This window comes from Zophobas morio, unplaced genomic scaffold, assembly GCF_036711695.1.
Source record: "Zophobas morio isolate AGI-343-1 ecotype UQ-CSIRO unplaced genomic scaffold, CSIRO_AGI_Zmor_V1 ptg000004l, whole genome shotgun sequence".
Taxonomy (NCBI): Eukaryota; Metazoa; Arthropoda; class Insecta; order Coleoptera; family Tenebrionidae; genus Zophobas; species Zophobas morio.
In genome coordinates, this window is record NW_026972109.1 from 1,295,466 (window position 1) to 1,438,161 (window position 142,696).

A 142,696-nucleotide genomic window follows, 5' to 3' on the forward strand; every position below is an offset into this window, starting at 1 on the left:
GCTGATTCCAAACGGACAGATGCTGCCTCTGATGGAGCTCGATGAGGAGTTATATGATGGCGGTGAGGCACCGCACGGAATTCAGATGCTCTCCCTGAATATCGGACGAGGAAATCTTTGCTTTTCCGCACTTCCTATCTCTTAGACAATCCATCTCGTCAAACGAAATGAGACAAGCCTGAATGGCACCGGCAAATGCGATGAGTATTGCCTTCTGTAACGAATTGGGAGAGGTCGAGTGACCAGGAAACCTGGATAAGTCTGTTTTGCTTTCGGTGTCGGGTTTATTGATTTTGGTATAATTGCTACAGTACATTTTTAGCATTATCGTTTATGGTTTTTTTGTAGTTAATGAGAATCCAGCTGAGGCGATTTTTCATCGGTAATTACGCAATTAAGTTGGCCTCGATCGCAAATCAACAAATCATGGAAATTACTTTTGAGCGTGGATTTCTGCGATTGCGATGAGAATGTGGCATAGAGCAATAGTAATATGAGATAGACGTGAGTTATAGAATCCCAAAGCCAGCTACTATCGGGCAATAACCACCCGGTTAATCCCCGGAGCAATTATTAAGGCGCGGGGCTGCCATCAATTAGGCTAATGAGGCCGTACTTCTGATTGATGGGCTCTATACCACCTATGCTTCCGCTTAAGCGCAGCTATTGCCCATCCGGACAATTGCTAAGGTGTTAACGTCATAAGACTGTAATAGTCGCTGAAATATCCCCGGAGGTCATCTCGCCGGAATTACGACGCTCCTGAACGACTCCAATTTAACACATTCAAACAAATAGCAGACATGCTCTCAATTTCCCAACACTAAATCCGTAAATATTAATCTTGCGAGGGATAGAGCGAACCCTTTTTTTACTGATTGAATATTTCGAACGAGGACGCTAGAATTCCTAGCACGATTTTCAGCTGTCCATCACGGCTAGATTTGACATTTGTATCATAACAAAACCCATAGCGTCCTGTCGTAATGGCAATACTGTCATAAAGTCTCGTTCCATACTGGATATAAAGTCCATAGGCGTCGGACGTGTCGGATTCGCCCAGATAGACACCTCTTATCACGCCGTTATATCGTCCGAATACAACCCACTACCGTAACAGATATTACCAGACATTCTCCTTATTACAGAAATTTATTTTGTAGTTTCCAAACCTATTTTAATAGAATTTTTCCTTCGTGAAACCTTCGCACTTTGCCCTCACCCTTTCTTCGCGCAATAGCGGAAAATAATAAACATGTTTTTCCGTGATTTCCCGTTTTTGAAACAACTCACTTGTAACGGTTATAACGTAAAACGTCTTTTAAAATATTTAGCTGGCTTTTAATAATTAAATCGCTGCAAGGTTTAAAATCTATTTCATATTTTCATGCTATAGGCCTATAAGAAGATATTTTACTTTTGATGTGATGGCCGATTTTGCGTAATATAAAGATCCAATTGCTCAATTATTCACAAAAACTGGTAGTATTTTACTTACCACCAATGCTACATCGTAAAAAATTATTCATTTTATTAAACTGAAGTTTAGTTGTAATTGGCCATTTATCTTGATTAAAATGTACATTGGCTTTGTTATTTTGTCAGATAGCAACATTTATTTGAAGGAATACGTAAATTCTTACAAAATATATAATTCAAAGTGGAAAAATCTCAAAATTTTCTGGAATATACATGTTTGAAATAGTTTATTATCCCGGCGCATCCACCATTTTCGACAAAAACTTAAAATTGGTCTAAACGATTTGACGCACATTCTTAAAGAAAATTCCGTCAGAATCAGGAATCCGCGCTAATTTTCCCCTTATCTTGTCTAATAACAAAGAACAGAGTTTTTATGCATGAATTCAAGGAAATTTAATCTGGTGTACTTATATAATATATAAATAAGGGCAGGACAAACGAAGGACTACATTTTCATTGGTGGATCATTTCTTCCAAGGCTTATTTAAATTTAATGCAGTGCTGTACCGTGTAAAGCTGACATTGGGTAGAGAGTACCTGCTTAGATAAGACTGATTTTGGGAAATGAGATATCTTCTAAGAAAAGAGGGGGTGGGTGGGCGGGGCTAGTACCTGATAAGATTAGGCTGATTTTGGCAAATGACATTTCCTCTGAAAAAAGAGAGGGTGGGTGGGCGGGGCTAGTAACTGCTAAGATAAGACTGATTTTGGCAAATTTCCAATGTGAAGTCAAAATTTTTAACGAAGTTTATTGAATAGCGTTTGAAGATCTACAGCAAAATGTTAAAAGACCAGATCAAGAAAAAACAGAAATTAAAATGGTCCAGCAAGAGCCACGCAATGCAAGAGTTGGCTGAAAATTTAAGAAACCGGAAATAAAAAACTTGAATTAATTGACTTTTAATAAAATCGTTTTAATTATTTCTTCTAAATCTTGTCGACATGCGACGGTCTGTTTTTTGACATTTATTTGACGGAATTTTGGATAAAAAATTGCTGTCATGCTGTCGTTTGCTCTACCCTTATTTATATATTATACAGGTATACTAGTCAAATCTAAATATCGGTCACTTATTCTGATTCAAATGCCTCCTAATTTTGTTATTTCCGTCAGATATCAATATTTCTTCGAAGGAATGTACAAATTCTTGTAAAATATGTAACTCGACGCGGAAGAATCTCAAAATTTTAAGGAACATACAAGATTAAAATGGTTCATTATCCCGGCGCATCCACCATTTTTGGCAAAAATTTAAAGTTGGTCTAAATCAGTAAACAAAGACACATTCTTAAAGAAAATTCCCTCAGAATCACGAATCTGCTCGTATTTTTCCCCTATCTTCTCAGCTAACCAAGAACACAGAGTTTATATCCAAGAATTCAAGGTTAGTTAAATCTGACTAAATATCGATCACTTATTCTGATTCGTATGTCTCCTGACTTTATTATTTCAGTCATATATCAATATTTCTTCGAAGGAACACACAAATTCATGTAAAATATATAACTCGAAGTTGAAGAATCTCAAAATTTTTAGGAATATACAAGATTAAAATGGTTCATTAATCCAGCGCATCCACCATTTTTGAGGGAAACATTAAAGTTGGTCCGAACGAGTTGACAAAGACACATTCTTACATAAAATTCCCTCAGAATCACGAATCTGCTCGTATATTTCCCCTATCTTCTCTAATAAGCAAGAACAGAGTTTATATCCAAGAATACAAGGTTAGTCAAATCTGACTAAATATCGGTCACTTATTCTGATTCGTATGTCTCCTGACTTTATTATTTTAGTCAAATATCAATATTTCTTCGAACGAATGTACAAATTCTTGTAAAATATATAACTCGATGTTGAAGAATCTCAAAATTTTTAGGAATATACAAGATTAAAATGGTTCATTATCCCGGCGCATCCACCATTTTTGAGGGAAAGTTTAAAGTTGGTCCAAACGAGTTGACAAAGACACATCCTTAAAGAAAATTCCCTCAGAATCACGAATCTGTTCGTATTTTTCCCCTATCTTTTCTAATAAGCAAGAACACAGAGTTTATATCCAAGAATTCAAGGTTAGTCAAATCTGACTAAATATCGGTCAGTTATTCTGATGCATATGTCTCCTGACTTTATTATTTCAGACAGATATCAACATTTCTTCGAACGAATACACAAATTCTTCTAAAATATATAACTCGATGTTGAAAAATCTCAAAATTTTTAGGAATATACAAGATTAAAATGGTTCATTATCCCGGCGCATCCACCAATTTCGAGCGAAAGTTAAAGTTGGTTGAAACGAGTTGACAAAGACACATTCTTACAGAAAATTCCCCCAGAATCACGAATCTGCACGTATTTTTCCCCTACCTTCTCTAACAAGCAAGAACACAGAGTTTATATCCAAGATTCAAGGTTAGTCGAATCTGACTAAATATCGGTCCCTTATTCTGATTCGTATGTCTCCTGATATTATTATTTCAGTCATATATCAATATTTCTTCGAAGGAACACAAAAATTCATGTAAAATATATAACTCGAAGTTGAAGAATCTCAAAATTTTTAGGAATATACAAGATTAAAATGGTTCGTTATCCCGGCGCATCCACCATTTTTGAGGGAAACATTAAAGTTGCTCCGAACGAGTTGACAAAGACACATTCTTAAAGAAAATTCCCTCAGAATCACGAATCTGTTCGTATTTTTCCCCTATCTTCGCTAATAAGCAAAAACAGAGTTTATATCCAAGAATACAAGGTTAGTCAAATCTGACTATATATGGGTCACTTATTCTGATTCGTATGTCTCCTGACTTTATTATTTTAGTCAGATATCAATATTTCTTCGAACGAATGTACAAATTCTTGTAAAATATATAACTCGATGTTGAAGAATCTCAAAACTTTTAGGAATATACAAGATTAAATTGGTTCATTATCCCGGCGCATCCACCATTTTTGAGGAAAAAAATTAAAGTTGGTTCAAACAAGTTGACAAAGACACATTCTTACAGAAAATTCCCTCAGAATCACGAATCTGCACGTATTTTTCCCCTACCTTCTCTAACAAGCAAGAACACAGAGTTTATATCCAAGATTCAAGGTTAGTCGAATCTGACTAAATATCGGTCCCTTATTCTGATTCGTATGTCTCCTGATATTATTATTTCAGTCATATATCAATATTTCTTCGAAGGAACACAAAAATTCATGTAAAATATATAACTCGAAGTTGAAGAATCTCAAAATTTTTAGGAATATACAAGATTAAAATGGTTCGTTATCCCGGCGCATCCACCATTTTTGAGGGAAACATTAAAGTTGCTCCGAACGAGTTGACAAAGACACATTCTTAAAGAAAATTCCCTCAGAATCACGAATCTGTTCGTATTTTTCCCCTATCTTCGCTAATAAGCAAAAACAGAGTTTATATCCAAGAATACAAGGTTAGTCAAATCTGACTATATATGGGTCACTTATTCTGATTCGTATGTCTCCTGACTTTATTATTTTAGTCAGATATCAATATTTCTTCGAACGAATGTACAAATTCTTGTAAAATATATAACTCGATGTTGAAGAATCTCAAAATTTTTAGGAATATACAAGATTAAATTGGTTCATTATCCCGGCGCATCCACCATTTTTGAGGAAAAAATTAAAGTTGGTTCAAACAAGTTGACAAAGACACATTCTTAAAGAAAATTCCCTCAGAATCACGAATCTGCTCGTATTTTTCGCCTATTTTCTCTAATAACCAAGAAGACAGAATTTATATCCAAGAATTCAAGGTTAGTCAAATATAACCAAATATTGGTCACATATTCTGATTCATATGTCTCCTGACTTTATTATTTCAGTCAGATATCAACATTTCTTCGAAAGAATATACAAATTCCTGTAAAATATATAACTCGCTGTAGAAAAATCTCAAAATGTTTAGGAATATACAAGATTAAAATAGTTTATTATCCCGGCGCATTCACCATTTTTAGGGGGGAAATTTAAAGTTGGTCCAACCGAGTTGAAACGACACATTCTTAAAGAAAATTCCCTCAGAATCATGAATCTGCTCGTATTTTCCCCCTATCTTCTCTAATAACGAAGAACACAAAATTTATGTCCAAGAATTCAAGGTTAGTAAAATGTAACTAAATATCGGTCACCTGTTCTGGCCCACATGTCTCTGATTTTGTTATTTCAGTCAGATATCAATATTTCTTTGAAGGAATGCACAAATTCTTGTAAAATATATAACTCGACGCGAAAGAATTTCAAAATTTTTAGGAATATACATGTTTAAAATAGTTCATTATACCGGCGCCTCCACCATTTTTGACAAAAATTTAAAGTTGATCTAAATGAGTTGACATAAGTAAATTCTTAAAGAAAACTCCCTCAGAATCACGAATCTGCTCGTATTTTTCCCCCATTTTCTCTAATAACCAAGAAGACAGAATTTATATCCAAGAATTCAGGGTTAGTCAAATATAACTAAATATTCGTCACATATTCTGATTCATATGTCTGCTGACTTTATTATTTCAGTCAAATATCAACATTTCTTCGAAGGAATATACAAATTCTTGTAAAATATATAACTCGATGTTGAAGAATCTCAAAATTTTTAGGAATATACAAGATTAAAATGGTTCATTATCCCAGCGCATCCACCATTTTTGAGGGAAAAATTAAAGTTTGTCCAAACGAGTTGAAAGGACACATTCTTAAAGAAAATTCCCTCAGAATCATGAATCTGCTCGTATTTTCCCCCTATCTTCTCTAGTAACGAAGAACACAAAGTTTATGTCCAAGAATTCAAGGTTGGTCAAATCTAACTAAATATCGGTCACTTGTTCTGGCCCACATGTCTCCTGATTTTGTTATTTCAGTCAGATATCAATATTTCTTCGAAGGAATACACAAATTCTTGTAAAATATATAACTCAACGCGGAAGAATTTCAAAATTTTTAGGAATATACATGTTTAAAATAGTTCATTATTCCGGCGCCTCCACCATTTTTAGTAGAAGTTTAAAGTTGGTCTAAATGATTTGACAAAAGCAAATTCTTAAAGAAAATTCCCTCAGAATTACGAATATGCTCTTACTTTTCCCCGATCTTCTCTAATAACGAAGAACACAGAGTTTATATCCAAGAATTCAAGGGTAGTCAAATCTAACTAAATATCGGTCACTTGTTCTGATCCAGACGTCTCCCGAATTTTTATTATTTCAGTCAGGTATCAACATTTCTTCGAAGGAATATGCAAATTCTTTTAAAATATGTGCCTCGATGATGAAGAATCATAAAATTTTTAGGAATATACAAAATTAAAATAATTCATTATCCCGGCGCATCCACCATTTTTGGGGGAAAATTAAAATTGCTCCAAAGAAGTTGACAAAGACACATTGTTAAAGAAAATTCCCTGAAAAATCACGAATCTGCTCTTATTTTCCCCATATTTTCTCTAATAACGAAGAACACAGAGTTTATATCCAAGGATTCAACTTTAGTCAAATCTAATTAAATATCGGTCACTTCTTTTGATCCACATGTCTCCTAATTTTGTTATTTCAGTCAGATATCAATATTTCTTCGAAGGAATACACGCATTCTTATAAAATATATAACTCCACGCGAAAAATCTCAAAATTTTTGGGAATATACATGTTTAAAATCGATCATTATCCCGGCGCATCCACCAATTTTGGCAAAAATTTAAAGTTTGTCTCAACTAGTTGACAAAGGCACATTTTTAAAGAAAATTCCCTCAGAGTCACGAATCTGCTCTAATTTTTCCCATTTCATCTCTAGTGACTAAGAACACAAAGTTTATATCTACAAGAATTCAAAGTTAGTCAAATCTAACTAAATATCGGGCACTTATTCTGATTCACGTCTCCTGACTTTGTTATTTCAGTCAGATATCAACATTTTTTCGAAGGAATATATAAATTCTTGTAAAACGTTTTTAGGAATATGCATGTTTAAAATAGTTCGTTATCCCGGCGCATCCACCATTTTTGACAAAATTTTAAAACTGGCATAAACAAGTTGACAAAGGCACATTCTTAAAGAAATTCCCACAGAATCACAAAATTGCTTTTATTTTTTCCCTATCTTCTCTAATAACGAAGAGCATAAAATTTATATCCAAGAATTCAAGGTTAGTCAAATCTAACTAAATTTCGGTCATTTATTCTGATTTATATATCGCCTGACTTTATTATTTCAGTAGGATATCAACATTTTTTCGAAAGAATACACAAATTCTTGTGAAATATGTAGGTCTACGGGGAAGAATCTCAAAATTTTTAGGAATAACCCTGTTGAAAATAGTTCATTACCCCGGTGCCTCCACCATTTTTGGTAAAAGTTTAAAGTTGGTTTAAATGACTTGACAAAAGCAAATTTTTAAAGATAAATTTCTGATTTCAGACAGATATCAACATTTCTTCGAAGGAATACACAAATTGTTGTAAAATATATACTTGGACACCGAAGAATTTGAAAATTTTTCGGAAAATACGTGGTTAGTTATCTCGGCGCATCCACCATTTTTGACAAAAATTTAAAGTTGGTCCCAACGGTTTGACAAAGGCACATTCTCAGGACCATGAATTTGCGTTTATTTTTTCGTTATCTTCTAAAATAACGAAGGACATTCACAGTCCTTGACTTTGTTATTTTAGTTAGATATCAACATTTATTCGAAGAAATACACAAATTCCTGTAAAATATATAAATTTTTCGGAATATACATGTTTAAAATATGTAATTGGTTGTCCCGGCGCATCCACCATTTTTCACAAAAATTTAAAGTTGGTCTAAATGATTTGACAAAAGTTCATTCTTAAAGAAAATTCCCTAGGATCACGAATTTGCGCTCACTTTTTCCAATTAACAAAGAACACGGAGTTTTTATGCAAGAATTCAAAGTTAGTCAAATCTAACTAAAGATCGGTCACTTATTCCGATTTGTATGTGTCTTAACTTTATTATTTTAGTCAGGTATCAACATTTATTCAAAGAAACACAATTTCTTCTGAAATATATAACTCGATGCTGAAAATTTCGACTTTTTTAGAATATACATGTTTAAAATAATTCATTATTCTGGCGCCTCCACTATTTTGAGTAAAAACCTTGACATTTGACTAATCCATCCGGAAAGTAGTCACTCATAAAAGAAATTCCCTCGAGATAGCGAATATATATTTATTTTGGCCGTATCCCTTAAAATAACAAAGAACACAGCGCTTTTATGGAAAGATTCAAGGTTAGTCAAATCTAACTAAATGTAGGCTATTAATCTTGATCTATATGTGAGTTCAATCGTTATTTCGGTCAAATAGCAACATATACATGAAGAAATATATACAATTTCTGGGAAAATATATAACTTGACCTGGACGTATCTTAAATATTTTTGAAATGTTTCTAAAAATTATTATCCCGGCGCATCCACCATCTTTAGCAAGAACTAAAGTTATATTGATAAAAGCTCACTCTTAGAAGAAATTCCCTCAGGATCATGAATCTACGCTTACTTTTCCGGTATCTTCTCAAATAACGGAAAACATAACGTCTTTATGGAAGGACTCGAGGTTAGTCAAATCTAACTAAATATTGACTTATGAATTAGTTAATAAAAAAATTGTCGACTTTCAAATATTCTTAGGTTACCATATAGGAACAGAATTTTTCAAACAAAATGATAAAAAAATTGTCTAAGCCATGGAAATAATTTTATAAATAATTATTTGACGCTTTTTTTAATAATAATTTGACGCTAAATGTCAAACTGATTAACAGAAACTGTGAAGGGGTTGGTGTTGTCCACATAATTTAGTAACATGAAATTTTAAAAGTTGATAGACGACTTGTTCTCTCGATCGTATGATTTTATTTCTGAAAAGGAAAATCTCGAAGCTGGAGCATACGTCTCCATCTATCGACATATCTCTGAGTGTATTTAGACTTCTATATAAACCTTCCTTCCGCATGTCTGAAATGATCATAACTGTTGCACTTCATGATCAGTAAATGATAATAAAAACACTAACAATATGCATTGTTTAGAATTTATCCACGGAACAAAATGCAATCTAAAAATCTAATTAACGACTCTTAAAAAAAAAATTACAGAGTAAAAAAATGTCCGGTGGTACTTTTCTCCAAATTTAAAGCCAAAATCCACATCCATAAACCGAAACGCCCTTATCTGAGCAAACAATTCAGCGAAAAGAACAAAATGAGCCCTCCATTAACGCGAATTTCCGTGTACACTGCTCAATTCTCATAAATCCGTTGACTAAGAATCCCACGCATATAGGTAATATGTAATAAATTAAACGCAATCATCTTGAACACAAAAGCAGTATATTAAGATAGCGATCATGTAGCTGTGCGAGCCCTAGTTCGGCGTCGTCGTTATCAGCGGTCTACATACTCGCCGTCGTGCGTGTACGTGTATCCCTAATGGAATCATTTCGGCGGAATGATCCCTCGAAGGTGGTTGGGAGCGTGTACATCTAGATGCGGACGGCGAGGCGCACATAAATTCACTCTTTAATTACCCCCCAGCTGTCAAATCAGACGATCTGACGGTTTTATGACAATTTATTGGCGAATTCGAAGGAGGGTTGCCGTGCTTCTGCCACTACCGCGGTAATGTCACCCTGACTGACGGACAACTATGCATTCAAATGGGTTGTTTTACTCCGGGACAGCGTCACGACGCTTCCAATCCCTACACGACTATCACTCAACGCCGACGACGCCAACGTCTCGAACAACCTATATTGGATACCTAACGTGCCGAGCGCGGGGACGAAAAAGCGCTGTGCTAATTGACATAACTACTAACACAACACTTTCACTACCATTTTTATATCAACAAATAATAAATAACAACAAAGAACTTTTATTATTTTTATAATTTTCGACTCCACCCTGAACTCTTTGTCGGTGTATAACAATGGATAAGGCTACTATGTTACACTTAACCAAGTCTTAATTTAGTAATATAGCTCGAGCAACAATATCCAAACTTGAATAAAACAAACGACTTTCTCAGTTTTAAACTGTTTTAAAATTTGTTTGGGCTTGGTCCTTACAGAACCTCGAAATTTAATCTACTTACGTAGCCAACCCCCCCTCTCCTCCAACCGAACCTCATCATTTAAATCCATTCATGCAAATCGGTGGCATACGTTGGTTTCTTTCGGCTCTTTTCGCCCAGCAGCCAGCAACTTTTATGACGTCGTATCTTCCATTTACCCTCACCTCCGAGACCCATTCTCAGTCAACCAATTAGACGGCCGTATTTTAAAGAAACGCAATTTCTATAAATTGTTATTACTTCTGAATTGGTACGTTTAATGTCGTCTTGTTCAATGAAAAAGAAAGAAGCGCCTAATTAATGCGTCTCCTTAATAATAAATTTAACATAATCTCACCTAAGGGTGCGATCTAGGTGTTTTTAAAAGATTGGACGCGTAAACTTCGTTAACGGCTCCTTCGTCTCGTCATTTAGAAAAAATGGCCACTTTTTCGCGAAATCCCTTCTCGCCGCCGTTCTATTCGAATTACTACAAACCGCTTACACGAAGGGCAACATTTTAGTGTGAAGGGCAAGAATATTTTCTAGAACGGGTTACTATCCCCTCAACACCGATTACTAGTTATCACAAAAATGTTTTAACAAACTTACAAAAAACCCATTTCCACCTCACGAAATAAAAGAGTGACCACTTTTTGCGTCAAATCCCCCTCGCCGCCATTCCATTCGAATTACTACAAACCGCTTACACAAAAAGTAACATTTGCACGCCGAGGCGGGCATGTGTTGAGTGAAGTTCCTCGTCCGGTCAGGACTCCGGAGTTGAAATAAACAGGCGCTCTGGAGATGGCGGAGTTGCGGGATTTGCATAGAAATGAGTTGAGGCTGATGGAGCCGTGTCACAAGGTGGCCGTGAATCAGCTACAATGGCCCATGCTGCATCCAGACTGTAATGGCCCATTCCACGGAATGCTCAGGCGATAGTGATAGTCGCCGACGACAATATCTCTTATATTCTTCAAGCCACGTATAAAGGACCTGCGTTATCCACATAATAACCATCCTTTGTTTAATCACACATGATGGTCCTCAATTTGGCCTAAATAGTACCTGCTGCTACCTAATAGGTGCTTCCGGGAACAATGCTCGTTTTGAGCTTAAAAAATGGGCGCTGTTGCTGGAGCGGGGTTAATAAACACGCCTGTAGTGTCACGAACTCGGTTGATTATGTTATTAAGATTAGTCGCTAATATAAATCAGTTTAAAATCAAACGTAATTATTACGATAATAATATAATCAAAACTAGAAGCGTCTAAACACCTGGGTTTATTTTGTGTCTAGTATTTTTAATTTATCCTTTCTCATTGTTGTTTCTGACACGTATTTTTCTGTCGTATTTCGTACAACGGAAACTAAACTATTAAATTGGCCAAATCAAATTGGTAATTTCTTGTAAAATATATTACTCTATGTCGAAATATCTCCAAAACATTTTCGTCCCGGCGCCTTCACCATTTTTAGCAAATTCTAAAATTAGTTTAATCGACCCATTAAATGGGCATTTTTAAAGAAATAAAAGATATAATTTCTTGTAAAATATACAATTAGACGTGGGAGTACCCCAAGAACGTTTGTAATATCTATTTTCAAATTATTTATTGTCCCGGCGCCTCCACCATTTTTAACAAAAATTTATAATCAGTCCAAACGATGCGGAAAACGGTCATTCTTTCAAGAAATTCCCCAAGAATCACTTACATCTGTTTATTTTTACCGGATCTCCCCAAATAACCAAAAACACACCATCTTTATCCAAAAACTTAAGATTAGTCAAATCCAACTACACAATGGAATTTTGTTTTAAGTAAACGTGTCTTAAGTTTGTTATTTGGACAGATAAGATGACTTATTTGAAGAAGTAGATGATTTTTTGTAAAATATACATACATAATTCGACATGAAAACACCCCAAAATTTTCTTTTCTTTTCCAGGAGGGAACAAAATTATATCATCTGTCCGAAAAATGGTCATTTGTAAAGAAAATGTCCTCAGGATCACGAATCTAGAATTTATGCAAATAAGGCAGAACGGGCTTATGATTAAAATGGTATAATCTTGCAAGAAAATATGGATTTTGAATTATGGGGCAGAGCTTAATTGCAAAAAAAATATTTCCTCATTCAAACTTTTCATTTTAAACATGTTTTAAGTTTCTTGTTGCGAAAAGAAGTCTACACATATTAAAACACAAAACTAAAATGTTAACCCGCCCACCCGCCCTCTCTCAATTGTGATGATTTTTTTTATTCGCCGTGAACCAAGGGGGTGGAGCTTAACTGCAAAATATTTATTTCTTTATAAAAAATTAAAAACATGTTTTTAAGTATTATTTTGTTCAACGAATACTGTATATTAAGAAAATGAGGTAAAATATAAACCCCGCCCACCCACCCCATCTCAATTGTGATCATTTTGTCATTCGTTAGACCGAACAGCTCCGTAAAATATATATTTCATAATACTCAAAAGATGTCTTTAATTTTTTTAAAGAAATAAATATTTTGCAGTTAAACTCCGCCCCCATGGTTCACGGCGAATAAAAAAAAATCATCACAATTGAGACAGGGAGGGTGGGCGGGTTTACATTTTGCCTTTTTGTTTTAATATGTGTACACTTGTTTTCATAGCAAGAAACTTAAAATATGTTAAAAACTCCACCCTATAATTGCCAAAAAAAAAGGCAAATTGTAGCCTCGCCCACCCGCTCTATTTTAATTGTGATACTATGTATATTAAGAAAAAGACACAAAATATGAACCCCGCCCACCCACCCCATGTTAATTGTGATGATGTTTTCATTCGTTGTTAGACCGAGGAGTTCAGCAAAATATATATTTCACAATACTCAAAAACATGTCTGTAGTTCTTTGTAAAGAAATACATATTTTGCAGTTAAACTCCGCCCCCATGGTTCACGGCGAATAAAAAAAAATCATCACAATTGAGACAGGGCGGGTGGGCGGGTTTACATTTTGCCTTTTTGTTTGAATATGTGTACACTTCTTTTCATAACAAGCAACTTAAAACATGAATAAAATGAAAAATTTGTATAAGGAAATACTGATTTTGCAATTAGGCTCCGCCCCATTGAGCTTAAGATGGCCATGGGTGAGGCTTAATTTTTGGGTATAATTTTTTCTTAATATACATAGTATTTTTTGAATAACACCATACTCAAAAACATGTATTTTATGGTAATTTCTTGTAGAGAAACAATAAGAATTTTGCAATTAAATTCCGCTACTTTGGCTCTCATCGAAAAAATCATCACAATTGAGATGGGGTGGGTGGGCGGGGCCCATATTTTGCCCCATTTTCTTAATATACATAGTATTCGTTGAAGAACACAATACTCAAAAACATATCTTTAATTTTTTGTAAAGAAATAAATATTTTGCAGTTAAGCTCCGCCCCCTCGGTTCACGGCGAATAAAAAAATCATCGCAATTGAGACAGGGCGGGTGGGCGGGGCTCATATTTTGTCTTTTTTCTGAACATACGTAGTCGTCTTTTCAGAATAAGAAACTTGTTTAAAATGGTAAATTCTTATAGACAAATATAGATCCTGCCATTAAGTCCCGCCTTTCGATCTGACAACGAATGAAAAATTAATCACAATTGAGAGTTGAGATCGAGGCGGGTATGGGTGGGGCCTAATATTTGGCTTTATTTTTTTCTTAATAAACATAATACTCTTTGGACAACACGATACTCAAAAACATGTTTTACATGGTAATTTCTGGATTTTTCAATTTTAAATTTTTTTAATTTTTCTTTTTTCAGACTTTTGTTTCTTTAATTTTTCGACTTGCATTTCTACTTAGTTTTCAGTTAAAATTTTTCTGTTTTTCAACTTTTGAATTTTTTTAATGTTTTGTTTATTCAGTTTTTTGTCTTTTCAAAAAGTTTCTAGTTTTCAAATCTGAACTTTCTCAATTTTTCGAATTTTAGATTTTCCGATCTTATATTGTTTGTTTCTTCAACTTTTCGATTTGCAGTTTCCCGATTTTTCACTTTTGAAATTTTTTAGGTTTTTGTTTCTTCAATATCTCGAGTTTTCACGTTAAAATTTATCAGTTTTTAAGTTTTGCGATTTTTATTCCTTATTTCTTCAATTTTTCGATTTGCATTTTCTCGATTTTTCAATTTTCAGTTGTTTTAATTTTCTTCAGTTTTTTATTTCTTTAATTTTTCGACTTGCATTTTTACTAATTTTCAATTAAAACTTTTCTATTTTTCATCTTTTGATTTTTTAACGTTTCGTTTATTCAATTTTTCCTTTTTTTGTCTTTTCAATTTTGTAGTTTTTGAGTTTAAATTTTCCATTTTTTTTATTTTCGGGTTTAAATTTTCCAATTTTTGAATTTTTCGAGTTTAAATTTTTCAATTTTTCGATCTGTCTGTTTTTTGTTTAATTTCTCGAGTTTTCATGTCTAAACTTTTTTTAACGTTTTTGTTTATTCAGTTTCAATTTTTCAATTTTTCGAGTTTACATTTTTGAATAATTGGATCTGTCTGTTTTTGTATCTTTATTCCTTGAGTTTTGACGTTTAAATTTTTCGATTTTCGACTTTTATATCCTTTATTCTTTCGTTTCTTCAGTTTGTTGATTTGCAAATTCGATTTTTCAATTTTGAAATTTTTTAATTGTTCGGTTATTCCGTTTTTTGTTTCTCCAATTTCTCGAGTTTTTAGATTTAAATTGTGCAGTTTTTAAGTTTTTCTATTTTTTATTTCTTATTTCTTCAATTTTTCGATTTGCATTTTCTTTCGAGATGTTTCAATTTTCAAAATTTTTTTTTTACATTTTTGTTTCTTTAATTTTTTCTAGTTTTCAATTAAAATTTTAATTAAGAAAAAATCACCACAATTGAGACTGGGTGGGTGGGAGGGGCTTACATTTTGCCTTTTTTCTTAACATACGTAGCCGTCTTTTCACAACAAGAAACTTAAAACATGTTTAAAATGGGAAATTTTTGGAGACAAATATGGATCTTGCAATTAAGACCCGACTCTCGATCTGACAACGAACGAAAAATTCATCACAATTGAGAGTTGAGATCGGGGCGGGTATGGGTGGGACCTAATCTTTGGCTTTACTTTATAGTATTCTTCGAACAACACGATACTCAAAAACATGTTTTTAATTTCTCGTAGAGAAATAAGGATTTTGCAGTTAAGCTCCGCCTCACTCCGACTCACGACGAATAAAAAAATCATCACAATTAAGATAGGGTGGGTGGTCGGGGCTACATTTTGCCTTTTTTTTCTTAATAGGTGTAGACTTATTTCGACAATAAGAATCTTCCATATCTAAAATGATAAAATTTTTGTAGTAATCAACTCAAATCCTCCACTTCCCTTCTACAACTCCCTTTATATATGGCTAATTATAACTCTTATATGAATTTTCTATCGGATTTGTTAATTTGGAAAATTATCAACACGTATATGAAGGAACACAAAATCTCTTGTAAAATATACAATTCGATGTGGACGTACCTCAAGGATATTTGAAATATGCATTTTTAAAATAATTTATTGTCCCGGCGCCTCCACCATTTTTAACAAAAACTTATAATCGATATAAACGATGCGAAAATAGGTACTCCTTCAAACAAATTCCCCAAGGATCACGAATATGTGTCCATTTTTACCACATCCCTCCAAACAACTAAAAACACAAAGTCTTTATCCAAAAACTCAGAGTTAGTTAAATTGAATTACAAATCGGTAAATTTTTTTGAAGCAAACGTGTCTTGAGTTTGTTATTTTGGACAGATCTCATAATTTATTCGAAGAAATAGACAATTTCAAGATAAGTACATTATTCGACGTGGAAGTATTCCAAAATTTTTGAAATAGGAATTTTTAAAAATACTTATTCTCCCGGCGCCTCCACCTTTTTCATTAGGGGAAAACGTAGTCTATCTAAAACCGACGAATCTAATATTTTTTTGACCGCATCTTCGCAAATAAAGAACACAGTGTTTTTATCCAAAAGTCAAGGTTTTCAAACACTTTTGTAAAGTTCCATCAAAAATATATTATTTTTCTACTATGACAAAATAATTAGAAGAGTAATCAAGATATATGTTTATATATTCAAAGTAAAATTCTGTGTGTGTGTTTTTCGTGCACCGAAACTCTCGTATGTTTATGATGATGGCGTTTGAAGCCCTTATCACCTAGATAAGTGCAATTTTTCACTCAGCATTCTGAGTTATCTGTTTCACTTTGCCATTTATATTTCCACAGGGAGCGGTTTCCGTCGTTGTTTTTCACGAAAATACAACCTTTTTTGCATTGGCCTCATCACAATATATTTGTCTACTCATATAAAACCCTTCCCCTTCTAATTCCTATAAATATTCGTCTGTTTACGATACGTACAACTACGCCTACTCTTCTCTTTTTCGGGAAATTGCTTTAACAATTTATAAGACAGCCCGCCGTCGATCATTTCCACTTTTCCTGTACCCAAAACTTTTCGCCTGAATCATCCGATTAATTATTCGAGTTATCACGAGTTCCCGTCATGATGCATGTGGCGCTACAAATAAGAACATTAAGAGTTACAGGTACCACAAGTTATCGTGTCCCTCGACAATAATAAGACCTAATTATGGTCATATTATTGCAATGAAATTAGTCCGTTCTTTGCCGTAACGACTTTCATAAACTCCGCGAGTTATAACTTGGAAATTTGCTCTTATTTATAGGTGCAAACGGTTTACTCGTTGCGAGCCACTTAGTATGTAAATGTAACAAAACAATTTCATGATAAATAATAATGTGCTAAAGTGCAAAACAGGTGGTAAGGATGAATTTCCCGGCACGGTTAAAGTTAAAAGTTTTTCCGCGGCGGTTTTCGTCAAGCGCGGGGTTAAATCCTGCGGCGAGGGAGGAAGGGCTAGAAACAATCAACAGGTGGCCCATAAAGTAGATATTCGCATATCAGGCTTGCGACACGCCGATTGATGTGCTCAAATGCTCCACTAAAAACTACCCTTGTACACTCGATTACCCACTAAAGGATACAAATATTTACATTATCTATTCAAACGACCCCGAGTGCTTGTAAGACGCGCTATTAAAACGCCACGGCGAATTTGCCCTAGGAAAAGCCGCGCTTTTGGGAAGGGGGAACCGCTGTTTTTAGCCCGACGGGGCATTTTTACATAAAAACGGGAATCTTAAACTCCTTCAAAGCATGGGTCTACTTGATAAAACGGTACCGTAGGAGCTTAAAGCTTGAAACGAATCTTACAATGTAAGTTGGTAATCAACGATGGTGTTACATAGGAAGAATCAGACGGAAATAGTTCGAAGCGGAAACTAAATACAATATAGTACGCAATGAACGAAACCATACGAACACTGTAAACTAACAGTAAATAACCATCCCCTCCAGCAAATATGACGTCATCTCGAGAAATTATTAATCAATCTTTAGTTATTTCGGAAATACGATTTAACTTAAAAACAAAATAATCATAAACTGGGTCAAAATTAAGAGGTTTTTAGCAAGGTTTAAAGGAAGATTAGTAGGAATCGGGGCATGCGGACAAGGAGTTGTTGTTTTAATAAAGAAGTAAGAATTTGGGTGGCGGTCTTAATTAACCGCCGGCCGTGGCGTAATCGAGGTCCGGCCCTCATTTCCTCCGAACTCTGGACAGGATCTGGTTACAAGTTGTGATGGCCGGCCTGTCCGCTCGTTTCCAGGATAATGTCGTGAAAGTCGTTCCAACTTGGTCAATCCTTTAAAGGGCGCATTACTCCGATCCAATTGCCCACTAAATTGGACCTATCTTGACACCTTTACTACTAGTTAGAACGCTCGAAGAGACACATTTCCCAAAACTCATCTCATGTTAATGCTTACTTTAATATTACATCGCCTGATTTCCCGCAAATTTATTTCGTATTCAAATGCCCTATTAAAAACGAACGCGACGCTACCAAGTGTTTGTAGGATTTTCGGGACATTAGAATTCTGACTCGACACTCGGGAAGTTTTTTCGACGAAATTTATTTCATTATTTCTTTAGTTTTATGTAAATTTCGATGTTGCACTTACATATCCGGAGGCAATTATTCGGAATGTTTTAGAAGTTGTTGTGTTAAAATTACGTCATTTAGGATCTACGTGCTTATGGCCGAAATGTATGCAGAGCCGTGGAGAGACAATTAAAGCAATCGAAATTCGCTATTGGGTTAGGAATGAATACCAATCAGGGGTAAAGTGAAATGCTGGCCCGCTATGCATATTATACTAAGTGATTTTTAAACTGACACATTTTCAAAGAAAACCGGCCAAAAAAACAAAAGTTAATTGTACTTAATTTCGAAGAGATTTACAGTTTATGTCATAGATTAGACAAATGCGTAGAGAAACTAAAAAGACTTCAATTTTTCTGAAACGCATTATCTATATCAGAACTGCAGTTCTCCCCCACGTTTAAGACCCTGCATAATAAAAACATTTTAAACAGCCATAAAACGTCCTATACATAGAAGGTATATGTTTGTGATGGGTAATTAAGATTACGTTAACTTCACGTATTTACATATACATTAGAATAAAAAACATTTCTGAGACATTAACACCCTTTGAAAATTAAACGCTTAGAAATTTAGATTTTTGTCAGTATCTTAGTCGCACCTTCAGACAAATCTAACGAATAACATCTTCCACAACTTTGAAAAACACGCATTTTTTAACATTGCAAGTAAACAAAATAGGTCGTAAGTATACAAACTTCATTCCGGCGCATTTCTTAATTTCTGCAAGATAAGAAACATCTTTCTCAAGTTGTGAAAGTTTGAATAAAAACAGTGTTTTTATTTAGTGTCAGTACTTCTGCCGGCAACAAAAAGTCTTCTAAGCTTTGAAAGGGTTAAAGTGCCCTCTTTATTCGTGTTTGAGGTAATGAAAGGAGTGAGGGGCTACCAATTAAAGCAGCTTATCTGCATAAAGCGTAGAAGTTGCAGATCGAGCACGAGAATAGTGCAATAAATACCGTTGCCTGACAGAGTCTCGGTACAAGTAGGCCATTCCTATGCAAGAGAAGAGCCTTCCATCTGAGCACGCCAAGATCTGTCAGTCACAACGACCGGTATCCCTCCCTGGAGACGCTGTATAGATAGCAAGGACCTTCCATTGCGGAATATCACGGAGCTTTTCTTATCCGACGTGTTCAATAATACACTTCACAATGAATGTTCTTGGTATTATTGGGCATAAGTTTGGAGGAATTTTCTCGGTTACGCTTTTTGTACTTTGGCCCACGCGAATTATTAATGCTTCATTTTCATAATTTATTCATAAATTAAAACAAAAAGGAAAATAGTGCAGTTCTTGAACTACACACTTGTGTAGTGTGAAATTAAATAACTGCATACTATGATAATAATTTAAAAAAAATTAAATGCAATTAAGTAAGGTTTTTCGCAATATCTTCTTAGAAAATGGTAAAATTTACGAATCTCTACGTCGATTATGATTAAACCCTTGTGACGGTACAACAGAATGTGAAAACTGAGGAAAAATAATCAGGCGTCCGATAGTTTAGTGGTCAGTATAACCGCCTGGCATGTCGGAGACGTGGGTTCGATTCCCGCTCACAATAAGTGAAACACGTTATCAGATAATGTCTTGCTATTATAAAAAAAGTTCAAAAGGAAAATAAAAAATAGTATATTATAATACGAGTGCTAAGCAAGCCTTTAAAATACGCACAACGAACCTCAAGATTCCGACATTGTGGACGAAACAGTGATGCTTACCTACTCTCTTATTGATAATATTTATTGTTGCCTAGACGACTTTAAAACACTAGTGCTTTAAAGGCCCGATTGCCCACGCATATGCGTGTTTTAATCAAGGATTATGATGCAGGTATAATAAAAAATCGTATTAACTGTTCATCTTTTAATAACATTTCTATACTGACATGTTGCTTCTAAATTTCTTGTTTTTGTTGATACACAGGTCATTCTTATTTGTGGCAAAATTTCGGTCACAGTTTTACCAACCTTATCAAAAAACATATTATTGTATAAAATATTTCGTAAAATTACGGAAACGAAACAACTATTTATAGTAAAAAACAAATATATATAGAAGTACACACAGATACAATTAAAATATATAATTTCATTTCATTTCAATAAAGAGTTATTAAGATACTTTAGGCGACGTCATACAGGGGGATTCTCCGATTCATGGTATCACAAAAAATACTACAACGACAAATTGCCCAAAAAGATTATACTTTTAAGAAAATCTGTTAGAAAAAAAATCGAAAGAAAAAATTTGAATCTCACGTTTCAAATTTTTGTAAACCTCTAAATATCAGTTTTTTTATATTCATATTCACCGCCACATTTCACTAGTAATTGAAATTTTAATAATAAATATTTAATTAATTTGGTTGCGCTGTAGTGTTCCGTGAAATGCGTTTAAATATTGCATAATTATAATACACGCAGCCAACGAATTATACATCCAAATGAGCACGTGAAAACAATCAACGAACGTATTTTTCTTTCTACCTCATATATTTTCAGGGTATTTGGTATTTTACTTAATCAAGTTACATATTTGCTAAAAATGTTCATTATAGGGCATGGATAACTTTGCCCTAAATTAAATTAAATTAAATTGGAGGGATTAAAAGGTAAAAATAAATTTTCTCTGGGATTTTTAAAAGCGTCACATTCATTTCGTTTTTTTTTTTAATTATGAAAACGGATGATCTACACGGCTCCACTTTCCACATATTCAATTAAAAGCTTGTACTCAGCTATGTATCCAAAACCAAAAAAAAAAATCATAAGAAATTTTTAAATCATAAACAAAAATAAATTCAACAAAAGAAAAAACCATTGAAGTATAACCAACTAAACACTAGAGAAGATCTTCAAAATTCCTGTCTTGTGCATATACAGGGTTATTCAGCTAAGATGACATATTTATATTTTTAAAATAGGCAACCCAAAATACCGACTCCACCTGAACCTGGATTACAAAAAATGTTTCAAAATTAAATTAAATTGTATCAAATTTACTGCCACAATTCTGGCTATAATTATTGATGGTGTAAAACGGCCTGATTTTGACAAATGAAATATCTTCTAAAAGAGAGGGTGGGTCGGTGGGGATGGTCGCTGGTAAGATAAAACTAATTTTGGCAAACCACATACCCCTAAGAAAAGAGAGGGTGGGTGGGCGGGCCTAGCCCCTGATAAGATTAAACTGATTTCCGCAAATGACATATTCTCTAAGAAAAGAGAGGGTGGGTGGGCGGGGCTAGTATCTGCTAAGATAAGAGCGATTTTTGTGAGTATTGGCCCCACCCAGCCACCCTTTATTTTCTTCGAGGATATGCCATTTGGCAATATCCGTTTTATCTTAGCTTAGCCCCGCCCACCCGCACTTTATTTTCTTAGAGAACACGTCATCTGCCAAAATCAGTCTTATTTTGGAAAGTACTAGCCCCACCCGCCCGCCCTTCATTTTCTTTGAGGGTATGCCATTTGGCAATATCAGTTTTATCTTGACAAGCACTAACCCCGCCCGCCCGCCCTTTATTTTCTTAGAGAGTACATCATTTGCCAAAATCAGTCTTATTTTGGCCAATACTAGCCTCACCCGCTCACTCTTTGTTTTCTTAAAGGGCTAGTACCTGTTACGATAAAACTGATTTTGGCAAATGGCATACTCTCTAAGAAACCAGAGGGTGGGCGGGCGGGGCTAATAGTTGCCAAGATAAGACTGATTTTGGCAAATGAGATACCTTCCAAGAAAAGAGAGGGTGGGTGGGTGGGGATAGTCCCTGCTAAGAAAAAAAACAATTTTGGCAAATCACATACCCTCTAAGAAAAGAGGGAATGTGATACACATACCTGCTAAGATAAGACTGATTTTGGCAAATGATATTCTCTAAGAAAAGAGAGGGTGGGTGGGCGGGCCTAGCCCCTGCTAAGATAAAACTGATTTCCGCAAATGACATATTCTCTAAGAAAAGAGAGGGTGGGTGGGCGGGGCTAGTATCTGCTAAGAGAAGAGCGATTTTTGAGAGTATTGGCCCCACCCACCCACCCTTTATTTTCTTCAAGGATATGCCATTTGGCAATATCCGTTTTATCTTAGCTTAGCCCGGCCCACCCGCACTTATTTTCTTAGAGAACACGTCCTCTGCCAAAATCAGTCTTATTTTGGAAAGTACTAGCTCCACCCGCCCGCCCTTCATTTTCTTTAAGGGTAGGCCATTTGGCAATATCAGTTTTATCTTGACAAGTACTAACCCCGCCCACCCGCCCTTTATTTTCTTAGAGAGTACATCATTTGCCAAAATCAGTCTTATTTTGGCCAGTACTAGCCCCACCCGCTCACTCTTTGTTTTCTTAGAGGGCTAGTACCTGTTACGATAAAACTGATTTTGGCAAATGGCATACTCTCTAAGAAACCAGAGGGTGGGCGGGCGGGGCTAATAGCTGCCAAGATAAGACTGATTTTGGCAAATGAGATACCTTCCAAGAAAAGAGAGGGTGGGTGGGTGGTGATAGTCCCTGCTAAGAAAAAAAAACAATTTTGGCAAATCACATACCCTCTAAGAAAAGAGGGAATGTGATACACATACCTGCTGAGATAAGACTGATTTTGGCAAATGATATTCTCTAAGAAAAGAGAGGGTGGTTGGGCGGGCCTAGCCCCTGCTAAGATAAAACTGATTTCCCCAAATGACATATTCTCTAAGAAAAGAGAGGGTGGGTGGGCGGGGCTAGTATCTGCTATGATAAGAGCGATTTTTGTGAGTATTGGCCCCACCCACCCACCCTTTATTTTCTTCAAGGATATGCCATTTAGCAATATCCGTTTTATCTTAGCTTAGCCCGGCCCACCCGCACTTATTTTCTTAGAGAACACGTCATCTGCCAAAATCAGTCTTATTTTGGAAAGTACTAGCTCCACCCGCCCGCCCTTCATTTTCTTTAAGGGTATGCCATTTGGCAATATCAGTTTTATCTTGACAAGTACTAACCCCGCCCACCCGCCCTTTATTTTCTTAGAGAGTACATCATTTGCCAAAATCAGTCTTATTTTGGCCAGTACCAGCCCCACCCGCTCACTCTTTGTTTTCTTGGAGGGCTAGTACCTGTTACGATAAAACTGATTTTGGCAAATGGCATACTTTCAAGAAACCAGAGGGTGGGCGGGCGGGGCTAATAGTTGCCAAGATAAAACTGATTTTGGCAAATGAGATACCTTCCAAGAAAAGAGAGGCTGGGTGGGTGGGGATAGTCCCTGCTAAGAAAAAAACAATTTTGGCAAATCACATACCCTCTAAGAAAACAAGAGGGCGGGTGGGCGGGGCTAGTACCTGCTAAGAATAAACTGATTTTAGTAAAATTTAATTAAATTATTATAAGAAAAACACCAGAGTCTCCAAAGTACTGTCAAATTTTTCCAAGCAGGAATTACCTAGAACCTCAAGATTATTTGAATTTAAAAAAAAAGGGGTCCAAAATAACTCAAAAACAGGTCAGGTCAGAATTTTCCAAAAATAAAACACCAAAGTCCCCCAAAATTGTTTTAAATAATTTAGAAAAAAGTCTCCATGGGCTCCTAAATAATACATCATGGGTAACAGTGTTTCCCGAATTAAAAAAAAAGCCACTGGGACACTCGAGACTTTTTCAAATTCGTAAAAAATAAGACACTAAAAGCTCAAAAAAATGTTTTCAAGTTCATCCAATAACAAAACACCAGATTTCTTTAAATTAATCCGAAACCAGAGGACTTAAAATTAACTGCGAACATTTTAAACGTGGGATTTTGAAAATATCTTTGTACATTCTAAACGAAATGGTAATTAAACATGGTCATGAGTGAGAAATATTAATTAAAAGTTTTATTACTAGTTATTGTGATAATGAATGTGTTGTTTAGTTGTTAAACGTAGCAAAAGAACCTATTTTTTAAAATCATTAAAACTCCACCAAAATGTGAGGATTTTTTTACTATTTTTTCAAGACTCACCAGTTGATTGTTACGAGCGTAGCGGAGAGTTAATCCGCCATTTTCCAGACACCCGGTATAACAAAATGATGTACGCACAACAAAAAATATATACATGTAAACAAATATTTAAAACGTTCCAGGTGGCGCCCTCTATTGCTTCAACTGTTAAAGCAAAACCTGGAAATCTAATAATTTGGTCACAACTTCACAAATCCATCAAACGGACAATTTTTTAAAACCCCATAACCTAAGAATCATACATAGCCCACTTGTCCAACAGGCGCGTTCAAGAATGTTTTATTCATTGAACTTTCAACCTAATCATAAAATAATAAAAAGAAATTTGAAAATGTCCATTATGTCAGGCGTGGCGATCCACATATCTGATTAACCCCAATTTCATAACAATCAAGTCTAAAATAACGCACAAAAAAAAACATATGCAAAAAACATTGACGCATTGTGGAAAGTTTGGGGGTCAATTATTCCCAGAATATAACAAAATCTGTTACATCCTGCTAAAAATAACACGTAAAAGTTCATAATATTGTTGTTTCTCATAAAATAAAAAAGGAAAGTGAAAATAAAAACCTGGGAGTGGAAAAACTTGTCTGCGCTTCCAATTTCAACTACAATAATCACAACTTTAATATTCAAAGATCCACTAAATGACGAAATACCTGCGAACAGAACATTAAATTGTTCAATTTTAAGCAATAATTACCTTCTCGGAAAAACGACGCCATTTCACACAAATTTTCTCGAACTTGTGGTGCACAGCCAACTTGCTGCACCTATTAATTGAAATAATGCGCAATAGTTAAAATAAAACTTGGAGATGGATTTACCCCCGATCCATACTTACGAGCCAGTTTTTCACCCTTTCAAAGCGACTTACCGTTAAATATTGCATCTTCAACCCCAATTTAGCGACTCCTGCTGAAATTAACAACAAAATTATGCAAAATTTAAAGCCATCTTGCTACAAATGTCAACGCGAACCAGTTACCTGGGAACCTCAGGAATGAACAAAATTAAAATCCCTAAACTCTGACAAAACGGATTCATTTAATTCGAAGTCTAAAATTAAAACAACAATGAAAAAGATTAACAAAAACCTGAAATGTTACAACCATTACACCTACTAGTAAAACCGTTTCACAAAAAATTAAATTTCAAAAGAGTCATCTAGCCGTTATCACTAAAACTAAAACCAAGACGTGTTCAACACGTGTCACTAGCTGTCAAATTTCGAATTATAAACACCACCATTCGCTTAATTTAATTAATCTAATTTTCAACGCAATGCAAAATGAAGACGACTCCAACACACTAAACTACATCCAAAAACAGTTTTTGTGTAACACACCGGTTAAAGAAATCTGTTGGCAGGTGAGCCAAATAACCTAAAAATTGTGACAGATATCTTGTTTACCCGTTTTTTACAGAATTTTTCTAACTTAACTGTAACCGTCCAGGACGAAATTATCAATAACACAATACGCTTAGATTCGGTGCTAAAATACCCCCTAAATTTAAGTTATCAAAAGACGTTTCTCAAACATTTGTTGCAACTTCTGGAAAAGCAGGGTTCTGCGATATCTGACGCGCTTTACGAGGAGTACGCTCGACTGGTGGCGCTACCCAACAACAACATCAATTTTAAACACTACTGGCTTGAAAAGGGCAAGAATATTATATTAAGGGAAGATGTTCATCTCATTTGTGATGGAACAACGGGCTTGAGGACCTGGCAGGTGCATATTTGATAACACTTAGTTGTAATATAATAAGTAATAATAAATTGGACTTTTTACAGGCTGCTATAGCCCTGTCAGAATGGGTCCTTGCTAACACCACTCACTTTACTGCAAAGACAGTCGTAGAACTTGGCTCAGGCACTGGATTAGTCGGATTAGTTATATCTTTACTGTGCAAACCACAGGCTGTGTATTTAAGTGATTGTCATCCGTCGGTCTTAGCAACACTGTGTGATAACTTGAAGCTCAATGTTGGATGCGAAAATGGAAAAAATTGTGATTTGTTGCAACGATTTATTGTTAAAGAATGCGTGAATTCGTGTGAAGTGCACGTCCTGAATTTGCCTTGGGAAGACGTGTGTCGTGAATTTTGCCAGACGCTAGGTCAAGTGGACATAGTTGTGGCAGCAGATGTGGTGTACGATAAAACTATTTTTGAACCTTTGATAAGTGCAGTTGAGTGTTTGTTTAAATATTGTTCTGTAAAACAGTTTATTTTGTCATGTACAGAGAGAAACGAAGACACTTTGGAGAAATTTTTGTCTTTGATAGGTAATGGGTGTTTGTTGTTGGTGGTGTTAAATGACAAGGTTGATTTTTAGGTAGCAAGTTCAAGATTTGTGATATTGTGGTTCCACCACAACGGAATTTTATATGGACTGAGCAGCCGCCTGTTAAGATTTTTAATATTACTAAGGATACTTAAAGGTAAGCAAAATGGCTAATATTTTTTTGAGATTTTATATTAAAAATGAGTATGCAACCCAAAATACAGATGTGTAATCGTGTCAATCAACAACACGACTCATTCTATAGTTTGAAGTCCAAAATGACATCCTCGTGTACTTGTGGTTTATGAATCCGCTTTGATCGAAATCTAATAATAACAGAAACAAAATTTTAACATTTAAGTCTGGGATGTTTGAGTGAGAACGTTCTACCATAGTTTTAATGGTAAATGACACTCCAGTCATTTGTGGGATAAAATTGCACATACCTACAGACGAATGCACTTAATAGTTTTGCAATAACGACTCAAGTTACATAAATCTACGCAAAATTATCTGCGTTGCAAAAGTTAACGCTTTCGAAATAATTCCATCAAAAAAAAAACCTGCTATATATTGACGATTAACACCGGCGTAAAATCGCATTACAGTATAACCTCGATACCTAATCCGAATTATTGGGGAAAGGTCTATTCGGATTAGCGATTCGTTCGGATCAGCGAATTTCCCAAAATAACAACTTCATACATTGCTATAAAAAATTTTCATGAAATAAACCTTAATTTTATTAAACAAATAAAGTATTCTTAACCAACAATGGATAATAGATACATTCGAAAAAAATATTACTCCGTGACCATTAACCACCCTATATTTTTGGAATTAGCACGTATATTATTATATATCTCTAATTTTTTTCAGAATTTTTAGACAGCTTATTTTGACAAATGACCTAGTCTTCTAAGAAAAGGTACTAGCCCCGTCCACCCACCCTTTATTTTCTTAGAAGAGTAGGTCATCTGCCAAAATCAATCATATCTTGGCAAGTATGAGACTGATTTTTGCCAATCACATATCCTCTAAGAAAATAAGGGTGGGTGGGCGGGGCTAGTACTTGTCAAGATAAGACTGATTTTTGTCAGGTGACTTATTCTTCTAAGAAAATAAAGGCTGGGTGAGTAGGGCTAGTAATTGCTAAAAATAAAAAAAACTAAAAAATCAAAAAATGACAAATTGAAAAATTGGATAAATGAGAAATCGGAAAATTGTGCAACTGTTTAATCGGAAAATCAAAAACTGAAATATCGAAAAATTGAAAAAAAAACAAATCTTATAAAATCGAATTCGAAATTCCAGTTTTAATTTTTTTTTTTAGTCTTTAGATTTTTCAACTGGTGAATATTTCCTTTGATAAGTTGTTTGACAATTTAGCAGTTTTTAATTCCAATCTTTTGATTTTTCAAGTTTTAATTTTACAATTTTGAAATTTTTTGATTTTTAATTTTTCAAGTTCTCAAGTTAAAATTTTTCCTTTTCACGATTTGTCATTTTTCGATTTTTTTACTAAAAGAACAAATTTATACGAACCGAAATTTTGAAAAATCGAAAAATCCAAAAATTGAAAATTACAAACAAAATTTTCAGATGTTTTAAAGTTCCGGTAATCGCTGATCAAAATTAGTTTTTACTCCCTTCCAAAAACTCGGCGACAAAAAATCAAAAATCGAAAATTTAATAAAAATAAACTTGTATTTTCTCGATATTTTTAAAAATCAAATAATTGAGAAATCGAAAAAACTGCCAAATTTGTAAAATTAAAAAATCGAAAGTTTTTTTCAGTTGCCCAGAAAAATCAAAAATCGAAAGACAGATCAAAAAGTTGATAATTTAAAAAGCGGCAAATAGAAAAATTCGAAAGTTGAAAAATCGAAAAACTGAAAAATTTAGTAGTACTCGCTACGATAATACTGATTTTGGCAAAATGTTCTATTCTCTAAGAAAACTAAGGGAGGGTGGGTAGGGCTAGCACTTGCCAAATAATCTACCCTCTAAGAAAATAAAAGGCGAGAGGGCTGGGCTAGTATTGGCCAAAATAAGACTTATTTTGACAAATGACCTAGTCTTCTAAGAAAAGGTACTAGCCCCGCCCACCCACCCTTTATTTTCTCAGAAGAGTAGGTCATCTGCCAAAATCAATGATATCTTGGCAAATATGAGACTAATTTTTGCAAATGACATATCCTCTAAGAAAATAAGGCTGGGTGGGCGGGGCTAGTACTTGTCAAGATGAGACTGATTTTTGCAAATGACATATCCTCTAAGAAAATAAGGGTGGGTGTGCGGCACTAATACTTGTCAAGATAAGACTGATTTTGGCAGATGACCCACTCTTCTGAGAAAATAAAGGGTGGGTGGGCGGGGCTAGTACTTGTCAAGATGAGACTGATTTTGTCAGATGACTTATTCATCTAAGAAAACAAAGGCTGGGTGAGTGGGGCTAGTACTTGCTAAAAATAAAAAAACTAAAAAATAAAAAATGACAAATTGAAAAATTGGATAAATGAGAAATCGAAAAATTGAATAAATGAGAAATCGAAAAATTGTGCAACTGTTTAATCGAAAAATCAAAAACTGAAATATCGAAAAATTGAAAAAAAAAACAAATCTTATAAAATTGAATTCGAAATTCCAGTTTTCATTTTTTTTTAGTGTTTGGAATTTTCAACTGGTGAATATTTCATTTGATAAGTTATTTGACAATTTAGCTGTTTTTAATTCCAATCTTTTGATTTTTCAAGTTTTAATTTTACAATTTTGAAATTTTTTGATTTTGAATTTTTCAAGTTTTCAAGTAAAATTTTGCCTTTTCACGATTTGTCATTTTTCGATTTTTTAACTAAAAGAACAAATTTATACGAACCGAAATTTTGAAAAATCGAAAAATCCAAAAATTGAAAATTACAAACAAAATTTTCAGATGTTTTAAAGTTACGGTAAACATGGCAATCGCTGATAAAAATTACTTTTACTCCCTTCCAAAAACTCGGAGACAAAAAATCAAAAATCGAAAATTTAAAAAAATAAGCATCTATTTTCTCGATATTTTTAAAAATCAAATAATTGAGAAATCGGAAAACTGCCAAAATTGTAAAATTAAAAAATCGAAAGTTTTTTTTTCAGTTGTCCAGAGAAATCAAAAATCGAAAGACAGATCAAAAAGTTGAAAATTTAAAAAGCGAGAAATTAAAAAAATTCGAAAGTTGAAAAATCGAAAAACTGAAAAATTTAGTAGTTTTCCGCTACGATAAGACTGATTTTGGCAAATGATCTACTCTCAAAAACAAAAAAGGGCGGGTGGGTGGGGCTAGCACTTGCCAAATAACCTACCCTCTAAGAAAATAAAAGGTGGAGGGGGGGCTAGGCTAGTATTTGCCAAATAAGACTTATTTTGACAAATGACCTAGTCTTCTAAGAAAAGGTACTAGCCTCGCCCACCCACCCTTTATTTTTTTAGAAGAGTACGTCATCTGCCAAAATCAATCATATCTTGCCAAGTATGAGACTGATTTTTGCAAATGACATATCCTCTAAGAAAATAAGGGTGGGTGGGCGGGGCTAGTACTTGTCAAGATAAGACTGTTTTTGGCAGATGACCCACTCTTCTAAGAAAATAAAGGGTGGGTGGGCGGGGCTAGTACTTGTCAGGATGAGACTGATTTTGGCAAATGACATATCCTCTAAGAAAATATGGGAAGGTGGGCGGGGGGCTGGTCCTCTGATTGCAGAGTTTTTGTTCGGATTAACGAGATATCGACTTCAACTAGGCTCCCTTCGGATTACTGGATGTTCGGATCATCGTGGCTTCGGATTATAGAGGTTACACTGTACTTGCTTTCAGAGTCGCAGTAAAATAACTGTAGCCTTTGCACTGTAATTACGAAATAAAAACCACTTATTTAAATTGCCAATAAAGTATTCAGGGCGTAATTAGACAATTGAGCGGAGGAAATCGCCGCTAATTAATTTAAAGGATGTTGCAAAATACGCGAAACCGGGTTCAAAAATACAAAGTGCGTCACATTTCCGTTGCAGTGGTTTTATTATTGTAAATTGTGTACCCAGGTACCTATAATAAAAAATGAGCGATGCGTATCGCTACACATACATGTCCCACTGGACTACTTCGACACCGTGAAAATGCTATAGTTTGCATTTTCCAACGTTTGAGAGTAAAACTAAATCGGGGAAAGCTGTAGAAAGCTATTGTCTTTTCTCTTCGTTGCGATGACACTTCTCACTAGAAATTTCGTAGCTATTCAAATCGGGTGACCTTTGTTTCTTCAAGACAAATTTGTTAAAGGGATTTACAACTTAAGGATGTGTCTTCGTGCGGAAAATTTACGCTTTACGCTTTATAAACCAGACGGTGCCATTCCTACATCCGGAGTGGCACCGGAAGGAACTGGTAATTTTTTCCCAATTTATAATTTAGTTGCCGCGTTACCTAGAAAACGTAAAAACATGAGTCACACACAATCACAGAAAAAATTCAGAAATCCGCTTTCGAATGATTGCTGATTGCATCCGATAAGAAGACAACAGCGCCGCATTTATTATTATTATGATAATTTTAATGTGAGAGAGGCGATTTCCCCGTCCGGGTAATTGTCTGCGGATACCCGAAAGCTTGCATCGCCTTATTGAGTCGATGATATTTTTCGAGTGCGTATTGCGTCCGATGTATAATTTGTAAAAATGCGCCTCCAGGCTCCGGTCTTTGCTAATTAAACACGAGATAAAGAGAACATGCACGATGAAAAGGTCTCGTAAAACATGATGTGGTTATGGTGCATTCAACCCGCATAATGAACTTCATACATGATGTAAACAACAGGATCCGACTTTTCTCAAGAGTTGCGCAAGTGTTTCGCCTAATTATTGTTGTTATATAAAGCGCGTTATGATGACAGTGCCCGAACTGGATTACGGCTGTAAATTTTACGCTTAAAATACGAATTCTTGGAGGCAATAAAAGCAAGAAAATGCCGAGTGAAAATCTTGGAGGCGTCACGCTACGTGAATTTTATTATGCGGGGATTTGGGAAAAAATCGGACGCTATTTACACGGAACTGTCCAGCGTTCGATGTTTTGTGGACCAAAGCCAATATAATTTGAAATTCCAGACCTAGTTTTACAGAGAAAATATTTAATTGATGATTTTTTGAAATGACGTCATCAACTTGCAATCTTGCGTTGCATTAACTTGCAACAGGATGCTTTAATGATTAACTAACGACTCGATTACACTAGTTGTCTAGGCGTATAAACACTGAAATCCGAAGCCGAGCTGAATCTCTTAATGTGTGCTTTGACTAACGCGGAAGTCATGCATAATCCATAAAAAGTTCCTATAATTATTTAATTATTCCGTGTCTACTAGTTGCACTGAACGTTTTGCACCATGTAAATCACTATTTAAATATTCCAAGCACTCTAGGAATGTACCGTTAACATCCAGCAATTTCTTCAGGACATAGTCGTTAAAATTGACACTTCCCGATGCAAAATAAAACGCCACATACTGAAATTGCGGGACCGTTAAGGCTCTTCGATAAATACACCTCTATGGGTATCGGGAACACTAATAATATATTCGTGCTCGACTGAGCTAGACTCGTACACAAAGGGTGGGAATAGCTGCCAAAACTACTAGACTGGTTATTATTTATTTTGTGAAGGTGCTCTTTAACGTTAACAAAATATATAATTGGCAGCTTTTGTTAATTGTTCCCGTTTTAATGGCAAGAATGTCGTGAGATTCGCAAATTGGAATAAAGTTTTTATGAAACGTTACTGTAATAATTAAGATAACATATGGCGAGACTTTAATTATTACATCTTGTTGAGAACTGTGGCAAATTAACTCAAGTAGGCATCCACATAACCTAAAGCAGCTCAATTACTTTAATGTCAGTTAATGACAGACGTTTGTTGTGAATTCTGTTACAATTGCTTGCGTTCTTAAATTTCGAGATGTGTCACCGAATAAAAGTAACTAATTGTTGTAAGAGTTTGTCTGTTTTACAACTTAAGAATGAGGAATTAAATAAGCACCTGGGTGAGGTATTTCTGGACTGTTAATGAGTAGGTGGAGGATGTATCATGCAACTTTTTTCTTTCCGTATTTGCACGCTTTTTAAGTCGGAGGAATTTTGTTTAAATATTATTAAAAAAAATTGGTCGAAGGTTATAATAATAACTTTTATTCTTACGATTTTTCAATTTTTCGTTTCGTCAATTTCGCTTTTTAAGTCGGTCGAATTTTGTTAAAATAGTATTAAACATATTGGTCGAAGGTTATAATAATAATTTTTATTCCTACGATTTTTCAATTTTTCGTTTCGTCAATTTTTCCACTTGCAATTTTTTAATTTTTTGTTTTTCTTTTCTACAATTCTGGGATATCTCTTTGAGTTTTGATTTTTAAATTTTCCAGTTTTTCATTTCTTCAGTTTTTCTACAAAAATGAGAAATTACAAGTTATACTACGTGGCTTACATTTGAAGTACAGTCCAAAATTATAGAATCATATTTTGACACTATGTTTTTTATTATAATATCTCTTGTTCTTTGTGTCAAAAAATTACTGAAAGAAAACTATTTACATACAAGAAGAAAAACAAAGATTAAGCCACACCCACCCGCCCCTATCTTAATTGTGATGAATTTTTCATTCGTTGTTAGACTCAGGGGCGGAGTTTAATTGTAACATCAAAATTTCTCTAGAAAATTCTATCCTTTTAAAAACATGTTTCATATGGTAATTTTTTGCAGAGAAATGAAGATTTTGCAAATAAGCTCCACCCTTCAGCTCACGATGAATAAAAAATTCATCACAATTGAGAAGGGGCGGGTGGGCGGGGCTTATATTTTGTCCAATTTTTTTCTTAATATACGAAGTCCTTTTTTCACAACAAGAAACTAAAAACATGTTAACTCTCCTGTTGTTGAAAGAAAAGTCTATATATTAAAACAACAAACAAACAAACATTAAACCCCACCCACCCGCCCCAATCTCAATTGTGATGAATTTTTCATTCGTTGTTAGACTGAGGGGCGGAGTTTAATTGTAACATCAAAATTTATCTAGAAAATTCTACCCTATTAAAAACATGTTTCATATGGTAATATTTTGTTGAGAAATGAGGATTTTGCAACTAAGCTCCACCCTTCAGCTCACGATGAATAAAAAATTCATCACAATTGAGAAGGGGTGGGTGGACGGGGCTTATATTTTGTACAATTTTTTTCTTAATATACGAAGTCCTTTTTTCACAACAAGAAACTAAAAACATGTTAACTCTCCTATTGTTGAAACAAAAGTCTATATATTAAAAAAAAAAAACAAACAAACATTAAACCCCACCCACCCGCCCCAATCTCAATTGTGATTAATTTTTCATTCGTTGTTAGACCGAGGGGCGGAGTTTAATTGTAACAACAAATTTTCTCTAGAAAATTCTACCTTTTAAAAACATATTTCATATAGTAATTTCTTGTAGAGAAATGAGGATTTTGTAACTAAACTCCACCCTTCAGCTCACAATGAATAAGAAATTCATCACAATTGAGAAAGGGTGGGTGGGTGGGGCTTATATTTTCTCCGTTTTTTCTTAATATACGAAGTCTTTTGCCAACAAGGAACTGAAAACATGTTAACTCTCCTGTTGTTGAAACAAAAGTCTATATATTAAAAAAAAAACAAACAAACATTAAACCCCACCCACCCGCCCCAATCTCAATTGTGATGCATTTTTCATTCGTTGTTAGACTCAGGGGCGGAGTTTAATTGTAACATCAAAGTTTCTCTAGAAAATTCTACCCTTTTAAAAGCATGTTTCATATGGTAATTTCTTGTAGAGAAATGAGGATTTTGTAACTAAACTCCACCCTTCAGCTCACAATGAATAAGAAATTCATCACAATTGAGAATGGGTGGGTGGGCGGGGCTTATATTTTGTAAATTTTTTTCTTAATATACGAAGTCCTTTTTTCACAACAAGAAACTAAAAACATGTTAACTCTCCTGTTGTTGAAAGAAAAGTCTATATATTAAAAAAAAACAACATTAAACCCCACCCACCCGCCCGGCTCTCAATTGTGATTAATTTTTCATTCGTTGTTAGACCGAGGGGCGGAGTTTAATTGTAACATCAAAATTTCTCTAGAAAATTCTACCCTTTTAAAAGCATGTTTCATATGGTAATTTTTGTAGAGAAATGAGGATTTTGCAAATAAGCTCCACCCCTAAGCTCACGATAAATAAAAAAATTCATCACAATTGAGAATGGGTGGGTGGGCGGGGCTTATATTTTGTCCATTTTTTTCTTAATATACGAAATCTTTCTTCCAAACAAGAAAGTAAAAACGTGTTAACTCTCCGGTTGAAAGAAAACTCTATATATTATTTAAAAAAAAAAAACAAAAATTAAACCCCACCCATCCACCCTATCTCGATTGTGATGAATTTTTCATTCGTTGTTAGATCGAGGACCGGGATGTAATTGTAACATCAAAATTTCTCTAGAAAATTCTACTCTTTAAAACTTAGAATTTAATGAATTTATTTAAGCGTATGTTGATTACACTAGATTCTTAAGAAATGTACAATTACAGGGGGTAGGTTGCTGAGGCTTAGGGCCTTTTCAGCGCTTTCTACCCTTTCAAAACATATTTCATATGGTAATTTCTTGTACCACCATTCAACCACCATTCAACTCACAATGAATAAAAAAATTCATCACAATTGAGAAGGGGTGGGTGGGCGGGGCTTATATTTTGTGCATTTTTTCTTAATATATGAAGTCTTTTTTTTCCTAACAAGAAACTGAAAACGTGTTAACTCTCCTGTCGCTTAACGAAAGCTCAATATGTTAAAAAAACAAAGATTAATTTTAATAGAGATCCGTTGCTATGCAACGTGCATGTTTTAACCAATCACGGGCTTATGTTCTATATTTTAATCCTATGTTAAATTAATCGGAGGATTCAATATTTAATTCGCTCTCCATTAACCGACCCTGATTTTGTCAATTTTTCAATTTCACGCTTGAAAGTTTTTCAGTTTATCGTTTCTTGAATTTTGCGTTTGAAAATTTTTCAATTTTGTAATACTTCGATATTATAATTTTTCATTCTTGGCGTCTTCATTTTCTTAATTTTTAATTTTTCGATTTTTAAATTTTTTTTTTCGTTAATTTTCAACTTCTTTATTTTTATTTTTCGTCGTAACGATTTTTTAATTTTCATTCGTTTTTATTCACAATGTTTCGTTTAATTTCCTTTATTTTTTCAATGTTTCTTCCGATTTTACAATTTTTCCTTCGTTTATTTCATTCTTCAAATTTTCCGTCTTTCAATTCCTCGATTTTCCAATTTTCAAATTTTTCAGTTTTGCAATTTTTGGATTTCTCAATTATTCGATTTTCCGATTTTTTAATTTCCAGTACATATGTATTTCGAATTTGCAATATTTCGTTTTTTGGATTTTGTACTTACTCGATTTGTAATGCCTGTTTGTACCGCACTTTTAATCACCTGATTACTGTTATGGTTTGTTTAATTTGACAGATTTGTTAGCTTTTTTTTATCATACCTGTAGCATTCTTTTCATAACAAAAAACTTAAAAAATTTTGAAAATGGTAAATTTTTGTAGAGAAATAAATATGTATTTTGCAATTACGCCGCCCCCCTCCTTCTAACAACGAATGAAAAATTCTCCACAATTGAGATCGGGGTGGGTGGGTGGGGTTTAATCTTTGTTTTTTTTATTAATATATAGATTTTTCTTTTAAAAACAGGAGAGTTAACATGTTTTCCTTTTCTTGTTGGGAAAAAAGGACGTAAATTAAGAAAAAATGGACAAAATATAAGCCCCGCCCACCCACCCTTTCTCAATTGTGATGAATTTTTTATTCATCGTGAACTGAAGGGTGGAGCTTAATTGCAAAATCCTCCTTTCTCTACAAGAAATTACCATATGAAATATGTTTTTTAAGGGGTAGAGTTTTCTAGAGAAATTTTTGATGTTACAATTAAACTCCGCCCCTCGATCTAATTAGGAATGAAAAATTCATCACAATTGAGATCGGGGCAGGTGGGTGGAAAATCTCGTTATGTACATTGTTTTCTTTCAACAATTTTTTGGCACAAAGAACAAGAAATATTATAATAAAAAACAGTGTCAATATATTATTAATAAATTTGGACTGTACTTCTAATGTAAGCCACGTAGAATAACTTGTACTTTCTCGTTTTTCTCGAAAAACTGAAGAACTGAAAAACTGAAAAATGAAAAAATTTAAAAATTAAAAATTCAAAACTAATTTTTAGAGCACGAGGGCGTTGCTCCGTAGAAGTCGCCTCAAACCCCAAAATTGGCTGGGTTATTATATTATAATGTTGCGTATATGGGGTTCTGGACTCGCTGACCCATGACGCGTCTTTCGGAGGTCCGCGCCACTTGTGGGGTCTCCCCCGCCCGACCCATCACAATGGGGCGAGCGGGGGCCTCCGGCCACAGCACTCTTCAATTTTTCTCGTTACCGGTGTCGGCGCCAGACAGGCCTTTACACACAAAAATAAAGCCGAGCGGCCTCTGCCACTCAAATAACAGGAGAACTTGTTTTAGAGCTTTAATGTCTAGGTGCGACACCCTACACAATCTCCGATTCACAAGAACAAACTTCACTCATTTTACACGCAACATGCGAATGCTAAACGGATGTGCGTGCGAAAGCAAGGAAGGTTTTTGTGTGGGAAAAACCCGCGCCTTGCGAAAAGCGCGCGTAATGAAGATTGACAATTTTCGCAGAACTGATTCATGATTGATGAAATGAAGAATTCAAAAACGTAAAAGGAAAAGATGCGCTGTCGCAAAAGTGTCAGAGGTTAAAACACAATAGTGGAAAAATTGTCATCAATAATAGAAATAAACTTTCTCGTTTCTCGCGTTAATAACTCGTAAATTTGTGGAAAACAACGGTTTTTTTTTCTGTGTAACAATTGAATTGTTGCAAGTGGAGATAATTCGCTGTAATAAGGTAAACCATGGTCGGAACGAAGCTTTGTTCGTTTTTATTCCTTCATCACGAAACATGTTCAAATAAATCAATCTAGACGAATTATCTCGCATTTAATATGTTCTCGGGTGTTATCTGTTGAACTTAACATAAATACAGGGCGGGTAGTGTTAAAAAAGAACGAAAGTTGATATATCTTGTATCTCGTTGATGGCCCGAATCGGCGGCGCCTTTCTGTCAGGAGAATAGCCTCTTTTAAGAATAAAACCCTCTTTAATAAATTCAACATGGCTGTCGACCCCGGCTAGTACTGTTCATCATCGGAATTATTTCAAGGGTTGTCCGTGTTACTGCTTTTCTGAACCGGTTTTCACTTTTAATTGCTAAACTTCGTGTTTCTATTCCTTCCTTATTTAAGACGGGGATTTTTACGTTTATCGTATTACCTACCGCGTGGGAATGTAATAATCCACTCCAAAGCTACTGTGAGAAGCTGAAGTACTTTTCTAAAAATTGTGTTGCTACCGTTTGAATGTGTCACAAAAAACGATTAGTGGCTCGTTTTCCCCTATTAAATCAAAAAACGCTGCGACCACCTGCTTCAGTAGCCAATTAATGGGAAAGAAATTTTCATTGATACCTATCACCTTTCCATTTCTCGTCGACTAGAGTGTAATGAGTGTCATTACGCCCGTATAATTAGTAAACACATCCGCAGTTTCTAATTCCACTAAGTATTTACTTTAGATGCAGATGGGGTTAGTTAATGAATGTAACGTTTCATTGAGAAAGTCAATAAAAGAAAAAATACACATAAAAGTAAAAAACGGTGATATTAATATGCATCACCTTGTATATACAAAACGTCGGCAAAACACTACAAGTGTAATAATCAATTCTTGCCACTATTTTATTTAATCATTACCATTGATTAACACCGGTTATAAAAGTAGCTAACGAGGTTACCACAAGACAGAAACAAATATTAGCGTAAGAACAGATGATCACTTATTGGAAAAACAATGACGATGATTACAGATGCAATTAGAAAGTTAATTTTAATTTTTAAGTAAGTCGCAACACCGTATTTGGAAAATAATTTCTTGTAGAAAAAAAAACATCAATAGTGATATGCTTAGACTTTCATGAATGTAAAAGCAATAACGAACAGCTGCGTAGTAAATCGGCGAACATCCTTCAGGCAAAATGACAACTCGTTGTTCTCCTTTTGCGTCATTTTTTTGATGGATGTGTCGATTTATTTTCTATTTTAGCGGGAGATAGTAAGGCTATGGGTTCGTAGTGGATTGAAAATCGATTTGGCTTGTAGGCTTGAATAATGGGGATTTAGATTTGCGAACTTTGTATTGTCTTTAACAAGACAATTGCGAAAATTTCTCGAAAAAAGTGTCACCACAATAGAATTTCTCTGAGACAAGTCCAAATAGTAGTTGCTATGTTATTGGCTTGGTTTTGTTGCTTTTAACCCTAACTACATTTTTGAGATTAATTTTTCTAGAGACAAAGTTAAAAAGTTAAGAATTTCGAATTCCCTGGTCTACGATTACGATCTTCTAACTGTGAAACATTCAGCACAATTCTATTTTGGTCTGTACTCTTAAGTTATTTTTTTCATATTTCTAAGTTCTACAATAAAAGTATTGTTTTTCGAGTTTAAGGACACAGACAAAATTTTAATTGCAGATTTATTCGTTTTGAATTAAGCAAAAAATGTTATTCCCATGTCATTTTTTTGTAAAATAGAAAATACAGGTTTTTTCCCCTTGTGAGCTCAATCCGGGGACATACTGTAGATTACAAATCCTCGAATTGCTCAAATCACCAAATCCTCGAATTTTCAAATTCTCAATATCTTCAAATCATCAAATCCTCGACATCCTCAATTTAACAAATCCTCGAAATCGTCAAATCACCAAATCTTCAAAATCCTCATCATCAAATCTTCAAATCCTCGAAATCTTTAAATCACCAAATCCTCGAAATCTCCCTCCATGTCATCAAATCACCAAATACTCAAGTCTTCGAATTCTCGGAACCCTAAATTCACCAAATCCTCAAACCCCCAATTCACTAAATCAATCTAGATTATCAGCTCATTAGAATGTTTGGTGTTATCCAAAGCTACTGTAAAGACCACGATAATAAAACCTTCACTGAATTTTTGAAACCGTTGGTGCGATCGAAAATTCTCAAATCTTCAAATTCCCAAAAATTCTCAAATCACCAAATCCTCAAATCTTCAGATACTCGAAGTTGTCAAATCACCAAGTCCTCGAAATCTTCAAGTCACCAAATCCTTGAAATTTTCAAATCCTCAAATCACCAAATCCTCAAGTCCCCTATTCACCAAATCCATATAGATTATGAGGTCGTTAGAATGTTTGGTGTTATCCAAAGGTATCGTAAAGGCTTCTAGGAGAATAAAACCTTCAGTGAATTTTTAAACGCGTTAGTGCAATCGAAAATACTCAGATCTTCAAATCCTCAAATTTTCAAATCCTCAAAATCTTCAAATCACCAAATCCTCAAGTCTTCAAGTCTTCAAATTCTCGAAATCCTCAAATCACCAAATCCCCAAACCCCCAATTCATGAAATCCATGAAGCATTAGCGCGATTGAAAATTCTCAACTCTTCAAATCCTCAACATCCAAGTCATCCCAATCTCGAAATCTTCGAGATCTTCAAATTCTCAAATCCTCGAAATCCTCAAATCACCAAATACTCAAATCTTTAAAACCTCAAATCATCAAATCGTCAAAATCCTCAAATCTCCAAATCCTAGAAATCATCAAATCACCCAATCCTCGAAAGCTTCAAATTCTCAAATCCTCGAAATCTTCAAATCACCAAATACTCAACTCTTTTAAACCTCAAATTCTCCAAATCCTTAAATCACCAAATCTTCAAAATCCTCAAATCGTCGACATCCTCAAATCACCCAATCCTCAAGTCTTTCAATTTCTCAAATCTTCGAAATCCTCAAACCACCAAGTATTCAAAATCCTCAAATCGCCAAAATCCGCAAATATCGGAACCTTCGAAACCATCAAATCACCAAATCCTCTAAATCTTCAAATTCTCATATCTTCGAAATCCTCAAACCACCAAACATTCAAATCTTTAAAACCCCAAATCCTCCAAAAATCTTATATTACCAAATCTTCGAAATACTCAAATCGTCGAAATCCTAAAATCACAAAATCCTCAAATCTTCAAATTCTCGAATTTTTCGAAATCTTCAAATCCTCAAATCTTTCAATTTCTCAAAACCTCGAAATCCTGAAATCACCAAATATTCAAAATCCTCAAATCGCCAAAATCCTCAAATCTCCAAATCTTCGAAACCATTAAATTACCAAATCCTCTAAATCTTCAAATCCTTATGACTTCAAATTGTCAAATCGTCGAAATCTTCAAACCACCAAACACTCAAACCTTTAAAACTCCAAATCCTCCAAAAATCTTAAATTACCAAATCTTCAAAATACTCAAATCGTCGAAATCCTAAAATCACAAAATCCTCAAATCTTCAAATTCTCGAAATTTTCGAAATCTTCAAATCCTCATGTCTTCAAATTCTGAAATTCTCAAATCGCGAAATATGTACTCAAATCTTTAAAACCTCAATATCATTTAAATCCCCAAATCGTCGAAATCCTCAAATCTTCAAATGCTCGAAATCCTCAAATCGCCAAATCGTCAAAATATTCAAATCTCCAAATCCTAGAATGTATCTTATCACCCAATCCTCGAAATCTTCAAATTCTCAAATCCTCGAAATCATCAAATCACCAAATATTCAACTCTTTAAAACCTCAAATACTCCAAATCCTTAAATCACCAAATCGTCAAAATCCTCAAATCGTCGACATCCTCAAATCACCAAATCCTCAAACCTTCAAATCCTCGATATCATCTAATCACCAAATATTCAAAATCCTCAAATTGCCAAATTCCTCAAGTCTCCAAATCTTCGAAATCATCAAATCATCAAATCCTCTAAATCTTCAAATCCTCATGTCTTCAAATTCTCAAATCCTCGAAATCCTCAAACCATCAAACACTCAAATCTTTAAAACCCCAAATCCTCGAAAATCTTAAATTACCAAATCTTCAAAATACTCAAATATTCAAATTCTCGAAATTTTCGAATTCTTCAAATCCTCACGTCTTCTAATTCTGAAATTCTCAAATCGCCAAATACTCAAATCTTTAAAACGGCAATATCCCTTAAATCACCAAATCTTCAAATCCTCGAAATCATCTAATCACCCAATCTTCAAATCTTTCAATTTCTCAAATCCTCGAAATCCTCAACTCACCAAGTATTCAAAATCGTCAAATCGCCAAAATCCTCAAATCTCGAAACCTTCGAAACCATCAAATCACCAAATCCTCTAAATCTTCAAATCCTTATGTTTTCAAATTCTCATATCCTCGAAATCCTAAAACGACCAAACATTCAAATCTTTAAAACCCCAAATCCTCCAAAAATCTTAAATTACCAAATCTTCGAAATACTCAAATCGTCGAAATCCTAAAATCACAAAATCCTCAAATCTTCAAATTCTCGAATTTTTCGAAATCTTCAAATCCTCAAGTCTTTCAATTTTTCAAAACCTCAAATTCCTCAAATCACCAAATATTCAAAATCCTCAAATCTCCAAATCTTGGAAATCATCAAATTACCAAATCCTCTAAATCTTCAAATCCTTATATCTTCAAATTGTCAAATCCTCGAAATCTTCAAACCACCAAACACTCAAACCTTTAAAACTCCAAATCCTCCAAAAATCTTAAATTACCAAATCTTCAAAATACTCAAATCGTCGAAATCCTAAAATCACAAAATCCTCAAATCTTCAAATTCTCGAAATTTTCGAAATCTTCAAATCCTCATGTCTTCAAATTCTGAAATTCTTAAATCGCGAAATACTCAAATCTTTAAAACCTCAATATCCTTTAAATCACCAAATTTTCAAAATCCCCAAATCGTCGAAATCCTCAAATCTTCAAATGCTCGAAATCCTCAAATCGCCAAATCGTCAAAATATTCAAATCTCCAAATCCTAGAATGTATCTTATCACCCAATCCTCGAAATCTTCAAATTCTCAAATCCTCGAAATCATCAAATCACCAAATATTCAAAATCCTCAAATCGCCAAAATCCTCAAATCTCCAAATCTTCGAAACCATCAAATTACCAAATCCTCTAAATCTTCAAATCCTTATGTCTTCAAATTGTCAAATCCTCGAAATCCTCAAACCACCAAACACTCAAACCTTTAAAACTCCAAATCCTCCAAAAATCTTAAATTACCAAATCTTCAAAATACTCAAATCTTCAAATTCTCCAAATTTTCGAATTCTTCAAATCCTCACGTCTTCTAATTCTGAAATTCTCAAATCGCCAAATACTCAAATCTTTAAAACGGCAATATCCCTTAAATCACCAAATCTTCAAATCCTCGAAATCATCTAATCACCCAATCTTCAAATCTTTCAATCTCTCAAATCCTCGAAATCCTCAACTCACCAAGTATTCAAAATCGTCAAATCTCGAAACCTTCGAAACCATCAAATCACCAAATCCTCTAAATCTTCAAATCCTTATGTCTTCAAATTCTCATATCCTCGAAATCCTAAAACCACCAAACATTCAAATCTTTAAAACCCCAAATCCTCCAAAAATCTTAAATTACCAAATCTTCGAAATACTCAAATCGTCGAAATCCTAAAATCACAAAATCCTCAAATCCTCAAATCTTCAAATTCTCGAATTTTTCGAAATCTTCAAATCCTCAAGTCTTTCAATTTTTCAAAACCTCAAATTCCTCAAATCACCAAATATTTAAAATCCTCAAATCTCCAAATCTTGGAAATCATCAAATTACCAAATCCTCTAAATCTTCAAATCCTTATGTCTTCAAATTGTCAAATCCTCGAAATCTTCAAACCACCAAACACTCAAACCTTTAAAACTCCAAATCCTCCAAAAATCTTAAATTACCAAATCTTCAAAATACTCAAATCGTCGAAATCCTAAAATCACAAAATCCTCAAATCTTCAAATTCTCGAAATTTTCGAAATCTTCTAATCCTCATGTGTTCAAATTCTCAAATTCTCAAATCGCCAAATACTCAAATCTTTAAAACCTCAATATCCATTAAATCACCAAATCTTCAAAATCCCCAAATCCTCGAACTCCTCAAATCACCAAATCTTCAAAATCCTCAATTCGTTGAAATCTTCAAATCATCAAACTTTCAAATCCTCGAAATTCTCAAATCACCGAATCCCCGAAATCTTCAAATTCTCAAATTTTCAAATCCTCGAAACTATCAAATCACCCAATCCTCGAAATCTTCGAAATTTTCAAATCCTCATGTCTTCAAATTCTCAAATCCCCGAAATCCTCGAAATCTTCAAAACCTCATGTCTTCAAATTCTCAAATCCTCGAAATCCTCAAATCACCAAATCTTCAAAATCCCCAAATCGTCGAAATCCTCAAACGCCCAATTCACTAAATTCATGTAGATTATCAGGTCATTAGAATGTTTAATGTTATCCAAATGTACTGTAAAGATTTCTAGAATAATAGAACCTTTTGAAATTTTTGAAAGCGTTAGTGCGATCGAAAATTCCCAAATCTTCAAATTCTCGAAATCCTTAAATCACCCAATCCCCGAAATCTTCAAATTCTCAAATCTTCTAAATCCTCAAATCACCCAATCCTCGAAATCTTCAAATCCTCATGCCTTCAAATTCTCAAATCCTCGAAATCTTCAAATCCTCATATCTTCAAATTCTAAAATTCTCGAAATCCTCAAATCACCAAATATTTAAAATCCTCAAATCGTCAAAATCCTCAAATCTTCGACATCCTTATGTTTTCAAATTCTCAAATCCTCGAAATCCTCAAACCACCAAAATACTCAAATCTTTAAAACCTCAAATCCTCGAAAATCTTAAATTACCAAATCTTCAAAATACTCAAATAGTCGAAATCCTAAAATCACAAAATTCTCAAATCTTCAAATTCTCGAAATTTTCGAAATCTTCAATTCCTCATGTTTTCAAATTCTGAAATTCTCAAATCGCTAAATACTCAAATCTTTAAAACCTCAATATCCTTAAATCACAAAATCTTCAAAATCCCCAAATCGTCGAAATCCGCAAATCACCAAATCCTCAAATTTTCAAAATCCTTGAAATCTTCAAATCATCAAATCCTCAAACCTCCAGTTCACTAAATCCATGTAGATTATCAGGTCATTAGAATGTTTAGTGTTATCCAAATTTAAAGCGTTAGTGCGATCGATAATTCTCAGATCTTCAAATCCTCGAAATCCTCAAATCACCCAATTCCCGAAATCTTCAAATTCTCAAATCTTCGAAATCCTCAAATCATCAAATCTTCAAAATCCTGAAATCACCAAATTCTCAAATCTCCAAACCCTCGAAACCATCAAATCATCCAATCCTCGAAATCTTCGAAATTTTCAAATCCGCATGCCTTCAAATTCTCAAATCCTCGAAATCTTCAAATCCTCATATCTTCAAAACCTCAAATCTTCAAATTCTTAAATCCTCGAAATCCTCAAATAGCTAAATAGTCAAATCTTTAAATCCTCAAATCCTCGAAATTGTTAAATCACCAAATCTTCAAAATACTCAAATCGTCGAAATCCTTAAATCACCAAAACCTCAAATCTTCAAATCCTCGAAATCATCAAATCACCCAATCTTCGAACTTTTCGAATTCTTCAAATCCTCATGTCTTCAAATTCTCAAATCCTCGAAATCCTCAAATCATCAAACTTTCAAATCTTCGAAATACCTAAATCACCAAATCCTAAAATCTTCGAAATCTTCAAATTACCAAAGACTCAAATGCTCATATCACTAAATCTTCACTAGATGAGCATATATTAACGATCTAGGTGTTTTTTTATCACTCGCAATGTTCATTTTATCATCACCACTAGAATCTTTTGTGTCATCGAAGAAACCTGTAACGATAATAAAACCTTCACTGGATTTTTTAAGGCGTTCGTACATTCGAAAATTCTGAAGTCTTTAAAATCTTCAAAATCTTCAAAACTTCGAAATCCTCAAATCACCAACTCTTCAAATTCTCAAAACCCTCAAATCGCCAACTCCTCAAATCCTCAAAATCCCGGGATTACTATGTTTCTTTCGCTTACGCTCGGCAATTAAAAACACAAGAAAGAGATAGAACCCGGTAAAGGGCGTCCTACGGTGGCTCCTTACTGGACGGAGCTTCTTCGGATCCTGGGGAGGCGGAGTCGCTGAGACGGTACGCCGGTGTTCGGTTTTTGAGTCGAGCGGTGTCGCGCGGCTGTCACGGATTTATCCCCTGCCCGCAGTACGATTTCTTGTTTCATTTTGTAAAGCCATATGGAGCTTAATGTAGGCCATCTTTGTACATGCACTAAAGGGCGCCCTACATTCGTTTAACCCGGGAGAAATCTCCCCCGTCGCCCTATTCTTCCCTTATTACACTACACTCATTACAAGTTTACATTAACCATCCCAACTTCTCGCCTAACTTTGAGTGGAAACCGTTGTCGCCGCGCCATTTGAGCAAAGGGCCGAAACATCGCGTGTAACTCGAAATTCGCTTGCATTACCCGGAAGGTCAAAGGTTCGCTCCGCCATTCCTCAGCGCGCGACTATTACCCACCTCCTCGCGGAAGAATGGAGATTTTACGATGCTACTTAAAACTACACATCTAAAATATCGCATCCTTGTGCATCTCTCTAATTAAACTTTGTCAAATGAAAGCCGTGCTCCCTGCCTTACCTTTAATTAAACTTTCGAAAGGTCTAATTAAATAGCTCACCACAAGTAACGCTCTTAAACCAGTTGATCATGATTTTGAGCATGCTTGATCGATTTAGCACATTGCATAAAAAACGCATAACGGTAATCGGCCGTATGGGGCTTTGGTGTATGTGCAGGTGATTACAAGGAGAAAAAGCCGCGATTAAATTGCGCCAGAATTGGACCGGCGTCGGTATTTTCGCGAAAAAAAGTCCACGGGAGGCAACACTCGGATCGGTTGGGTTTAGTGTGACAAAAACTTAATTGGAAGCATTGGCTATTAATTGGTTTGTTGTTTACTTATCAGAGCGTGAAGAATCGAACCACGTGATTTTTAGGGGTAAAGTCAACAGATTTTATAATTACATATATATTAAAATTATTATTATTATTGTTTTATTAAATTTTATTGTGTTTCGAACAGACAACTTCAGTTTTTAATTATTATTGTTGACGGTTAAGAAATAAAAACGGTGACACTGAGCCGAGTATGAGCTGGGTATACACACTTCATTGATTCCATTGCCTTTTTCTTCGTTATGCATTAGGTTAGTAGGCCAAAGTCACACTATGACTGTCGACAATTCTTATAGAGACAAGTTTTAATTGCTTTAACAAATTACACAGCAGCGAGAAGAAATTTGTTTTGATGCGGTTTCGATAATTGATTTTTCAGGCAATTGCAAAAGTGGCAGTTTCGTCAAGATGGGGCTCCACCGCAGCATTTAAGAATAAACTGTAAAAACAAATTTCTAATAAAAAATATTTTATTTTTGTAGGAGTTTATTATTATGATTATTATTATTTCCTTCTTCGGGGGTAACGTCCTCGTGCTCTAAAAATTAATCCGTCGATTAAAAACAGTCGTGGGTGCAAATAATTGTCCAATTCTTCGTACGCCGTTATAGTTTTTTCTACAAGTGCCTATTTATTGTAGAGCGGTTAATTGTCCGGCTTTCGTACAAATAGACTTGTTAGTTGTTTCGTTATGACAACGAAATCCGAAATTGCTTTTCATTGTTACAGAATCTGTTGCAAATTGCTTTACGTGATGAATAGATCAAAAACGTCTTGTTAAATCAAGTCGAGTAGAAAATTGTGTCGATTTTTAACTTGGTAATAGTAGAAATAACTGTTGGTGTTGTACCGGATATACGTGCTCTGTAATCAAGAATACAGGTGTGGAAAAACTACGACCAGACACTCGATAGGTTGGGTTTAGATGGGACTCGACACACAAACCACAATGGTTTTATAAAACAAAGATATAGGGTGTAACCGATATTTATGAATCGACTCGAGTTGCGACGAGGGTGTCTGGGTTCCCACACAACGTGAAAAATGCGTTTAATCTAATAACTTAAATGACTAATTAGTAACTAGTGGATGCATTATTCAGAACCCGCTTCATAGTCCTGTTAAAGTGACGATAATGATATCACCTTCTGATAAAACCCTGTTTTGATTACCCCTCGTACACAGCTATTACAGAATTGCATTAAATCATCCAGAGTCTTGACCCCTGGCTTGAACCCTGTGTGTTCTTGCTCTTTGTGTGCCCAGTTTGGACATCGAAAAAAACGTGTAAAGGTATCGACAAACACACATTTAATAGCCTCTGAGTGTGTTCCGAATTTAAAACAATTCCAATCTTATGTTTGCACAATTATCTGCATAAGAGATTTATGACGGTGTGAGTCACATGATAAAGCTCCGATTGATGGAGTATAGTATAGTGCAACAAAATTTCCACTAGTGATTCGATAATTGCATGTTTTGGGTTTGCAATCTACCGATGCAATTTCTGCCGACTATCTATCTATAACAAAGTTTTAAATGGTTGTTTATGCATGATTAACGACGTCGTTTCACTTCCGCGTCGACGGCAGATGCAGAAGAGTAAAAAGAGCAATCTAACAATATGCGGACTGAGAAGTTGTGCGATTTTAATTGAGGCAATCGTAGAATGTATTCGTTTTATTATTAGCTGGATGGAGGGTCAGTCAAGAGTGGAGAGTGAATCCGCTGCAGATATTTTTAATTTGATGCGATTTCATCGCTTCTTTCTGGTCTGGAGAAAAGTTGGCAGGAGTGCAGTGTCATCGTAATGAGGTTTCGCGTGGTTAAAAAATTACAGTTGGATGAATGTTATTGTGTGACTCATTTATAGCATGTGGTGATATTTTTTTGATGTAGTAGAGAGTACATATTTAAATGGAAAAAGTAGGAAAACAATCAGTGAAATCACCGCCTATATTTTCCTTGCTGCTTTTAGAATTTTAAAATTTTTAAAAATATGTGTTTACATTTTTACTTTCTAGGCGTCAGTTATTTTTTTAATCTGAAAAATGTTTTGCTTTCGAAAGAGGTTGAAAAAAGCTTGGAAGACTCCACTAGTGTGTTTTTTTTTTAAGACTGGAAAAGAATCTTTGGGGTTTCTTGCTCTTTATTTTTAAAAGAATTTAGAAAAATCTTTGTTTTGTTTGTGAAAGAATTTCAAAGATTTCCAAGACCCCTGTTATTTTGTTTTTGAAAACGTTTGATAGAATCTTAGAGGGTTCTAAACTCTGTTTTAAACTAGCTGAAATGATCTTAAAAGGCGCCTCTATTCCCATTTTGAAAAAATTTAAAGGAATTTCGAAGACTCATTGGTGTTTTAACTTCGAAAGAGTTTGATAGAATCTTGGAGGTCCCTTATGTTCGATTTTTGAAAAAAAAAATTTGAAAAAATTGAAAAGGTCTTACAGTCTTTTTTTTAATAACTAAAAGCATCTTAAGAGCCTCTTTTGTTATATTTTTGAAAGAATTACGAATTTTAAAAGCCCTTGGAGATCCTTTTGTTTCGTTTTTGAAAGAGTTTGAAAGAATCCTAGGAGGTCCTTTTTTTAAATCTGAAAAACTTTGGTGTTTATTTTTGTAAAAATCTCGAAAACCCCATTTATTCTAGTTTTGAAAGAGTTTCAAAGAATCTCGGAGACCCTCGATGGTTTTTTTAATGAGATTGAAAGAATATCGGAGACCTTTGATGTTTTAATTTCTAAAGAGAATCTCAGAGACCCCTGATGTTTTTTTTTTCGAATGAGATTGAAAGAATCTCGAGGAACTTTTGATGTTTTATTTCTGAAAGAATTTGAAAAAAATCTCTGAAACCCCTTGTGTTTTGTTTTTGAAAAAGTTTGATAGAATTTTAGAGGCCTCTAAACTCTGTTTTAAAGTAGCTGAAATCATTTTAAAAGCCGCTTGTACCTCATTTTTGAAAGATTTTAAAGGAATTTCGGGGACTCATTATGTTTTGTTTTTGAAAGAGTTTAAAAGAATGTCGAGGATTTCTAATGTTTTTTTCCGAAAATGGTTAAAATAATCTAGGGAGCCACTAGTGTTTCGATTTTAGAAGAGTTGGGTAGAATCTTGGAGGCTCCTAGTTAAGAAATCTGAAATAAGGATTTACAAATTACTTTTTTTTTTTAATAACTTAAAACATTTTAAGAATCTCTTTTTGTTATATTTTTGGAAGAATTAGGAATTTGAAAAGCTCTTAGAGATCCTTTTGTTCGTTTTTGAAAGAGTTTGAAAGAATCTTAGGAGCTCCTAGTGTATTTTTTTTTTAATGTAGAAAACCTTGGAGCCAATGGTGTTTTATTCCAATTAAATGAAAAACTCGAGGATCTTTTGATGTTCTAATTTCGAAAGAGTTTGAAAGAGTCTTTAGAATCCTTTGTGCTTTGTTTTTGAAAGAATTTAAAAAATCTTGAGGGTCTCTGTTTTATTTTTTAAAGAATTTGATAGAATCTTGAGGGCATCTAAAATCCCTTTTTAGTCAAAGGATCTTAAGAGCTTCTTTCATTTTATGCGTGAGAAACTTTAAAAGAATCTCGAGGATCCAATGTGTTTTGTTTTTGAATAGTTCAAAAGAATTTCGGGGGGCCCTGGTGTTTTGTTTTAGAAAGAGTTTGAAAGAATCTTAGGAGCTCGTGGTGTATTTTTTTTTAAAGAATGTAGAAAACCTTGGGGCCTATGTTATTTTATTTTTAAATAAATCTTGAAAACTCCTTTTATTTCCGTTTTGAAAGAGTTTAAAAAATCTTAGAGACCACCGATATCTTTTTTTTTTCAATTAAATAAAAAACTCGAGGAACTTTTGATGTTTTAATTTCGAAAGAGTTTGAAAGAGTCTTTAGGATCCTTTGTGCTTTGTTTTTGAGAGAATTTAAAAAATCTTGAGGATCTCTGTTTTATTTTTGAAAGAATTTGATAGAATCTTGAGGGCATCTAAAATCCCTTTTCTAGTCAAAGGATCTTAAGAGCTTTTTTCATTTTATGTGTGAAAAACTTTAAAAGAATCTTGAGGATCCAATGTGTTTTGTTTTTGAATGAGTTTAAAAGAATCTAGGAGACCTCTGGTGTTTTGTTTTAGAAAGAATCTTAGGAGCTCCTAGTGTATTTTTTTTTTAAAGAATGTAGAAAACCTTGGGGCCTATGGTGTTTTATTTTTAAATAAATCTCGAAAACTCCTTTTATTCCCGTTTTGAAAGAGTTTAAAAAATCTTAGAGACCCCCGATATCTTTTTTTTTTCAATTAAATAAAAAACTCGAGCAACTTTTGATGTTTTAATTTCGAAAGAGTTTGAAAGAGTCTTTAGGATCCTTTGTGCTTTGTTTTTGAAAGAATTAAAAAAATCTTGAGGGTCTCTGTTTTTATTTTTGAAAGAATTTGATAGAATCTTGAGGACATCTAAAGTCCCTTTTTTAGTCAAAGGATCTTAAGAGCTTCTTTCATTTTATGTGTGAAAAACTTTAAAAGAATCTCGAGGATCCAATGTGTTTTGTTTTTGAATGAGTTTAAAAGAATCTCGGGGACCTCTGGTATTTTGTTTTAGAAACAGTTTGAAAGAATCTTGGGGGTTTCTAGTTAAAGAATCTGAAAGAGTCTTAGAGGCCCATTATTTCAGCCGTAGAGACCCTTTAAATTGTGTTTTATTTTTGAAAGAGTTTGAAAAAATCTTTGGAACTCTTAGTGTTTTGTTTTTGAAAAAGTTTGATAGTATCTTAGAGGCGTCTAAACTCTGTTTGAAGTAGCTGAAATCATCTTAAACCGCTTTTATTCCTTTTTTGAAAGAATGTAAAGGAATTTTGATGATTCATTGTGTTTTATTTTTGAAAGAGTTTAAAATAATCTCTGGGGCTCCTAATGTCGAAAGAGTTTGATAGAATCTTGGGGGCTTCTAATTACAGAATCTGAAACAGGATTTGTGGCTCATGGTTTTTTGTTTTCGAAAAAGATTGGAAGAATCTTGGAAGTCCTTTATGGTTTATATTTGAAAAAAATTGAAAAAGTCGTGAGGACTTGCAAAGTTTTTTTTTAATAACTGAAAGTATTTTAAAGACCCTTTTTTTCATATTTTTTAAAGAACTACAAATTTGAAAAGTCCTTGGAGATTCTTTTTTTCATTTTTAAGAATTTGAAAGAATCTTGAGAGCTCCAGTGTATTTTTTTGAAGAATGTAGAAAACCTTGGGGCCTATGGTGTTTTATTTTTATAAGAATCTCGAGAACCCTTTTTTTCTTTTCTAAAGAATTTTAAAGAATCGCAGAGACCCTCGATGTTTTTTTTTAATCGAGATTGAAAGAATCTCGGGAACCTTTTGATGTTTTAATTTCGAAAGAGTTTGAAAGGGTCTTGGAGGTCCATTATTTTTTGCTTTCGAAAGAAGTTGAAAGAATCTTTGAGACCCCTTGTGCTCTGTTTTTGAAAGAATTTCAAAAATCTTGACGGTCTCTGTTTTATTTTTGAAAGAATTTGGTAGAATCTTGAGATAGACTAAAGTCCTTTTTTTAGTCAAAGCACCTCAAGAGCTTGTTTCGTTTTATGTGTGAAAAACTTTAAAAGAATCTTGAGGATCCATTATGATGAATGAGTTTAAAAGAATCTGGGGGACCCCTGGTGTTTTGATTTAGAAGGAGTTTGAAAGAATTTTTGGGGCTCCTAGTTAAAGAATCTTGGAGGTCCTTTATGGTTTATTTTTGCAAAAAAAAAAAATCATAAAAACTTACAAAGTAGCTTTTTATAACTGAAAGCATTCTAAGATTCCCTTTAGTTGTATTTTTGAAAGAATTAGGAATTTGAAAAGCACTTGGAGATTTTTTTTCATTTTTAAGAATTTGAAAGAATCTTGAGAGCTCCCAGTGTATTTTTTTGAAGAATATAGAAAACCCTGGGGCTTATGGTGTTTTTTTTTTACAAGAATCTCGAGAACCCTTTTTGTTTTCTTTTCTAAAGAATGTTAAAGAATTGCAAAGACCCTCGATGTTTTTTTTAATCGAGATTGAAAGAATCTCGGGAACCTTTTGATGTTTTAATTTCGCAAGATTTTGAAAGACTCTTGGAGGTCCATTATTTTTTGCTTTCGAAAGAAGTTGAAAGAATCCTTGAGACCCCTTGTGCTCTGTTTTTGAAAGAATGTCAAAAATCTTGACGGTCTCTGTTTTATTTTTTAAAGAATTTGATAGAATCTTGAGACAGGCTAAAGTCCTTTTTTAGTCAAAGCATCTTAAGAGCTTCTTTCATTTTATGTGTGAAAAACTTTAAAAGAATCTTGAGGATCCATTATGGTGAATGAGTTTAAAAGAATCTCGGGGACCCCTGGTGTTTTGATTTAGAAAGAGTTTGAAAGAATTTTGGGGGCTCCTAGTTAAAGAATCTTGGAGGTCCTTTATGGTTTATTTTTGCAAAAAAAATCATAAAAACTTACAAAGTAGTTTTTTTTATAACTGAAAGCATTTTAAGATTCCCTGTTGTTGTATTTTTGAAAGAATTAGGGATTTGAAAAGCACTTAGAGATTTTTTTTTCATTTTTAAGAATTTGAAAGAAGCTTGAGAGCTCCTAGTCTATTTTTTTGAAGAATGTAGAAAACCTTGGGGCCTATGGTGTTTTATTTTTATAAGAATCTCGAGAACCCTTTTTGTGTTCTTTTCTAAAGAAGGTTAAAGAATCGCAGAGACCCTCGATGTTTTTTTTTTTTTTTTTTAATCGAGATTGAAAGAATCTCGGAAACCTTTTGATGTTTTAATTTCGAAAGAGTTTGAAAGAGTCTTGCGGTTTTATTTTTGAAAGAATTTGATAAAATCTTGAGGGATTCTGTGTTTTTTTTTTTTTAATGAGTTTAAAAGAATCTCGGGGGCTCCTAGTAAAGAATCTGAAAGAATCTTTTAGGTCGCTTATGGTTTGTTTATATTTGCAAAAAAAATGTTTTTAATCGTAAAAACTTCAAAAGTATTTTTTTATAACTAAAAGTATTTTAAGATGTGGTGTATTTTTGAAAGAATTAGGAATTTTAAAAGATTTTTTTTTCATTTTGTTTGTGAATATCTTAAAAAGATTTCGAGGGCCCCTGGTGTTTAATTTTAAAAAGAGTTTGAAAGAATCTGGGGGGCTCTTAGTTAAAGAATCTGAAAGAATCTTAGAGACTCATTATATTTTGCGTTCGAAAGTGGTGAAAAGAACCTTAGGGGTCCTGTAAATTGTGTTTTATGTTAGAAAGAATTAGCAAAAATCTCGGTAACTCCCTGGTGTTTTGTTTTTGAAAACGTTTGAAAAAATCATATGGGTTTCTAAATTATATTTTAAAGCAGGTGAAATTATCTTAAAAGCCACTTGATTCTATTTTTGAAAGAATTTAAGGGAATTTCGAGGATTCATTGTGTTTTGACAGGGAAAGAACCTTCGGATCCACTTTTTTTTTTTTTGAAAGAATTTGAAAAGAAAGAATAAAAAAACTCCTAGACCCCATATTTATTGCCTATGCTTCAGAAGAAGCAAGGGAAATTCTATTTAAATAATTTGTAACTAATTTTTAGTCACTCTGCAATAAAAACACAAACTTTATTATTAAGAAATTAATGATAAATTATGCTATCTACGATAGTACTGAACTGGATTAATAATAATAATTTTCGGTGAGTAATATTTTCAATAATCAGATAACAAATAGGTCGGAAATATAGTGATATCTTCAAGAAAGTTTTATTGTAAACATAATGAGTCACATCAACGATATTGTAGATTCTGTTTTAAATATTTTCCCGTTTTAACAACTTTTTTTATGACTCGGTGCAAAGTAGCTTTTTAAAATGGTAAAATCCAGAGATCATTCATGTCGTTCACACTAATGTACTGTAATATTTTTTTCTGGGACACACCTATTTGTTTACTTTTATTTCGATTCATGGTACTATTTATGCTTTCTTGAACTGTTTGGTCGTGATCGAGATAACTTGAAATTGGGTTATTCCTACACACGAAATAATTTTCCGCACTTGATACAAAAATTTTCGATCTCTGATATCTTTATTGACTGAAATATACACAAAACTAGGGTTTATCGCCTTAATTTTTCAACAATTTCTGGGATTAGGTGTATCAAATTTGGAATGCCACTAAATAGTTCACATTTATCTATGTATTTACATAGAATTGGCAGCGACGCTATAATACATTAGACCTGCCTGTGTATACCTGATTTATTGATACCGCAATCCAAAATTTACACTGCAAACCATAAAATAATGTAGTGTGTCGAGCAATTTCGCCACTGTTTAAATTATTTAACAATTGTACGGTACGTGTCGACAGAACTAAGCAAATACATTTTTTGCTTTTGACTGATTTTCTGGTATTAGCTAATAGGTGTTAATTTACAATTCAGTTAAATTTTTTACATATTTTGCACAGTTTACTTTCTAAAAATTACACTCGTGAACTTACTTAATCGTAAGAGTTTATTTAGATTGTTAAAATAGCTGAATAATACCTCACTTTCCACCCATAATGCCGTATTTTCGGTTATTTGTGTTATTTTCATTGAATAGAACCCAGCTCCAGACCGAAATAATTACCGAACAATGCGGTAGGTAAAACTGGCTGGGAACAGACTCACCGTTCTCCTTTGAACACGAAACGGCTTCATTGATGGAAGTTCTCGATTTTACATCATGTGGGGGTGTTATCTAATTACAAGAACACCGAAGAAGCTTGTTATGAAAACAACAAAACATCTACATTGTAATTAATGCTTGGAATTATTACGCCGTAGCTTGAGAACATCAACATTTGTGTTTGTTTTTTGTGCTGTCTGCTTTACGCTCGCGATAAATAATAATAATGTTTATTCATCGTAAAAACGAAAAAATCGTAAGAGTTGAATTTTTTCTATAACCGAGTTGATCTCTCTTTCGCTAATTAAATTTAAACCCATTTGTAAACCCACGTTGGTTGCGTTTAAGTTTATGGCACGCTGAAATGAGACCGCTCGGCAGTGTACTGGTCATTTGAATATTCTCCAAGTAAAAATTCCGCAATATAAATGGTTTATATCCCTGTGTAAGATGGCTGCAGAATATACTCGAGGCAAGTTTCAACGTGTCCTACATGACAAATACGAGGAGAGTAGATCTTTTTTGTTCCACCTATGAATGCAGCTGTTTAGCTTGCCTGCATTAAATACAAGTTTCAGTCCTGTTTGTCGGAGCGCTTTTATACCAACTACCTGCTCACAGCATAGCCACTATATGTGCCAGTTTATGACTCAAGCCACTCAGTTTTCTGTTCACAGCCGTGGAGTGCGAGTCGTAGTCGTGGTTCGCTGATAAAACACGTGGTTTACTAAACGTTTTTTTTTTCGAATCGAACCCGTTTTTCGGATTATTGTAAATCAACTAGGTAAGTGAAGATTAATCGTGATGTAGTCGTATTTTGTGTCGGGTTGGAGTGTTATCAGTTGTTTTTGTATTCTAAAAATACGATTGTAGTGGAATAAATGTTGAACTTGACACGTGAGCGACCCTAGTTTTCGAAATTATCGTTGGAAATTAATGGATGGTTAAGCGTACGCGGTGGACACTTTGCATGAATATCATGTGTTACTGATTTGTTTACAATGCAAATTTGGAGATAAAACGGACTACCTATAGATTTGTTATGTATTGGTGTCATGAATCAGGGTCGCCATCGGGTTTATTTTCAAAACAATAAGTGAAAATAATTAACAAATGAAAGCCGACGCGGTGCGATAATCAAACAGATTTCTGTGTGGGGTTTAAAATACAACAAAATATTTTTTCTACAACCCGTCTAAAAAAAAATACTTCTGATATAGGTAACAAATTATCAAACTTTGTTATTTTTGTAATAATAAGAACTGGAAATTAACGAAATTTTTCGATATTTTTAGCAATAGAAACACGAAACTATTATAGCAATGTCCGGTGTATGCATGTCTGGGAACTTCAGCAAAGTCGCATTATCTTCGGCCACTGCATTTATTCGTCATGTGTTTGATAACGAAGCGACGGTGACTAATGTAAAATGGTCGAACAGCGCTAAGTTTTTGTGATAACCTTAATGACTTAAACAAAGTTTAGGATAAAATTTAAATAGTATTTACTTTGCAAAATTTTTCGGGGACGTCGTCAAATGGTCCGGACAAATTTTGGTTATCGTTTTCCCACCTACACGATGTTATTAAATTACAACTTAAATTTGATCACAATCAAACCACTAGTTTCTGAGGTTAATAAAATCTACACAGACGAAAGACCAATTTTTTCATACTTTATTTCTAGTCAATTTATTTTGATTTGAACTGCATTTAAAAAGATCGTAATATGCATTATGTCTCCATAATTTGAAAAGAAAATAAAAAAAGAATGACCTAAATTTGTGATTTTTTGAAAAATCACTTGATTTAAATCAAATGTGAATACTACGTTTCAATAATTTGTAAGTAAAACTGCCGCTGTTAAATTTGGTTTACAATTTTATTCCTATTTTTGGTTCGTAGAAAAAATAGTACATTATATACGAGTTAAAAGTGAGATTTCGACTTCGACTCGTTTTTCTTTTGATTTTTCACTTCCCGGGCGTAAGCTTAAGTTTTCTCGACGTTTCATGACTCCCAGAGTATGAAATCATAGGTCCTCCGTTTCCGTCTGTGTCTTATTGTCTGTCGTCTGTATCGATCGTAGTAGATAGATTATTTCCGAAACTATTGGACTGATTGTTATCAAGTTTTATTTGTATTTTAGGAATATTGTGTAAATTATAAAAAGCTAGTCAAAATTTGTCTGCTCAACCCCACCAACAATTTCACTACGGCATTTGAAAATTTTGCTTAGTGAATACTATTTAAATGTTATAAAATAACATACTCTTATCTTTGTGGTTTATGAATTCGCCCCAATTTTTGGCCGTGGACATCTCGATTTATTAAATTATATATTACCAGTGCTTATTTTATAAAAGATGAATGCAACACCGTACTTTGTAACAAGGTTGGCCAATTTTAAAGGATTTTTTTCTCAAAAAACAATTATTGATTAAAATCATTTTTGTTTTTTCTTTTCAAACTATAAAAAAAAACAAAATAAACTGACCACTGACTAGAATAAAATATTTCCAACAGAATAAAATGCTAATTTTCTTGCCAAGATAAAACTGATTTGGCAAAGGACTTACTTTCTAAGAAAATAAAGGGCGGGTGGGCGGGGCTAGTACTTACTAAGACAAGATTGATTTTGGCATTCTTATTGGGTCGGAAGAACACAAGATGAATTTTATATTGATAAATAATAGAATCTAGAACTACATTTTTTTAGGAGTAATAAAATTTAATTTTTACTGAATTTTCAATTTTTAGATTTTCCAATTTTTCAATTAGTAATTTCACGAGTTTTCAATTTTACAATTCTTCGTTTTGGTTTTTATTTTATTTATTTTTAAATTTTTCGCTTTTCACTGTTCGGATTCTATCATTTTTCTTTTTCTTTTTTAACGTGAATTTTTTCAATTTTTGGATTTTTCGAGTTTTCAGTCTTCAGTTTTTCGGTTTTTCAATTTTAAATTTTTTAGTTTTTCGTTTTTACTTCCCGAGCGTAAGCGAAGAAAGTTTTGTAATCGAGTCCATCGGGCGAATGGCCACTTTTATGTTTTCTCGACGTTTCATGACTCCTACAGTACGAAAAACTAATCTCCCCTTTCTGTCTGTCTGCAGTCCCGGATTTTTATTAAGACAGATAATCTTCGAAAGTACTCGTAAAACGCTAATCAAAATTTCTCTAATCATCCCCACCCCTAATCCGATGACGTCACTTCAAAATTGTATAACATAAACATAGTTGATGACTCCTAATAGAGTTTTTACCCGAAACGTCCAAATTTTTGGAAAAAAAATCAAAATTATAAAACAACATTTTGCAATTTAATTTTGAATCTGCTAATCCTAATACTTTGAAATTTTGCACATGTTTTAAGGTTATAAAGAGCATAATAAATTTTTAGTCAAAATATATTTGCTTATCTCCTTCAAAAAATTGTTGACGTCATCTCAAAGTTTAATATATGATACTTATTATGGTTTATTTTTAATATACTTATAATTAATATTTTTTGAATTTGTTTATACAGGGTGTCTCAGAAAAATTAATGACTGAGTTGTTAAAAAATAAATATCCAATTAGATTTAGGAATTTAACTCGTTACTATGGAAATATACAATTTAACACCTTTTAAGTTTAATAAGTTTTTACAAGTTTAATAGGGGCAAAATCAGTCGTCTTATCTTAGCCAGTGCTAGCCCCGCCCACCCACCCCTTATTTTCTCAAAGTTTGTCATTTGCCAAAATAAGTTTTACTTTTGCAAGTACTAGCCCCGCCCACCCGCCCTCTGTTTTTTCATAGGGTACGGCATCTGCCAAAATCAGTCTTATCGTAGCAAGTGCTAGCCCCGCCCACCCGCCCCTATTTTCTCACAGGATATATCATTTGTCAAAATAAGACTTATCTTAACATGTACTACCCTCTGAGAAAATAAAGGGTTGGTGTCCGGGGCTAGTACTATAAGTCTTATTTTGGCAAATAACATCCTCTGAGAAAATAGAGGGCGGGTGGGCGGGGCTAGTACTTGGTAAGATAAGACTGATTTTGGCAAATGACAAATCCTCTAAGAAACTAGGGGTGGGTGGGCGGGGCTAATACTCTGTAAAATAAGAGATTTTCTAATTTTTAAATGTTTGTTTCAATTTTGAAATATTTGGATTTCCAGATACCCGCTTTTCCGATTTCTTTAGTTTTCAACATTTCGATTTTACAATACATAAACTTCGTTTTAAAAGTCGATAAGTCCACGATTTCCAAGTAGCTCAATTTTGCAAGTTCTTGATTTTTATTTTTCATTTTCCCAATTTTTTAATTTTCACTTTCTCGGTTTTATATCACAAATTTTCGTTTTTTCATTCTCTTTATTTTTTCAATGATTTTTCGATTTTATAATTTTTAATTTATTCAATTTCTCAAATTCTCAGTCTTCGATTTCTCAATTCTTGGATTTTCCAATTTTTAAATGTTTGTTTAAATTTTGTAATTTTTGGGTTTCCAGATACCCGCTTTTCCGATTTCTTTAGTTTTCAATATTTCGATTTTACAATACATACATAAACTTCGTTTTAAAAATCGATCAAGTTCACAATTTCTAAGTTTCTCAATTTTTAATGAATTTTTAGTTTTTTTAATTTTTCAAGTTATTGATTTCCAGTTTTTAGATTTTTGAAAGTTTTCATTTTATATTTCTCCGTTTTTTCATTTTTAATTTTTCAATTTTAAAATTTTTATCTATTTTTACAATTCGATTAGGTTTTTTATTTTTTCCATAATTCGATTTTTCCTTGTTTCGATTTTATATTTTGTTTATCAATGTTTAGATTTCGCAATTTTTCGATTTAAAATTTCTCGAGCTGTTAATTTTTAGTTTTTCGTTTTGATTTTTATTTCTCTATTTTTACAATTTTTTATTTTATTTTTTGTTTCTTCAATTCGATTTGCAATGTTTCAATTTTTCATTATCCTTCAATTTTTAGAGTTTGCAATTTTTCGATTTAAAATTTCTCGAATTCTCAATTTTAATTTTTCGTTTTTCATTTTCTCTGTTTTTTTAAATTGTTCGAGTTTTCAATTATGCAACTTTTGAATTTTTCAATTTTCAGATTTTGCAATTTTTCGATTTGAATTTCTCAAGTTTTCAATTTATAATTTTTCAATTTTTAGATTTGCAATTTTTTGTTTCGGTTCTTTATTTTTCGATTATTTGATTTTTCAGTGTCGATTTAAAATTTCTGGAGTTTTTACTTTTTAATTTTCCATTTCGTTTTTTATTATCTCAATCTTTACAATTTTTGAGTTTTCAATTTTAAATTTTTCAATTTTCAGATTTTGCAATTTTTCGATTTGAGTTTCTCAAGTTTTCACTCATAACTTTTCAATTTTTCGATTTGCAATCTTTCGTTTCGGTCTTTTAATTTGTGGATTATTCGATTTTTCACTGTTTCGATTTAAATTTTTTTCAGTTTTTCGTTTTTAATTTGTCGTTCTGTTTTTTTCTTTTCTAAATGTTTGTTTCAATTTTGCAATTTTTGTGTTTCCAGATACCGGCTTTTCCGATTTCTTTAGTTTTCAATATTTCGATTTTACAATACATACATAAATTTCGTTTTAAAAATCGATCAAGTTCACGATTTCTAAGTTTCTCAATTTTTAATGAATTTTTTCTTTCTTTAATTTTTCAAGTTCTTGATTTCCAGTTTTTGGATTTTTGAAAGACTTCTCCGTTTTTTCATTTTTAATTTTTCAATTTTACAATTTTTCTCAATTTTTACAATTTTTAGGTTTTGCAATTTTTCGATTAGGTTTTTTTTTTCCATAATTCGATTTTTCATTGTTTCGTTTTAAAATTTCTCGAATTGTCAATTTTAATTTTTCGCTTCTTTAATATTTCATTTCTTTAAATTTTCAATTTACAATTTTTCGTTTTTCATTTTCTCAGCTTTTTCAAATTTTTCGAGTTTTCAATTATTCAACTTTTGAATTTTTCAATTTTCAGATTTTGCAATTTTTCGATTTGAGTTTCTCAAGTTCTCAATTTATAATTTTTCAATTTTAAGATTTGCAATTTTTTGTTTCGGTTCTTTATTTTTCGATTATTCGATTTTTCACTGTGTCGATTTAAAATTTCTAGAGTTTTTACTTTTTAGTTTTCCATTTCGCTTTTTATTATCTCAATCTTTACAATTTTTGAGTTTTCAATTTTAAATTTTTCAGTTTTTCAATTTTCCGACTTTTGAATTTTTCAATTTTCAGATTTTGCAATTTTTCGATTTGCAATCTTTCGTTTCGGGTTTTATTTTTTCGGTTATTCGATTTTTCACTGTTTCGATTTAAATTTTTTTTAGTGTTTGGTTTTTAATTTGTCGTTCTGTTTTTTCTTTTCTAAATGTTCGTTTCAATTTTGCAATTTTTGGGTTTTCGGATACCAGCTTTTCCGATTTCTTTAGTTTTCAGTATTTCGATTTTACAATACCTACATACATAAATTTCGTTTTAAAAATCGATCAAGTTCACGATTTCTAAATTTCTCAATTTTTAATGAATTTTTCGTTTGTTTAATTTTTCAAGTTCTTGATTTCCAGTTTTTAGATTTTTGAAAGTTTTCATTTTATACTTCTTCGTTTTTTCATTTTTAATTTTTCAATTTTACAATTTTTCAGTTTAAATTTTTTTTTGAGTCAAAAAGTTGGAAAATCGAAAAAACAGAATGCGGGTGGGCCGGGCGAGTACCTGCTAAGATAAAACTGATTTTGGCCAACGACATACCCTCTAAGAAACGAGAGGGTGGGTGGGTGGGGCTAGTACTTGACAAGACAAGACTGATTTTGGCAAATGACATATCCTCTGGGAAAATAGGGGGTGGGTGGGCGGGCCTAGTATTTGTTAAGATAAAACAGATTTTGCCCTTATTAATCTTGGGCAAATTAATCACGTTGGGCAAATAACTTATTATTATTATTATTATTGTAAAAACTTTAAAAATTTAAAGGTGTTAAATCGCAAATTTCCATAGTAACGAGTTAAATTCCTAAACCTACCCGAAATATGCAAAATATGATGAATTTTTACTTGTGGTTTATCATTGGATTCATATTTTTTAGATTTGCTTACACATGTCCATAAAAAAATCGTAGTTTTAATTTTTTTTAATTTTTAAATTCAAAATTAGTGGAAGATTCACGGCGAATCCAAGGTTCACTAAAACCCCATTTAAAAAATCCTAAGTATGGCAAGGTGAGCTACGTCGCTGCAACACAAAAGCTCATTACTTTTTGCGCTAATGGCCTGCCTTACGTGATATTTTCCATTTTAATTAACGTTGCGATCTTTAATTATAGTCATCGATACTTTCAGTCATGCAAGTGTGTTTTTGTGTAAGGTCTGTGGGTCAAACAGCCAGAACCACAATTATAATAACAAAAAATGAATTATACAGGCACGTTGTGGTCATCCGTGCCACAGTGAAAGAGCGGAAATGCGTTCGTGTTGACGCAAGCTTATAAAACCGTCCCGATTTTTCCACAAGGAATGACAGCGCAGCGCTAATTATAAACCGATCAAAAACGATAATGCTCTTTGTTGTAAAAACCTCATTAGCAATTGCGTGATTTATGCCTCTGTCGGCTTTTATCCGACGAATTTAACATTCTCAAATAACTGCAATAACTAGATGTAGTACGCCTCTAAAATTGAGTATTTACGATTTAACGGCACATAACCGCTGTAATACAATATAGGTGTCGGATTTCCATTTTTATTTCGATATTGAAAGTAGGGGTCATTACGTTCTTGCGAAGTAGGTTCATGAAATAACATCTGCACTATACGAGCTACATGTCCAACGTTTCATTAAAACTCAGTTTATATAAAGTGAAATTTACTCGCATAAAGCGCGATTTCGGGGTTATTTTAGTAACAAATAATCGCTTGACGTGAGTGCAAACTTCCAAGCGTAAATGTTCCTCTCACCGTACAACCTGAAGAAAACTAATGTCGTTTTAATGATATAGCGACTGGTTACGGCATCATAATAGATTTGATTATTCGGTGTAATGACAGTTGCTGTTCAAATGATAAATTAATTTAGCGAGAGAAAGCCAGTATTGCTTTAATCCGAGATTGTCGGATTACGGGGAAAAACTGTCACAGCGGTCGTTACTACTGTTGTTGGCAATTAACTTAATGACATGTGTTGTATGATTATGTAAAGATAATATTTTTCATTCTGGGATGGTTTGATGGTTCACATGAACTCGCAACTGACCAGACGTGAACCAGATTCGCGGTATGTATTTATTTAAGGTGAATCATAATCATAACAAAAAGAGGAAACGATTTTTGTGTGTTGAACGCTGGTATAAATAAATATGTGGTAATTTTTCTCATAATGCGATAAAAGGGTTAATTGGTGTCATAAACAGCGAAATGGTTTTCTTTTAACTTGTTCGAGTAATTATATCTTTAGGCATTGTTTGTGTTTCCCAAAGAGAATGGCAAAATAAAAGAGAAACAGGTTGTTTAAGTAAAATTATAATTCACCTTTGAAATAAATACGCCGTCAAGCGAATAAAACATAAATGTATATTTTTATCAGTGTGTGTGCACATTAAAAGAGTAAAATTGTGCTTTTCGGACTTTAGAAAGTTAGCTGGACTTGCAAATAATGTGAACAGTGTCAAGTCCAAATCCGTGCTATTTTTAACTCCGTTTCGTAAATTTAGGCACGAATGTGACCATTGGCAACTAAAATGAGTTGTATCTAAGTTATAAAGCATTATTTATATCAAGTGCGCTAAGAATGAATATTTTGGCAGATGGATACTGTGAAAATATTTTTTACGTTGCATCCTGGCTTGTAGCCAGTAAGTTCAATGTAAGCATCAATCTAGAAATATTGTAATCGAGCCTATTGGACGACTGGCTAATATTATGTTTTATCGACGTTTCATGACTTCTGTCTGTCTGTCTCGCGTCTGTCCGAATTTTTATTAAAAAGATAATCTCTAAAACTACTGGACCAATTATTGTCACATTTTATATGTGTAGGTGGTAAAACGCTAACCAAAATTTGGTTAAACCAACAATAGGATGACGTCATTTCCAAAATTTACATTAGTTGATATTCCTCTCTGAAATATACAAAATATGACTCCATAATAATGTGACAGGGTGACTCAAAAAAATTAAAAATGTGGAAATTTCTTGTATTGATTAAAATCAAAGACGACTTACTCCAATCACAAATTTTGGTTTTTCCGTTTTTTTAATTTTTCCCTCTCCACTGGGAAGCCGTTTTGAGTACTTTAGTTTCGCTGGCCAAAACCTTATTTCGTTTAAAATTTTTCATCGTTAGTTAGGGAGTGTTAATTCGCTCGTGGTTATTTTTCCTCTCGAAAAAACGCAGTCAATTTAAAAAACCGGCATGATATTAAACCAAAGCCCATTTATTTGCAAATGACACAGCAATCCGGCTCGATCCAATCAACTATTCCAATTTGTTCTCATAAACGACTGCGACAACTTCTTTTATTGGAACAAGAAAGCATAATCAAGATCTTTATTCGCTTAATTATGTGTCGAACAAATGTCAATGATAAACAAACACTGAACCAGTGAAAAGCTCACTTTCACTTTTGTGCTCTACTTAATGCAAAAAATACTACTCCGATCACAAAGTTCGAGCTTTTTCAAGTTTCCGCTTAGCGAAACATGTCAATCCGCATCGAAAGTTATTGTGAATTATAATCTCGTCGACTTTCAATGAACTAAATTAAGGCGAGATAATTTAAGAAAACAGACGTAAACACGACGCATCGTTGCAGAAAGAGCGATACACGCCCGATCAAAAGAGAAAATGCATCATGATCGTGAGTATCTCGGCCAACAATTATTATTAATAGTAAAAGGTGTGTCTAATGATTCAAAATACGGATAACAAAGATAACAATTCATTCTATATACGGTTAATCATCCATGAACTCAGCCGGGAAGTGCACTTTCTGATTTTCACGAATCAATTACGGGCGAAAAAGATTTACCATTAACCGACTTCTGGTCGAAGATTTAGTTATCGTGTCGGTGACAAATAAAAATGCGTTTTCCAAGCAAGCAAGCCATCGACTGGATTGTCGCTTGTACAAGAACTTATTTATAGAACTCGAGAGCTTCACAAACAGGTATGGCTTGGTCGATGGCAAACGTATAGGTTATGTGTCATTCTGTCAAGGACGACTCTTTTACCTATTTATGGTAAACAGAGACTGGTTAGCGAGCAAAAACTACATCAGTTATGGAAGTGATAGTAAAAAGAAAACAAAGACATAGAAATGCTAATTTCTTCACAAATTTGCGTTTATATACAAATTACGAGCATTCATTTCGGTGAATTAGTTACAACATTCGGAAAGTAAAATTAAACTCGTGTGTAACAAAATAAACACAACTTAGCCCAGATACATAAAACTCGCGTAAAACTTCACGGTCCAAATTTACGTAACTGAGCGGTTCCTTTAGTGCGTGAGATACTGTCTTTCCACATTTCTCAAAAACAACAAAGGAATTTTAGATTACTTCATCAATTTTCTGAGCGCACCTGAGTATTTCCACGACCCTTTGAATTATTCATTAGTTATGTTTAAGTCAATTTTACTAATAAAAAAAGATGGTGGAAGGTTTTTTCGACATAACTTCCCTCGCCCCAGAAGTGCAACCCAACAAATCTCGCTTTTTTGAAAAATTATGCAAATTTTTGGCGATTGCTTTAAAGTAAAATCCAGTGATATAAATATTGCTCCCGCAACTATTTGACTTGAGTTTTTAGTTTTTCGGTTTGTAATTTTTCGAGTTTTCAGTTTTTCAGTTTTCCAAATTTTGAATTATTCAGTTTTCAGATTTTACAATTTTTCGATTTCAGTTTCTCAAGTTTTCAATTTTTTATTTTTCCGTTTTCCAATTTCATAATTTTTTGTTTTTTTCAATTTTAATTTTTTTATTTTATCTTTTGTCTCTTCTCAAGTTTTCAATTTATTATTTTTCAATTTTTCGATTTGCAATTTTTCGTTTCGGTTTTTATTTTTTCAATTCGATTATTCATAGTTTTGATTTTATAATGTTTTGTTTCTTCAATTTTTAGATTTTGCAATTTTTCGATTTAAAATGTCTCGAGTTTTTAATTTTTAATCTTTCGCTTCGTTTTTTATGTTGCCTATTTTTACAATTTTTTTATTTTTCCGTATTCCGATTTTATAATTTTTTGTTTTTTCAATTTTAATTTCTTGATTTTTCAATTTTAATTTTTTGATTTTATTTTTTGTTTATTAATTTATTCGATTTGCAATTTTTCAGTTTTTCATAATCCTTCAATTTTTCTGTTTTGCAATTTTTGAATTCTTTAATATTTCATTTCTTTAAATTTTCGATTTGCGATTTTTCGTTTCGTTTTTAAGTTTCTCTATTATTACAATTTTTAGGTTTTTCAATGTTCCGATTTTATAATTTTTTGTTTTTTCATTTTTTTTTGTTTCTTTATTTATTCGATTTGCGATTTTTCAATTTTTCTTTATCCTTCAATTTTTAAGTTATGCAATTTTTCAATATCAAATTTCTGGAGATCTCAATTTAATTTTTGATTCTCTAATATATTCCATTTCTTAAAATTTTCGATTTGCAATTTTTCGTTTCGTTTTTCATTTTCTCAATTTTTACAATTTTCAGGTTTTTCCATGTTCCGATTTTATAATTTTTTGTTTTTTCATTTTTTTTTTTTTTGTTTCTTCATTTATTCGATTTGCAATTTTTCGTTTAGGTTTTTTATTTTTTCGATAATTAGATTTTTCATGGTTTCAATTTTGTTTTGTTTCATCAATTTTTCGATTTTAAATTTCTCCAGCTTTTAGTTTTTAATTTTTCGTTTCGTTTTTTATTTCTCTATTTTTACAATTTTTTTATTTTTCCATGTTTTTTTATAATTTGTGTTTCTTCAATTATTCAATTTGCAATTTTTAAATTTTTCATTATCCTTCAATTTTTCGCTTCTTTAATATTTCATTTCTTTAAAATTTCGATTTGCAATTTTTCGTTTTGTTTTTCATTTTCTCTGTTTTATAGATTTTCGATTTTTCAAGGTTCTGATTTTATATATATATATATTTTTTTTTGAATTATTCGATTTGGGATTTCTCAATTTTTCATTATCCTTCAATTTTTAGAATTTGTAATTTTTTGATTTAAAAAAATTTTAATTTTTTTAATTTTTCATTTTCAGATTTAGCAATTTTTCGATTTGAGTTTCTCAAGTTTTCATTTTATAATTTTTAGTTATTCATTTCGTTTTTTATTTTCTCTATTTTTACAATTTTTTAATTTTATTTTTTATTTCTTCAATTATTCGATTAGCGATTTTTCAATTTTTCATTATCCTTTTTTAATATTTAGGTTTTGCAATGTTTCAACTAAAAATTTCCCGAGTTCTGAATTTTTATTTTTTTAATTTTTCGATTCTTGAATTTCTTTAAATTTTCGATTTGCAACTTTTCGTTTCGTTTTTCATTTTGTCAATTTTTACAACTTTTGAGTTTTCAATTTTAAATTTTTCGGTTTTTTAATTTTCCAACTTTTGAATTTTTTTATTTTCAGATTTTGCAATTTTTCGATTTGAGTTTCTCCAAGTTTTCACTCATAATTTTACAATTTTGCGATTTGTAATTTTTCGTTTCTGTTTTTTATTTTTTCGATTATTCGATTTTTCAGTGTTTCGATTTAAAATTGAATTTTTTTGAGTTTTTGGTTTTTAATTTGTCGTTTGTTTTTTCTTTTCTCTATTTTTACATTTCTTTAATTTTCCATTTTCCGATTTTATTTTTTTCCTATTTTTTTTTATTTTACTTTTTATTTATTCAGTTATTCGATTTGCGGTTTTGCAATTTTTCGATTTAAAATTTCTCAAGTTCCCAATCCAATTTTTTTTAATTTTTCGTTTCCTTAATATCTATGCATTTCTTTAAATGTTCGATTTACAATTTTTCGTTTCGTTTTTATTGTCTCTATTTTTAAAATTTTTCGATTTTTTCCATGTTCCGATGTTATAATTTTTTGATTTTTCAATTTCAATTTTTCCTTTCTTCAATTTTTCGATTTGCAATTTTTCTATATTCCGTTTTTCTTGGTTCTTCAATTTTACAACACAACTTTTCGGGTTTTCATTTTAAAATTTTTCATTTTATCGATTTTTTAACCTTTGAATGTTCCATTTTTAGACTTTGAAATTTTTGATTTGCAATATCACGAATTGAAAATTGAAAAATTCATCTTTTGAATTCAATTTTTCGTTTCAGTTTTTTATGTTTTCGATTGTTCGATTTTTCACTGTTTCGATTTTGTTTTGTTTTTTCAATTCTTCGATATAGGATTTTTATTTTTTTTTATTTTTCTTGTTTCTTCAGTTCTTAGATTTTGCAATTTTCGATTTAAATTTTCTCGAGTTGTTAATTTTCAATTTGTTGTTTCGTTTTTTATTTTCTCTATTTTTACATTTTTTGGTTTTTCAATGTTCCGATTTTATAAATTTTTGTCTGAAGTTTTTTTATTTTAGTTTTTGTTTCTTCAATTATTTGATTTGCGATCTTTCAATTTTTCATTATCCTTCTCCAACCTTTAGATTTTCAAAATTTTCGATTCTTTAATATTTCATTTAATGGGTTTATGTCTTCATTAAAAAAAAGGTCCTTTGAGTCTTTTTTTTTAAACATTACAAATCATGGGACCCTTTGTCCTTTTTTTGTAAAGAATATAAAAGAATCTTAAGTTTTGTGGAAAATCATAATACGAAAAACACTTTCACATTTTTTTTTGTTTTGATACTTCGGATGCTTTTAATGTTTTTGACATCAAAATCCAACTCAAAAAAAGGAAAACCGTTGAAGACCAGGCAGTGGAGTTTACGCATATAGGAGTAATAATAATCATTGTCGCGCCGTAATTTATTGCGTGTAGCACAGGCCAAGCAAATTATTTTGGGAAATTACCTTGCTAACAACGTACATTGTAAATCGCGCGTCGACTCGAATCCTAATTTATGCAAATGAATTGTGGAAACAACTTTATTGCGACTGTTTATAGCACGGCTATCATTATGACGTGTCAAATAATAATTTTTGCCAATTGCTTTCAGTTGCCGAAACACTCGAAACGGGATCTAATTTTGTTAACTGTAAAACTTCTTGTTCTAAAAAAATACCGCCGCACGTTTTGTGTCCAAATTACTGTTATCTCGTAACAAAAATACTCGGACAAGTATTAGCATTCAATAAATCTTTTTTGTGTTCAGTAAGAAGTGCTAATTTAATTGACCGTAACTTGTCATTCAATTTTTCAGGAGGTGCAGCCGCGAAAGCACTTAGCAACTATGACAGAAGACAGAGATTAACAACTGTTTTCGGCTATAATTACAACGAAAGTTAGCATGGGAACGTCGCTTTCGTATGATTTACTTCGCTTTTTTGCGGATGCGTCAACGACTTCGGGGCCGTACTTTTCCATTGTGTTTTCGAGTCCGGCTATTATCACTACGTGTGGGTGCAAGTAGCAACTAACTGTACTAAGATAACTCCGAAAATCAGCTGACTTTCTTAGACTTTACTGAGACCGAGCGTGAGCTGGTCACGGTGTATTCCGTAACGGTGGTTCTTCACCGAAATTAGATCCCATCATTTCTTTCTTCCACGAGAACGTTACCCATAGACACAATTACTAACTGGTACTAAACCTTGAACGGAGGTAATTGCAAAGAAGATTGTGAAGTAGTCTATATAAATAAAACCATTTAGCATCCAATTGTTGTGATGATGCAAGCCAGGATACAACCGCACCTGTTTCTTTTTCATAATGTTTGCAAGTTTTTTATTGTCCACGTGTTGGATCAGATATTAACAATTAGTTGCGACACTCCTATTTACGTTGTGTGCGTATTTGATTAGGATTTGTCCGCACGCAACGTACGAACACGGTTCGCATAGTGATGTTACGTAACGTACATGTTACACAACGTATATACTGTATGTATATAAAGTTAAAACGGTTTGTGTGTACGTTACCATAGTCTGGATTGTTCCGTGTCGGTAGAAGACACCAAGAACGATCCTCGATGTTCGTTCCGTTATGTTATTATATCTTATATAATATTGTACGGAAAGTCATTGTGTTAAAAATTAATTTAATTTCTTATTTCTTGAAATGGATATACGTGTTCGTTAACGATTTCTTGCTCTCAGCTATTTAAGTTAAATAATAGTTTTTTTTATATTACTCTTTGTTGCGAAATGGTGTACAAGGTGGGTAGTGTTACCTGTCGGCTAAACAATCACCGACTTATCACGCTATGTTGTTTAGGTTGATATTTCATCTTTCAACGAAACTAATATTGCTCACGTGTGATGCGGTTCGATTTTGTTTGCATTAGTCACTATTTTATTTATATGCAGATATTTTAATATTTACGCTCGGTAGCACTAAACTTGTCTAGTGTACTACTTAGTGTCACTCGCATTTGATATGCAAACATTCCTACTGGTATTGTATTTCATTCCACGTTTTGTTTTTGCGTAATTGTATATTTACTTGTATTAATCATAGTTTACATTTAGTAATTTTTGTTCTTTTGTCATGCCTGTGAAATGATGGAAGCAAAATGTGGAAGGATTTATGGAAAAAAATTGTAAGCTACAATCAAAACCTCCAAACTTATAGTTCTTTCGTACCTTGACATTAAATTGTGCAAGCATTATCTACATGAGAACAAAAAAATATAAATTGAATTGTTTATCCTGATGTGATGCAACTAATGCCTCTTTAATGGTAATGTGTTCAACGTGATTCTAGTTGGGCGTTCATTGCCAGAATGTTGTTTTTTAATTACTATTTTTGCGCACAATTCGATCTTATCTGGTTTTGAAAAATTAAGGAGGAAAAAATGAAAGTAACATTCGTGAGCGCTACAGGACAATAAAGCGTAAATAAATGGATGTGAATTTTAAAACATCTCCGGGACACCTGCTGTGTTGCCTAGTTTAAAAATTTTTGGAGGTCGCTAGTGTTTTATGTTTTTGCTCTTCCTTCTCAATATACGTAGTCTTTTCACAAGAACTTAAAACATTCCCAAAAACCACAATTTTTGGAAGGGAATATTGGTTTTTCAATTACGCCCCGCCCCTCGGTCTAACAACGAATGAAAAACTCATGACAATTGAGTTTTTTTGAATAACACAATTACCTATGTTAATTTCTTGTAGAAAAGTCCGCCCCTTGCCCACGACGAATAAAAAAAATCATCACAATTGAGACAAAACGGGAGGGCGGAGTTTATATTTTGTCTTTTTTTTCTTAAAATACATAGTATTCTTTGACCAACACGATCCTCAAAAATATGTTTTCAATTTCTTGTAAAGAACTAAGTCTTTTGCAGTTTAGGTCCGCCCCCTTGTTTCACGGCGAATAAAAAAAATCATCACAATTGAGATAGGGCGGGTGGGCGGGCTTATATTATATTCAACAAATTCAAAACGGTAAATTTTTAAGGAAATATGGATTTTGCAATTATGGAGCGGAGTCTAATTGCAAAATCGATATATCCTTATACAAATTTTCGATATTAAACATGTTTTAAGTTTCATATATTAAAACAAAAAGGCAAAACGTAAGCCCGCCCACCCACCCTATCTCAATTGTGATGATTTTTTTTTTAATCACCGTGAACCAAGAGGGCGGAGCTTAACTGCAAAATACTTATTTCTTGACAAGAAATTGCCGACATGTTTTTCAGTATCGTGTTGGTCAAGGAATACTATGTATATTAAGAAACAAAGGCAAAATATAAACCCCGCCCGCCCACCCCATCTCAATTGTGATGATTTTTTTATTCTTAGAAACCTAAAACACGTTCAAAATGGTAAATTTTTGTAGGGAAATCCGGATTTTGCAGTTACGCTCCGCCCCACGGTCTGACTACGAATGAAACATTCATCACACTTGAGATCGGGGCGGGTGGGTGGGGCTTAATCTTTGCCTTGTTTTTCTTAATATGGTTTTTTTCAACAATCTTTTGATTCAGAAAAGAAGATATATTATAATAAAGAACATACAGTCAATGTTTTATTCCATACCAGATGAGAGTTCGATCTTGAAAAATTAATGAGGAAAAAATGAAAGTAACATTCGTGAGCGCTACAGGACAAAAACAAAGCGTAAATAAATGAATGTGAATTTTAAAACATCTCCGGGAGATCTGCTGTTTCACCTAGCTGAAAAAATTTTTGAAGGTGTTTTATGTTTTTCCTTTTTTTTCAATATACGCAACAAGAACTTGAAATATGTTCAAAACGATAATTTCGAATGAAAAATTCATTACAATTGAGATCGACGCGGGTGTATATGGAGTTGATTTTTGACTTTTTTTTTACTCAATACACAATTGAGATAGGGTTGGAAGGTGGGGCGTATGTTTTTTTTCTTAATATACTTTACTTAGTCTTCTTCTCAGACCAAGAACTTCGAACATTTTCAAAACTGTAATATTTGTAGGAAAATAAATATTCTGCAATTACGCTCCGCCCATCGGTCTGACAGCCAATAAAAAATCATCACAATTAGATAAGGCTGATGGGCGGGGCTTATACGTTGGCTTCTTTTCACAACAAGAACTTCCAACATATTCAAAACGGTAAATTGAAGGAAATATTTCCTTATACAAATTTTCCATTTTAAACATGAAAAGAAGTCTACACATATTAAAACATAAAGGCAAAATGCAAGCCCACCCACCCGCCCTGTCGCATTTCTGATGATTTTTTTAATTCGCCTTTAACAGAGTGGGCGGAGCTTAACTGCAAAATACTTATTTCCTTACAAGAAATTGACATGTTTTTAAGTATCGTGTTGTTCAAAGAATACTAAGTATATTAAGAAAAAAAGGCAAAATATAAACCCCACCCACCCACCCCATCTCAATTGTGATGATTTTTTTATTCTTAGAAACTCAAAACACGTTCAAAATGGTAAATTTTGGAAGGGAAATCGGGATTTTGCAGTTACGCTCCACCCCACAGTCTGACAACGAATGAAAAATTCATCACACTTGAGATGGGGGTGGGTGGGCGGGGCTTAATCTTTGTCCTTTTTTTAATATAGTTTTCTTTCAACAATCTTTATTATTCAATAATTTTAGAGTGTATTCCTGAAAAAGAAAAAGAATCTCGGCGGCCCTTGGTGTAATTTTTCGAAAGACTTTGAAAGAGTCTTTTTTAAGAGTCTAAGAATCTTAGCAGCCTCTAATATTTTAAAGCCTTTTAAAATTAAAAGACTTTAAAGTCTTGAAAATTTTTGAAAATGTTGGAAAAATACCGCAAGATTATTTCAACCTTTTTCGAAAAACAAAAAATAATAGGTCCCAAGATCTTTCGAACCCATCCGAGCTGGTGTCTTATTTTTGAAAAGATTTTGAAAGAATCTCTAGGAAACTTTGTGTTTTCTGACTTTTTTTGTGAGCCAATTTACAACAATCTCGGGGACCCATGGTGTTATTTTTCGAAGATTTTGAAAGAGTCTTTTTTTAAGAATCTACGTCCTTCTTGTGTTTTAAAGATTATGACATTATCTTGAAGGGCCCTAGTGTTTTTTTTAAGAATGTGGGAGAATCTTGGAGGTCCCAAGTGTCTCTTTTGTTAAATGTTGCGGACTCATTCCTGTTTTTTAAGGTTGAAAGACTCCTAAGAACACAAAATGTCTTCAAAAAATGTGAAATATTCTTAGGAGGTCTCTAGTGTATTTTTAAAATAAGTTGGGAGACTGTTGGGGTTCATAATATATATTCTAGTAAAAATGTGAAAAAATGTGGGGGACTCGCTCCTATTTTTTTGAGGATGGAAAAATCTTGAGAACCTAAAATATTTTTATTAGGAGAATCTGAATGAATCTTTGGAGGCTTTTAGTGTCTTTTTTAAAAGAATTTGAGAGGGTCTTGAAGGGTCCTAGTGTCTTTTTAATAAAGATATGAAATTATCTTGTGTCTTTTTTTATGTGAAAAAATGTATTCAAAATATTTTTATTGGGAGAATGTGAAAAAATCTGTAGCGGCCCCTAGTGCCCTTTTTCTAAGAATTTGGGAGATTCTTGGAGGTCCCTAATATACGTTCTAATAAAAATTTGAAAAAATGTGGGAACTTCCTCCTATTTTTTTATTTTTTTTTTGAGGTCAGAAGAATCTTGAGAATTCAAAATAGTTTTATTAGGAGAATGTGAAAGAATCTTTGGCGGCTCTTAGTGTCTTTTTTAAAAGAATTTGAGAGGGTCTTGGAGGTTCCTAGTGTCTTTTTAATAAAGATATGAAATTATCTTGGGGCCTCTTGTGTCTGTTTTTATGTGAAAAAATGTATTCAAAATATTTTTATTGGGAGAATGTGAAAAAATCTGTAGCGGCCCCTAGTGTCTTTTTTCTAAGAATTTGGGAGATTCTTGGAGGTCCCTAATATACTTTCTATTAAAAATTTGAAAAAATGTGAGGACTTCCTATTTTTTTATTTTTTTTTAAGGTCAGAACAATCTTGAGAAATATTTTTATTAGGAGAATGTGAAAGAATCTTTGGCGGCCCCTAATGTCTTTTTTAAAAGAACTTGAGAGAGTCTTGGAGGTGCCTAGTGTCTTTATGAAGAAGATATGAAATTATCTTGGGGTCTTTTTTTATTGTGAAAGAATGTCGGTTTTTTTTTAAGGTTGGAAGAATATTGGACGACCCTAAATTTTTTTTTAAAGAAAGTGAAAGAATGTTGGGAGCCCAAATATCTCTTTTTTAAAAGAATTTGAAAGAGTCTTAGAGTTCTCTAGTGTTTTTTTAAAGAATGTGTTTTTTAATTTTGAAGATTTTTGAAAAAAAATTAAAAAGTTCAGGTTTTAAAGTAACAATGCAATAAGCGACAAGAAACTTGTTCCAAGTAAAACGTACCTGTTTTAACACCGCAATGTTGAATCATAAAATTTTGAGTCATCAAATGAAGCAAATAACCCATGAACATGCACAAAAAATGAACAAATTCCAGATGTTTATCAATCACGTAATTATAAAACGTATATTTTTATTACAAAAACTTTTTCAGCCATTTAATTATGCAAAAATGAGCATAAAAATAGCGTGCATTGTAAAATCTCCAATAACTGTCAATTTAAATGAAATAATCAAAATCCAACTCGATTCCCACATATCCAGTCTTCACAAAAACCGCAACCCATCATGTCATAATCCCAATCGAAAATCCTCCTAATTTACGACCTCGCCAGCCCCACAACTCGCGTAACTTACGAGCCACAAGTCCAAAAATATTGTTTTCCTTAATGAGAGCCAATTAATTCCGAATCCGTTCGGTTCCAACTATCATTATCGCCGAAAAAACGATTTACCAAAGTTGGCCTCACGCAGAGATCTCACAAGGCCGCAACCATGTAAATGATAGCAATTCACTTCGATTTCCTCGCATTGCTAAAATAACAATTTTTCATTGAGACTAATAAGCCATAATAAACGAGAAAATAGAGGCCGCAAGAAATGCGCATTATCTGGTTATCATTTAATCTGCTGGGTAATTACACAAAATGTCACTGGGTCGCAGCCCATCATTGTCTCACGCAAATCGTGAGGAGATGCACTGACTCGCCTTTTTTTTGTTTCAGACTGAAGGACGCGAAAATGGGCGAGAGGAGAGGAACCAAAGGACTGGAGTTGTGGTGCCGGAAAATGACCGAGGGTTATCCTGGAGTCAACGTGGTCAACATGACCACGTCCTGGAGGGACGGACTCGCCTTTTGTGCCATAATCCATCATTTCAGACCGGATTTGATGTAAGAAAGCGGGATTAACGACAATTATTGTGCCACTATCGCCCAATTAACGATTTCTAAACTTTAATCGATTAAGTGATGGCGGGTACCGTTCACTTAATTGTAATGTTTGACTTTCGCAGCGCATTTTCTCGACACATTTTCTGGAATTATTTTTCTTAAACCTCGAGTCTTTATCGTACTAATGCATCGGCCGTTCACTTAATTGTGAGCTCTGACTTTCATTCCCGTTTTTCTGATCGAAGATCGAGCTTGGTAAAAATCAATTTTCTTCCAAGGTCCCGTTCCGTAGATGGCATTTCACGCGCCGTTGTTTTGTTATTTTGTGCAAGTACAGGTCGGTCCAACATTATTTAATTATCCTTATACGAAGAGTTCCAAGGCACTGACCTCCCGTTAAAAAATGTTATTGTGCAGTCAACAGGTCTTTACCATAAACGGGCAGATTCCGCCTGATTTCCGCGCGTTTATTTCGATTTTTCTGACCTTAATTTTTTAGTCCTTGCGAAAACTCAAAGACGCATTAATTGGTTTATTACTAAGCTGTTATTTGACTTAATTTGAACCGAGTTACTCAATTGGGTTAAGTGGTAGAAAGCGTAGGACAGGTCTAGGTGTATTTTTGCCGTTTTTGTACCGAGAAATAATCATTGTTAATTGCTCTCACGTTTAGTTCAGTCCGCTCACGTTTTACGCGTTTAAACAGACATAAATTACAGAATTTTTGTACTTTACATAAAATTAATTAACGATTTTGTTGCACGAATCATAAAAAGAGAAGTGAAAATTTTCGAAGAATTTAAACAAATAAATAGTTCTCGGGAAATCGGAATGGGTTTAAAGGCAGTCGTTAAACTTTCCTGGAAGCTCAAAGGTCACCCTGAGTTTTGTCCAATTAAGGAGAATTTCGGTGTGCATAATTTATTTGAATTCTGGCGTCGTAAAGTGGGAAAAATCCGAATAATTGGAAAGCGGTTATTTTATTTGTGTTTTATTATAAGTTTAAATGTGCCCTTGGTAAAACAGAGCTTGTTGCCAAGGCCAACTCATGCATTTATTCGGCGCAGTTTTGTTACACTAACCCCATGATTCTAAACTCCTAATTTTGTCGCGTTTCTTTGTTGTTAAAAAAATCAATACCTTTTAAATTTCGGAGCTTAAAACCTGCCAACGGTGAATTTTTTCTCCTCCTGAAAAAAGCTTTCGAATTATCGCTGAGCGTATCTTTTCTGCGTTATGCAAATTGCGACGTTTAAAATATTTCTGACGCAAAGTTAAGCCCCAACACAAAGAGTTCGCTAGTGTTTGTAAACTGCAAGGAGATGCAGGTCACTTATTTAACTTGATTTGCATATAAAGTGCTTAAGAAGTCGTGAGTAATCTCACGAACATTGGACGAAATATGCAAAGCGGGCCTTAAAAAGGCTCCTAATTACAATTCTTTCGGTAATAATTCGTATATAGGAAATGCGCCGATACAGTTACGGTTAATTACATGTAAAAATTTCCTTTGTTCTTTATGTTGGTGTATGTCCACACAAAAGGGTGTGTGTTTTCGGAGTATTCACCTACGGTAAACGGACGGAGACCTTGACCCTTCCAATGTAAACCTCGATTTTATAGGGAACACTTCATCAGTTAAGAATAAACGGCGTTGTGGTGTCGTTATTTCATCCCAAATTGGAAAGTGGAAGTTCTAAATCTAAAAATTATGTAAATGGAAAGAGTCGATGGATCCTGCTGTAGTCCTCGACTGCAGGAATTTATTTCTGTGTTGCATGTGTTTGTTTATCTATTTGATCAAACGTTCTTGAATTTTTGTCTTGGTGGAAGCGACGTGCGCAGGTTTTCCGGCTGCATTGGGTGATTTGGTGCATTGTCCATTATCACAATCACTTATATGGTAGTCTTGCTAAAGCAGAAATTAATTAATCACCAGGTTGGAAATATTTCTCGGTTCATTGTCTCGTGGTTGTCTTCGTTACTATTCGTTAGTTACATCCAAACTTAAAAAAGTAGTCACCTGCACAAAAAGCCAGTAAATTCACCCTAAAACGTTCTAAAAAATTCTGACATTTTTACGATTTCCCATGTTAATTTCCCATAAGAATGAACCAGAACCCCCGTGATATAACTATCTCAGAACTTTATTTCAAGACATCAATTATTGAATTTTTACCGACTTGCATTAAAAAAATGCTGCAAAAAGATTATTCTAGCCGAAAAAAACCCAATAAACTTACCCCCGTATCGTTCTGATGGACCGATCATGCCCGAAATGAGCCAGAAAAACTCACCCCTAAAGAAAAATGCGGCCATTTACACGCAAAAGCGATCGAAAAAAGCAATTTTCTGAAAAAAACGACAGAAAATTCATCCCTAACTCTTTCTGGTGGACCGGGCGTATAAGAAGTGAGCAGTATTTAGACAGAAAACTCACCCACAAAATGAATGAGCTAGAAGCCCCACCATACGTTCTGAAAAATTCTGATTTTTACGATTTCCCATGTTAATTTCCCATAAGAATGAACCAGGACCCCCGTCATATAACTATCTCAAAATTTTGTTTCAAGATTTCAATTATTGAATTTCTACCGACTTGCAATTAAAAAAAAACCGCAAAAGGAAGATTCAAAGACAAAGTTAGAGAGAGAGGAAGAGATACAAAAATAGAAAGATAAAAGAAAGGGAAAGATGGAGGAAGGGCCAAAAGAAGAGAGAGATATAAAGAAGTAGAGAGAACGAGGAATACAAAACCAACAAACAGACAGAAATACAGAAAGTCGAAAAATCAAAAAGGCAGAAAGACTGAAACATAAAGATACTTAGATAGGCAAAAGGACAGAAAGGGGGAAAAGTAAGAAAGCAGAAGGACAACAAGGCAGAAGAGCAAAAGAATAGAGAGACAGAAGAACGAAAGAACAAAACGACAGAAAAATCCAGAGATGAAATATAGAGAAAGAAGAGAAAGGAGAGAAATGGAAGGAAATAGAGAAAACGAAGAATACAGAAGCAACAAACAAACAGGACGACTGAAAGAAATAAAGATAGATAGGCAAAGGGACAGAAAGACAAAACCATAGGAAGACAAAATAGCAGAGGTCAAAGACAGACGGACAGAAAACGAACAGACCAAAAGACTGAACCATAGAAAAATCAAAAGACGAAAGTTGAAGGACAAAAAAACAAAAATATATAAATAAAGGAAGACAAAGGACAGAGAGATAAACAAGCTAAAAGGATTCGTTATTTTCTCATTTAAACTGAACAGAAACAGAAAATAACGAAAAAACAAAAAAATAGAAAGATAGAAAATGGGCACGAGAGTGTTGGGAGAAAAAACAGAGAGATCGAGAAATGAAAGAGAGGTAAAGATGGAGGGGACGAAGAAATAAGCAAGAGATAGAAGGAAACAGAGAGAACGAGGAATACAGAAGCAACAAACAAACTGACAGAAAGACAGAACGCAGCAAAACATAAATACAGAAAGGCGGAAAGGCAAAAGGGCAGAAAGACTGAAAGAAATCAAGATAGACATGCAAAGGGACAGAAAGGCAGATAGTGACGAGGCAAAAAAGCAATATAACGGAAAACAAATACAGAAAGACAGAAAATCAGTACTATAGAAAGTCAAAAGGGCAGAAGACAAAAAGGCCGAAAGACCGAAACATAGAAAGGGAGATCGAGAGATGAAAGAGAGGGAAGGATGGAGGGAGGAAGAGAGAGGAGAGAGACAGAAAGAAATAAATGGAGAAAACTAGGAATGCAAAAGCAGCTAAAAAATGGACCGAAAGACAAAACTTACCAAAACATAAATTAGAAAGGCGGAAAGTCAAAAGGGCAGAAAAAACTGAGAGAAATAAAGATTGATAAGCAAAGGGACAGAAAGGCAGAAGGCAAAAAAAACATAAAACAGAAAACAAATACAGAAAGACAGAAAAGCAGAACGATAGAAAGACAAAAGAGCAGAAAGCCAAGGAGAGAAGGACAGAAGACAAAGACCGAAAGACAGAAACACAGAAAGATCGAAAAACAATAGTTGAAGGACAAAAAACCAAAAGATATAAATACAGAAAGATAGACAGGCGAAACAAGTTGTTGTTTTCTTACTTCAACTTCAAAGAGAAAGAGAAAACAACGAAGAAACAAAAAAAACAGAAATATAAGAAATCAGCAGAAATGAGGGAAAGAGGGATGGGGAAAAATGAGATAGAAAGAAATAAAAAGAACGAGAAGTACAAAAACAACAGGCAGAAGGGTAGAAAGGATAGACAGATATAAGGATAAAAAAAACAGAAACAAGAAGACGAAAAGAACGAAAGACAAAAAGATCGAAAGATGAACGTTCGAAGACGAAACGATAGAAATACAGGAAGACAGGAGAGAAATATACAGGCGAAAACGAATTGTCATTTTCTTATATAAACTTATCAAGAAGAGAAAATAGAGAAAAACAAGAAAAAAACAGGAAAACAAAAAATGAGAATGAGGGAGAGTAAGAGTAGAGAGGAAGAAATAAAGGAATAGAAAGATGGAAGATACGAAAAGAGGAGGGAAAAGGGAGATAGAAGGAAATAGAGAGCACGGCGAATGCAGAAGCAACAAACAAACAGACAGAAAGACAAAACGTAGCCAAAGATAAAATAGAAAGGCGGAAAAGCAAAAGGGCGGAAAGATTGAAGCAATAAAACAGAAAAAATACAGAAAGAGAGAAAAGCAGAACGATAAAGAGACGAAAGTTAAAGGGTAGAAGAATAGAAGACAAAAAGACCGAAAGACCGAAACATAGAAAGATCGGGAGACGAAAATTAACAGACATAAAAACAAGAAGATTTAAGTACAGGAAGACAAAAGAACAGAAAGGTAGAAAGGCGAAAACGATTGTTATTTTCTTCCTTAAACTTAAAAGAAAGAGAAAACGAAAAAACCAAAAAAAAAAAGGAAAGAGGGGGGGGGGGAGAGATTAGTAGGTAGAAACGCAGAGCGATAAAGAGTGGGAAAGAGGGGGGGGGAGATGAGAGACAGAAGGAAATAGAGGGAACGAAGAGTACAGAAAGGATCGAACGATACAAAAACGAAAGGACACAAAGAAGAACACAAAAAGATCAAAAGATGATAATTGAAAAACAAAAAGAAAGACATACAAGAGGACAGAAGGACAGAAAGATGAATACGCGAAAACAATTTCTCATTTTCTTATTTAAACTTATCAGAAGAAGAAAATAACTGAAAAACAAAAAACAGAAAAATGGGATTGAGAATAAGAGAAGAAAACTAGGAGGAGACAGAGAGATGGATGAAATAGAGTAAAATGGGGGGACAGGTAAAGAGAGCAGAGAGATAGACGAAAGTAGAAACAAAGAATCTAGAAACAACAAACAAACAGACAGAAAGACAGAATGCAGCAAAACATAAGACAGATAGGCGGAGAGACAGAAAGGCGAAAAATCAGGAAGCAGAAACATGGCAACACAGAAAATAGAATTGCAAAAAACAGAAAGGCAAAACGATAGAAAATCAGAAGGGCAAAAGGATAGAAGTATAGAAATGAAGGAAGACAGAAACACAATCAGGCCAAAAACAAGAAAAACAGGAAAATAAAAAATGGGAATGAGAGAGAGTGAGAGTAGAGAGGAAGAGACAGAGAGGAATACAGAAGCAATAAACAAACAGAAAGAAACAGAGAACGTAGCAAAACAAAAATAATAGAAAGGCGGAAAGGCAAAAGGGCGGAAAGATTGAAAGAAACAAAGATAGATATGCAAAGGGACAGAAAGTCAGGAGGCAGAAAAGTAAGAAAACAGAAAACAAATACAGATAGACAAAAAAGCAGAACGATAGAAAGACGAAGGCCAAAGGACAAAAAAACAGGAAGATCGAAACAGAAAGATCGAAAGACGAAACTTGAAGACAAAAAAAGAAAAAGACAAATAGAGGAAGACAGAAGAACGAGAAAGAGGGATTAAGAAAAAGTAACACAAAGCGATAAACAGAGGGAAATAGAGAGAACAAGGAGTACAGAAACAACATACAGAATGGCAGCAAAGATCGAGGGATAGAAGGACGAAAGAACAAAAATAAGAAGAAAAAAGATATAAATACAAGAAGACAGAAAAATAAACCCGCGAAAACGATGTATGATTTTCTTATTTAAACTTATCAGGAAGAGAAAATAACGGAAAAACAAAAAACAGAAAGACAGAAAAATGAGATTGAGAGAGAGAGAGGAAAACGAGGAGGAGACAGAGAAATGGATGAGATATAGTAAAATGGACAGAATGCAGCAAGATATAAGATAGATAGGCAGACACACAGAAAGCGGATAATCAAGAAGCAGAAAAATAACAAAACAGAAAGCAGAAATACAAAAGACAGAAGAGCAAAACGACAGAAAGTCAGAAGGGCAACAGGATACAAGGATAAAAGAATGAAGGGATAGAAAGACCGTAACACAGAAAGGTAAAAGAAAAACAGAAAGGTAGAAATACAGAAAGACAGAAACATAATGAGACAAAAACAAACAATCAGGCGGAAACGATTTGTCATTTTCTTGCTTAAACTTGGCGGAAGAGAACAAGAAAAACAGAGAAAAAATGAGAATGAGAGTGTGAGAACGGAGAGGAAGAGACAGAGAGATAGAAAGATGAAAGAGAGGAAAAGAAGAGGGGATGAGAGTGATAGAAGAAAATAGAGAGTGAGAACCAGGAATACAGGAACAAACAAACAGACAGAAAGACAGAATGCAACAGGACATAAGATAGATAGGCAGAGGCACAGAAAAGCGGAAGATCAGGCGGCAGAAAAGTAGCAAAACAGAAAACAGAAATACAAAAAGACAGAAAAGTAGAACGACAGAAAGTCAGAAGGGCAAAAGGATAGAAGGATAAAAGAATGAGAGATAACACCAAGGGAAAGAGGAGGGGACGAGATAGAAGTAACTAGAGAGAACGAGGAACACAAAAGCAACATACAAAGAGACAGAAAGAGCATTCAGCGAGACATAAATATTAATTTGGCAAAGGGGCAGAAAAACAGAAAGTCAGGGGGCAGAAAAGTAGCAAAATAGAAAACAGAAAGACAAAAACAGAACGAAAGAAAGGGCAATTGGATAGAACCCGTAAAGAAAAATGCGTCCATTTACACAAAAAATCAGTTTAAAAAAACAGTCTTCAAAAAAAAAACATAAACCTCACGACCTAAAATATGTAGGTATTCTGAAAAACAAAATTTTGTCATTTTTATGATTTCTTATCTTAAATTCCCATAAGAATGTGCTAGAAACCCCATCATACAACCACTCTCAAAATTTTCTAGTATAGTTTCCCCAGTGCTAATTCGGTATTATGATGGTACCACAATCTTCCTTAACAATAGGTTACTACTGCCGGTGATGGGACAGTCGTAAATAAGGATTTGACATGCCGGTACCATTATGCAATATAATGGTTAAATTCTCATTTATTACTGTCCCATCACTGACAGTAGTAATCTATAGTTAAGGAATTTAACTTTTACACATCATAAAACCGAATTAGAACTAGGGAAACTATATTTATTATTGACTTTCTAGCTTTCTACCGGTTTTCAATAAAAAAATTATCGCACAAGAAAGATTCTAACCGAAAAAAAAAGTCATCTGCCCAAAAACCCAATAAACTCACCCGTAAAAAGTACTGATGGATCATGTCCGAAGTGAGGCAAAAAAACTCACCTCTAAAGAAAAAAACATCCACTTAAGTGCACAAAAAAGCAGTCTTCTGAAAAAAAACATAACTCACCCCCAAAATTTTGAAATTTTTACGGTGTGCCACATTAAGTTCCCAAAAAAATGAACCAGAATCCCCATCATATAACTACTCTCAAAAACCTTTCCAAGAAGTGTTCATTTACTAATGTCTGGTCTATCTTTGTTGTATTCACCAAAATATATTTTTGGTCCACCGAAATCATTTTCGGTATTTTGATTAACAAAAAAAAGGAAGGACATGACCTGACCTGACCTGACTTGACGCTAACCTAACAAAAAAATATCGTGGCAACGCAATTTTGTAACCTAATATTTGAAATAGGTGCCCAAAAAGGCAAAATCTGAGATCCTTATAAACAGATTTTTAATTTCGATTTAAATTGGGTCTCAATGTATGAATCAATCTCGCTGTAACTTTGAGAAAGTTAAAAATCCTCATTTTTTTTTGACATGTATCATTTATCAGTGTAGTTTAATCACCGACGTGCCAAATCCTTTCAAAGGATGACGACCCGACCACAAATTATTTTGCATATTATGACCTGGCTCCGATTTCGTTGCAGAGAGTTCTCCAAGCTCAACAAGGATGACATATTCCACAACAACGAGCTCGCTTTTCGTACCGCCGAGCACCATCTCGGCATACCCGCGCTGCTCGAGCCCGAAGACATGGTGGAATTCCCGGTCCCCGATCGTCTTTCCATCCTCACATACCTCTCTCAGTTCTACCAGACGTTCGTCGTCGGTCAGGGTAAGTAGCAACGTAATCCCGCATACCAGTTTCGCAAGTGAATCTGCACATATGCGCTCGTTTCGCAATGCTCATGCTGGAGGAGACGAGCACACTTCATCAAGTCGACCGCATCATTACGTGACCATCTTCGAAAGTATGTCAATCTGCACTCCGCCAATAAATCGTTTTTGTGCATCATAAAACAATATTCGTTACGAAATAAATATTATGCAACGTTCGATTCATGTGAGGTTAAAGGGTAATTTGAATCGCGCCGATCTTGTTAATTGCGATTTATTTTTTCGTAATTAAAAGGTGACGGCTGGCACAACTTTCGATTCGACTTCCGCGATTTTATTAATAGGTATGGTTTTTATGGTAATTGCTAAATGCGAATTTCTAAAATTAATAACTGTTGTATTTCGCGGCGGTGTTTGCTTTCATGCAAATTAGTTCGAGAGCTCTAAATCTGCTCGGGTTTTTTGTTATTTATGGAGGAAAGTTTAACGTACGGCGGTGTCACTGGCGGAGAAAAAACGGATTAGGAGGGCGTGGCACCACTATTATGCTCAGGTGGAATTAATATGCACCCGCTTTTGGGTCCTAGGGAGCGCGACGAAAAATTAATTAATTAGCAACGAGTGGAACGACAAAAGTTGGTCGATTAACATCCAACGTTTTTGATACTAATTTAACTAATTACACCAGGGACACGATTTTTCTAACATTAAAAAATCCTAACAATGTAATTCATTTATTATAGTAGTAGTGTAGTTTATGAATCCGTTTTGAGTTTTTGCACCAGACATCCAGATTTCTGGAAAAAAGTCAAAATTAGTCTGAATGAATATTTTAAATAGAATTTACTTAGCATCTGTTTATATAACGTCATCAAAGTTTTGGTGGGGATGAATAGATAAGTAATTTTTGTTAGACATCTATCAGGCTGATGATAACCTCAAAAGACGTGCTACATTTCAAAGCGATAGGTGCTAAAAGAATCTATGTAAAATTTGATTGCACAATTTTGAATTATAAAAAAAATACACAACCAGGTATTTCAAAACAGTAAAGGGCAAAATTCTGTGTATTTCGCGGAAATTAAAAAAAAAATTGATTTATACCGTTACTTTTTCAAGAATTGCTTTATTCTGCATCTATAAAAATCAATATTTCTTGGAAAAAATCGCTATGCTAATTTCTTGGAAATCTCGGACGCCTCGGTTCTTGGAATTCACGAACTGGAAAATAGGTCAATTTTAGGATTTACAGTTTTTCACTTTTCGGTTTTTGAGTTTCTGAATTTATATTTTAATAGTTTTTTCCTTCGTTTCCTCAATTTTTCAAGTTCTTGATTTTTATTTTTCGTTTTTCCGTTTTTTTAATTTGCAATTTTTGGATTTCTTCAATTTTCAATATTTCGATTTTGCGATACATGTTTCGACTTCGCACTATTTCAATTTTTAAGCTTCTCAATTTTTATTTAATCTTTCGATATTTAATTTTTCATTTCATGCTTTTTCGTTTCGAAAAATTGAAAAATCTAGAAATTGAGAAAATAAAAAATTGCAATATCGAAAAATTACAAATCGAAGAAGTGAAGAAAAGAAAAACATTGAAAAACCAAAAATCGAGAAACTTAAAAACGTAATAAAATTATTGAATCGAAAAATTGCAAAACCCAAAAATTATGACATCGAAAAATTAAGTGGAAGAACTATGACATTGAAAGACCTAAAAACTAAAAAATTAATAAATATCGAGAAACTAAAAAATTAATAATCGGAAAATTGAAATATCGAATAAATGAAAAAGTTTTAAAATCCAATAATTGAAAAATGGAAATTTTCTAAAACTGAAAAAGTCAAAAAATTTAAAAATTATACTTAATATGGCATATTTAAAATAAAAACTGAAAAAATTTCAAATGAAAAATTGAAAAATTCAAAATTTGAAAAATTTTACTCTGAAAAAAAAATTAAAAAATCGAAAAATTGGAAACTCTTGAAATTGCAATTCCAAAAGTTGAAAAAGTGAAAAACTGAAAAATTTTAAAATGAAAACCCGAGGAATTGCATATCGTAAAATTGAAGGAACCAAAAATTGAAAAAATTGAAATTAAAAAAAAAATTGTAAAAATAAAGCAAACTAAAAACCGAAACGAAAAATTGCAAAATCGAGAAACAAAGAAATCTAAAATTGAAAAAACCAAAAATTAAAATAGATACATAGTATCTAAGAATTGAAAAATGAGAAAATCCAAAAAATGAAAAATTTCACGTTGAAAAAAAGAAAATTTAGCCGAAAAATAGGCATGGAAAATTCGCAAATCGAAAAATTGAGGAAACAATAAACTGAAAAAATTAAAATTAAAAAAAAACAAAAATTATAAAATCGAAACATTGAAAAATTCGAAAGCTGGAAACTTGAAAACTGAAAAATTTAAACTTAAGAGCTGAAAAAATGCAATTTTTCGATCGAAAAACTGAAGAAACAAAAAATGAAACATTGAAGAATTGAAAAGTTCAAGTTAAAAAAGCAATAAAAATTGTACACAACATTTAAAACCGAATTCTCTGAAATCATGCAAACGAATAAGGTTGTAGGAAGGATTTTTCTATTTTTCCAGTTTTCGACTTTCCAATTTCCCTTTTTCGATTCTTTTATTTTCAATTTGTAGATTTTCAAATTTTCGATATTGAAATTTTTCGAATTTTCGTTTTTTCGAATTACCATTTTTCAGTTTTTCTATATTCCATTTTTTGGTTTCCAATTTTCAATTTTTGATTTCTCAATTTTCCGAATATTCGATTTCCTAATTTTCGATTTTCTGATCTTTGACTATTCGATTTTGCGATTTTTGTACTTTCCGATTTGAATATATTTTTTAAATTATAGTTATTGCTGCATATTTAAAAAGAAAACTGAAAAATATAAAAAAAATAAGAAACGAAAAATGAAAACATCTAAAATTGAAACCGAAAAATTGAAAAATACAAAAATTGAAAATTTTCACCCTGAAAAAAAAAGATTATAAAATCAGAACATTGTAAAATCTAAAAATTGAAACATCCAAATGTTGCAAAAAAGGAACACTGAAAAATTTAAAAAATTTAAATTGAATAAAAAAATTATAAAATCGGAACAGTGCAAAACCCAAAATTGTAAAACTGAACCAAATAAAAAATTGAAACGAAAAATTGTAAAATCGATAAACTGGAAAATCTAAAATTGAAAAAACTAAAAATTAAGAGCTGAAAAATGATAAAATCAGTACATTGAAAAGCCGAAAAATTGAGACAAGAAAAATTCGCAAATCGAAAAATTGAAGAAACAATAAACTGAAAAGATTAAAATGGAAAAAACAAAAAAATATAAAATCGAAACATTGAGAAATCGAATAAATGAAAAAAACAAAGAAAACAAAACACCAAGCGAAAAATTGAAAAATTCGAAAGCTGAAAAATTGAAAAAACTGATAAATTTTAACGTAAGAGCTGGAAAAATGCAATTTTTCGATCGAAAAACTGAAGAAACAAAAAATGAAACATTGAAGAATTGAAAAGTTCAAGTTAAAAAAGCAATAAAAATTGTACACAACATTTAAAACCGAATTCTCTGAAATCATGCAAACGAATAAGGTTGTAGGAAGGATTTTTCTATTTTTCCAGTTTTCGACTTTCCAATTTCCCTTTTTCGATTCTTTTATTTTCAATTTGTAGATTTTCAAATTTTCGATATTGAAATTTTTCGAATTTTCGTTTTTTCGAATTACCATTTTTCAGTTTTTCGATATTCCATTTTTTGGTTTCCAATTTTCAATTTTTGATTTCTCAATTTTCCGAATATTCGATTTCCTAATTTTCGATTTTCTGATCTTTGACTATTCGATTTTGCGATTTTTGTACTTTCCGATTTGAATATATTTTTTAAATTATAGTTATTGCTGCATATTTAAAAAGAAAACTGAAAAATATAAAAAAAATAAGAAACGAAAAATGAAAACATCTAAAATTGAAACCGAAAAATTGAAAAATACAAAAATTGAAAATTTTCACCCTGAAAAAAAAAGATTATAAAATCAGAACATTGTAAAATCTAAAAATTGAAACATCCAAATGTTGCAAAAAAGGAACACTGAAAAATTTAAAAAATTTAAATTGAATAAAAAAATTATAAAATCGGAACAGTGCAAAACCCAAAATTGTAAAACTGAACCAAATAAAAAATTGAAACGAAAAATTGTAAAATCGATAAACTGGAAAATCTAAAATTGAAAAAACTAAAAATTAAGAGCTGAAAAATGATAAAATCAGTACATTGAAAAGCCGAAAAATTGAGACAAGAAAAATTCGCAAATCGAAAAATTGAAGAAACAATAAACTGAAAAGATTAAAATGGAAAAAACAAAAAAATATAAAATCGAAACATTGAGAAATCGAATAAATGAAAAAAACAAAGAAAACAAAACACCAAGCGAAAAATTGAAAAATTCGAAAGCTGAAAAATTGAAAAAACTGATAAATTTTAACGTAAGAGCTGGAAAAATGCAATTTTTCGATCGAAAAACTGAAGAAACAAAAAATGAAACATTGAAGAATTGAAAAGTTCAAGTTAAAAAAGCAATAAAAATTGTAAATTGTTTGTTCTTTCGAAATTCCATTTTTCGATTTTCGTTTTTTTTTTTCAATATTTGAAATTTTCGAAATTCCAGTTTTTCTTTTTTCGACTTTTCCAACTTCCCTTCTTCGATTTTTTGAATTTCGGATTTTTGATTGCGATTTTTCGAATTTTTGTTGTTTCGAATTTCCATTTTTCAATTTTTCGTTGTTCGAATTTTTGGTTTTTTTACTTTTAAATTTCTGGAATTTCCCATTTTTTCGATTTTTTGACTTTCAATTTTTCGATTTTCGACTTTTCGATTTCTCAATTTTCTGAATTCTCGATTTTCTCAGTTTTCGATTTTTTAATGTTTGATTTTTCGAGTTTGCAATTTTTCGACTTTCCAATTTTTTGGTTTGAAAATTGTTTGAAATTATAGTTATTATTGTATATTTAAAATGAAAACTGAAAAACTGTCAAATCAAAAATTCAAAAAGAAATTGAAGGAACGAAAAGTTAAAAAATCTATGATTAAAAATCAAAAAATTGAAAAATCCAAAAATTAAAAATTTTACTTTGAAAAAAAAAGAATTATAAAATCAGAACATTGCAAAATCTGAAAATTGAAACATCCAAAAGTTAGAAAATGGAAAAACTGAAAAATTTAATAACTAAAACACGAAGGTTGCATATCGTAAAATTGAAAGTATGAAAAATTGAAAAAACAAAAAATTAAAATAGTATCAAAGAGTTGAAAAATGATTCACATCGACAAAAAGAAAAATTCTAAAATCAGTACAATGAAAAGCCGAAAATTCGCAGATTAAAAAATTGAGGAAACAAACTGAAAAATAAAAATTAAATAAACAAAAAATTATAAATTCGAAACATTGAAAAATCGAATAATTAAAAAAAATAAAAAAATAAAATAAATTGAAAAAGTGAAAAATTTAAACTTAAGAGCTTGAAAAATTGCAAATTGAAAAACTAAAGAAACAAAAAGTTAAAAATTGAATAATTGAAAAATTCAAATCAAAAAAGCAATTAAATTATATAACAACATTTAAAACCGAATTCTCTGAAATTGTTGTATGTTGTAGAAACTTCGTTTGCGTGATTTCAGAGAATTCGGTTTTCCCACGAAGAAATTTTCGACTTATCGACTTTGCAATTTCCTTTCTTCGATTTCTCGATTTTCGATTTTTCGATTTCTTGATTGTCGATTTTTCGATTTTGCGATGTTTCGATTTTTTGTTCTTTCGAATTTCCATTTTTCGATTTTCTGTTATCGCAATTTTCAATTTTTTTATCTCGGTTTTTCCATTTTTGAATTTTTCGTTATTAGAATTTTTCAATTTTTTTACTTTTAGATTTCTGGAATTTTCGGTTTTTTATTTTTCTATATTCGATTTTTGATTTTCAATTTTTCGATTTTTCGAGGTTGCGATTTTTGGACTTTCCAATTTTTTCGTGTGAATTTTTTTTAATTATAGATATTATTGCATATTTAAAATGAAAACTGAAAACATTTTAAATCAAAAAATAAAAAAAACTAGCAACGAAAAATTAAACAGAAAAATTGAAAGATCCAAAATTTGAAAAATTTTGCTCTGAAAAAAGAAGAATTATAAAATCAGAACATTGCAAAATCTAAAAATTGAAACATCATAAAGTTGGAAAAACTGAAGAATTTAAAAACTAAAACACGAAGGCACATATCGTAAAATTGAAGGTACGAAAAATTGAAAAAACAAAAAACTAAAATAGTATCAAAGAATTGAAAAATGAAAAAATCCAAACAATGATAAATTTCACATTGACAAAAGGAAAAATTATAAAATCAGTACAATGAAAAGCCGAAAATTCGCAAATTGAAAGATTGAAGAAACAATAAACTCAAAAAATAAAAATTAAAGAAACAAAAAATTATAAAATCGAAACATTGAAAAATCGAATAATTAAAAAAATAAAAAAATAAAACACGAAACGAAAAATTGAAAAATTGGAAATCTGATGAATTGAAAAATTCGAAATCTGGTAAATTGAAAAACTGAAAAATAAACTTAAGAGCTTGAAAAATTGCAAATTGAAAAACTAAAAAAACAAAAAATTGAATAATTGAAAAATTCAAATCAAAAAAGCAATTAAATTGTATAACAACATTTAAAACCGACTTTTCCAATTTCCTTTCTTTGATTTCCCGATTTTTGATTTTCAGTTTTTCGATTTTCAATTTTTCGACTTTCCAATTTTTTGGTGTAAATTTTGTTTAAATTATAGTTATTGCATATTAAAAATTAAAACTGAAAACATTTCTAATCAAAAAATAAAAAAAATAAGAAACGAAAAATTAAAATAAAAAAATTGAAAACCAAAAAATTGAAAAATCCAAAATTTGAAAAATTTCGCTCTGAAGAAAGAAAAATTTAAACAACCAAAAGTTGGACAATGGAAAAAATGAAAAATGTCACTCAGAAAAAAGAAAAATTACAAAATCAGAACATAGAAAGAAACGAAAAACTGAAAAAATGTATAAAATCGGAACTTTAAAAAACTGAAAAATTGTAAAAATAAAGCAAATAAAAAACCGAAACGAAAAATTGCAAAATCGAAAAACTGAAAAATCTAAAGTTTAAGAAACTAAAAATATCTAAGAGTTGAAAAATAAAAAAATCTATTTAATAAAAATTTCACATTGAAAAAAAAGTTATAAAATCGGTCAAAATTGAGGCATAAAAAATTCGCAAATCTAAAAATTGAAGGAACAATAAACTGAAAAGATTACAATAGAAAAACAAAACATTATAAAATCGAAACATTTCAAATCGAGTAATTGAAAAACTAAAGAAAACAAAACACGAAAGGTAAAATGGAAAAATTCTAAAGCTGGAAAACTGAAAAATTTAAACTTAAGAGTTGGAAACATTCAACTCAAAAAAGCTGCTGGAGTTTTATTTGCGCCACTGGTTTTTACTTTATAAAGGTTATGAGAAAACAATTTTTATAATTGAATTGAATAAGAAGCGGGATTTGTTGGACTACCAATTTTTGATACTAAATAAGTATCATTAAAAATAAATGTAGTAAAATGAAATTAATCTAAAATAAACTTCGCCTAAATTACGTTGGCTTTGTCGCCCCAATTTTCGGCAAATCCGCTTGTTCCAGAGTTATCCTCCTCCTTTGTAACCGGCAAGCACTTTTTCAAATTATCCTAATTTCCCGAAATTTCATTAATAATCAATTCCCCCGCGATGAGGCGTGCTAAGAGCGTATTTACCCATCCCAGACACTCATTATCTCTCCCAAAGATGAGCACTTTGTACTCTGCATCCGCACCAGATAAGAGAAAAACGCCATCGTCATCCCAAATTATTCAACCAAGAAAAAAGTAAACGACGAAGAGTAACGGTCACTTCCTTATTACAAAGTAATAATAATCCACTTCTTGCGGAGTTCACATCATGGTTCAAACGAAAGCGACAGAGTTTAGAAACGATCCAGAAACGCCAACCGACGACAGATAACTTCCGCTTTCTCGCTTGATCTTATGCTTCCAAGAGAGGGAAAGTGCTTCCAGGTGGGTCAATCGATTTACGATCTGGTCCTATGTACTCACCTACTTGTACTACTCCCAACTGGATTTCACAGTGCCACTTTCACCACGTCGATATACATTTCTTGATTAGGATCAACCAATCTGATCGGGCTTAAATTAGACTGATTGATGGACGTTCGAACATATGCGGCCCATTTGGGTTATTTGCATTCGGGTTACGTAATTTTTAATAACCCGATTTGGAAAGTTGAAGATAGTTTACACCCGTTTACGGCCCTTGCGTTTTTCGAACATTTAACCACGTCGTTAAAATTGTTCGCTCGACCATTATAAAGTTTGATACGAATCTCGTAATTAAACTGCGCGAAGTTAGATGTAGGTACGGTCGATGCAATCTTCAAATTGCTATACGTCACTCTTAATAATTTTAATCATCAATCAGTAATCCATCATGCTCACAATACAAGGATAATAAATGATGTGAAAAAACATTTCTAACATGAATGCTAATAAGAAGATGAGAGCCCACCTTATCATGTTGACGACCTAACATTTAGGCGTGCGTTGATTTAATGATCATTATATAAAATCTTGTTGGGGTTATTAAAATGTCTGCGGCTGTTCCCACAAGAACGGGGATTGTGGTTGGCCTTAAATTGATTACGAGGTCCGAATTTGAATTTCGAATTTTTAGTAGATGGTCACACTCGAACCAGAATTTGGCTAGTCATCTCAAAATATCTATTATTAAAATTATTTAAATATTGTACACACAGTTTTAGCGTACGATGCTTTGAGTTTTTCGGATAGACATCCAAATTTTTGCATTCATAACCGCTGTAGTACGAAAAAATAGATCTCGTGTTTCCGTCTGTCTGTCAGATGGTAAAACGCCAAACAAAAGTTTTCAAATCCTTACCAACAATAGGATGACTTCATCTCCAAAATTAACAGTAATAAATGTTATTTAAACTTTATAGAATAAGATACTTCTACACTTGTAGTCTATGAATCCGCGTTGAATTTTTACCGTAGACACCTAGATTTTTCGAAAACATCAAAATTGTGTAACATTTTGCAATTTAACTTTGAAATTGGAAAACCGAATGCTCTGATATGCAAACGTTTTAAAGTTGTACGAAGCATTTTTCCATTTTTCGAATATTTCAAATTTTCGAATTTTCCGGTTTTTAAATTTTTTTTGATTTCGGATTTTTGGATATGTCGATTTTTCAAATTTTCTAATTTTTTCACTTTTTGATTTCTGGTTTTTCGGTCTTTCTGTATTAAAATTTTCAATTTTTTTACTTTCCGATTTTTTGATTTTCCAATTTCCGAATTTTTCAAGTTTCCATTTTTTGATATTCGACTTTTAATTTTTTACTTTTCGATTTTTTGATTTTCGAGTTTTCAATTTTTTGAAATATGGATTTTTCGAATTCTTTCGACTTTTCGTTTTTCGAATTTCCAATTTTTCTATATTCCTTTTTTTGCTTTTGCTTTGGACTTTGATTTCTCGAGGTTTCGATTTCCCGATTTTTCGTTTTTTCGAATTTCCCATTTTTGACTTTTCGATTTTCCGGTTTTTCAATTTTCGATTTTTTGAATTTTTGATTTATCGGTTTTGCAATTTCTAGTTTTTCGAATTGTCGAATTTTTGATTTTCGGACTTTTCCAATTCCCCTTTTCGATTTCTCGATTTTCCGATTTTCCGATTTTCCTTTCTTCGGTTCATCGATTTTTAGATCTTTATTTTTAGATTTTTTCACTTATGTCGATTTTGGGTTTTTCGAATTTCCCTTTTTTGTTTTTTCGAATTCTCGATTTTCAGTTTCTCGATATTCGATTTTTCGATTTCTCGATTTTAGATTTTGCGATTTTTCGAATTCATGATTTTGGAGTTTTCAAATTCTTTCGAATTTTCAATTTTTCTATATTTTGACCTCTCGACTTTCAATTTTTTGATTTTGGAGTTTTCAAAGATTTCTCGATTTTCCGATTTTCGGTTTTTCCATTTTCCATTTTTCGAATTTTAATTTATTCTTTTCGATTTTTCGATTTTTTATTTTTCGATATTCGAATTATTGATTTCTCAAATTTTCCATTTTTCGACTTTCCTTTCGATTTTCAAATTTTCGAGTCTTCGATTTTTCAATTTTTCAGTTTTTCCATTCTTCGGTTCATCAATTTTTGAATCTTTATTTTTCGATTTTTTCACTTTCCGAATTTTGCGATTTTTAGAATTTTCAAATTCTTCCGAAATTTCGATTTCTTCATTTTCGATTTTTTGATTTTGGATTTTTCGACCTCGATCTCCCGATTTTCGGTTTTTCAATTTTCCATTTTTCGAATTTTAATTTATTTATTCTTTTCGATTTCTCGATTTTGAATTTTCTGATTTCGAATTTTTCGATATTCGAATTTCTCATTTTCGATTTTTTCAATTTTCCATTTGCGATTTTTCGATTTCTCGATTTTTAATTTTTCGAATTGCATTTTTTTTCTTTTCGATTTTTCAATTTTTGTTTTTTTGATACTCGAATTCATTTTCGATTTCTCGACTTTCCTTTCGATTTTTCAATTTTTCCGTTTTTCAGTTTATCGATTTTTCCAATTTCCCACTTTTGAAATTTCGAGTTTCCATTTTTCGATTTTGGATTTTGCGATTTTTTGAATTTATGATATTGGAATTTTCAATTTTTCTACATATATTTCGATTTCTTGATTTCCATTTTTCGGTTTTTCTATTTCCCATTTTTCGAATTTTCTTTTTTTTTCTTTTTGATTTCTCGTGTTTCGGTTTTTCGATTTTTGATTTTTCGATATTCGAATTATCGTTTTCGCTAATTTTCTATTTTCAACTTTTCTTTCGATTTTTCTATTTTCAGATTTTCGAGTTTTCCATTTTTTAATTTTTCAGTTTTTCCATTCTTCGGTGCATCGATTTTTGAATCTTTACTTTTCGATTTTTTCACTTTCCGAATTTTCGATTATTTTCCCAATTTTCGAAATTTCCATTTTCAGATTTTCTTGATTTCCCATTTGCGATTTTTCGATTTTCGTTTTTTTGAATTCGGATTTTTTGATTTTTTGATTTTTCTGTTTTTTTCGATATTCGTATTTTCAATTTTTCCCTTCCGACTTTTCGTTTTCGGATTTCATAATTTTCAGTTTCTTGATTTTGGAATTTTTAATTTTTCTATATTTTAGTTTTTTTACTTTTCGATTTTTGATTTCTCGATTTTCTATTTCTCGGTTTTCGATTTTTCGAGTTTTGGATTTTTTAAATTTTCTATTTGCATGATGCAAACGTTTTAAGCTTATACAAAACATTTGTCAATTTTTCGATATTTCCAATTTTCGATTTTCTATTTTCCGGTTTTTCAATTTCTAATTTTCGATCTTTTCAATTTCCCATTTGCGTTTTTTCGATTTTTGGTTTCTCGATTTTCGGGTTTCCTATATTTCCATTTTTCGATTTTAATTTTAAGTTCTTTTCGATTTCTCGATTTTTGATTTTTCGATGTTCGGATTATCGATTTCCCTAATTTTCAATTTTTAAGTTTTCCATACATCAACTCTTCGATTTTTGAGTCTTTATTTTTTGATTTTTCACATTCCGAATTTTCAATTTCCAGTCTTCTAATTTTGAAATTTCGAATTTTCATTTTTCGATTTTGCAATTTTTCGAATTTTTGATATTGGAATTTTCAAATTCTTTCAATTTTTCGATTTTAGGTTTTTGAATTTCCCTTTTTTGATCGATTTCTCGATTTTGGATTTTGTGATTTTTCGAATTTATGATATTGGAATTTTCAAATTCTTTCGAATTTTCCTTTAATTCGATTTCTCGATTTTAAATTTTTTAATGTTGGATTTTTCGGTTTTCCGATTTTCGATTTTTCGATTTTCAGATTTTCGAGTCTTCGATTTTTCAATTTTTCAATTTTTTCATTCTTCGGTTCATAAATTTTTGAATCTTTATTTTTCGGTTTCACGATTTTCCGATTTTTGCTTTTTCTATTTTCCATTTTTCGAATTCTATTTTTTTTTCTTTTCGATTTCTCGATTTTCGATTTTCCGCTTTATGTTTTTTCGATATTCGAGTTTTCTAATTTAGGATTTTTCGGCTTTTCTTTCGATTTTGCGATTTTCGAGTTTTTGATTTTTTAATTTTTCAGTTTTTCCATTCTTCGGTTCATCGATTTTTTAATCTTTACTTTTCAATTTTTCCATTCTTGGATTCATCGATTTTTGAGTCTTAATTTTTTAATTTTTCACATTCCGAATTTTCGATTTCTTCTAATTTTGAAATTTAAAATTTTCATTTTTCGATTTTGCGATTTTTCGAATCTTTGATATTGAAATTTTCAAATTCTTTCAATTTTTCGATTTTGGGTTTTTCGAATTTTATTTTTTTTCTTTACGATTTCTCGATTTTCGGTTTTCCGATTTATGATTTTTCGATATTCGATTTTTCTAATTTTCAATTTTCGACTTTCCTTTCGATTTTGCGATTTTCAGATTTCCGAATTTTCAATTGTTCCCATTTTCGAAATTTCGAGTTTTCGTTTTTCAGTTAGGCGATTTCTCGAATTTTGACATTGGAATTGTCAAATTCTTTCGATGATTTTTTCGGTTTTCGATTTTCGAATTTTCAATTTTTTGATATTTCGATTTTCGATTTTTTGATTTTCGATCTTTTGAATTATCGATTTTGCAGTTTTTCGAATTTTTGACATTGGAATTGTCAAATTTTATTCAATTTATCGAATTTTGGATTTTCGATTTTTATGTTGGAATTTTTAATTTCTTTCGATTTTCAGCTGTTTGACTTTTCGATTTTCGAATTTCAATTTTTCTATATTTCAATTTCCCGATCTTCGATTTTTTCAAATTTTTGGTATTGAAATTTTGATCATTTTTTTACTTTTAAATTTTTTGATTTCTCGATTTTCGATTTGTGAATTTTTTCGAATTTTCGCTTTCTGGATTTTCTAAACCTTCAATTTTTCGATATTGGGATTTTTAATTTTCGATTTTCGGCTCTTCGGCTTTTCGATTTTCGAATTTTCAATTTTGAGATTTCGATTTTTGATATTCGATCAATTTTTTTAGTTTTCGATTTTTCAGTTTTTCCATCCTTCAGGGTATGAATTTTTAAGTCTTTTTATTTTTGATTTCTCGATTTTCCGGTTTGTCGAATTTTAGATTTTTGGAAATCTTGACTTTCGATCTCTTAATTTTCAATTTTTTGACTTTCGAATTTTAGATTTTTCGATTTTCTCTATTTTGACGTTTCGATTTTTCGATTTGTCCATATCCCAATTTTCAGTCTTTTACTTTTTTTCGATTTTTGGAATTTTGAATTTTTCGATATTCCGATTTTTCGAATAGATATTAAATAAATTGGATTTCCGATTTTTGAACTCGTTATTTACTCGTTTGGATGTTACGGATAGAGGTCATCAGTGTTTTATTGTTAGTATTACAATGCCCATATCGGAATTGACATACACATCTTAGTTGAAATAATGTTGGTCGGAAAATTTTCAAATGGGAAAACGCGCTAGAAATAGCCTTGCCCTTTATCAATGCATTCAGATTTTCGAAGCGTTTCCTAAGGACAGGTGCACTGTAGACGAAATATTAACAAGTGTGTTTTCGTAACATAATGCGTTCGAATCATAAGTAGTGGCAGAGCATGGGTTATTAAAATATCTATAATACGTTAATGAATTCAGAAAAACAAGAATATTAAATGCCAAGAATGACATCTGCCATAGCATCGAGCATGTGCGTCATTTTTTCGTGATTTTTTATAGTGTCATTAAAAAAATTGGATGTCGTCGAGGAACAAAAAAATGTATTATAGATTATCAAAACAGATTCTACCAATGTTTTGTTTTTGTATTTGTCACTCGGATAAATTATAGTTAGAACGAAGTTGTCTACCACGTGAATCTAAATTTTAAATTCGTCTTCATTTTTTACTGAATTTCCATACTGGGGTCAAGTTTTGAACCGTCGGCCGTCCAATCACAATTATTTGGTGTAACATACTAGCCTTAGCCAGTGGAAATATCTAATATGAATACAGAGACTACGCAGTTGTCGAATAAATTAGATAAACGGACAAAATAAAGTTCAGTCAAAATGTCAACATCCCGGCGACTCGTTTTCCGAGCCAGTTTATTTAGGCTGCGCATTTTCACTTCTCTCTTCGCAAGGGCTCCACGAAACAAATTCCCGATATAAATCGGCCGCCTGTCAGGCTAGATTAAAATGGAAAACAGCAATAAAGCAAACGAACTCTAGCGTTCGCAACATCATGCTCGTTCCACGGCTAATATATTCGTTTTTGCAGGCAAATCACCCGCCAGGATAGCTCCGAAAAGACCGGCGACGTCCCCGGAACGCAGCCTCGTGTCTCCGGCCTCTTCCAGCCCCCCGTCAAAGGTATACATCATCTCCGCCATCACACCGTTCATTACTTTATTTTTTGTGCAATGTATTCGTCCTTCGTTTTATTTGTGCTTCATGCGTCCATTTAATTGTTGAGTCCATGGATCACACAGTAGCCTTTGGATAATTTTACGTTTACTTTTTAACCGTTGGTGATTTTTTTGCAAGATAAACTCGAAATTAGTGGGAAAGCTTGTTTGTGGTGTTGTGGCCGTTCTCACACTAAGCCGAGTATATTCTATTTTGCATGAGTTGCACGGATTAACATATTCCTCGGCTTTTATTGTTATCTGCTTCCTTCTTCTTTGTTTTTATAATGAGTCGTCGTCTGGCTAATAACATTAACTCACCGCCGGACATGACAGGAGATTATGTCTGCAAGGTGAACATGCGACAGTGACATTGAAAAGCTCGAAAAATGCAGATGACGGCTCATTTGTTGGTGGGAACGCACGCTTGCATGGTTTCGAGGAAAATTGACCGTTCGGAGATAGATTTCCACGAACGATAGTCAGTTTACCACGTGTTTCCTAATTTTCACCATTCTCGTGCTTCTTATCTTACTTTTCACATCTTTTTATTGTTGTAATAAACAGTGTGGGTTTCGGTTAAGGTCTAAGTTGGTAAAATAAAGCACCAATTTCGTGTCGAAATTCGAGCCAGAATTGTGCAAATACACTGTTTATACATCGCCTTTACGCAGAGCATGTCAGAATGCACCGATTGTACGCATTATCGAGTACATGCCAGAACACCATTAGGAATTTTTCATCGCGACTCAATTTTGTAAATTTGGTTAGTTTTTGTGAAAGTTCAATAGCACAATAAAATTCGGTAGGTAAAGTAGCCAATACATAATCCAATTAAGGAATAAATGTTTCGACATCTGTTGTTTTAAATTAATTCGCGTTTAAAATTCGCTATTTTACTACCAAATAAATGGTAATACGAAGAATAGAAAGAACTTGTTTAGCGTGAACAAACAAGTATCGACTGACTCGAGACGTTCGAATTAAGTTTTCCTATTTTTATCAACGTAAACAAAAAAGTTGTACCCCGTGTAAAATTAATTATAATTTAAAAACTTTTCTAGAAACCTAACGAGCATGATAGATAATGATCATAAAGTGGAATGTAATGTAATATTAATGAGTCCGTTTAGACTTGGCTCGGTCCTGCGTAAGGTCAACTGACATTTGCCAACATGAAACGTGCAAAGAATAGAAGAGGGAAAAAATTATTTTGCGTCTGCGCACTAAACCTCAAAGTTTAAGAGATTGTGCAGCATTTGTGGTGACTTCGGTCTCGTCTTCGCTGGAAAATGTTAGCACAGCTTATTTATTCCAATTTAACTTCAAAGAATGTAAAAAAATACCATGACTCAACAGTCTTCAATAGTAATAGAAACTCATTTGTTTATGCATATTTCAATGTTTATTATGTCACGGTCATGAACATGTGGTATTAGACCCGAGTGTAAACAGTAAGTGACATTACATTTAAAAATTCACTTGTTTCTGCCGACGTATTGATTTAAATTCGGTTGTATTTTAAAATATGCGAGATATTAAAGAGTGTTTTTTGAATTATACCATTAAATCGAAATCCGAAAATTTGAAAAATCGAGCAATCGAAACATCAAAAAATAAAAATATCTAAAATTGAAAAATTGAAACATTTTAAAGGTTGGGATATCGAAACAACAATAAAGTGAAAAATTGTTAAACTTAAAAGGTCGAAAAATTGAAAAATCGAAAAACTAGGAAATCGGGAAATCGAAATTGAAAAACCGAAACATCAAAAAATCGAGAAGTCGAAAAATCGAAAATTAAGAAACTCAGAATTGAAAAATTGAAACATAGAAAGGTTGAGAAATCGAAACAACAATAAACTGAAAAAATTTAAAACTTAAAAGGTCGAAAAATTGAAAATTCGAAAAACCAGGAAATCGGGAAATCGAAATTGAAAAACCGAAACATCAAAAAATCGAGAAGCCGAAAAATCGAAAATTGAGAAACTCAGAATTACAAAAATTGGAACTTAGAAAAAATTGAAATATCGAAAAATCCAAGAACGAGAAAGCAAGAAAATGAAAAATGACATATCAAAAAAGTGGAAAATCCAAAAATTTAAAAATTCGAAAAATTGAGAACTAGAGATATTGACGAACTGAAAAATCGATAAATCTTTTGATCTAAAATTTTGGAAATCGAAGAATTAAAATATCGCGAAATCAAAACATTAAAAGGTGGAGCAAACAGGAAATCTAAAAATTGAGAATTTCAAAATTGAAAACTTTGAACTTTAAAAAATACGATAAATCGAACAATTAAAATTTCGCTAGATCGAGAAGTTGAAAAATTGGGAAATTCGGAATTCAAAAAACCAAAACATTGAAAAATTGAAATCTCGATAAATCGAGAAATCGGAAAATATAAAAATTCAGAATTCAAAAATTTGAACTTTAAAAATCCAAAAATTGAAGAATTGAAACATCGGAATATCGATAAATCGAAAAATTTTAAAGCTAGAAGGCGAAAAATCCGAAGATCGAGAAATCGAAACATCAACAAAATGGACAATCAAAAAAACAAAAATTTTTGAAATCGAAAAATTGGAAAATTGAAAAATCTAAAAACGAGAAAACAAGAAAGCAAAAAATCGATAGATTGAGAAATCGAAACTCCAAAAAATAAAAATTCTAAAAATCAAAAAATGAAAATATCGGAAACTTTAAATTCGACAAATCGAAAATTTGAAAAATTGTGATATATTAAGAAATTTAAAATCAGAAATTGAACCATCAGAAAATCGTAAAATCGAAAAACTGAACAATCGAGAAATTGAAAAACCCAAACTAAAATGTCGAAAAATTGAAAAGTCACAAAATCGAAACCAGATATAGAAAAATCGATATCTGGATAAATTCAGAAATAGAAAAATTGGGAAATTCAGAATTCAAAAAGTGGAACTTAAAAAGCCCAAAAATTGAAAAATTTATACTTCAAAATATCGAGAAATTGAAACATCAACAAACTGGAAAATCGAAAAATCTAAAAACGCGAAAGCAAGAAAGTAAAAAATCGATAGATTGAGAAATCGAAACTCCAAAAAATAAAAATTTGAAAAATCAAAAAATGAAAATATCGGAAACTCTAAATTCGACAAATCGAAAATTTGAAAAATTGTGATATATGTATTAAGAAATTTAAAATCAGAAATTGAACCATCAGAAAATCGTAAAATCGAAAAACTGAACAATCGAGAAATTGAAAAATCCAAACTGAAACGTCGAAAAATTGAAAAGTCACAAAATCGAAACCAGATATAGAAAAATCAATATCTCGATAAATTCAGAAATCGAAAAATTGGGAAATTCAGAATTCAAAAAGTGGAACTTAAAAAGCCCAAAAATTGAAAAATTTATACTTCAAAATATCGAGAAATTGAAACATCAACAAAATGGAAAATAAAAAAAAACAAAAATTTTTGAAATCGAAAAATTTGAAAATCGAAAAATCTAAAAGCGAGAAAGCAAGAAAGCAAAAAATCGATAGATTGAGAAATCGAAACTCCAAAAAATAAAAATTTGAAAAATCAAAAAATGAAAATATCGGAAACTTTAAATTCGACAAATCGAAAATTTGAAAAATTGTGATATATTAAGAAATTTTAAATCAGAAATTGAACCATCAGAAAATCGTAAAATCGAAAAACTGAACAATCGAGAAATTGAAAAACCCAAACTGAAATGTCGAAAAATTGAAAAGTCACAAAATCGAAACCAGATATAGAAAAATCGATATCTCGATAAATTCAGAAATCGAAAAATTGGGAAATTCAGAATTCAAAAAGTGGAACTTAAAAAGCCCAAAAATTGAAAAATTTATACTTCAAAATATCGAGAAATTGAAACATCAACAAAATGGAAAATAAAAAAAAACAAAAAATTTTGAAATCGAAAAATTGGAAAATCGAAAAATCTAAAAACGCGAAAGCAAGAAAGCAAAAAATCGATAGATTGAGAAATCGAAACTCCAAAAAATAAAAATTTGAAAAATCAAAAAATGAAAATATCGGAAACTTTAAATTCGACAAATCGAAAATTTGAAAAATGTGATATATTAAGAAAGAAAATGTAAACTTTAAAATATCGAGAGATCGAAACAACAAAACAAAAAATCGAAAAACAAAATTTTAAATAGAAAAATTGAAAAACCGAAAAATCTAAAAACGAGAAAGTAAGAAAGCGAAAAATCGAAAGATTGAAAAATCGAAACTCAAAAAAGTGAAAAATCTAAAAATTTTAAAATTCGAAAATTTTAAAAACCGTAAAATCCGAAAAGTCGAAAAATCAAGCAATCGAAACATCAAAAATACAAATATCTAAAATTTAGAAAACCAAAAATTGAAAATATCGAAAAATCGAAACATCAAAACATCGTAAAATCGAAAAACTGAAAAATCGCAAAGCTAAACAATCCAAACTGGAAAACTTGAAAAATCGAAAACCAAGAAATCGAGATATCGAAGTTGAAAAAGTTGAAAATCGCGAAATCGAAACAAGGGGTCGAAAAATCGAGAAAGTCAGAATTGAAAAATTGGAACTTGAAAAACCGAAACATTGAAAAATCGAAATATCCATTAATCCGAAAAATCTAAAAATTGAGAAATTCAGAATTCAAAAATTGGTACTTAAAAAAATCCAAAAATTGAAAAATTAGAAAATCAAAATTTAAAAACGAACAAGCAAGAAAACGAAAAATCGGAAGACTGTGGAATCGGAACATCAATAAAATGAAAAATTTTAAAATTTAAAAAGTCGAAAAATTCAAGAATCGAAAAGTCGCAAAATTGTAATTCCAAGAAATCGAGAAGTCCAAAAATCGAAAAATTAGGAAATTCAGAATTGCAAAATTGGAATTAAAAACCAAATAATTGAAAAATCCAGAAACTGAAAAATTGAGAAATTTAAAATTCAAAAATTGGAACTTCAAAAAACCCAAAATTGAAAAATTGAAGCATCGGAATATGACAAATCGAAAAATTTTAAAGTGAGAAGGCGAAAAATTAAAAGATCGAGAAATCGAAACATCAACAAAATGAAAAACCGAAAAAACAAAAATTTTTGAAATCGAAAAATTGAAAAACAGAAAAATCTAAAAACGAGAAAGCAAGAAAGTGAAAAATCGAAAGATTGAGAAATCGAAACAAAAAAATAAAATAATCTAAAATTGAAAAAATCAAAAAATGAAAATATGGGAAACTTGAAATTCGAGAAATTCAAAAATCCAAGCTGAATTGTCGAAAATTGAAAAACCGTTAAATCGAAATCCGAAAAGTTGAAAAATCGAGCAATGGAAACATCAAAAATAAAAAATATCTGAAATTTAAAAAATCAGAAAATGAAATGAAAGACGAAAAATCAAAAGATTGAGAAATCGAAACTCAAAAAAGTAAAAATCTAAAAATTTTAAAATTCGAAAATTTGAAAAACCCTAAAATCCGAAAAGTCGAATAATCGAGCAATTGAAACATAGAAAAATAAAAATATCTGAAATTTAAAAAATCGCGAAAGGAAAATATGGAAAACGTAAAAATTGAGAAATTGAAAAATCCAAACTGAAATGTCGAAAAATGAAAAATCGTAAAATCGAAATTCGAAAAGTTGAAAAATCGAGGAATGGAAACATCAAAAATAAAAAATATCTGGAATTTAAAAAGTCAAAAAATGAAATATCTAAAACGAAAAATCGAAAAATTGGAGAATCGAAAAACAGAAAAATCGGGAAATTAAAAAATCTAAACTAAAATATCGAAAAATTGAATGTTGGAAAATCGAAAAACCAAAAAATAGAGAAATCGAAAATGAAAAAATTGCAACATCGAGAAATCGAAACATGAAAAGATCGAGAAGTCGAAAAATCTAAAAATTGAGAATTTCAGAATTGAAAAGTTGGGCCTTCAAAAACGAAAAATTGAAAAATCGAAATGTCGATAAATCGGGAAATCAAAAAAGGGAAAACTTCGGAATTGATAAAGTAGAACTTTAAAAAACCGAAAAATTTAAGTGCAAGTGGGCAAAAAATCGAAAGATCGAAAAATCGAAAAACCAAGAAATCGGGAATTCGAAATTGGAGAAATTGAAACCTGACAAAACCTAAAAATTAAAAAATCGTAAAATTTAAAACCGAGAATGCGAAAAATCGGGAATTCGAATCATCAAAAAAGTAAAAAATGTAAAAAGGAGACAGCAAGAAAGCCAAAAATCGAGAAATTGAAAAATCAAGAAATCGAAGAATTAAAATATTGTGAATCGAAACATAAAAAGTCGAATAATTGAAAAATTCAAAATTGAAAAAATTTGAAATTAAAGAAAAACGATAAATCGAAAAATCTAAGCATCGAAACCTCGATAGATGGAGAAATCGAAAAGTTGAAAAATCTCGACATCAAGAGATCGAAACATTTACAAAATGAAAAATCGAAAAAACAAAAATTTTTAGTATCGAAAAAGTGAAAAACCGAAAACCTAAAAATGAGAAAGCAAGAAACCGAAAAATCGAAAGCCTGAAAAATTAAAACTTCAAAAGAGTGAAAGATCTAAAAATCCAAAAACTGGAAAAATTGAGAAATAGAAAAATCGAAGAACTGAAAAATTGAGAAACTCAAATTTGAAAAAATTTGAACTAAAAAAAACGATAAATCGAAAAATTGAAAAATCGAGATATCAAAATATCTAAGATTGAAAAATCGAAAAAACAAATTTTAAAAATCAAAAAATTGAATAACCGAAAAATCTAAACCGAAAAACCAAGAAAGCAAAAATCGAAAGATTGAGGAATCGATACACAAAAACTCGAAAAATCTAAAATTTAAAAAATCGCAGTTTTGATAAATAGAAAAATCGAACTAAGGACTCTAAAAATCAAAAAATTGCGAAATTCAAAATTGAAAAATCAAAGCTCTCGAAATCTAGATAAATCCAGAAATTGGAAAATCAAAAAATCTAACAGCGAGAAGACGAAAAAATCGCAAGATTTAGAAACCGGAACATCAAAGAAGTGAGAAATCGAAATATTTAAAATTTAAAAATTCGAAAAATTAGATAATTGAAATATTGAAAAAGCCCAAAATTGAAAAATTAGAAAGACGAAAAATTGAAGAATCGGCTAATTCAAAAATCCCCGAACTAAAATATTGAAAAATTGGATAATCGAAAAATTCCGAATGCGAGACCTATTTTTCATACTCTTGGGGTCATGAAACGCGAAAACATGAAAGTAGCCAGATGGACTCGATTACGATACTATTTAGCTTACGCTCGTGAAGTAAAAAGAATAAATACAAAGATAAAACAAATAATCTTATCATGGTTTGCATTACAAAAACGCTTTCAACCAGTTTAAAACTTAATTCCCTCTATTGAAACCCGAACAACATAATTCGTGTCCACCTGCCACTTCCCTGATTTAATTGACATAAGCACGTCGCTAAGACGACACCTCATCGATGATAAAATGGTTTTGAATATTGATGACCTCCACATAAACTGATTAAACAAAAATGGTCGCCGTCCGTCATTACCAACAATAAAAATTTATGCGGTCGCATTGAAACCATTTCTGGATAGCAGCAAATCAACGAAAAAAATGCATGCCATACCGAGTTGAATTATTTTATTATCTGCACATTTTCGTAGTTTATGACAACATAAATTGCTAAAACCATCTCTGAAAATGGTGTTCTGTTTTCATATTGACGTCGCTTTAATTATCATAAAGTTAATTAATATTAATTTTTATTAATGCGACAACATGTAAATTCAAATGTGCAGTTTTGGAAAAGTTATTAACCTTTCTGAATTCGCGAATCTATAATAAGCTTTTTTTGACGGTAATGTAATAACAAGTTTGACTTTTTTAACACTTATTAAGTTTACGCAATCGTCAGTTTGAATGCACCGGATTGATTTCCTCGTCATTACATAAATAAATAGTTGCATTTTTGGCGAATTTCGCCATCGAGTGTTTATTAATCTTCACTTTCTTTGTCAGTTATGACGGGTTTTTAAAGCATTAGTGAAACGGCCTGGGAAAGGCACGCCCCTTCCGGTAAACAAATGTAATAATAACACCATTTACAATCGTATAACACTCTTCTGTATAAAAGTGTTCCATTGCGTAACTCCTGTGTACTAATTTCTTACAAGCAATTAATAGCGAGATGCGTTACGAAACCTCGACGCATCTGTCTAGCGATATATTTAACTTTGTAGTTCGTAGATGTAGCACTTAGCCATTTTAGGAAATTCCGTGCGAAACATTGCACAAAAAATAAAGACTTAGTCGTACCTCGGCCCGTGCTTTATTTAACCCACACTGTTTATTTTCCATAGGAAGAGAGCTTGGACATAATCGGCCAGTACAAGCCTGAAATATTTTGCTGAAGGTAATGATAACCCCCATTTTTTTGTTTTCGCGTCCTGCTTAAGATTAAACCGATTTACCGACCACAACTTCCGCTCTGGTTATCACACAAAGGAAACTTGTCTGTTTTAGGTGGCATTCCCCAGCGCAGGCAAAGTCCGTCGCGAGCCTTGCGCTAAATGCAGCCTTCCAGTTTTTATAGCCGAACGTCTAAACGTAGGAAAACTCCTCTATCATCGAACGTGTTTCCGCTGCGCCCGTTGCAACAGCCAACTCACGTTAGCCAACTACTACGAAACCGAGAACAACGAGTTCTGCTGCGAAACGTGCCCAGATGAAGAAAAGTCCGTTTTCAAGCAGCCCGACTCCTCGGTGTTGACCCGGTCCCTAAGCGACGAGGAAAAATCGGCGAGTCTGAAGAAGAACGAAGAAGATGACTACAGTGCCAAATTCGAAACGGCTTTGGAGTACCCCGAGGACGGCAGCTTGAAGCGCAACTCCACCTTGAACAGCTCGCAGTACACCAAAGCGCGGTCGTTTTTCATCAGCAGCCAGGTAGAAGATAGTGATTCGGGCAACGAAGACGAACCTCCCGATTTACCGAAGACTAAACCGCCGGCCCGGATTGAAAATGTGACTTTCGGTGGTGAATCGTTCGGTGATAGTGGTTTTCCTAAAGACAAGAAGAACGTTCATGTACATAGTGTTAGTTTAGGTAGTGCCAGTGCTAAACTGGAGAAATCTCACGATATTGTTACCAAAGATGCGATATCTGCAGAGGGCAACACAAGTTCTTTGGTTAAAGCTCGAATGCGGTTATTTGAAACCAAGTCTGATGCACCTAACGAAACTCGTAGTGTCAATAATAAAGTGCCTTTAAGGAACGCGAGTGCGAGCGGAGAAGTTGGTCAAGATAACAAGGAAGATTCCAGTCTGCATAGCTTTAAAGACAGTACTATACACAAAGACACGGGGGAGGACAAGACGGAAGTGTCGATGAAGAGCGACAAAGTCGAAGATTCGGTTATAACCATCTCCGATTCAGTGATAACCGTATCAGACAGTGAAGAAAACGCGTCACAAGACACCCCATCGGTGATAACCGACACCGAATTAACCCCAAAAACCCAACAAGAAACAAGCGAAACGCCAATAATCGACGACGTTTCGGTCAAACCGGACGAAGACGACACACACACGTCACCCCAGATCGAACTAAACCCTCCCCAACAAATTCCAGAACAAATTCCAGAAGAAATTCCAGAATGTATTGTTACCGAAGGATCAATCGCCACACCCGCCACTCCACCACAACCCGAATACCCAGACGATTTAAATCCATTTGGCGACGAAGACGATGTTGAACCACAAGAAGAGTCAAAAAATATTGCAAACGTGTCTCTAAATCCTTTCGACGACGAAGAAGACGAGCCCGAACCCAGCCCCAAACCCACAGCTCGAAGAAAAATCAAACCGACAGCGGACGACAAGGAGCTTTCTACCGTCTACATCGAACGCATCAGCGTGAATCCGTTCGACGAAGACGACGAGCCGCCCCAACCCGCCAAACGCAAAATCGTCGCCCCGAAGATCAGTTTGAACCCGTTTTGGAGCGACGACGAGGAAAACGACAGCAAACCCGTGCCAAAACCCAGGCTTACAAAGTGAGTACCGTTGTGACAAATCGAAACGTGAGTCATTGTCCTGTTTAACATTCGCTACCGGTATTGTACTTAATTCTTTGAATAGGTGTGCATACTTTGCGTCGTGATGCTAAAATATCGTGTTATTAGGCCTGAAGCTAAGCCGCGTGAGGCAGGGTTTGGGTCTTTGAGTTCCGTGGCGAGTTCGCAGTCGGGGTTTACCCTGAAGAAGAAGAAACCAGCGCCGAAACCGCCGTCGGTACTAGGGGGGAGTGAGTCTGGACCGAGTTCGCTAACGTCGAGTCCTAGCCACAGTGTGGTAAGTACAATTTTCGAAATAGTGTGAATGGGTTGTAAGCTTGTTTATAGACGCACTCGCCAAGGTCTACTCCGAAAGTTAGAAAAAACAAGAAGGCCCCGCTACCCCCCACCTCGACACCCATAGACGGACCGTCAGTTCCTCTAGACATAGATATAGCGGCCCTGGAAGATGACTTCGACAAGGAAAAAAGCGCCAAGGATGAGCAAAACCGGAATAGGCAAAGCCAAAGTTTGAGTTTACAAAGTAGGTGACTGACTTGGTTGACTATGACCATTGTTTAAGTATATTATAGTTGGAGAACCTAATACAAATTTTACTTCGCCTAAATAGTGAGCTTTAGGACAAGGAATCCAGGGGGCGTGGGACAAATTTTTCGTCAACGCGCATTTTCACTACAGTTATTTTACTCTAAATCAGATGGCGCCATCAAACATTAGCAAAGGCAAACACCCTTCACTCTGCTCTTATACGAGGAGTTATCCATAAATCCATAATTAACATTGTTCCGTAAACAGTAATGTGTATAAACATATATGTACAAAATATGAAAATATACTTGACATAAAAAATATGAAGCAACGCGTTGTAACGTGATAAGAAAGAATTGAATTTAAATGAATTTGACGCATATTTTTATTTGAAGACTGACAGAAACTTTCCAAGGGTTTTTAAACTGGTATAATTGTTTAGTTTTACAAGATTAAAGTAAAACAAGATTTTAGGTAAAATTTAGATTCGTGGTGTTACAAAAATATTAACACAAAATGAAAATATATGTTCAAAGTAAATAACAGAATGACATAAACTTTCGGCGTTAACATTACAAATAATTACAAGAGAGAAAAAAACGCATAAAGAACTTAAGAGGCATGTTTGTAATATCGAGTTGTTAAAGGCTGCTTTGAAGACTGTTTGTTTCTATGAAAAACAATTACTGTTATCGGACATTTTGGTAGATTTTGTTCCAAAAATACGAGATAACTAATTGTTTCTTGAACTAGTTTCCGTAACTTCTAAAATTTAAAAAGGATACGCCGTTGTGCTGTAATAAAATCTAGAATAAGGTCAAAATCACACTAATATTACATCTGATTTTGTTAACCACATGAATATAATTTACATTAAAATAAGTTACAGACATTGTTTGAAATGTTTATTATAGTTCGAAAACAAGATAAAATAAATAAATAAATAAATAAATAAAATGTGCAGTTTATAAACTTCAGAATTTTAGTATAAAAATAATCATGTTTGAAGCTTTATTTTATCTGTTCGATTTTCTGCACAGTTAACTCTTTGCGCACTGCACACTGACAGAGTATTTTGTTCACGCGAGCATCAAAAATATTACGCCGAAAGCACTTCTTCAAGTGTTATTTTTTTAAGATGTCATATTTGTCAGCGTTTCCAAAATTTTCTTCTTTGCACAGGTCAACTAATTTTTCGTAAACCGCATTTTAAAATTTTTGTTATTGTATTTTTTACTTTTTAATTTTCTAAGGCATGAAAAAATCCCATATAGGTTTCTATGAAATTATTAACGAAATCAACTGATAACTTGCGCGCCATTTTGTGTTAATTAACACCAATAGTGATTATGATAATTTTATAATTATCAATTTAATGAAATTGTGTTCTTCACTTCGCGAACGACAGAAAACAATTTAAAATTACCGCTAGTCAAGCACCTGAAAATCCATCTCTCCCAAATATGTCTTTCTTGGCACGATTTGTAATCCGAAGTCTCCCTCCACATGCAATTTTTCGTCGCCTGAGAACTTGTTTGATCTACAGACCAAAACACACTCAGGCCAATATCGGCTTTAAGCGATTTATCTATAAACCGATATTCGTTAGAGTTGATGTGATACACATCCACTACGAAGAACTAACCCATTTCGACCATTGGACTTTACAACGAATAAGTGAACAAAGTTCTTGAACATCTTAACGATTTAATACATAATGTTCCCGAATGACAAAATTTACATTTCAAATTGTATTATCAAATTACACTCTCCAAAATTTGTCACGAACAATGAAATGACGCAATCTCCAAATTTTACAATAGTAAAATTGTAGTTTCGCCCCGTTTACGGTTTATGCATCCGTGTCGAGTTTCACCTTAGACGTCAAGATTTTTGGAAAAAAAAAATCAACATTTTCCAATTTATAATGTTATGTATTTAAATTTTAAAAAATAGAATAGTCCTGATCTTGTGATTTATACCTAAATACGCTATCGGGATTTTTCGGCTTGTCGATTTCTCGATTTTTCAACTTTAAATGTCTCAATTTTTCAATATTTCAATTTTGGGCTTTTCCGATTCCTCCATTCCTTAAATTTTCTATTTCTCGATTTTTTTATTTTTCGATTTCTCAATCTTACGATGTTTCAATGATACGATTTCTCAATTTTTGTCCTCTTCAATTTTACGGTTTTTAAATATTTCGATTTTTCAATTTTTCAAATTTTCACGTTTCTAAATTTTCAGTTTGCCGATTTCTAAAGTATTTTTTTTATTTGTCCACTTCTGGATTTCCTAAAGTTTCGATTTTTCACATCTTCAATTCCTCAATTTTTCGATTTTTTAAGATTACGATTTTTCAATTTTGCTTTTTTAGATTTTCGATTTCTCAATTTTCCAATTTTTTAATTTCTCAATTTTTTGAATATTTCTTTCAGTTATGAGATTTTTCAATATTTCAATTTTTCGACTTTTCGATTTTTGAATTGATGGATTTTTTTTTATTCCTCGCTTTTTTCCTTTTTGGATTTTCAATTTATTGTAAACTCTAGATTTTTCAATTCTGGGACTGTTTAATGCTTCGATTTCTCAATTTTTAAACTTTTCGATGTTTTAATATTTCATTTTTTAAAATTCTAGGTTTTTCGATATCTCGAGTTTTCAGTTCTTCTATATTTCAATTTTTCGATTTTTTTAATTTTAATTTTTGATTTTCCAGTTTTTCTTTTTTAAAATTTTTCGATTATTCAATTTTTTAATTTCTCAATTTATCGAATTCAGATGTTTCGTTGTTTTGATTGTTCAATTTCTCAATTTTTCAATTTTTAACTTTCCCTTTCGGCTTCCGACTCCTCAATTTCTCGATCCTCCGATTTTTCGATTTCTCGAAGTCTCAGTTTTTGAATTTTTCGATGTTTCGATTTTTGGATTTCTCGGATTTTCGATTTTTTTCTTTTGAGCTTTTCAATTTCTGTATTTTCCAATTTTTCAGTGCCCCGATTTTTCAATTTTTCAAATTGAATTGGATCTCTCGATTCTTCAATTTTGCGATATTTTAATTATTCATTGTTTTAAATTTTAGTTTTTTCGATTTCTCGATTTTTTGACTTTTCAGTTCTTCAGTATTTAAATTTTTGAATTTTTCAAATTTTTGCGTTAAATTTTCAGTTTTCTGATTTCTCAATTAATCTATTTTTGATTTTCCCACTTCTCAAAGTTTCGATTTTTCAGTTCTTCAATTCTTCGATCTTTCGAGTTCGCTTTATTGGTTTGTCGATTTCTCAATTTTTGGATATTTCTTTCAGTTTTGATATTTTGCAATACTTCGATTCTTTCATTTTTCGACTTCTAGATTTTTCTATTTTTTATTTTTGGATTTTCAGTTTTTTGTTTTTTATTTCAATTTCTCAATTTTTCAACTTTTTCATATTTTAATTTTTAAATTTCTAGATTTTTCAGTTTCTCGAGTTTCCAGTTCTATATTTTAATTTTTTAAATTTACGAATGTTTAAATTTTTTGAGATGTCAATTCATTGAGATTCGGATGTTTCGATGTTTTGATTATTCAATCTCTCGCTTTATCAATTTTTCCATATTTAAGTTTTCGATTTTTCGATTTTGGCCTACTTCGGTTTCTCAATTTTTTGATTTTTCGACTTCTCGATTTTTCGACTCCTCGGTTTTTTTTGTCTTTTGATTTTTCGATTTCTCGATGTCTCAATTTTTGAATTTTACAATGTTTCGATTTTTGATTTATCCGATTTTTCAATTGTCCAATTTTTTAAATTCTCGACTTCTCGATTCGTTGATTTTTCAGTTTTTCGATTATTAAATTTTAGATTTTTATTTTTATTTATTTTTTTTGATTTTTTGATGTTTGGATTTCTCCATTTTTCAGTTTTAGGATATTTTAACTTTTCAATGTTTTAAATTTTAGATTTTTCGATTTTGGCCTACTTCGGTTTCTCAATTTTTTGATTTTTCGACTTCTCGATTTTTCGACTCCTCGGTTTTTTTTGTCTTTTGATTTTTCGATTTCTCGATGTCTCAATTTTTGAATTTTACAATGTTTCGATTTTTGATTTATCCGATTTTTCAATTGTCCAATTTTTTAAATTCTCGACTTCTCGATTCGTTGATTTTTCAGTTTTTCGATTATTAAATTTTAGATTTTTATTTTTATTTATTTTTTTTGATTTTTTGATGTTTGGATTTCTCCATTTTTCAGTTTTAGGATATTTTAACTTTTCAATGTTTTAAATTTTAGATTTTTCGATTTTTTAGTTCTTCAATATTTTTTTATTTTTCAAATTTTCACGTTTCTAAATTTTCAGTTTGCCGATTTCTAAAGTATTTTTTTTATTTGTCCACTTCTGGATTTCCTAAAGTTTCGATTTTTCACATCTTCAATTCCTCAATTTTTCGATTTTTTAAGATTACGATTTTTCAATTTTGCTTTTTTAGATTTTCGATTTCTCAATTTTCCAATTTTTTAATTTCTCAATTTTTTGAATATTTCTTTCAGTTATGAGATTTTTCAATATTTCAATTTTTCGACTTTTCGATTTTTGAATTAATGGATTTTTTTTGATTCCTCGCTTTTTTCCTTTTTGGATTTTCAATTTATTGTAAACTTTAGATTTTTCAATTCTGGGACTGTTTAATGCTTCAATTTCTCAATTTTTAAACTTTTCGATGTTTTAATATTTCATTTTTTAAAATTCTAGGTTTTTCGATATCTCGAGTTTTCAGTTCTTCTATATTTCAATTTTTCGATTTTTTTAATTTTAATTTTTGATTTTCCAGTTTTTCGTTTTTCAAATTTTTCGATTATTCAATTTTTTAATTTCTCAATTTATCGAATTCAGATGTTTCGTTGTTTTGATTGTTCAATTTCTGAATTTTTCAATTTTTAACTTTCCTTTTCGGCTTCCGACTCCTCAAATTCTCGATCCTCCGATTTTTCGATTTGTTTTGTTTTTTAGATTTTTTGCTTTTCGGTTTCTCGATTTTTCGATGTTTCGATTTTTGATTTATCCGATTTTTCAATTGTCCAATTTTTTAAATTCTCGACTTCTCGATTCGTTGATTTTTCAGTTTTTCGATTATTAAATTTTAGATTTTTATTTTTATTTTTTTTTTTTGATTTTTTGATGTTTGGATTTCTCCATTTTTCAGTTTTAGGATATTTTAACTTTTCAATGTTTTAAATTTTAGATTTTTCGATTTTTTAGTTCTTCAATATTTTTTTATTTTTCAAATTTTGACGTTTCTGAATTTTTAGTTTTCGGATTTCTCAATTAATCTATTTTTTTATATTCCCATTTCTCCACTTCCTAAAGTTTCGATTTTTCAGTTCTTCAGTTCTTCGATTTTTCGATTATTCAGGTTTTTGATTTTTCAATTTTTCGATTTTTTAAGTTTGCGATTTTTAGACTCTGCTTTTTTGACTTTTTTGTTTCTCAATTTTTTAATTTCCTAATTTTTTGAAATTTCGTACAATTTTGTGAGTTTTCAGTTTTTCGATTTCTCAATTTTAACTTTTCAATTTTTTAAATTTATTAGTTTTTTTCAATTTTCGGAATTTTTTAATTTTCGATTGTCCAATTTTTTTTATTTTTCGATTTTCCAATTTTTCGATGTTTCGATTTTTGAATTAACCGATTGTTCAATTTCTCAATTTTTAAATTTTAGATTTTCCAATTTTAATTTTTTTGATTTTTTTATTTTTTGATTTCTCGATTTTACAATTTTCCCATATTTGAATTTTTCAGTGTTTTAAATTTTCGATTTCGAGGATTTACTGTGTTACAGTAGTCATCAGTCATTACTCATCAAGAACGATTATTGCTGTGCGTTAAAATGCCTACATACTGATAAGCACGTACATACAAGACACATTTAAGGCTGTTTTAGTATAATTTTTGCAATTTTAAATTTATTTCTTGATGTCTAAATCGTATATATTTAAATGGTGATGAATATTTTGTGATACAATCTTAGGATAAAATGCATTTTAGTTTCAAAAATAATATGTATTTAATGATTTGACTACCGTTAATAAAAAAAATACGTAAGAAGATGTTCATATTGAATTAATTTGGTGTTCATAGTTTGATGATAATCCATAGTTATTCTTTACCGCCACTTCATAGTGAAGCGAGTGAGAGAGTAAAATATATATTCATTCTTTTCTACATGGGAAAGTGATTGTCCGTATAGGTTGTCCAACTATAATATACTTAAACAATGCTATGACTCTACTATGGTATTATAGGTCCAAGCTCCAGCGAAAACTCGTCCAGCTTAAGCGCCCCTAACAAAAGCACCCATGGAAAGTGGAAACGGAAAAAGGGACAAGCCCCGACCAGACCCATCCCTCAAAGAAGAATAATCAAGTCTTTGCCTATTGTGGAGGTCCGACGCGAGTTGGAACTGATTGAAATTCAACAACAGGGTTTAGAGAAACAAGGGGTGCGTTTGGAGCAGATTATAAGGGAGAAGTGTGAAGCTCCGGGAATTAGTCCAGGTGGGCGGACCGATCTTCGTTTGTCACCTATATTATAATATATTTTTCAGACGACGCCTTGTCTCCAGAAATCGAAGACATGATTCTTCAGTTGTTTGAACTCGTCAATGAGAAAAACGAACTCTTTAGACGACAAGCGGAGCTTATGTATTTGTAAGTTTGTTCATTTTTTTTTTTTTTTTTGAGTGAAGTCCAAGATTGGTTTTCAGGCGGAGGCAACACAAACTGGAGGAAGAACACGCCGATATAGAATACCAGATCAGATGCTTGATGCTGCAGCCAGAAGCCAATAAAACGGATTCGGATAAAGCCAGAGAAGAGGAGCTTATAAATAGATTAGTAGAAATAGTTGAAAGGAGGAATGAAATAATTGAATGTCTTGAGATGGATCGCGTGCGAGAAGCCGAGGAGGATGACAGTATCAATAATCAGCTTAACCTGTTTTCGCTGAAAAAGGAAGAAGATAAATCTGCCGAGACGAAAAGCGCCAAGAAAGAAAAGAAGAAGCATAAAAAAGAGAAGAAGTCCAAATTGAAAGCTCAGAAAATTGATGCCGATAAAGATATTGATGAATCTGAAAGTTCGACGTCTTCGCTTAAGGATAAAAAGAAGAAAAAGTTTAACATATTTTGAGTACTTATTCATGTTATTTGTGGTTATTGTTATGAAAGCTGTGCTTTACATGATTTATCGAGATTTGAAGAAATCCTTACGTTCGTTAGTGTCATTTTGTGATTTTTTATGTATTAGTATTTCATTTATATAAAGTTATTTTTCAGTAGATTTGTTGTTTTGTTTTCCTGTACAGCAGCAAAAAAATTTTAAACAATTAAGTAACTAACTTGTTGACCCTAATGACGCCACGGTTTAAAAATAGGTCACAATATTTGTAAATCGTATTGACGCATGAATCGACCAATCAAAAACTATCGCGAATACAGCGCCACCGTCGGCCATTTCGGTAAGTGGCGTTCTGTGAAGTACCTTGTTCTCAGACACGTCTATATAAATTTACGAGATACACACCGTCATTAAAACAAGTTTTCTCATTGTGCTTTTGCTGCGAACCCTGAAAAGGTGTCCAAGATGTTTTATTACAACGACGAACTCAAAGAAAACATGAAAAATCGGTGAGAGATTTTATGGTTAATTTCACAAAATTGCTCGTTTTCACGCGATTGTGTTTTAAGGACACCTAACCTCCAAACGTAACTAAAAATTAAACATTATTGTTTCCAGCTTGTCTTCCATGTGGGAAAAAACGCGGAACATGGAAATCTGCAACGCTTTGTAAGTTTTACGTTTGCGTTACCCTTGTAACCTTTTCTATTTTAGTCAACCCAGCTGGGGAATCACTGTGCTCGGGTTTTTGCCGGTCGTTGGTAACTTCGCCAATCTGGGTTGTGCCGTTCACGCATACCAGCATGGAGAGACCTGGCATGGCCATCAGAAGTTGGCAGAAGCCGTGGTAGGGATTTCCCTGGATTTGGCAACCATGGGGTCCACCACCAATGGTCTGAAAGTGGCACAAGCTGGCATCACTCATGCTAATACTGCATTGTTGGCTATTGGTTGTAACATGGTAGCTAAAGATGTGGCTGTGCGCACTGCCACAAGAGTGGGTGCTTTTGGGGTTCTCCACTATGTTATGGATCCCTTTTACCACAAATATTAAATAAAAACAGTTTGTTTGTCTGTAAGCAATGTTAGTGTAGCTAATAAAGCTTTTGCCCGATTTTTGATTGTCTTGGACCCAGTACCGATTTTGGTCCACAGATGTCCCCTTACGTAACCAACAACGCTCATGTAACTGTCCCTCTTCTATGACTACCCTTCAGTCACCCTCGACGAGCATCACAGAACATCCTAAATTAAGAACACTGGCTCATTGAAAAATTACGAATTGTAAAACGTGGCGCCATCTCGTTTCGACGGATGAACTAATTACACTATATCGAGGTTGGGGGAGGGGGATCCAGGGATCATTGACATCGACACATTGATTTGATTTGTAGGTTAATGGTACCGAAATTCACTTAAATAAATAATTTAACAAGAAAAACAACATTGTGCTATAAAAATTTATTTTATTGTTAAGAAGCCTACTAACAATATAACTGAAGTGAAAACATCAGTTTGTTAATAACTAATCAATGCACAAAATCTGAAAATTCTAACAATTTTAAAAACAGTCAGAGGAGAAAATTACATAATAATTTTCGTTGATACATGCAGTTAAATGTGTATATAGGGTAACATAATAGAAACGAATTCATGTTTTTACAGCTACAATGGTTACGATTATAAACAGAGTCCAGGCAGGAGTTGGTAACTTGCAATTGATTCCTTACTGCATATAGTAAGGATTTGCGTGCAGACTGAAAAACTAATTCAGAGTTAAGGGTTTATGCGTTAACCAAATTTGTGGTGGTGTAAAACTGAGTTTGTAATGGAGTGATCGTTGCCTTTTGTCCCCAATTGGACACCCGTGAATTTGAATGAAAACTACAAATTTTTGCTTGTTCAGTCATTCCTGTTTAGACTCTGGTTATGCGGTATGTGTCAATAAACAAATGTTCATAATACAAATAATATAAGTTACAGGTAATGTGAGTAAGTGTAAAAGGAGACAGGAAAAAAGGAAACTGAGAATGATTTGGAGTTAAAGTGTGCAACTTTTTCAAAAGATAACATCGAATCCTGTGTGAGCACAAACTCAACAGCATAATTGTCATAATTAAGATAATGTAGTACTGTATTAAAATGAGGTAAATGCAGTGGTATTATTAGTATTACCTATTGGGAAGAATTACTATATCAATGTTGTATCATACAATACCTAGGGATTTGAATTTTCCCTGTAACAACAAATTTATAATTGAATGCAAGTATTTTAGTCAACTGTGCATATAGAAACTATATGCACAGTTATATATTGCATATATAAAAATATATATTAACAATTTAAACCTGTACTTCACCAAACTAAACAGAGTAAAAACTGTGCCAAACAACAAGTTTTAAATTTGATACAAAAAAAAAGTAACGCTATTTGGAAAGACCTTCATATGTATAGCGCCATTAAGGTAGTCCAGTTCCTTACATTTCAAAAGTTGGTGTTGCCAATTGAATTTTTTTATATTGTTATATGTATATTAAAATAAGAAATTAAGCTCTGGTCTTCCCATTTTGTTAAAATTAAATAAATCATTTTTTATTTTATTAATGCAATTGAATGATTTATTAATTCTTTTACACATGGTGTATCAACATTTCTAAAAAATGAAAATTTACTACTAAAGCGGAAACAACGATGCATCTCGATGAGGAATTTTTAATAAATAAAATTAATAGCATATACTTGTGTAAAGTCGTTAGCTCCAGTATGACTACAGTGATTAAATGCTGTGCGCTTTTAAAGGCAAACGGTGATGCATTGAATGATGAAGTTTTAGATGGGTGACTTTTTGAACAAAAATATAATTAAACAAACACAACCGGACCTTTGACGAAATATAACAGTATGAATGGCGGTATGAATTCCCCCAGAAAGGAGAAAAAAAGTACACAAATGTATACTAGTGATTCATATCATAAAGAGTTTTGGATGAGAGCAGAGCATATATTTAAATCTATGGAATCTAAGAAAACGTCTCGCAGTTTTAACAGGTTGGATAACAACTATAAACGGTTTCCTTCAAGTTGCTAGTACTTTACAAAACCTAGGTTATGACAAATTTCCAACCAGGCCATTTAATCAGGATAATTGAAAATTTTTTGGTCAATTGAGACAGTATGGTGGTAGAACTAATAATCCTATGTGTGTTGCTTTCGTGCCATATTTCAAATTATCGATAAAAAAAATCTAAAAACATTTGTAGTAGTTCCAACTGTAAGCACGATAGTGATGAAGTACTGTTAATTAACATTAAATCACTTTTTAAAACCAAACAAAAAAAATAGACAACCGGACATTTAGCAATATAGTGAGATACCAGATGTAGATACATTAGAAACACTGACAATTAATGAAGTTCAAACACTGGTGCAATTTTAAATAGCATTGTGCCCGAATGTGAATAATATTGTGAGAATCTGTTGCACAAAGGTGAGGCGACAGATATACTGAATAAACTAGAACGAGGTGTAAAATGTTCCTACTAAAAATAGTTATTTGATGCAAAAGAAGAATTTAGAAACTATTGATGCGTTTATAAAAACGAAAACATTTTTAGTTTTTCACTTGAGATGCATGTTGTTTGTGCTTCGGCAATAATTCTATTTTTTAGAACACTTCATATTGAATATCTAATTAGAATTACTGAATAAAATGATTTATTGTAGGACTGAAATCATAAGCGCCTTAATTGATTTTTTTGGGGACCGATATAAAAAGAGCTACTTTACGATTCGATTTGCGGCCCTAAAGTTTTATTTTTTCAGACTGAACTGTCAAAATTACTTTTTTGGACGGAAGTGTCATATTTACTAACTTTTCTTTGAAGTCCTTGCATGTTTACCTTACATATTTTTTAATCAAGCACTTTTAGCTAATGGAATTTTTCTTGTATCTTACCAAATTACCTTAACAATAAGATGAGATCTATTTCTGTTTATTATATTATAAAAATCACTGAAGCATGAGGGATCAAATATTTGAAACATTTATGAAGTGAGATGAGATTGGTTCCCAAATGTTTGTTGCAAAATAGCCTTTCTTCTACATTCTCTTAATTGAAAGGAAAAGTAGGCTTCCGATTTTGTTGCAAATCCTTCAAGGTTTTTGTCCAACAAGAAAAGCAACAGTTTTCTAATCTCAAAAACGTAAATAACTATATACCTACGAAACAAGTACCATTACAGCAGTGGGGTGTAAGTAATACAACTTACATTTTTGTTGATGAGTACGTGATTGCCGTTGATTAGAAGTTGTATTATTAATTCCGCAAAAATTAGCAAATATTAAAATATGGAAATCCTTCTGTGTATGCTAGCAAAAATACATAGGTACATGCCAAGCGTGGTTTAGATTTGAAATTCTAGTGTATTTTGCTTGTTTCTATAAACTTGTTTTTCAAATTTAACTAGGAATTTTTACATGTGGTGTTCTAAAAAATGTTGCATACACCACGTCCAAAGAGAACTTTTTCAAACTTTAGATGGGCCGAAAAACTTCCTCTTTATAGCCTTGGTACATAAATAACTAAAATCTTGAGATGACGTTCTAAAATTTTTGGTGGCGATGATTAGACATATTTTGGCTAGCATTTTACACAATATTCTTAAAATACATTTAAAATTCCATAACAATTAGTTGAGTATTATCTATTAAAAAAAAAAAACGACGACGGCAACCGACAGTTGGATTCTGAATACCTACCTTTATAAATTCTGAAAGGTATGAGAAAAACCTTGAAATCAACAGTTCATCAAATAGACCCCTCTCTTGTTTGCTGTTGGAAAGTAAAAGTATATATAATTAGATTAGATTAAATTTTATGTTGTAAGCGTCAAAAATAAACAATGTGGAGTCACATTTAGTGATGAAGCCAAATATTGAAAACCTGATGACTTTGGGAGGTAAATGTTATGATGTATTCACATCTGACAAGGAATAGAACCACAGATTCATTTTAAAGTGAAACTTTTTGTTTATAAAATTCAATTCTATCCTTATTTTTGTATTATTAATAATAATAATAATTGTTTTGTTAATCTAATCAATGCATATCATTACTTGGTCTTAGTACCCGTAATGATAGAAGTCTTGCTTGAATGCCGGTCATTTCCGGGTCAGTGGTGGGTCTTAATAATATTATTCTTTTTAGCAACATTAAAGTGGCACTTTTTAAGCAAACAGTTGTTATTGCTTTCAGTGTTAAGTGATAGAAATTGATCTAATGTTATTTAAATAGAATCAGTAAAATTAACTGATCTATTCATTTTTTTTAAGGTTCCTTGAAACAGTTCTAAGAGCGTATGAATAAATAAATTTAATTGTTCAGTATCTTGCCAAAAACTCAAAATGGTTCGCAATTTTTTTTACAAATTTATTTTTTAATTCCCGAGCGTAAGCTAAGGAAGTATAGTAATCGCGTCCATCGGCCGAATTGCCACTTTTTTTACGGTAACATTTATCATTAAATATACAGTAATACATTATTAAACTACACAGAAAGGAGCATGTCGTAATAAATTTCACGAAAGATTTACCTAATAAAACTTTAGATAAAATTAAATTGAATAAAATTTATCAAAAACAATAATAAGAAAAAATGTTTTTATGGATGCTTCAATTAATTCTTTTTCTTTCGCATCGAGTAAATATTTTTGGTACATTTTGCTGTGCGTTCCAGTTTATTTAGTGAATCGTCTGGTAGTTGCAATTTCCCGTTCATGATGTTAACTAGTTTTTTTGTGTATGTAAACAAGAATAATTCTGTAAATTTTGTGATAATGCTGTCCGATATTGTTTCAGAATGTGGACATTTTTTAAATTTAAAGTTAACCCATAGTTTCAACACTTGAGTGATTCTATTTTGTAAATTATTTTTATAGAAAACACTTTCTATAATTTTGTTCAAAATGTAATAAGTTATTATTAAGTTATTTATTAGGTCAGTATTTGCATAGCACAAACTTTTCTTGGTGTCAGTATATTCTTTTAATAAATTGTACTTGTGGTGTATATCTGTCGCCTCACCTTGATGCAACAGATTCGCACAACACGATTCACATTCGGGAACTTCAATGCTATTTAAAATTGCACCGGCAACATAACCAATAGCAGTGGTTTCTACATGAGAAATATTTGTTTGAACTTCGTTAATTGTCAGTGTTTCGAATGTATCTACATCTGGTATCTCACTATATCGCCAAATGTCCGGTTGTCTTTTTTTAATTAAATTTTTGTTTGGTTTTAAAAAGTGATTTAATGTTAACAGTACTTCATCACTATCGTGCTCACAGTTGGAACTACTACTAATGTTTTTAGAGAAATTTTTTATTAGTAATGATTTGAAATATGGCACGAAAGCAACACATGTAGGGTTATTATTTCTACCACCATACTGCCTCAATTGGCCAAAAAAATTTTCAATTGGATCCTGATTAAATGCCCTGGTTGGAAATTTGTCATAACCTAGGTTTTGTAGAGTACTAGCAATTTGAAGGAAACCGTTTATAGTTGTTATCCAACCTGTTAAAACTGGAGGACGTTTTCTTTGATTCGCTTTTTTTGGAATAAATTCCATAGATTTAAAAATATGCTTTGCTCTCATCCAAAACTCTTTATGATATGAATCACTAGTATACATTTGTCTACTTTTTTTCTCCTTTCTGGGGGAATTCATACCGCCATTCATACTGTCAAATAATTTATCAAAAAATTTTATAATAGTTACCGTATCTAAAGCTTCGTCATTCAGTGCATAATCACCGTTTTTGCTGTTTGCGTTAAAAAGTGCACAGCATTTAATTGCTGCAGCAGTGCTAGAACTAAAGACTTTTACACAATTTGAGACTTTCATTTTTTTCACTTTTGAGGGATTGACGTGATGTTCAGTTATACCTTTTAGCAACCCAATATTATGACTTTTACAGATATTATAAGCACTCCATATGTGATCCCACTTAGCTACTTGAGACTTACTACACATTGAAAATTTTAAATCTTTATCTAATAGATTATTTCTTATACTTTTCAACAGATGAGGAGGGTCGTAAATATGAATTACATGGATTTTTTTGTTAATTACTATAACTTCTTCTTCAATGTCAGGATTTTCCTCTTTGCTTTTTTTTAATAATGTGTTTATGGCACGAACATTTGTTGTCCCTTGATCGCAAATAGATGCAATCACTTTTAAGCCTATTGCTTCAGCGCGTACTACAATATCTTTGTAAAAACTGACAATTTTATCTGCTGACATTGAGTCTTTACAGAATGAAAATGCAACGGGCTGTTTCCATCTTTTGAAAATGCCACGCAACATAAATACCATTACATGGTCGGCAATTTTCTCAGTTCTTTGGCTGCCGTCATCCTCTAAACCTACCACGTAGTCCTGGTGTTTATTATAATCTAAATGAGGCTGAATAGCCATTTCATCAAATATCAAAGTACAAAGCTTATCTCTATGTTCAAAATTTTCAATTTTCTTTTCCAAAGCGTGAAATATGGTGTCATTAATACCAGGTTCAATACTAACAGCGCTTAACACTTGTTGCAGCGTACTTACAGAGGGAAGACATAGCAGTTTATACAGTAGGCGATACAATTTGGGACTAGTCTTCCACATAATAATACAATTAATTTTTTCTTCGTCTGTGAAGGTCCTGCCGTACTTCTTCTTCCCGTAGTTTCGAAATTGACACTTTAAAAGAGTCTGCTGAAATGGTGTCATATTATTCAGCATTTCTTCAAGTTTTCTGTTTTCTTTCAAAATTTTGGAAGTTTCTTTCACCAACTTCTTACTTGTCAAAATTTTTTTTTCCAAACCACGCACCTTTCTTTTCAAACGTTTAACTTCATTCTTTAATTCATTGCTCTGAAGAGCTATCAAAAAAAAAAGATGTTTAAAAAAAATGTTCGCTCGACATGAAAAAATTAAATATTGGTACCTACTAAGGTTGGGTATAATAACACTAACAAAATTATTTTTAATCTTTATTCTTTTTTAAAGAAAACTATTTATAAATAATGTAAATATGTACTACCAACGAAAGGAATCAGGTATCTAATGTGTCTACCAAAAATTTGGTAAACTACTAGGTAATGGAAGCAGTTATGAAAGGAATAGTTTAAAGAAACTCAAAAAATAAATAAGGGTGGATGTTTAAAGAGAAAAGAATAATATCAGCATTCAAATGAACATCACAGTGAGTTAACAAGAAAATTGGAAAACAAGATGAAAACAGGAATTTGAGAGCATGTTTTCAACACACTGCTGGGTTTATTGCAGGAAATTTAGGAGAAAACAAACATCTGCAGGAGATTCTAAGTTAAAAAAAATTGCATGCTGATTTTATAATCTACATAATATTTACACGTAAGTTGTGAAGGTAGAATCTTCTTTTAACTTACAGACAGTAGCCATCTTTACCTATGGTGAAGGATGAGACAAAAAAGTGCATGAACCTATCTGAAACTTATCATCTTATCAACAAAAGTAAGAAAAACCACCAGACGCAATCGTAGTCATTAATAGTACCTAAATGTAGTTTGGTGTGTTTAAATTTCTTATAAAAAAAAAAGAAACAATAATTGCAAACGTACCAATAATTTGCCTTTCATGTGGTGCCTCGTCTTTTTCTAAAATGTCCACATCATCTTCTTTATCAAAATCATCAGTGACGTCATGTTCCCGTTCTTCGCAAGGATCATTTGCAACAATTGTAGGTGTTTTTGCCACGATGCGAGCAACTAAAAAATAATACAGTATATAAGTCAGTGTCATATTTAAGAGTTTTAACGTATATAGCCATATTTTTTTGTATGTGCATAGTAGACAGTATAATCAAAATAATAATACTCGATGCCCTTTTTCATTTTTCAACCACAAGACCACAGATTTGTGATCTTGAAATGTTATATTATGTTGATATAGTCCAAAAGAAAAATATATTTATACTCAAACTATCACCGCGACAGCACGGGATGTAGCGTATGAGATACAATTCCGGGCGTTGCTAATAAGTATAAAATAAATTAAGGGAGTAAAGATATATCATCACCTTTAACATTTCTATCAGAGTCATGATCGAGTGTACCAGAACGTTTCCTTTCAAATGTGTGAAGTCCACTTGTAGAGGGTACTTCCTGCAAATCTTGGTAAAAGTCGAGCTCAATTGTAGTACTTGTCTCATAATTATTTGGGCAATCAATCAAGTTGAGATCGCAGTCATTGTTTGCAGCAACCGCTAGAAAATTGTTACCTTATTAGAATTATTGTAAAAATGTTCACAGAGTAATGCGAATAAGTCGTTTTTAATGTTTCTCAATATCATGCAACATGCAACCCAAATTGTGACCTGTGTGTAATGTATAGTAATACCGTATCATAACAAAATAGCAATTTAAATAGCTCTACAAAAGTTTATTTATACCTGTAGGTAAACCCAAAGATGGTAAGATATCCTTCTTTAGACGATGGTTTATTAGGATATTCTCTGGAAAATGTCTTCCACAGATTCTAAAGTGTTTATGAACATCTTCCGGTTTGCGATTTTTCAAATGTTCGTTTCCGCAAAGGTTTATCCATTTTTTAAAACGTGTGATTTCCTTTTTTGGATCCGGAAAGCGCAACACGGGCACTCCTTTGGGGATTCTACCACAAAGTGGAACACAGCAGCTAACGTGTTGATATTCCATTATTACCTGTTAAAAAAGTGTTGTAAATAATGTAACGCATTTAACTAATATAGGCTTCTATAATATGTATTTTTAAATTTGAAACTTCAAAATTGTCAGAGTTCAAACAATATTTTCTTCATTTAAAAACATTTCACATTGATAAGCTAAGGAAAAACAATATTTTGAAATTATATCCAAAAGTTTTATAACTACAGAAATGCCTATAAATATCGGAGCTTAGCCCTTATGACTTTCTTAGGAAGTCTGCAAGGCACTAGAGCCTCACGATTCTAAAACATATATGAATGTGACTTGGAGTAAACTATTTCTGCCAACAAAGCCACAGAAGAAACATTCTAAACATATAAACTACCGCCCTTACCTGCTGCACTTTAAAGGCAAACTGCTTTCTAGTAACAAAAAAGTCTCTTAAAATGGTGAAAAGTTTCTAAACTAATAAACAAAAATGCGAAAGAACGGAACGAGAACACAAAAACGAACAGTAACACAAACGCAAACAATAACACTATAAACTACAACGAAGAACGAAAACGAGGAACGAAGAACGAAAACGAGGAACGAAGAACGAAAACGAGGAACAAATAACTCAAAATAACAACAAAACGCAAAAGGAAACCACTAAAACACCAGAAAAAATCACTTCGATACGCTAAACGAGCTCGCTCAGAAAATCAAATAAATTGACATAAAAAACACACTCTTGATTCAAATTTCAATTTTCATTGCGCTGCAGTAGCGCCATCTGCATTCGACGGAGTGAACTATCTGTCAGTTTATGAATGAAATCTTTTTACTACGATTTTTACAAATGACATGACAAAACCCACTGAGCTGAAGGGCCCTGACGAGCATACTTACCTGGCGTAGGGGTTACCGTGATCAATAAGGCGGTTCCCCCAGGGTGAGGCCCTTCCATTGCACCTAGGTCGGGCTGACCCCTGCGATTATCCCTAATGCGGATAACTCGGGCGCACAATTTTTGGTAGTCGGGACTGCGTACGCGCTGTCCCGGTCTTAAATAATAAAAACACAAAAATGCTTTGATGTTCCAAGGGACTAGGGATGGGGAACTGTTACTTTTTTGAGGAACAGGAACAATTTGTTACTGTTCCATTTTAGGAACAGTTTATGGGTCTTTCCAAATTAAGTGTAAGGTTAAACATTCTAAATATTTCTGTCACCTTTCCCTTTCTAATTACTTGTTAATTGTCTGAAAAGGTATAAAACAACAAATTTTGGAAATAATAAAACACAGTTAGTCCGACTTGCAACGAAGAGTTTGATTTTCCCAAAATAACATAACAAAAACTGGTGTCAGAAGTGGGATGTCACAAACATTATAATCCAAAGAGCTGTTGAAGATTGATTTATCTGGGAAAGTTTCAAGAAACTTCCATTATCAGAAAAGGATCAAAATTTATACCAGATTGGATTCGTGAACTGGTCCATTGGGAAAGTTCGTTCACAGAACTAAAGAAAAATCATCCCGTGTTCAAGATCATCAAAGACTGTCAAACTGTAAGCAGAACGATTTCTTTTTTCCGACTTTACTTTGTACTTGGTTATTACTTATTAGAACTGTCCTGGTATTCATTCCAATTATCATCAATCGCGATGCCGTACACGCAAGACGTAGCTAACAATGATCCTCCTGAAAGTAGTGAAAAAGTGTGTAAAAAGTGTAAACTTAAAATTATGGACACTTGTATAAAGTGTTATAAGTGTGATGATATATATCACAAAAGTTGTCATCGTCAACTAATCTCCAAGGGGAAAAAAGCCATAATAATCAATGATAGCGTGATGCTATGTGAAGAGCACTGCAGAGAAATAAATACTATAGTTGAATCGTTTCAAGACTTAATTAAAGAATTAAAGAACGAGATTAATATCCTCAAAACTGAAAATGGTATAACTAGACAAGATAACAACAAACTAAAAAATGATTTAGAGGAGATGCAATTGCAGTTCAGAGAGATAGGAGCGTCCAAAGAGAAGGAGATTAAAACACAGAAAGATGAAATCGCAGCTATTAAGTTGCAAAATAATAATTATAAACACATAAATGATAAATTAAAGAAGGAATTAGAATTAACACAGCTACAGTTCGATGAGCCACAAAATGATCAAAATATAAGAAACGCTATCTCCAAGATAAGAGAGGACCTTACCATTAACATCTTATCACTTAAAGAAGAACTTAATGAAAACATAATTAATAGATTTAATGAAATGCAGCAACACTTACTTTCACAAGTCAAGGATAAAGAGGAAACGTCACATAAAATTGCAGGAAAGACATATAGTGACATTACCAAAAGATCCAAGGATGTGGTTATTCTAAAGCCGAAACAAACGCTGGGTTCGATCGAAACAATCGATATAATTAAAAAAAAACATTAAACCCAATGAAGTCGAAGTAAGTTGGTATTACGAATATTCGTCCCTTGAAGGAAGGTGGTGTTGCTATAGGATGTAATACGACGGAGCAAATGGTGAAATTAGAAGCTGAAGTTATATCTAAATTAGGAAATACATTTCTTGTTAAGAAGTCTTCGTTACAAAACCCGAAGATTAAAATAGTAGGACTTGGTGATGAATTAAATGAAGAGGACCTAAAGATTTGTCTGAAAAAACAAAATCCATCGCTTAAAGATATTAACGGAACATTTAAACTGTTAGTGTGTAAAAAAATGAAAAAAAGATATCTAGCCATTGTAGAAGTAGATCCGGAAGTATTTGCGGAGATAATGAGATTGAAGACTGTGTTTATTCAGTGGTGTGAATGTGACATATATGAACACATCAGTATATATAGATGCTTTAAATGTGGAGGATACAATCATACCTCAGAGAAATGCAACGAAAATCCACGTAAATGTCTAAATTGTGGTAGGGATGACCACCCAGAGAAAGATTGCATAAATGACCCTGTATGCATTAATTGTTCAAAAGTTAATAAGAATCAAAAATTAAATCTGACGGTGAATCATTCGCGTTTTGATTATGACTGTGCAGTTTATAAAAGATTGTGTGAAATAGGCAAGACCAAGATAAGATATTCGATATAGCAACCAAATGAGAAAGATGAAAAAAGGAATTTCAAACTTCTTTTTCTAAATGTGCAGTGTTTAAGAAACAAAATTAATATTTTAGATGCAATGTTAACAGACAATAAATTTAGTGCTCTAGCGATAAGTGAACACTGGCTTGAAGAAGAGGAAGTTGCAGCTCTCAGACTAGATACTTACATCATAGCAGATTTTTTTGTCAGAAAACAGCACGGCCATGGGGGTGTGATGCAGTTTCTCAACCCGGAGATCGAATACAAGGCACTGTCCAATGTAAATAATCTGTCTATTGAACTACAAGTTGAATTATGTGGATTGTTTTTGCCCAAATTAGATTTGTATATTATTGTAATTTATAGGCCCCCGTCGGGTGATCTGAAATTGTTCATAGACTTACTTATGCAGTTATTTAATGTCCTTGATTACAAAACCAAACACATAATAATGGGTGGAGACTTCAACATACACTTTGAGAAAGATAATGATTGGTCTACTCACATATTAATTGATACGTTTCACAGCTTTAACATGTACCCTTTGGTTAAATTTTTTACACGTGGCAAGGCTCGACTCGATAATGTATTCACAAATATAGATACTAATTTAATTACTGTGGAACCTATGAATTTAGGTGTTTCTGATCATACTGGAGTTGTAGTAGATATAAAAAATATAGTTCCCTGCAACAATAAATCCTCTAAAATTATTAAGATTTCCAGACCCATCACAAACGTTGGCAAATTTAATTTTTTTCAATATCTTGATAATATAGATTGGTCTTTTGTGGAAGGGGATTTAGAGGTGCAGGAGAAATTTAATTTCTTCTTAAACATTATCATGTATTTCTTTAACTTGTGTTTTCCTATTAGAAGAACTCTTATTAAAAAGAGATATAATATTCTATGTAATAATTGGTTTAATTCAAATCTGAAGCAAATGCGAGGAACGCTAAAATTAATAAATGATGCTTATCGATTACATGGAACATTAGAACTAAAGAAAACGCTTTCACAATTTAAGAAAAAATATAATCTGGCCATTAGGGAGGCTAAAATAAAAACTAATGACAAATTTATAGTAGATCATAGAGCTAATCCAAGAATTCTGTGGAACATTGGGCCGTATGATTAAAAGTGAGCATTTGCTCGTACTCGTTGTTTTTGGAGCATATGCTTCGCTATATATGAATAAAACAGTGAGCAAACGGTTTTGCTCATACTTTGGTGTTGGAGCTTGAGCAAGTGCTCTAAATTTGAAGTAGCTGCTTACACTTGAGCAAATGATATGAATAAAAGAGAGCGTTTACTTACATTATGGAGCACTTGCTCACAAATTGATGCGTCTGCTATAAAGGAGACGCAACTTCTGTTGGATGGAACAGTATTTCGGAAAATGGCAGACATGGTTGTTCTACGAAAAACTAAACATTATAAGGAGCGTAGGGAAACCAACATAGGTGACTATAAAACCTTGTACAGGTAAGCGTAGAACATTTGTCATTATAAGTATATTACGATTAATAGCACGTATTGCAGATTTTCTGCAGAAAATGTTACTTGGTTAGCAGATTACTTTTTAAATGATTGTACTGAAACCAGGGGAGGTGCTTTGTCGCCAAAAATGAAAATGAAAATTTTTTTGAGGTGTTTGGCCAATCCCGGTTTTCAGTCAGGAATAGCAGAAGAATTAGGCGTTCATCAGTCGACAGTATCAAAACTAGTTACATTTGTCACAACAAGGGTCACAGCAAAAGTTTCATCATGGATCAAATTTCCTCACACTGAACAAGATATTTTGCAGGCTTTAGAAGACTGGCAAAATGTCAATCACTTTCCGGGGGTCATTGAGGTCATTGATTGTACCCATATTAGAATTGAAAAACCAGGTCGTCATGGGGATGAATATATCAATAGAAAAGGATGGCCCAGTATCAATGTACAAGCGACTTGCAACGCCCAAGAAATGTTTACAAGTGTTGATGCCAGTTGGCCAGGTTCGTGCATGATACTAGAGTATGGAAAAACTCCACAATTCGGGAAGTTATGCAAAAGTTTCCGAATGCTAGCTTATTGGGGGATCAGGGATATGGCTTGGAACTGTCACTATTGACACCATATAGAAACACAGATACCGAAGCAAAAATACACTATAATCGGCTGTTGAAACGAGAACGTTGCATTATTGAACGCTGTTTTGGCCAAGTGAAACGGCGATTTCCTATACTGAAATATATATGCAGATTAAAACTTAGGAGAATATCACGTATTATTATTTGTTGTTTCATCATGCACAACATTTTTTTATTATTTTTATTATTATTATTATTATTAACATAGCAAAACATCTTAAAGATGAAGAGTTTCCTGAAGAAGAAGAAGATGAAGACGACACTGATGAAAATGATGAAGACGACAATCAAAATCAACATATCCCTGACAACGAGATGTTGCAACGTGCACGTGTAAAACGAGATGAAATTGCTGATATAATTGTTCGACGTCACCTTTAATAGAAGACGTTTCTTAATTAAAACAGACAAAAAAGAGTTGAATATGCATTGTTAAATATCGTTTATTTGGCATAATACACATATTATCACTGTCAGTTTATTCCAGTCGTTCGATTTTCTTCAAAATATACTCTCTTTGCATCCTTGCGGTTTTTAGTTGCTCCAACAACACAAGTCTTTGTAGTTCCGTTGTGATTAAACTATGTGTTTCCTCAGTCTTGTAGTTGTAAAGTTTTGACTTCTTGGGCTCGGGAGAACGTCTACTCTTTTCACAGTTCTTTTTCTCTCTGTGTTTGGGCTCACATTCTTGTGCCCTTTTCGCCATACCTGCTACTGCAGGTTCTACAAAAAATGTTATTTTATAGAATTATAGAGTTTATTATGTAAAAGGGTATATTATGTGTATTAAACACAGATGCGATAGGTACCTACCCGGAATTTTGTTGATTGTTGGATTATCATCTCCTTCAAGTATCTTATACAAGACCTTCTCCCACTCATGCAAAGTAATGCGTTTGTTTCCGGTCTTCTGTTTGTCGGTCTTCTTCTTGAGCCGCGATTTCAAATTGTTAATTTTTTTTCTTCAACTGTTGTTGGCTGATGCGAAGCCCTAAATGGACTTCATACAATTCCACCACCTCCAGTAAGGATTTTTCTTTTTTTGCTTTTTCATTTGGTAACTGAGATTTTGATAGTAATTCAGGTCGTTTTTCGATTTCTCGGACTATAAATAATTGGGAATTTGCAGTTTTCCCAGCACCGGACCCCGGCGATTCACAGCCACTTGACGAACTCATCTGTACAATGCACTGATGATAACCGAACTAAATGAAAATCATGGATAGCGAATTGTGGTTTTTTAAATAATCTCTTCATGGTCGTCGTTCTTATACGAAATAAGCTATCGATGGGTGTTTTTATGAAGATAACGAATATGAGCGTTTGCTCCAGAGTAAGAAGCAAATGCTCTTAAGTAAAAGGTTTAGTTTATTCATACTGATTGAAGTATGTGCTCATACTCGTACTTTTTACTCTAAGCATGTGCTCATACTTCGTACTCATGCTCACGAGCAACTGCTTCTTTTTATTCATACGGCCCATTGTAAATAGTCGTCGATCTAATCAGACTTCTAACTCTAATAGCAAATGTGAAATATCCGCAAATGAATTTAATGCCTTTTTTTCCACAATAGCAAATGAAACTATAAAAAAATTACCACCTCCGAAATTCGACCCCATTCGTATAATGGAGTCAAACACTGTCAATGATAAAAATATATTTAAGTTTCGAAATGCTTCTCAGATGGAAGTACGGAATGCCATAAACAGCTTAAAAAATAATAATTCGAAAGATATCTATGGTTTATCCATGCAACTTATAAAATGTGTTAAAGAAACTTTAATCTATCCACTCACAAAACTCATAAACCTGTGTATTGCCAACCAAGTTTTTCCTAAATGCTTAAAAATTGCATCTGTATTGCCTGTATATAAAAAGGGGAACATTAATGATAAAAACAATTACAGACCAATTTCTTTATTACCAATTTTTTCGAAAGTATTTGAAAAAATCCTATTTTGGCAAATTTTGGAATTTTTAGAAACAAAAAAATATTATCCGAAATGCAGTTTGGCTTCAGAAAAGGTGTTTCAACCATTACAGCTGTCATAAGTCTTGTGAGCAGAATCGTGGAGTGCTTTGAAAAAAAGAAAACATACTTTAGTTATTTTTTTGGATTTAAGCAAAGCTTTCGATTGCGTACCTCATGATATATTGATAAGAAAGTTATTTTATTATGATTTCCACCCTGAAAGTACAAAAATGATATTATCTTATTTGACTGATAGATGGCAATATGTCAGAATAGATGATCAATTATCTGACGGTTATAAAATCACATATGGAGTTCCACAAGGATCGATATTAGGACCAGTTTTGTTTCTACTTTATATCAATGATTTGCCTGAATTTTTGTCAAACGTGAATGTAACATTGTATGCAGATGACACTACAATAAGTACATCAGGCTCAACTAGTGAGAGCATAAATAGTAAAAAACGTGAAATGTTTTCCAAGGCTCAAGACTGGTTCACTGTAAACAAATTAACTCTCAATAAAACCAAGACACAAGACTTAAAATTTTCAGTAAAACCTAAGACAGAATCAGATCAGGTTACTGTAAAATATCTTGGCATACACATCGACTCACAGCTTACTTGGATAAAACATGGTGAAGAAACTGCCTTAAAAACTGCCAAAAATATCTATTTGTTACGCAATTTATCTAATGTCCTTTCTTTAAAGTATTTAAGAATAGTATACTATTCCTTAATACATTGTCACCTACAATATGGAATCTTAATATGGGGACACTCAAGTGCAAGAACACGGTTATTCAAATTACAAAGAAAGGCCATCAGAATAATTTCGAATATAGGATATAGAGACGACTGTCGAAACCATTTTATAAGGCTAGACATCTTAACGCTTCCATCTCTCTACATACTCAAATGTATTGAGCATATCGTTAACAACATCAAGTCTTATCCAAAGCTGAATGATTTTCACAATCACCAAACAAGAACACAAGATTTAAGCTGTAAATATTTGAGATTAACGAGATCACAAGATGGTGTGAATTATTTTTGTATAAAATTTTTTAATAAACTTCCTTTAAATTATAAACAGTTAGAAAATAAATTACTTCTACATAGGATAAAAACATATCTCGTAAAATCAGCATTTTATTCTATTGATGAATTTTTGGAACATGATTTCATTGAGTAAAGTGTTAAAAAAGAAAAAGAAATTTTATATTAGTTTAGTATAGTAAGTTTAGTATAGTATATATTATATGTACAGATAGGTTAAATCTGACGTGTGTAAATATGTGTACACATATACTGACACTAATAAACCATCTATCTATCTATCTATCTATCTATCTATCAATCCTTATTTTCTAATTATTGTTTGCTGTATATATAATCACAATCAAAATGACAGAAAATGAAAATACTAATGCCTCAAATACTCCCATTCAACTAAATTTCATCTGCTCACTAATTCCGAAACCATTTAGTGGTAACCGCCTTGAGCTAAATGAATTCTTAAATAACTGTGAGTCAGCTTTCAAATTCGGTAATGAATCCCAACAGTCACTTATATTGGGATTTATAATAACCAGATTGACGGGTAGTGTTAGATCTCAGTTGCACGGTAAAGAAATTTCTTCATGGGCAGATTTAAGGAACTTATTAGTTCAATATTATTCCGATAAAAAACATTACGCTCAGTTAATGCAAGAATTAAATACCATTAAACAAAATAACAATGAACCCGTGATGTCATTTTATGAACGATTAGATCGTATCAGTTCTAGAATTTTAAATATTTTGTCAATTAATAATGATTCAAATAACCAAGAACTTGCTGGAAAGTTAAGTACAATTAAAGAACTAGTTTTACAGCGCTTTGTTTTTTACACGATTAATGATATATCCAAATATCTAAGAAGTCGAAAACCTGAAAATATTGAAGACGCGCTTTCGGAAGCTCTAGAAGAGGAACGTGCTCTTTCTCTTTCAAAATTTACGATTTCACATGCTAACAAAACTTCTAGTTTTTGTAATTTTTGTAAGAAATCAGGTCATGATATAAAAAACTGTCGGAATAAAATCAACAAATCTAATCAAAGAGTACATTTCAATGCGACATATCAAACAAAATTTTGTAATTATTGCAAAAAAAAGGGCCATTTAATACATGAATGTTGGAAACGGAACAACAATTTAAAGAAAAATTCAAACGATGTCAATAAATTACCCGAAATTCAGCCGTGTTCAAGAAATTCCGTACATTTAAACTTGAAACCGTCTCAGAAAAACGCCGTTTCTGTAGACGTCCTGTAAATTCTCAAATCGGTGATTTAAAACCTTTTAGTTCATGTCAGTCTTCCATAAATTGTAAGAATATTCGAGTTTTAAATACCCAAACATTTGGTGCCAGCTCTGTGTTGTTTACCAATAATAATAATGCTTACATTAAGTTAAAATACAAAAGCAGAGAATATAAATTCTTATTAGATACTGGTGCGAATGTCTCCTTAATAAAACATTCAAAAATTATAGGCACTAATACCTTTTACGATCCATCAGAAAAAATAATTTTGTCGGGTCTTGGTACTTCCCCTGTTCATACTGCCGCCAGTATGACATTTGATGGTGAGATCTATGGCCATAAAGTTCCGATTAAAATTCACATCGTTAAACAAGATTGTAACATTCCTTTCGATGGACTAATCGGAAATGATTTCCTGCAACCTCAAAATGCCCAAATCGATTACAAAAATTGTACTCTCAAAATTGATTCTCTTCCATTTAATATCCCAATTTACTTAAATTGCAATCCTAATAAGAACGAATCTTATATTTTAAAAGCAAGAACTGAAGCAGTAATTGAAGTAAACATAATAAACGACAATCTTAACGAGGGCATTATTAAGGAAACTCCCATTATAGATGGTGTGTATTTGGCTAAGTCTATCGTTAAAGTAAATAATCAGAAAGCAATTACTACAATAATTAACACTTTACAGAGAGACGTTAGAATCAATCATATTAATGTAGAGCTGGAAGAATTCGATGAAAACAAATCTAATATATTTCTAGTAAATGAAAATTCTATAAATTTATCTGAAAGGGTTAATAATTTGAAGAAAAATTTAAGATTAGATCATTTAAATAAAGAAGAAAAGGAATCAGTACTAAAAATTTGTAACGAATTCAATGATATATTTTATCTAGATGGAGACACATGAACTAACACCGATGTAGTCGAACATGAGATCGATACCAGCAATGACACACCAATTCGTTCTAAAATGTATAGATATCCAGTCTCATTTAATGAAATAAAAACGTGGTTCAAACAAGGCATCATTCGTCATTCTGTTTCACCTTACAATAGCCCACTTTGGATTGTTCCAAAGAAAATAGATGCCTCTGGCGAAAGAAAATTTAGAGTAGTAACCGACTACAGAATGCTAAACGCTGTTACGGTGGGTGATGCTTATCCCTTGCCTAGTATTAATGAAATTTTAGATGGTTTAGGTCACTCTAAATACTTTTCTGTTCTTGACCTAGCCTCTGGTTTTAATCAAATTAAAATGTCAGAAAAGGACATTCCAAAGACAGCATTTTCAACTCCAAGTGGTTATTATGAATACACACGTATGCCCTTTGGTTTAAAAACAGCTCCTAATACTTTTCAACGTATGATTAATACGGTATTAATGGGTTTAACGGGCTTTCAGTGTTTTGCTTATATGGATGATATTGTTGTTTATGCAAATTCTATCAATGATCATAACGAAAAATTAAGATCGATATTCAGTCGTCTAAGATTAAATAATCTACTTTTACAACCTGATAAGTGTGAATTTATGAGGAAAGAAGTTACTTATTTAGGTCATGTTATTACTGATAAAGGCGTTTCTGCAAATCCAGAGAAAATCAAAGCCGTAATTGAGTATCCTGTTCCAAAAAACGCTAAACAAATCAAACAGTTTTTGGGATTAATTGGTTATTATAAAAATTTTATCAAAGATTTGTCTAAAATAGCTAAACCTCTAACTTCTTTGTTAAAGAAAGAAGTCCGATTCATATGGGGACATGATCAACAAATAGCCTTCAGTAAGTTTAAAGAAATTTTAACAAGTCAACCAATCCTACAATATCCAGATTTTAAACAAAATTTCATTTTAACATGCGACGCTTCTCAGTACGCCGTAGGTTGCGTACTTTCTCAAGGTCCAATAGGTAAAGATCTCCCTGTTGCTTATGCATCTAGAACACATAATAAGTCTGAAATCAATTACTCTACTACAGAGAAAGAGTTGTTAGCGATAGTTTGGGCTGTACGATACTTCAGACATTACCTTTATGGAAACAAATTTACAATTGTAACTGATCATCGTCCATTAACATGGTTATTCAATTGCAAAGACCCTAGTTCTCGTTTAGTGAGATGGAGACTAAATTTAGAAGAATACGATTATAAAATACAATATAAACCGGGAAAAATTAATTCTAACGCAGATGCATTATCAAGAAACCCCGTTCTTTTAAACAATAAATCTGAAAAGACATACAACAACTTTATTGAATTCCATTATAGAAACAATGACTTAATTGAATTCGACATTATCAAAGAAAACACATTTAAAAAATCTCCAAATGTTTTGCTTTTTTCCAAAGATTTAGATGAAAACAACCTATTCTTCCAAAACATAAACTCATTATATGATATTGACGCGATTTCAGGATCAGATCTAGATTTAAATAATTGCATCCACCTAAGAAATTCTCAGAAACAACAAACATTCCTTCTTATCACTCACTTAAACTATTCTGATAAAGTTACATATAAAAATCTGTTTTATGCATTGCTGAAATTAAAGGAAAATTTAACTGAATTAGAAATCAAACAAATGTTTCTTATCAATCCTTTAAACTATAATCCAAATTTCAAACTAAGTATGATCAACGAAATGTTGCACTTCCTGTTTTCGGACTCAAATATCAAAATCACTTTAATTGAAAAAGAAAGATTATGTCCTAAAACGAAGGACTAAATTTGTAGAATTCTGGAAGAAAACCATAATTCATCTATCTCAGGTCATTCAGGCTACTCTAGAACATACAAGCGTATAAAAGAAAACTATAAATGGCAGGGAATGAAAAGAGATATCAAACAATATATTAAGTCATGTCCATCATGTCAAATCAATAAAACATCTCGTCACCCTTCAAGGGCCCCTATGGTGATTACTACATCTTCGAAACCATTTGAAAAAATAGCCATTGATGTAGTTGGTCCGTTACCAATTACCGAAAATGGCGATCGTTTTATTATTACAATGCAAGATGATCTAACAAAATATTCATTTGCTGTTTGTACACCAAACCACGAAGCTAAAACTATAGCTATTTTTGGTTTACCTGAAAGTCTTCTTTCAGATAATTCTCCCGATTTTGTGTCAAATATAGTAAAGGAAGTAAATAAATTATTCAAGATAAAACACATTTTAACTAGTTATTATAATCCAAAATCAAATGGTAGTCTAGAAAGATCTCATTCAACATTAAAGGGATATTTGAAGCATTACATAAATCAAAATCAAACTAACTGGAATGATATATTCCCTTGGGTATTTTTACATATAACACCCATATTCACGCTAGTACTTCATTTACACCATACGAATTAGTTTTTGGACACAAAGCAGCTATACCAAATTCATTAACTAGTAAACCTGAATTCAGATATTCTTATGAAGATTACTCAAGTTGAAATTAAATAGATCCTTTGAAATAGCTCGCGAAAACATTCTCAAATCTAAAGAAAAATCGAAAATCTATTACGATAGAAATGTACATCCAAAGGAATTTCAAGTCAATGACTTGGTTTATGTCTTAAATAAAGAGAAAAAAAGGAATCTGAATCGGAAGCTTCAACCAAACTATAAAGGTCCATTTAAAATAGTAGAAGTAAATAAAAATCATACTGTTAAAATCGAGATTAAACCAAATAAATTCGCAAAATATCATTTTGATTTACTTAAACATCATTTTAAATAATCATGTTACCCAAGTGCTAATGAAACAACAGATTCACGTTATTTCAGATGTCATTACTAACTGCAATAAGTCAGCTCAATCTTTGAAAATAAACGAACAACGATTAAATGATAATATAAATAAATTTAATGAATTTTCAGACAACGCCACAAAGGACATTAATGCATTAACTTATTCGCAATCAATTATGGATCATTTCAATTTATTAATACAATTAACAAATGAATTAAATGAAGAATATGACGTTATAATTTCCTCAATATTATTTTCTCGGAATAATATTCTACATCCATCAGTTATTTCACCTACTAATTTACGCGATGAGCTTATGAAAGCCAGTTCTCTTTTGCATCTGAATTTCCCAATACCACCTGATAATCTGGAGCATATTCATAATAAGTATTTCTCAATATGCAGACTCTCAGTTGTTTTTAATAGAAATATTCTAATCTACATTATACAAATACCCTTAGTTTCCGAAGAAACCTTTCATTTGTATCACCTAATTCCATTGCCTTCTCTTGATAAGAACTCCTCATCCACGTTCTCATACATCGACACAGACCATCCCTACCTTTTAATAAGTACAACCAAGATGAAATACAGTCGCCTAAAGGATCTTTCCGCCTGCAAGACGATTTATGAAGATGATTTTATTTGCCAAGATGCGATAACTTATATGGTTAATCAGCACCCCGTCTGTGAAATACTGTTGAAGGTACAACAATTGGACCACATTCCATCAGACTGCCAGACGAAGACGGTAAAATCTAATGTTCAGATTTGGCACAAGTTACGCAAGAACCAATGGTTATATGTCCTATCCCGTCCAGTATTTGGCACAATCAGTTGTGAAGGCAGCCACAGAATCTTTGACGTCAATTTTGAGAGGGGTGTCGGAATATTCACAATGGATTCCAAATGTAAATGCTTTACACCTATGACAGCGCTAACATCTAGCTCGAACTATTCGTCCAATTGTACGAATTTCATACCAAAGATAAATATAAACGAAGACAACTGTTGTGTAGAGAAGATGAAGTACCTGCAGAATCAAAAAATGATTCCGCTGTCCATCAACTCGCTAAATTTGGATGAACTGCGTCACGCCAAGCACAAGCTACAAAAATTCGAAGAGGCTCTACAAAGGAATATGGAAAATCCGTTCACTGTGACACATTCGGAATGGTATAATGTTGTCATTGGGGTTCTCCTTCTCCTTGCATTGATTCCCATATTATATTACATCATTCGGAAATGTTGCTGCAAGATGTCGTATAGAAGAATTTTGTTTTGCAAATTTAGTCGCAGTGTGTATAAGCGTCGTTCTAATACGCCGATCCAACTGGGTAGCTTCAAAGAAATAGCCAAAGAAGATGTAGAAGATGATGAAGAAGATGAAGAAACGTTTATTAAACCAAATTCACCGGACGTGCCAGGTCCGTCAGCCCCGTTACATGCAATCCTCACAAGATCAAGATCTAAATCTATATCATCCAACGATTTTGCAAAAAAGTTGAAAATTTAAATTTTGACAAATATATCAAAATTCTTTAGGTGGGAGGTGTTATGGGTCTTTCCAAATTAAGTGTAAGGTTAAACATTCTAAATATTTCTGTCACCTTTCCCTTTCTAATTACTTGTTAATTGTCTGAAAAGGTATAAAACAACAAATTTTGGAAATAATAAAACACAGTTAGTCCGACTTGCAACGAAGAGTTTGATTTTCCCAAAATAACATAACAACAGTTCCAAATAACAGTGATTCTGGAACAATTTGTTATTGCGTTTCCTAGGAAGAACACTTTCATCCCGTATACCTACTATGCGGCTCTGCTACAGATAAAACTGTTATTTGTTCTTTACGTACTCGTTAGCGTTACGTTACGACTTTGGTCTTCGGATTTTGCCTTCGGAATCTGAAATTGTTACTTAAGATTTTTTTTGATTTAATATAGATTTAATAATGTAGCCTGTAAGAGAAAATTGACGTTCCTATATGTTGTTTCTTGTTGCTGTTATCTAATTTCTTAGTTTACTATTTTATTGGGAAAAAAACTAAATTAAAAAATATATTAAATCTTGAATATATAAATTATTGTATCACTGCATCCAAATACAACAGTACCTTTATTAAATAAAATTC

General features: G+C 32.6%; 3 protein-coding genes, 1 long non-coding RNA gene and 1 other non-coding gene across 6 annotated transcripts; 4 read left to right on the forward strand and 1 right to left on the reverse strand.

Moving 5' to 3' along the window:
• Positions 1–26,354: 26,354 nt before the first annotated feature.
• On the forward strand, positions 26,355–27,110 carry LOC135133580 (protein-lysine N-methyltransferase EEF2KMT-like). Its single transcript, XM_064062032.1, has 3 exons — positions 26,355–26,384; positions 26,464–26,956; positions 27,007–27,110. Exons 1-3 carry the CDS (start codon positions 26,355–26,357, stop codon positions 27,108–27,110), a joined length of 627 nt encoding a protein of 208 aa, XP_063918102.1.
• On the forward strand, positions 27,021–117,735 carry LOC135136834 (MICAL-like protein 1). 2 transcript variants are annotated; one of them, XM_064066273.1, is made up of 10 exons: positions 27,021–27,112; positions 76,510–76,677; positions 84,988–85,175; positions 99,686–99,777; positions 108,345–109,876; positions 110,006–110,174; positions 110,225–110,420; positions 116,703–116,954; positions 117,005–117,107; positions 117,164–117,735. In XM_064066273.1, exons 2-10 carry the CDS (start codon positions 76,526–76,528, stop codon positions 117,585–117,587), a joined length of 3,108 nt encoding a protein of 1,035 aa, XP_063922343.1. In that variant the 5' UTR covers positions 27,021–27,112; positions 76,510–76,525; the 3' UTR covers positions 117,588–117,735. The 2 variants fall into 2 exon arrangements, with proteins under 2 accessions (XP_063922343.1, XP_063922336.1); XM_064066266.1 differs by lacking the exon at positions 27,021–27,112 and adding an exon at positions 56,413–56,585.
• Positions 117,736–117,915: 180 nt separating this feature from the next.
• Positions 117,916–118,689, forward strand: LOC135133948 (uncharacterized). The gene is made up of 3 exons (XM_064062516.1): positions 117,916–118,084; positions 118,194–118,244; positions 118,290–118,689. The coding sequence occupies exons 1-3, from the start codon at positions 118,041–118,043 to the stop codon at positions 118,627–118,629; spliced, it is 435 nt and encodes a 144-aa protein (XP_063918586.1). The 5' UTR covers positions 117,916–118,040; the 3' UTR covers positions 118,630–118,689.
• Positions 118,690–125,429: 6,740 nt separating this feature from the next.
• Positions 125,430–127,136, reverse strand: LOC135133957 (uncharacterized). The gene is made up of 4 exons (XR_010281223.1): positions 127,062–127,136; positions 126,690–126,875; positions 126,232–126,378; positions 125,430–125,511 (listed from the first exon to the last, which is right to left on the reverse strand). It is a non-coding gene; the product is annotated as an uncharacterized LOC135133957 (long non-coding RNA).
• A 1,043-nt stretch (positions 127,137–128,179) lies between these two features.
• LOC135144944 (U1 spliceosomal RNA) lies at positions 128,180–128,342 on the forward strand. The gene has a single exon (XR_010283269.1). It is a non-coding gene; the product is annotated as a U1 spliceosomal RNA (small nuclear RNA).
• Positions 128,343–142,696: the final 14,354 nt, after the last annotated feature.

Excerpts from the sequence above, each read along its gene's own strand:
- LOC135133948 (XM_064062516.1), top strand. The coding sequence starts at position 118,041 with ATGTTTTATTACAACGACGAACTCAAAGAAAACATGAAAAATCG. Across the intron at positions 118,085-118,193 it reads AAAGAAAACATGAAAAATCG|CTTGTCTTCCATGTGGGAAA; the intron begins GTGAGAGATTTT and ends TATTGTTTCCAG. Across the intron at positions 118,245-118,289 it reads ATGGAAATCTGCAACGCTTT|TCAACCCAGCTGGGGAATCA; the intron begins GTAAGTTTTACG and ends TTTCTATTTTAG.
- LOC135133580 (XM_064062032.1), top strand. The coding sequence starts at position 26,355 with ATGTTCATCTCATTTGTGATGGAACAACGG. Across the intron at positions 26,385-26,463 it reads CATTTGTGATGGAACAACGG|GCTGCTATAGCCCTGTCAGA; the intron begins GCTTGAGGACCT and ends GACTTTTTACAG. Across the intron at positions 26,957-27,006 it reads GAAATTTTTGTCTTTGATAG|GTAGCAAGTTCAAGATTTGT; the intron begins GTAATGGGTGTT and ends GTTGATTTTTAG.
- LOC135136834 (XM_064066273.1), top strand. The coding sequence starts at position 76,526 with ATGGGCGAGAGGAGAGGAACCAAAGGACTGGAGTTGTGGTGCCGGAAA. Across the intron at positions 76,678-84,987 it reads CATTTCAGACCGGATTTGAT|AGAGTTCTCCAAGCTCAACA; the intron begins GTAAGAAAGCGG and ends ATTTCGTTGCAG. Across the intron at positions 109,877-110,005 it reads CCAAAACCCAGGCTTACAAA|GCCTGAAGCTAAGCCGCGTG; the intron begins GTGAGTACCGTT and ends TCGTGTTATTAG.